Below are 122,873 nucleotides of genomic sequence, written 5' to 3'. Positions count from 1 at the left end.
GGCAAATGTGTCCATTTGTAGCATGTGACTGACGTTCAAGGAAAGAATCCGGTTCATGAAGCTGGGTTCCATCTTTTTTTCCACATTTTCTTGTTTCTCTGCGACCTGCAGTACGACTACAGGAGTTGGTGTTTCACAATGATCACTCATTAATCACCCACTGTCTAAAATACATTTCAAACCACTGATAGCTGCATCTTGCACTTTCTTCTATAGCTTGGTAGCTTGTACAAAAATCACAAGCTTTAATTTTGTTTATTACAAAGAAAAGCTGTTAAATGCTCATCTTTCTGTCTGGGCAACAGGAAGTTGCTCAGTGTGTTAACATAGTTGGTTTTTCTCTAAAAAGCCACAGAAGGTATTTTCTGATTATGTAAGGATCCTATTCCGGCATTAGCTGCACACATGGGGTGGCACATAGAGAGGAAGGTCTTAAGGGAGTTTTTCTGTCTTGGTTTCCATAAAACAGTCAACAGAGAGACTGTGGAGGACTGTGGTTCACTGAGCCTGGGGGAAAAAAGCCCCTATTGATGGTGGGATTTCACAGGGAGAGCTGTGTGCTTTTGGTCACTCACCCAGTGGGTTTTACCCTGAATTCTGATGGACCCACGGTGACCTGACGCCACAGCAGACAGGTGTTTTGGAAGAAACCAGTTACGCACCAATGTATAAGGGATTCACTAGATTTCCAACACTTATTCTTCACTTTGTCTCTTGCTTTTTTTCCTGTTCAAAACTGCCATGCTCGTCGGATTGTTTGGCAGTCATCACGAAACCACAGCAATGTCAGCGTTCGCTATTTAGAAGAATAAAGTACATCCCTTTACATTTTTGGCAACATTGAATTAAGCTGTTTTCTGTGTCTGTTCTGAAAATTGTTAAACAGTTCATTTAAACAAAGAAATAGGTACTATCCTCTCCCATCCCCCAACAAACCCCTAAACAGTTCCCTTGAAATGTGGAAATTCCCAACCCACATGCTCCAATTCCCTCTTTTGTGGCTTCCAGTCTCACTGACCAGTAGTTTACCATTCAAACGGGGGTAGCCAGTAGTTATATAACATTATGTCATGGGGTTCTGTAACTGTAATCTCTGGGAAACGCACACCAACTGAGGTTAAGTCTCATTAGCCGTTAAGGCTCTGAGTCTCAGACCACCCTTATCGTCATGGGGTTTTCAGAAGCGTTTCAGAAGTAGAAATAAAAACATGTTTTGTTTCTTTGTCTCTGTGTACCTGGCCCAAAGAGAAACAGTAATTACACATCAGCCTTGGATTTCAACAGCACGTTTAGATATCTGACATGAAAGTTTGCATGTTTCATGTCAAATTGGGTGGTGTAAAGGTAAAGCTAAGACATTGGTGCTACAGATTTGAATTTCTACATGCTGAAAACTTCCATGGTGTGAAGATGACATGTGAAGACAACGAATGCCACCGCCCTCAACTGCTAGAAATGTAACTTAATTTCATTGTACGCTATGCAGATGCTCTGTCTGCACCAATGAAGAGTTACTCCGCTCCGATTGCTGAATGTTTGAAACGGCTAGAAGTCTGACCAGATTTCTGATTTGACTAATGGGGGAATTCACAGATATTTGGAGAGCATTGAACTTTCACTGACAGATGGTTGGTTAGTCAAGTGATGACATAAAATATGGATGGAAGGATGAAAACTGCAACTTTTGAAGTTGTCATGAAAATGGGAATAAGTTGTCTTGGTTTTAGATATCACCATTGTTTAGGATTTCCAAAAAACTCCAGTATCTGAAATATGTGATTTGGTTATATTTCTTTTGTAAGGAGGTCTTTCCCATCTTCTCCTATGAAGCCATTTTGGAGTTAACCCATTAGGAAGCAGGTTATATGAAGACCCCGGTATTTGTTAGCATATTGACATAGCACTGAACATTAGATATAGTGAATAGAAAGAAATAGAACTAAAACATATGTTTTGTTGATTTAAGTCACTAAAAGACAATTTCTGACTGAAATTGACTCGAAACAATTTTGAAACCATAGATATCTTTTATTAGCTTCTCTAGTGGCCACACAATTTAGTTGTATCATTTAGCTAATCAATTTAGCAATATGAATTAGCTACACAACTTAGCTACACAATTTAGCTACATCATTTAGCTACACAGTTTAGCTATATGAATATAACTGAATTATATTCAGTTATATATAACCCTACACAACAGCTACACAGTTGTGTAGGGTTAGGGTAAGCCTACACAGTTTAGCTACATCATTTAGCTACACAATTTAGCTATATGAATTATTTACATAATTTACCTATATGAATTAGCTACATAATTTAGTAAGAGTTTAAACTGGAACAGAAATTTATCAAAAGGCTTTTAGCCATTGTTCATCTCCTAACAAATAACATTAAACTGCTTTGCTTAAAGACATATTGAACATCTCTGGCTGCTGTGCTGGTTGCTGGGCTCTGCTCCTCACATGTTGGGTTTACAATGGAAATTTCTGTGTCATGCTGCTGAAAGCAGTTTGTTTAGAGAGGTTGTAAAACCCGTTGTAGTTCCCACTACTGTTTAAATGCTGGGGTGAAAACAGAACCGTTTAAACTTCATTCAGACCCTGAGCTTATATATTTTTTTACCAGAGCCGGCGGTGGAAACACCACAAGCTGAAATTCCCAGCTCCAATTTCTGCTGATTTTCCTACGTCGTTGATGTCTTGCGCTATCAAAAGACTCCGGTGCTTTCCAGTTTTTATTTTAAGGAAAACTTTTCCATTCGCATTGTAATATTTTACTCGACATCAGCATCACGTGTGCGTTCCCCCTCCCCACCATCACTCTCGCTTTGAGTACCTCGACACTGGCAGGGGAAAGGGGGACATTGAGCGCTCATGGCTGCGTTTGGTGGAATTTTAGATTGAGTTTCTCGGCAACAGTTTAACAGACGAAAACTTTGCATTTTCACAGTACATTATGGTTTTGACTTCACTCGGAACATATTTGCCTCCCTATTAATTCTCTCCAGTTGCAGTTTTGGGGTCGGTTTGCATGGAGACTCGCTTCTTTAGAAAGTGATTTCGAAACACTAATCTTATTTCTGTCAGGATGACACAGTTGACAGTTTTTCGGGGATTTCTTCATTTGTTGTACCTGGAAGTCGTCCATCGGGTTGAAAAACGGCCGTTTCTTATGCAATACACACTCTGATCCGGCATAGTGGAGGACTTTAAACGGGAACGGATGAAGAAAGAAAATCCCACGCATGTGTTGGTGTGTGCATAAGTGTTCTGATTATGCTGGACAATCCCTGCATTCCTGCTCGCAATGGACGTTCATCCACTTACCCAACACTCACCTGGCTTGCACCTAAAGCCTTCCCTAATGCTGCAGCCTGTGTGTGACTCACCTAATTCTTCCAGGCATAAAGCAGCAGTTTGAACCTACTCACTCGGTGGCCTGATGGGCCACGTCACAGGCGAGTCTGCAGGAGAGTTTCAAAGCCACGGCATCGGCTTAGGGCTTAGCTTGGTGGTGGGAAACATGGAGGGGTTACTGAATGGGGGTCTACCTGGCTGGGGGTTAAGTGGTTCTGTTCAGGTTTTTTCTTTAAAGGGACGGTATCACATAAAATCAACCTTTTTGAGCTTTACATCATGTTACAATGTTATTCCCTCATCATAAACGTACCTGGAGTGTTGCCTTGATTCTTTTGTAGATTTTTTTGAAAAATCCTTAAATCTCCATGGCAACCATTCAGCTGTGTAAAACACCTGGATGGACCTAGTGCAGCCATCGAAGCGAAGCGGTTTCCAAGCTTCCACCTCACAGAGCAGCTCTTCCCCACTCAGCTCCTTCAGACTAGCCAGCAGCAATTAGTAAACACCTGGTGGAACTGCTCATCTGCTGAGCTCATTGTAGGAGATACTTCTCAGTGCAACGCTGGTAAAAATGTTGTTAAAGGGTCAATAGAGGAGCCATGTTGGGATGACTTCCTGAAGGCAGAGTTTCACAAAGAGCGGGAGTTTTTAAAGAGACAGTCATATTTGCTATATACAGCATTTTTATAAAAACTGAAGTTAACATAGTTGCCTGATTGTGCAATGATATGACACTGTGTGGCTAGAAAACACATCACACCCTTGAAATGTTCTTTAACAAGACCCAAACTGATCACAACAAGATCAGATGAATGACATAACCCTCAAACTAAATAAATGTCATAAATACAAGGAGACATACAAGAAGTCAAAATGACAATGAAGATTTTAGATTTTAAGACAATATCTTAGAGACAGAAAAAAAAATCTGATTTCCTCTTAAAGGTAATAGCTACACTGATGAGGTGCTCAGGAACCCCAGGCTGCTTTAATAGTCCAGCGTAACTGTTAAATGTTCCTCAGACTCGACTTAAGAGCAAAGGAGATTGGGCTTTCTCTGTCGTTTCTCCAATTCTTCGGAATAAGTTACCATTCCAGATTAGATCTGCCCACAGTCTGGGTTTCTTAAAAACGTATTTGCATTCGTTGGCATTCAGTTGAGGTCTGACGCTGTAACGTTTCTGTTGTAATGTTTTAGTTTTACTCTCTTTCAGTTCTTTCGTTCTGGGTTTTTTCTTCCCCATACGTCCTTGTTCAACCTGTTCTCCCTCCAACCAAATACGTGACAAATACATCTCCGTTCCTGCCCCCCCAACTGCAACAGCTGTTTCACTGAGCCAACTAAAACAACACAGAAACACTCTGTCCTCCACCTTCAAGACCAACAGATTCATTCATTAACCTGTTGCCAAAGTAACCAGTTCCTCATGTTCCCTGCATGCGTCTGCAGAACTCCTTTTTCTGTAGTTTTCCCGGTCAGCAGTCTGTCTCAGAGCTGTGGTACGGCTCAGGGATTCTCCCAGACGCAGACAGGATATGAGTCACTGATATGAACGCTATCGAAGCCAGTTGATCCCAGACTAAAGGAAGCAGGTGAGACGGAGGTCACCTGGAGGTCAGACACACAGGCGTGTGAACTAGGCTGATTCTGGAGCAGCTGCCTTAGCTGTAGTTAGACTGTTTATAGATGTGGATGTATTGATGTCGCAAGCCCCTTTTTTTCCACTGTTGAGAAAAGAATTGTAGACACTAAAAGTTTATATAATCTATGTTACGGATGGGCTGTCAGTCAGACCCAATCTAAACTTTGCACCAGAGATAGTTATTGCAGGAATAGTGCCCAGGGTGAACCTTCTTCTGGCCCACCAAAATAAATGCAAATCTTTTAAAAAGAAATAAACATCCAGTGAAAATTGGTAGCCTTTTCATTTTTTCAGAATCATTAAGAACTGAACAAAGATTTGTGTATTTGTTGTCTGGATGTTTGGTTTATGAAAACCGTTTTTAGCGGAGTAAGTGCTTTTAAATATTTTTTTAAAACTTGAGTTTTTAGTCGTTTGTTTTTTTTAGTTTCCATTAAGCAAATGTATTTTTGTAATTCCAATTTGCGCAATCCTATTACCAATGAAAATGTCGCTACTGAAAACCAAAATGTAACTCCCAATAAGAAATGTCAACAGAGATAGCACCCTCCACACGTGTAGTTAGCTGTGGGACAGATATATTACCCGGTACATCCAGTCATTTATTACCTATCCCCTCTTGTTCTTGCAGGTTCACCAGTGCCTTGTTTCCACTCAGCGGTGGAAACGTCACAGGTCGATGGAACCTTTTTATGGTTGTGTAGATTCAGGAAATTGCTTCCACCACCAGCTGGAATCTCACTTGGCTAAACCCAAACACCCAACATTGTGTCGTACTAGCACAACGACAAACGTGACACACTAGTATGTCCCGGGTTTGTCGCGGGCGGTGACCGTGTTGTGAGACGCCAATAGCTTCACCGTCTTAAAGACCTGCAACTGAAGGAGGGTTCTCTTTAGAGCAAAAAGTGTGTGGTTGTGTGTGTGTTTTTTTTTTGGGAGGAACCAGTTGTGTTGATTTGTTTCTCTCACTTCACAGTCAGAGGGCTGAACAGCTGTCAGAGCTAAAAGTTACAATGGGGTTTACTGGAGACTGTCTGAGCTAAACTAGACTTATCTAGTAAAACTTCAGCATCTATTCACAACTCTTGTCCCGCCTGCACATTTCAAATGCCGACAACAAAGGGGAGAAATTGGTCAAATTTAACAGAATGTTTAGGGCTAGCAAAAAAAAACAAACAAATGAGCAATAGCCAACATGGAAGAAGACTGACGGACCCCAAGAGAGACGAGGAAGTGGAAGCAGAGATGGGGAGGGGAGTCTGTGCCACACAAGTTGCCCCGGAGGCCTGAGTGGTCACACTGGTTTGGCAGAAAGGAGGAGGAAGAGTGTGGAAGAGGAGGAGGGGTTGGTGAGTGGGAAGGGGGATTGTATGGGGGGGCGGGGGGAACTGAGGGCAGTTCTTGGTGCCACGTTTGCATCAGGGAACTGTAATTCCTTTCACCCTAGACTGGAAAAGAACTGGCGTGGCAGCTGCAGCACGAAATGTGAACAAAGGAAGACCTGAAAAGATCAGGTTGATGTAGAACGGTAAAAGTCAAAAATTCTTGAATTTTTCTGACAACACGGCTTGAGTAAATGTGCCGTGTCTTCATGGTCATGTCCAGCGGTGACCCTTGTGCCAGTAGTCATGATGTATTGAAATTCTCAAAAAAAAAAAAAGAAAATTGACAGGAAAACACAACGCTTCTATGGCTTTCTTTGAAAAAAAAAAAAAAAGACGTATTTGCTTTAAACTTTTATCTGTGAATGACTAAGTGATAGATTCGAGAAAAAAAATGGTACGGAATCTCAAAATATTATGCGAAAGTAGAAAATTATTTATGTTTTTATGTAAATCTTTTATAAAACATTGCATATCAGAAATTATTGAAACCTTTTGCTGTAATTAACGAATTACATGCACTACTAGTACAAAGGTTGTGCAACTTCTGGCAGTGATTGGATCATAAGTCTTTTTGAAATAAGAAAAATATTGTTGCAGGTTTGTATTACTTAGTGTGCTCACTTAAAACAACATTTAATTCGAACATCCCATTTGCTTTTTTTAATCTTGCATCTGGAACACGGTAAAGTAAAATCTAAATCTGACCTCACTCTAACATGTTTGAGGAAATTCTCCGCTCTTACTGAATTTCCAGTCACCTAGTGGAAATCGGCGTTTTTAACACGTTGCATTTGTTCATGAACAATTCACGTGTAGGATGTGAAAAAATGTTTTCCTGATTTTGTATGTAGCATTAAAAAAAAAAAAGGTTAGTAAATTGACATGTGAACCCAGGACTGAAATTGATGAGGAAATGTTCTCGGTAGCGATGGTGGATCTAAATCTCGGCGTCAGCATTTCAAACTAAACCAGAAACTAATTTCTGTTTCTATTTGCTGAAACGTCACAGAGAACAGCTAGCTAGCATTCTGATAGGTCCTAACAGCTGAAGATAATCACCTAGCCTAAACATGTTAGTGTGTTAAAAGACAGATAGTAAGAGAGTGTGATGTGACTTGCTAGCTTTTCTTGTTTTGCCTTGCAGCCTATGGTAGCTTAAAGTTGTAGCTAACCAAATTGAGCTAACCTGAATGAGATATTTGTGAGTGTTGGGGACTGCGAATAGCTAAAATCTGTGTGTGCTTTTGAGAGCCCCTCTAAAAATGCTTACAGCTGCTTCTTTTTGTAGCTTTAACTCCAAATGTACCTAAATATGCACGAATACACAGAGTGGTAACAGTTATAGTACCACCACAGAAGCTCACATGCTAAAATGAACAAGCCTGAACTTGCATAGCAACTCCAAACGTGCTTCAAATTACATTCAGGCCTTGTACACACGTAGCCAGGTCTTTATAAAATGTTAAATTTCTGCCACATCGCTTAAAGAAATAATATTGTACACACTTGATCGGTTTCTGAAAAGTTTTCATCCACATAAACCCACACTTATCTGCCACTCACCGTTGTTTTAAACGTGTTATACATATAGGGGGCAGTGTCGTGCAAAGCTAAAACCTATGTGAGCCAATCAGATTGCTTCAAAGCAACCATCTGATAGGAGTTAAACATGGCACCATGTCAGTAAAACTTCTTTAAATTGCATGTTAGAATATAAAGTTAATAAAACACTACATAGTGTCAATTGGGAATGATGTCAAAGCAAAAATATAAACGCAACACTTTTGGTTTTACTACCATTGTTTTAAGAGCTGAATTGAAATCAAAACGTGTCAAATCTTACAATGAAACTCAATACCAGTGGGAGCTGTAAAGCGCTCTGAGCTTACGGTAACACCAGCGCGGTGCTTTTCCACGGAAGATCTGACCCATCCAATTGGAGGTTTTCCAAAACTCCGCTGTCGCTGTTGAGCAGCTGCTAGGGAGCAGTGAGTAAGTGTGGTCAGGGGTGACAGCCAGGTGAAAGATTTCTGTTGAATCTGCGCCATGTTTATTTCACCAGATATTTACGAACCACACTCCCATTTTCACTCCCTCAGTCCAAAGATACCAACGTTTTATGACTGATGATGTACAGATGATAAAGGCATACTGGGAGATTAATGTGATTGTGTATTTCGCTTCGTCGCCTCTGGCAGAAATACATTTCTGATCCAACTCTAAATGGCAGCAAATCACGCAAGACACATTCTCTAACCAACTTATCACACCGTCGAATTCCTGATTGAAGTCAGCTTTGGGACTGAGCAGTGCCCTGCAACATACTGTATGTGCCGTTTTAAATCTTTCACATTTTCTCACGTTACAACAACAAATTGTATTGGCATTTATTCTGTAGCACAAAGTGGTGCTTAACTGTGAAGGGAAAGGAAAAGGGCAAAAATATCAATATCAAGGTCAAAGAGACGTGGAGCTACAGATCTAAAGGTGTTTTCTCAAAGTATTGATTCAGACTAATTCAGTATCTCACACACACACATAATATCCAATGATAAAAAATATCACAATATACACTGCTCAAAAAAATAAAGGGAACACTCAAATAACACATCCTAGACCTGAATGAAAGAAATATTCTCATTGAATACTTTGTTCTGTACAAAGTTGAATGTGCTGACAACAAAATCACACAAAAATCATCAATGGAAATCAAATTTATTAACCAATGGAGGCCTGGATTTGGAGCCACACACAAAATTAAAGTGAAATAACACTACACGCTGATCCAACTTTAATGTAATGTCCTTAAAACAAGTCAAAATGAGGCTCAGTATTGTGTGTGGCCTCCACGTGCCTGTATGACCTCCCTACAATGCCTGGGCATGCTCCTGATGAGGTGGCGGATGGTCTCCTGAGGGATCTCCTCCCAGACCTGGACTAAAGCATCCGCCAACTCCTGGACAGTCTGTGGTGCAACGTGACGTTGGTGGATGGAGCAAGACATGATGTCCCAGATGTGCTCAATCGGATTCAGGTCTGGGGAACGGGCTTTAAAATTAACATCCATATTCCCTGCTTCTTGCTCAGCCCAGTAACTATGGCAACCAGTGCCAGTTTAAAAGCCCACTGAGGCTTTCTGCAGTCCACCTTCTGAATATGAAATGAAACTGTGACATCACAATGTGACATGACAATAAAACTCCAAAAGCAGAATTCTGACATCACCAGCGATTACATAAGTTCCTCACATCGATCTACTTTCATCACAACCTTTTAGCAGCCGTTGTTGATACGTTCCTCTTGAGAGTTTATTGAGCAGTTCACAGTAAGATCTTCAACTTTGTTTGGTGAACATTTCTTTTGGAGATCGACATCAAACTTAACTTGAAATCTTTACTGAGTTTCTAGAAAAGTGATTTATCCTAGAACCTGAAACAAGCAAAGGTTACAATGCAGTCCAACCAGCCTAGAGTTGAAGAGGTTGAATTCGACAACATTGTCGAAAGCGAATTTCAGCCACCCAAGCCACCCAAGCACAAGAAGAAGAAGGTGTCATTTGCAGTCTGGTGGGAGCTGCACGCAGCTGAGGAGCTAAAGATGTCTGCTGAAAATATCCAACAGCAGGACCCTTCACTGGTGGTTGAAAATGGATCGATTGCCAAAGCAAAGGAGACAGTGGATCACAAAGGGGACAGACCGACACCTGAGAGTGAGACCAATGAGAAGAACCAGGTACCATTTAAAACCTGGTCGGAGGAACACGTCCCCATTGACCAAGAGATTTCTGCAGGAAATATTGAAAAGCAGAACGATTCACTGGTCAGTGAAGAAGAGTCCATCACTAGAGTGCAGGAGACAATCGATATAGCAGAGAAGGAACAGCCCTCTAAGTCTGAGGAACAGCCACCAACCACCAGGCGTAACAAGAAGAAAAAGATACCGTTTCAAATCTGGCTGGAGAAACATGCCCCTGCTGATCTAAAGATTTCATCTGAAAGTGCTGGAACGGAAGATGTTTCACCAGTTACCGAAAAAGCATCGATCTCCGTACTGCAGGAGACAATCGATCTAGCAGAGAAGGAACAATCCTTTAAGTCTTGCCCAGAAAATGTTAATAAGCAGGACACTTCTCTGCCTGAAGAGGAAAGTGATCAGGCTGTTTCCTTAAAAATGATTTGCGCCGAGGAAACACCACTGGTCACTGAACAAGATTTCATCTCCAAAACACAGGAGACACTGGATCAGCAAGAGGAGGAACAGCCACCAACCACCAGGCGCCACAAGAAGAAAAAGATACCGTTTCAAATCTGGCTGGAGAAACATGCCCCTGCTGATCTAAAGACTTCATCTGAAGGTGCTGGAACGGAAGATGTTTCACCAGTTACTGAAAAAGCATCGATCTCCGTACTGCAGGAGACAATCAATGTAGCAGAGAAGGAAGAGTCCTTTAAGTCTTGCTCTGAAAATGTTGATAAGCAAGACACTTCTCTGACTGAAGACAAAGGTGATCAAGAAGATTCCTTGAAAAAGGAGATATGTGCCGAGGAAACACCACTGGTCACTGAACAGGGTTTAATCTCCAAAACACAGGAGACACTGGATCAGCAAGAGGAGGAACAGCCACCAACCACCAGGCGCCACAAGAAGAAAAAGATACCGTTTCATATCTGGCTGGAGAAACAGGCCCCTGCTGATCTAAGGATTTCATCTGAAAGTACTGGAACGGAAGATGTTTCACCAGTTACTGAAAAAGCATCGATCTCTGTACTGCAGGAGACAATCAATGTAGCAGAGAAGGAAGAGTCCTTTAAGTCTTGCCCAGAAAATGTTAATAAGCAGGACACTTCTCTGCCTGAAGAGGAAAGTGATCAGGCTGTTTCCTTAAAAATGATTTGCGCCGAGGAAACACCACTGGTCACTGAACAAGATTTCATCTCCAAAACACAGGAGACACTGGATCAGCAAGAGGAGGAACAGCCACCAACCACCAGGCGCCACAAGAAGAAAAAGATACCGTTTCAAATCTGGCTGGAGAAACATGCCCCTGCTGATCTAAAGACTTCATCTGAAGGTGCTGGAACGGAAGATGTTTCACCAGTTACTGAAAAAGCATCGATCTCCGTACTGCAGGAGACAATCAATGTAGCAGAGAAGGAAGAGTCCTTTAAGTCTTGCTCTGAAAATGTTGATAAGCAAGACACTTCTCTGACTGAAGAAGGTGATCAGGCTGTTTCCTTAAAAAAGGAGATATGCGCCAAGGAAACACCACTGGTCACTGAACAAGATTTCATCTCCAAAACACAGGAGACACTGGATCAGCAAGAGGAGGAACAGCCACCAAAGACCGGGCGCCACAAGAAGAAAAAGATACCGTTTCATATCTGGTTGGAGAAACATGCCCCCACTGATCTAAGGATTTCATCTGAAAGTACTGGAACGGAAGATGTTTCACCAGTTACTGAAAAAGCATCGATCTCCGTACTGCAGGAGACAATCGATCTAGCAGAGAAGGAAGAGTCCTTTAAGTCTTGCACTGAAAATGTTAATAAGCAAGACACTTCTCTGTCTGAAGAAGGTGATCAGGAAGATTCCTTGAAAAAGGAGATTTGTACAGAAGAACCTGTGATTTTTACAACACAGCTGGTCACCAAAAAGAAATCCATCCTGAAATCACAGAAGAAAGTGGATCAAAAAGGGGAGAAACAGACATCAAAGACAAAGCGCATCAAGAAGACGCCATTATTATGGAAATCTTTCCCCGAGTCAGACGCTTGTGTAGATCTAACATTTTTGACACAAAATAGTGACGTCAATAACGGTCCTCTGCCAGAAAAACCAAGTTATCAGTCAGCTTTGCCCAGCAGAGGAAAGAAAACATTTTGGAAAGTGTTCCCTGAATCAGAACCTCGCATTGACCTAAATTTCTTTGCTGAACATATCGAAGGGCAAGATGTTTCAGTTCCGGCAAAACATGGTGAACAGGTAGCTTCCTTGGAAAATCAGTGTTATTCCAAGGACACTGTGATTTCCACAACAAGTCAAGCAAAGTGTTTGTGTCAGGCCAAATCGAAGGAACCTGAATTGGGAAGTATCGAACTACAGAAATACTTAATGAGACAGCTTGATGAAATGTTCGACATAAATCGTAAACTAAGTGCTAAACTCAAATACCAGAACGATCTGTTGAAGAAAGTATTCTCAGAGCAAAGACAAAACAGGAAGTCAACAGGGTGGGGCCACGTGTGGGTTGAGTGATTGGTGGGAATTTAAAAAGAGCTACTGATTCTGTTAATTGGACATTTTAGATAATATTAAAAAGCAAAGACATCAGTACTCATGTTCATCCATTGTAAGATTTTTATTTCTAATTCTAAACAGAAAATAAGACAACCACATTTATTAATTAAAGGGAGATTTAGAAAAAGAAAATGTAAACAACATGGAACAAAAAGAGACTTTTAGAAGTTTAAACCTATACAAATTGGGGAAAATTTGGAAAACTATTTATCTTTCTGGGAAAGATATATCTATATCTAACTATATCTATCTATCTAGAATCTAGATAGATAGATAAATTTAGATCTATCTATCTATCTATCATCTATCTATCTATCTATCTATCTATCTATCTATCTATCTATCTATCTATCTATCTATCTATCTATCTATCTATCGAAATATATATATATATTTCTATATAAATCAGAAATATAGATTTAGATATCCATCTATCTCTCTATATATATATATATCTACATATATATAGATCTATGTCTATATACCTATGTATATATAATCTACACATCTATATCTGTAGCTCTATCTGTAATCCATAAATCTATAGATCTATATATCCATAAACCTATATATATATTTCTGATTTATAAATAAATCAGAAATATAAATTTAGATATCTATCTATATATCTAAAGATATATATATATATATATATATATATATATATATATATATATATAGAGAGAGAGAGAGAGAGAAAGATCTAGATATATAGATATATCTATCTACATAGATCCATCTACCTAGATAAAGAAATATATATCTATATAGATATACATATCTATGTATATATATATATATATATATATATATATATATATATATATATATATATATATATATATATATACATACAGATATATCTATATGTGTATATAGATCTATCTGTTTATATATCTATGTATATATAATCTACACATCTATATCTATAGATATCTCTCTCTCTCTCTCTCTATATATATATATATATATATATATATATTTATATATATATATAATCTACACATCTATATCCATAAATATATACACAGTATATGTATATATATATATTTACAGTATATTTATATATATAAATAATAACCTATTGGTATTTTTATCATTGGATGATGTGTGTTTCTCTGTCCGGCTTATTAAACAAACGGCCAGGCAGAGATTATAAGAGGAGCTGCAAAAGTAAATGAGGTGGATTAGCAGCGCTTGCTAATTTCTGATGGGCTCATCCAGGACATGCTACATGGAATATTGACTCTGCTGCGCTGATATTGAGCTGTTGGCATATCATGACAGTCATGAGTTAAGACAGTAAGTCTTAAGTCAGAGGCCTGTTCAGATTCATTGTGAGACTGTCTGCTATTGCACATCCTCCCTGCCCACAGCATCACCGTCCACTTTTAGTTGGGTGAGCTACCACAATGCTTAATTTACATTTAGAATAAAAGATACATTTGTGGATTGAATTGAATTAAATTCAGAGCCGATATGTTTTTTTTGTGTTTTTTTTTTTTTTTTACATATTTGTCAAAACTCTCACTGTGTTGTGACAGTAAAATATGACACTGATAATCTGTGAAAAGATCGATCTCCTCCGTGAGCTACTATTGCCATCTGGAGGAATGCACCAAAAACAACCAATTAGAGCCAGGAGGAGGGGCTTAGCGGTGTCAATCAAGCTAATGTACTTGCTGCTCAACGTGCTAATGGCGGAGAAACAACTTAACGTTACAGAAAAACCGTTTAACTGCCCTCATTGATAGCGCTAACCCCGGCTTCCTAGTGCTGATTGTTTTCTTTAATTAAAACTGTGAGAAGGCAGAGGAACCCCCAGATTATCTGCCTGATACCATACGCACAGTTTCAACAAATATTTCAAAAATACGAATTTTTTAAGTCACAAGCTTTAAATCAAAACGTCGTTGTTGTTTTGTTTTGTTTTTTTATTTGGATCTGATTTAACCCCAAACCCTCCCAACAAACCCCCTGCGGCTTTGTGTCCAAGATTAGAACCAAGCGAATGTGGTGACAGAAAAACCGCCGCCGTGCTCACAGGACAGCTGTTTCCAGCCCGCTGTTTTCCCCACACGGTCACCAAGGATACTGGAAGCATCAAAATACAGCCACAAAGACAAATACCAACATCTGTGTGTGTGTGTGTGTGTGTGTGCGTGTGTGTGTGTGTGTGCGTGTGTGTGTGTGTGTGTGTGTGTGTGTGTGTGCGTGTGTGTGTGTGTGTGTGTGTGTGTCTGCTTGAGATGGGTCAGTTAGGTTCAGTCTGGGCAGTAATGTGAGACCAAGATGAAACACTCAGACATCAGCACATTCTTCTGGGCCTCGGTTTTCTTCTGGCAGCAGGAAAGAAAAAAAAAACTGGAGGAGAGAGGAAGGTTAAAGTGAAGGAGATTTGCCGTAAACATGTCAGCCGGTGGACGACACGGCCGTCTCCCGGGATGTTTGGTCGACACCTCCGTCAGCTCTCATCAGAACTATACATTCATTTCAGCAGCTGTAGATTTCTATAATGGTATATTTTTGAGGCGGTTTTGCATGAATGTGCCCTCAGCCTGGTCAGCCTCATGACGGCGGTTGATGGGAGGAGCTAACTTCCCACAAATATCGTCTGAAGATCTGCAAATCAGACCAGAAACGAAGCTATAGCATAGAAATGATTGTTGTGGTGCGACTGTAGGAGCATTAACAGGCCATTTCTTATCCCAGCCAGCAAGGCTTTTGTTTGGAGATTAGGGTGTATAAAAAAAAAAATAATAAAAGCAACCCAACAAAAATTTTAGGTTGGCTGTCAGGGCGGAAAAAAAACAACAAACAAAACTCAGATTCTTCCATCTGAACCGCAGAGTTTAACAAGTTCATTTCTTCAAACTTGACACAGATGCTCAAGATTACAGCGATCATGAAAATGCACATCACCCTTCCATCCGCCAATTTAAGGCTCCGTATGCTTTCATAAATCTGCCAGTCTGAACCCCTGATGGCCGCTGTCGCACAATCATGCTAAAGACTTCCAGCTGACAAAATGCATGTTTTATATTTCTGAACTTATCCACTTTCAGTCGCCTTACGGCCCCAAATCTCAACATACTTTACTGGGATTTATGAAAGACTAACTCAAATAATATGAAATTAGCAATGGGAGGGAAATAAATACATGGTTGTGAAACCTTTTTAAACGGCTATCGTGACTCGATATTTTGTAATATTCACTGCGGTTACAACTGCAGGTCTTTTACAGAACATTTTCATCCAGAGCCCGTTCCAACCTTCCAGACTGGATCAATGTTTAAGTATCGCTACAGACTCCTAGATACTGTAGATTTGGGTGCTTTGGACTAGATGAAGTCTTTAAGCTGCATGTTTAAAGATGTTGTAGCTGAAGTCATCAGAGAGGAACTGGACAGAGATTGAACTTTAGGCAAATGCTTTCAAACACTTCTGCAAATCTACTAATAGAACAGGTTTGGTGTAGCACTTAAGCCAACACTTAGCACACCTAGCTTCCCCAAAATAAATTTTTCCGGCTGAGTTCTCGAGCCGCTAACTTACTTAGCGATTCTGTAACATTCAACGTTATGTTGAAGTTTTTGTTATTGGCTGTTAAGAATTCTTCATGTAGTTGGACGTTTATATTTATGCACTTATTTTGAAGCGGCAACTATAAAACTGGAAAACTGACTCAAGCGTGTGTCCCAAACAATCACTTCTTCAAGCACAACCATAAGGGAAGGTGCGCAGTAACAAATTTGACTATGTTGAGGGAGATATATTATGTTGACATAAAGTCATTGATTGAATTTAGCTTCTGCTAAATGCCTTGTTGGTATAGTGTTACTATAGACAATGGAGGGATGGTGAACTCAATGGGACAGAGAGAGAGAGAGAGAGAGAGAGGGTTCAAGCTGTTGTTGTTTCCACTTTTTATTCTTTATTCTTTATTTTGCAAGCTCACTCCCTCCTGTCTGCTTCAAGGACTGACTGCCTCATTTTCTCCATTCTTTTCTTCATTTTTTCTGATTCAGCCAGCCCCTTTTAACATCCCACATCCTCCGACCCTCTGCGTGCAGAGGGGAAAAAATGTAGACTCCACACTAATTATGTAGCTGGAAGCGCTCATGGTCGCTCTTCTGCCTGTATCAAATTCAAAGTTTGGAAACCCTTCCACAGCAGAGAATGTGTTTTCACATAGCACAACAGCTAGCTAGATCGCGTGGAGGACGGTAACTATTTGCTACACTTCGGCTTAGGTTTAACATGTTAATAACTGGCTGCTACTTCTGGCTAAAAGAGTCAACCTTTTTTAAAAATACTGGAATTTTAATAATTCCCATTTAAAACCCTTCTACAATATGGGAATTTTGCATTAGTTAAAAAAAAGTCTGCAGTGAATCATGCTGCTTTCTGTCTAGCCATGAATGCTGCTGGCATGGTGAAAAACAAATGTGAGGAAATGAAGGACATTTTTTATGACGCAAAGTTGTGCCACTTTGTGTAACACTTGATGCCCTCCTGTTCTGAATGGTGTGTGTATGCTGAGCTCAAAGTGGTACAATTCACAGTGTTCTGCTAAATCATGATCAGGGGTATGCTACTTTCCATAGGTTGTTTTTTTAAATTTATGTTAAAGGATAAACTAACCACCTGGGAAAAACTGTCAGTGCCTTCACTGTTCCCAAATTTCACCATTAACTACTTTTTCACTTTCAAACATCTAGCATTCCGATGTGAGTGAAGCAGCTGCATAGTGTGGTTGATTCTGTGGTACAGATGCTTGTCATTGGGGCTTAAAGGTTACAATTATTGTGACATCCATGATCTAAGTAAATACCAATTGCAAATGTAACCCACATAAAGTGGGTATGCCACTTTAAGAGAAGAGGTTAAGGAAGCTGGGTGGTCTGCCTGGCCAATGAGAAGTTTGGTTTCCAGAGCGTCTGGACCAATCAGGGTGCAGGCTGCCGTTGTGGATCCCGCCCTTCTCCCCCGGGTCTGCAGTACCGTTGGTTTTGCTCTAGAGATCCGACGCGGTGAGACTGCTGAGCGGGGCAGCGCCAGAGTATGTATCCCGACAGTTAAAAGTATTTTTTACGTGCTGTATTAACTGTATTGTGGATAAACTCTTTTGTAAATAGATTTTATGTTGATTGTCCAGCTTTTGTGCTGGAAATTATTTATTAAATGAATACAAACTGAACTTCAGTTTTTTACCGTTAGAGCCGTTAGGAATCGTTGGCTCTTTCTGGCAGTTATTTCAGCTTGTTCTTCGTAGATAAAAGGTAAAATTTAGGCTTTAACATAATTTTATTTTATTAAGTTTATATTATTTAGATCAAATATGCCTTGTTACATCGTTTAGTGCCCCACGCATCCGGATTGAGACCCACTATACGGTTGTCTGAAGTGTGTCGCACTGAGATCGGTGAGCATATTCGGAGCCTTTTATTTGTGTTTTTGTCGTTTGTTACATTGTTGTTAAAAAAATATCCGTTGTTTTAGTAACTAGGTAATGTTTTGTTACTGTGTTGGAAAGAAGGATTAAAGCTAGAACGGCTTGGTAAAGTCCTGTATTTCTGCTGGTCCTGTCTGTTGACAGGTCAGGTTTTTTTTTATACTGGATCATTCCTGAAGTGGATCCCTCCTTTGATATTGATGGCGAGCCTTCCCACCTGGACCTAAAGAGAGAACCAGATTTCGTCTACCCCATTTGGAGTCATGCTGCACCCTGCGGTGTGGTAGGAGAGCAACATACATCTTCACACACGGTTATGTGTGAAACCTACAACTGACATTCTCCATTATTATTGTTTTTTTTATTTATTGATTTTTGGACAATACTGTTTGGATTGTTTTATTTCGGACATTGTGCCGCACAGCTGTGGTGGAAATTCTCCTGTGAATGAAGTTGAATCAAACCAAATTGGGATTAATTTGATTAATCTGCTGACTAATACAATTTGGAGTGCAGATTACCAGGGTGCACCCGAATTATTTGAAATTAAGAATTAGCACTTGGCCAAGTATTATTGTTATTTCTTTTTTTTTTTCATTTTATTGTGTGTAATTTTATTTTCATAATTGTGTGTTTTGTGCAACTGTTAATTGTGTGTTTTCTGTCACTAAAACCAGTTCTTTAAATACACCCAACTGCCCTTGTGTGTCATTTAAACACTCCACTGTGCTCCGATAGCCGAACCTATTGGCCCATTTATCCAAAATATATGTAATACCCTTCTCTACTGTGTTACAGAGGAAGCTATGGCGAGCCAGCCAGGAGCATGAGTGTGTGTGTTTAAGTGTCAGACATCTTACACATATTGTTAGAACGTGCCAAGTACTTCTCCTTAAAAACAAAAAAAAAATAAAAAACCAAATATGGATGTGGTACTCCGGGAGTCCATCCAAATTCCCCATTCTGTGGTTGTTAGTGGTTTAACAGGGTCAGAGACAGATGAGGAAGTGTCAACCTTTCTCCAGAAGTATGGTTCCATTAACCGTTACATTTGCTTAGATGATCCTAAGTCAGATTACCATAAAAACATGATCGTTGAGTTTGCACATGAAACTGCCATGCAGACATTGGAACCATTGTTGCCTCTTCAGTTTCCAAGCATGACTCAAGCAGGCATTGTGTATGAGTTAAAGGCTTTAGGAAGTGTCTACACCATAGATGCCAGAAGCAAAGCTACTAAGATGTACATGGAACAGCTCTCTGAAATTGCCAGGCTGAGTGGAAATTCATTAGGAGAAATGTTGAAAGAAGAACTTAAAAATCTGGTTTCATCTGCAGAATGTGCCTTTTCCCAATCACTTCAGACTGATCCAGAATCCTCAGCTCCGCAGAGTCCGACCCCACAAAAAGATTCAACCATCAAAAGAAATGTCCCATCTTCTGAAACCCCTCAGTCAGTGATGCCTACAGATCCCATGACTTTGACATCAGCAAATGATCCAAGTAAGCCTCTCATCCCTTCCATTTTCAGAAAAAACCTGATTGATCTCAATCCCTCGCAGACTTTCTCTGTCTCATCTGAATCCACTGCTACGCCCCTAATCGATGTCAATCCACCTGCAGTTCAGCGAGTGGTGGTTGAGCATGTGGTGCGCAGTAATGATAACTCACCCCAGTTTGCTTCACCCAGTAGACTTAGAGCTTTTTCAGGCAAGAGTCCACGACCAAGCCATGAAGCAGATTATGATACATGGCGTGCAAGTGTCGAAATTCTTATCAGAGATCCATCTGTGTCAGACTTGCATTGCACACATCGTGTATTGGACAGTCTTCTTCCTCCTGCTTCTGAAATGATCAAACATTTGAGCCCACAGTCTAGTCCCTCAACTTATCTCCAGTTGCTTGACTCTGCCTACGGGACAGTTGAAGATGGTGACGAGCTTTATGCTAGGTTCATGAGCACGTTCCAGAATGATGGAGAATTACCTTCTGTTTTCCTGCAGAGATTGCACACTGCTTTAAGCAAAACAATGAGACGTGGTGGTGTGTCCGCTCCAGAGTTTGACCAACAGCTTTTAAAGCAGTTCTGTAGAGGCTGTTGGGAGAACACTTTAATAGTCGATCTTCAGTTAGAACAAAAGAAAGAAAAACCTCCTACCTTTGCAGAATTGTTGCTCCTTCTTAGGACAGAAGAAGATAAACAGGCTGCAAAAATGACTCGCATGCGACAGCATTTCAGCCATACTAAGTCTGGTGCTTGCAAGCAGCGTGCCATGTCACAAGTGCATCTTGCACATGACACAAATGATTTGATAAATAAGACTGATTTTGAGATGCTCAAGCAACAAATTGCTGACCTCAGCATTCAGGTGAAGAGCATTGTGTCAGGGAGTCAAAAGCCAAAACAACCTAAGCAACAAAAAGCAAAGTCTGTTCCTCTAAGTGTCACACATGAAGCCCATGTGGTGAAACCAAAAACAAGCTATCCTTCCACATTTAAAGCAAATGGCAGACCACGTCCCTGGTACTGTTTCCAGTGTGGAGAGGATGGCCATGTTGTTTCAGTCTGTGATAAAGCACCAAATCCTTCCCTTGTAGCAGCTAAGAAAAAACAGCTGAGAGAAAAGCAGGCTGCTTGGGAAGCCTCCAATGCTTCTCAAAGTGAGACACATTTAAACTAGTGTCTGCTCTCATAGAGGGACATATGGGAGCGAAGTTACAAAACTCCAGTCCCGAAACCATAAAATCTGTTGTCAAGAGTGTTGAGGTAGAAGGGTCAAAATTGCCACATGGCCTTGTGGGAACTAAAACCACAGCTCAAGTATACATTGTAGGGAAAGAAACAAACTGTCTTCTGGACACAGGTTCGCAAGTCACAACTGTGCCCCAGTCCTTTTATGAAGAACACCTTTCTGATCTGACCATTCATTCTTTAAATGATTTGCTTGAAGTGGAGAGTGCTAATGGCCAGTTTGTTCCCTATTTAGGATATGTCGAGCTTACCATCACCTTTCCAAAAGAGTTTGTCGGTTCTGATATTGAAATTAACACTTTGGCCTTGGTTATTCCTCACCTCCGCTCTGCAGCCCATGAACAAGTGCTTATAGGCACAAACACACTAGACGTTCTTTATGCTGATTACCGGAAACGTTCATCTTTTCAGCCTTTGATGAATGGATATCAGGCTGTTCTCAAAATACTTGAGATACGACAAAGGGAGCTTAACTACAGCAGTCTTGGTTGTGCAGAACTAACGGGCAAGTTGCCTAGAGTTGTTCCTGCAAGACAGACCACTGTTGTTGAAGCTTCTGTTCATGTTGATCAATTGAACATTCAGAGAGATGTCATTCTTGAGCAACCATCAGCTTCTTCTCTACCGAATGGCTTACTCGTTTCAGCGATTGCAGTAACTCTACCAAGCAAACGCTCATGTCATATTCCTGTCGTACTAAGAAATGACACCAATCATGATATAGTCATTCCTCCCAAAACCATTGTGGCAGATGTTAATGCTATAGTACAGGTGTTACACAAAGAACACACTGTCAATGAACCAGATGGTTCTCAATTTCAAGCAAAGTCTTCCCCAGAACTGAGCTTTGATTTTGGAGATTCACCTTTATCCACTGAATGGAAAAGGCGAATAACAAAAATGTTAAACACCATGCCAAACGTTTTCTCTCAGAATGACCTAGATTTTGGCCATACTGATAAGGTGAAACACAGAATCAAGCTCAGCGATGAGACGCCTTTTAAGCAAAGAGCACGTCCGATACACCCCAACGATGTGGATGCTGTGAGACAACATCTACAGGAACTCCTTGAATCTGGAGTCATACGGGAATCTGAATCCCCATTTGCTTCCCCAATCGTTGTGGTTCGCAAAAAGAATGGTTCTGTTCGTCTGTGTGTGGATTACAGAAAGCTGAATATGCAGACCATTAAAGACGCCTACGCTCTTCCAAAACTGGAAGATGCTTTCACTGCACTTGCTGGTTCTAAGTGGTTCTCTGTTTTAGACCTCAAGTCAGGCTACTATCAGGTCGAAATGGAAGAAGCAGACAAGCATAAGACTGCATTTGTGTGTCCAGTTGGATTCTGGGAATTTAACAGGATGCCCCAAGGAATAACGAATGCACCTTCAACTTTCCAAAGACTGATGGAAAAGTGTGTTGGTGATATGAACCTAAAAGAAGTTTTAGTGTTCATTGACGACCTGATTATTTTCTCATCGTCCCTGGAAGAACATGAACAGCGCTTGCAGCGTGTTCTTGGACGATTGATGACATATGGTTTGAAACTGGCACCAGAGAAGTGCAAGTTCTTTCAAACATCAGTGAAATACCTTGGTCACATTGTTTCTGAGAGAGGAGTTGAAACTGATCCTGAAAAAGTTGCGGCCTTAAGTACCTGGCCAATCCCCGCAAATCTTAAAGAACTTCAATCCTTTTTAGGATTTGCTGGATACTACCGACGGTTCATTCAAGGGTACTCTACTATTGTAAAACCACTTAATGAACTAACGTCTGGTTATCCACCACTCAGAAAGCTGAACAAGAAGCAGAAGATAAATCCAAGTCCAGAGTATCGCAACCCAAAGGAATCCTTTGGTGAGCGGTGGACATCCCAATGTCAGAAAGCCTTTGATGACATAATAGGAAAGCTAACATCAGCTCCAGTCTTAGGATTTGCAGACCCCCAACTTCCGTATGTCCTACATACAGATGCCAGCACTGTTGGCCTTGGGGCTGCATTATATCAGGTTCAAGATGGTCAATCTCGAGTCATAGCTTTTGCGAGTCGAGGACTTTCAAAGAGCGAGAGGAAGTACCCGGCTCATAAGCTCGAATTCTTGGCCCTTAAGTGGGCAGTCACAGAAAAATTTTCTGATTACCTATATGGTACAGACTTCACAGTAGTGACTGACAGCAACCCACTGACATATATTTTAACATCCGCAAAGCTTGATGCGACAGGGTACAGGTGGTTGTCCAGTCTTTCTACTTACTCATTCAATCTTCAGTACAGAGCCGGAAAGCAAAATCTAGATGCTGACGCACTCTCTCGCCGACCTCACGATCCACCAAAGGATGATTATGCATCCAAGAAGGAGAGTGAGAGAATCCGGCAGTTCACACTGTACCATCTGAGCAATCCTGACAATCCAGAAACTGTTCCCAAGGAAGTGATAAAGGCAATTTGTGAACGTCATATGGTTACTTCATCTGTAGCTGGTGTTCAAGCCACCGCTCCTGGGTTGACATTAGTTGAATCCCTCACTCACCAGTCCACAGCCATTCCCGACTGCTTCCAGCAGGAACAAGTGGATGGGTCCCCTCTGGTCCATTCATTTTCAGAAGAAGAGTTGAGGCAAAAACAAACATTAGATCCTGCTATCAATGCAGTCATTGTACTCTTGGAGACTGGTGAAACTCCATGTCCCAGCCTTAGGTTGGAACTCCCAGAACTACCTTTGTTACTCAGAGAGTTGTCGCGGTTAGAGATCCAGAATGGAATTCTCTATCGTAAGCGAAAAGACGGTCCAAATGTCTCATATCAGCTTGTGCTTCCTGAGGCGCTAAGAGCTACAGCACTTAGGAGTCTTCATCATGATATGGGCCACCTTGGAGTCGAACGAACAGTAGATTTGGCAAGAACCAGATTTTACTGGCCGAAAATGTACATGACCATAGATAAAATGGTTAAAGCCTGTGAGAGATGTGTTCGTCGAAAAACACATCCAGAAAAAGCTGCTCCACTTATGAACATTAAAACCTACCGACCTCTCGAACTGGTGTGCATTGATTTTTTATCAATAGAGCCAGATCGCTCAAACACTAAAGACATTCTAGTAATTACTGATCATTTTACAAAATATGCAGTGGCTATACCAACTCCAAACCAGCGAGCACAGACCATAGCAAAGTGCCTCTGGGAAAACTTCATTGTTCATTATGGTTTTCCTGAAAAGCTCCTTAGTGATCAGGGTGCTGATTTCGAATCAAAAACCATAAAAGAACTCTGTGAACTCATTGGCATGAGGAAAGTGCGCACAACCCCTTACCATCCTAGGGGAAATCCGGTTGAAAGATTCAACCGCACTCTTCTTCAAATGCTCGGAACACTTGATAAGTCAGATAAACTCCGCTGGAAAGATTTTGTCAAACCTCTGGTACATGCTTATAATTGTACAAAGAGTGATGTGACTGGATTCTCCCCGTACGAATTAATGTTCGGGAGACAGCCCAGATTACCCATTGATTTGATTTTCAGATTGCCCACCAATGCTGCTAAGCAGACTCATTCTCAGTATGTTGGCAATTTAAAATCTCGGTTGGAAGAAAGTTACCGTATTGCTACTAGCAAGGCAGGAAAGAACGCAAGTCGCAATAAAGCCAGATTTGACCGGCGAGTGATTGAATCAACCTTGCAGACAGGAGACCGAGTTCTCATACGAAATGTGAAGCTGCGTGGAAAACATAAATTGGCAGACAAGTGGGAGGAGGATGTTTATATTGTCCTCAAGCGAGCTGGAGAAATGCCAGTTTACACAGTTAAACCAGAAAGTAAAGATGGACCAGTGCGAACTCTGCACAGAGACTTGCTTCTGCCATGTGGATTCCTGTCAGTAGCTGCAGAAACTGAAACAGTCAAGCCTTGTCGAAACAGGAGGCCCAGAACAAGACAACGTCCAGTCGTCGAGAGTGAAGAGGAGATTATCTCAGATTTGGATGATGTACCTGATTGGACATTCTTCCCTCATGTTATGTCAAAACCTGATGCACATGTCGTGGTGCCTGAAACTCACAAGTTGAGTGAGCCTCCTTGTGCAGTCCGACACTCAGTAGAAACAGAGGAGTCTGAAAATTCCCTCTCACCTGATGCTCCAACAACTCAATCCCTTGTAAGAGATGGAAGTACTGGAGATATTCAGGGTGCATCAAGTGTCAACTCACCTGAAAATGTCAACTCACCTGAAAGTGTCAACTCACCTGAACAAGACAGATTATCCGAAGCAAACGTTTCACCTGAACTGAACTCAGTAAACAGATCCCCTCAGTGTTTCGATTTGCAGCAATCTGAAGAAACTCCTCCAGATAATGAGATGAGCTCAGATGCAGCATGCAATGATGGGTTTTGTGAAGTAAATGAACCTGTCACTGCCCAGCCTGAACCTTTAAAGTTTCTGACTGATGGACTTCAAGATGCTGAAACATCTCTCCGTCGATCTCAAAGAGTGCACACAAAGCCTAACAGATTAGATTATGTAACACTAGGAAATCCTCTGATGATGGTGGTGAATTCTCTGTTCCAGGGTCTAAGTGATGCATTGACTAGCTCCTTGAATGGTTTTGAGAATGTATCCCATAATTCCGTCAGGCATCCTTAAGCTGTGTGACTCCATGTCACATTGCAGATGCCCAGGGACGGGCATACCCTTCAGAGGGGAGGGTGTAACCCACATAAAGTGGGTATGCCACTTTAAGAGAAGAGGTTAAGGAAGCTGGGTGGTCTGCCTGGCCAATGAGAAGTTTGGTTTCCAGAGCGTCTGGACCAATCAGGGTGCAGGCTGCCGTTGTGGATCCCGCCCTTCTCCCCCGGGTCTGCAGTACCGTTGGTTTTGCTCTAGAGATCCGACGCGGTGAGACTGCTGAGCGGGGCAGCGCCAGAGTATGTATCCCGACAGTTAAAAGTATTTTTTACGTGCTGTATTAACTGTATTGTGGATAAACTCTTTTGTAAATAGATTTTATGTTGATTGTCCAGCTTTTGTGCTGGAAATTATTTATTAAATGAATACAAACTGAACTTCAGTTTTTTACCGTTAGAGCCGTTAGGAATCGTTGGCTCTTTCTGGCAGTTATTTCAGCTTGTTCTTCGTAGATAAAAGGTAAAATTTAGGCTTTAACATAATTTTATTTTATTAAGTTTATATTATTTAGATCAAATATGCCTTGTTACATCGTTTAGTGCCCCACGCATCCGGATTGAGACCCACTATACGGTTGTCTGAAGTGTGTCGCACTGAGATCGGTGAGCATATTCGGAGCCTTTTATTTGTGTTTTTGTCGTTTGTTACATTGTTGTTAAAAAAATATCCGTTGTTTTAGTAACTAGGTAATGTTTTGTTACTGTGTTGGAAAGAAGGATTAAAGCTAGAACGGCTTGGTAAAGTCCTGTATTTCTGCTGGTCCTGTCTGTTGACAGGTCAGGTTTTTTTTTATACTGGATCATTCCTGAAGTGGATCCCTCCTTTGATATTGATGGCGAGCCTTCCCACCTGGACCTAAAGAGAGAACCAGATTTCGTCTACCCCATTTGGAGTCATGCTGCACCCTGCGGTGTGGTAGGAGAGCAACATACATCTTCACACACGGTTATGTGTGAAACCTACAACTGACATTCTCCATTATTATTGTTTTTTTTATTTATTGATTTTTGGACAATACTGTTTGGATTGTTTTATTTCGGACATTGTGCCGCACAGCTGTGGTGGAAATTCTCCTGTGAATGAAGTTGAATCAAACCAAATTGGGATTAATTTGATTAATCTGCTGACTAATACAATTTGGAGTGCAGATTACCAGGGTGCACCCGAATTATTTGAAATTAAGAATTAGCACTTGGCCAAGTATTATTGTTATTTCTTTTTTTTTTTCATTTTATTGTGTGTAATTTTATTTTCATAATTGTGTGTTTTGTGCAACTGTTAATTGTGTGTTTTCTGTCACTAAAACCAGTTCTTTAAATACACCCAACTGCCCTTGTGTGTCATTTAAACACTCCACTGTGCTCCGATAGCCGAACCTATTGGCCCATTTATCCAAAATATATGTAATACCCTTCTCTACTGTGTTACACAAACATGCAGATATTGACATGGAAAATGTACAAAAATGATTTTTTTCCCAGGAGAAGGTTAAGAGCAAAACTTTATTGGTACTGTAAAAAAAAGTAATCAGCTAACAATAGCAAATCAACCATCTTTTACATTGTTTTTGATACTACTGGTTATACTGCTCATGTAAAAAGCTGTGAAAAGTTTCCTTCAAAGAGTAACAACATTTTTTTTAATTAATCAATTAGTTTGTCATAAAAAAACCCCAAAAGAACTAATGTAACCGTGTTTTGGGAAGCCTTAATGCTAATTCCAGCTCCTGAAGAACAACGATGTAAAATGCAACAGGTTTTTACACTTACATGTAATGTGACGTTTAGTCATTAAAGCATGCTAAAGACAATGATAATGATACAACTCAAAACAGGAGGAATGTGTAAATAACGACAAGGACATGAAGCTAAGTGTCTCGTCTGTGTCGTTCTGTTCAAGGCGATTACAACATAACATCGTAACTAATTCAACTGAAGCACAGGAACGTTTGAGTACAGTGAGTGAGTTGGCATGTTACAAAAATCGCTGAAACGCCCATGTTTCAAAATAATACAAATCATAACTGACATACGCAAAATGAAACAAAAATCCCAGAAGGCTTTGTAAAACTGGATTACAAGTGTGGCAAACGTCTTCTCTAGAGCCTTTGACAGGTCAGCGGGAAGAACTGGTGAAGTTTTTAATAGAAGAATATTCAATTTAGATATAATCAACCAGATGATTAGACCTTATGTCATGGTTGTTATTAATTTCCTATGAGTAAACAGAAATACCCCCGCCCCCCAAAAAAAGCCTTAAATTTTGTTGCAATTACCTACAGGCGATCTAAATAACCATTTTTCTGAATTCCTGTAGAGCTGAGCTGTACTGCGCTACTACTGCTAACTTTATAACACTGTCCACAATAACACAAATATTTTGCAAACATGTTTCTTCTTTGCTTGCACCTCCAATCCATGTACAAATAATTTTTTGGATTTAAAACAGAAAACATTTTTAAAAGCAGAGGGTTTTTTTTAATGCGGTGTGTGGCATATCTGTACAGACTGGATATCTGAAAAATACGTAATATAATGACACATAGACTCACTGTCACCTTCAATATCAGCTTCACCCAGCTGAGTGGATTCGAAGGAATTTTCCACAACTTTTTTTTTCTTTTTCTTCATTCCGACTCTCTTAATATTAAACCTCTACTGTAAACTAAAGAAACTCTTGCGGGGGAAATACCACGTAATACTGTGTTAGCCAAAATCAAGATTTTGAGGTTGTGAATATTAACTTTGTGGCCCCATACTGTGGTGGCATGGGTATGACAACATCAGCCATGCTTTTTAAAAAAAAAAATAGAATAAAAAAAAAAAAAATCAATCTAGCCAGGGCCTAATTTTACTCTTTTTTTTGTCAGTGCTAAAATCAACTGTTTTAAGTAATTAAAAAAACTAAATAATATTTAAAAAAACCTGATTCATTTTGCTGCCACCGAGAATATGTACTGATAAACAGTAATGTTTCTGTTAAGTTGCTATATCCCTTGATTAAGACAAGGTGGCGCTGCAGCCCACTTTTTGTGCTAATGCCCTAAAGATAATATCGTTTTATTTAATTATTCGTTTTTTGTCATTTTTAACTTTCTCAGATGTAAATTACATTAAATTGTACTCAACCTGTTAGTTTAAGCAACCTGTCTTACAGTGTAACTAAAGTGCCATGCAACGCTGACACGCCTAATATGATTTCCTTAACAGATAACTAATGTAGTTTTTAAATTCGCACAGTGTCAATGTCAGTGATTAGACACCTTGTCAATTGTTTCGATACTCTCCAGCATTTCTGTCGGGGAGTAAAATAAATTAGATGCTCTTTGAACTGCCCTGCAGTTGCAATGTGACCGGTGGTGAATGACAAAACTGAAAACGTAAAATACACAGAACGTCATTAAAATACAGTATCAAAAATGTTTTACAAAAAAAGGAAAAAAAAGAAGCAAAAAACCAAAAAAAGAGAGACCTGATTCTGATTTCTGGATGCTTGATTGCATTAGTTTCAGTGTCCAGATGCTAACAAAACAAACACATACTCTAGTTGCTCAACAGATGATGCGCTCGGATATCAAAACAAAATAAAACAAAAAATAAAAAAAGGGAACAAACATGCAAAACGATATATTCCCTCTCACCTTACTACAAAATTCAAACCTAAAACATGTCAATCAACATAACATTTAAAACACACCTGAAATACATAACAAAAAACACATATCCTCCCATTAGCTAAAACTGGGCCACAAATCTTAACCACACACTGTAATATTTATGCCATTAAATTGCTGGTATTTGCTGCTTTAAGGTGTCTCTGAGTGACATTTAACGCGGAAAAGTGCCACACCAAAACCTTCCGTTTGCCAATCCACGTCTCATTTTACATCTCATTTAAAACGTAACGTCTTGCCTTTACATCATCAGCCTAACTGGTTCTGGGTCAGCTCGCTCCTTTCACTAATTCGTACCGCTATGTTGAACCTACTGGATTCCATTTTTTTGTCTGTTCTTGTTTCTATTTGGCACTTATCATCAACAACCTTTTTCATACTGATATATTTAAGCCGTAGCGTATTTGACCCTTTGCACGTGACGTGATGCTCTTCAGAAACCGACCCACTCCACCATGACGGACGTCAACACAACCTATGCATGATTTAACTACCTGTGATTGGCAGCCTAATATCGCGTTTATTTAGTTGACTTCATAGGATGCTGCACAGACAAGGACGCAAAACAGACTTGTCATTTTATCGTAAACCTTTTGTTGAGGAAAGAAGGTAAGGCACAAAAATAGACAATAATATACTTGATAAGTATGATTAGTAAGATGCAATCAAATATTGCACTATGGAGATGCTATGCGTCTAATCATTAGTAACTATGGAGAAAATACCCCACCATCATGTAGCCTCCATGTACAAAAAAAACCCTAATAAGCTTATAGACTTTTGTACGTTTTTTTAGTCTGTGTCGGTGGAAGGGAAACAACGTTTATGATGTAGTGATACAAATCATTCAGGCAAATTTATCGTAAACCTTTTTACGATAAAAAAAAAAAAATCGGTGAAGTGTTTGTTGAATTGTTTGATCAACTCAACAAACACTTCAAGGGGACGAAGTGTTTGCGGGTCGCTTTCTAAGCTAGCTAGGAAGGATGGAGTCAAGACCGGTTCTTCCGAGATCAAAACCAAGGCTGAAGTCGAATGTTTGACTTCAACAAATATTTCAGGACATTGCTTTTTGTACACCAAAAATGCAAAAATTAATGGGGGAAAAAAAGTTATTTACTCAACAAAAACTACTTCTTGGTTTGAAATTAATACTGGTCATAATAAACTATTTAAGTTACTAAATGCAGCCACACATTAATACACATTCCCTAAACTGAATTAATCAGATTACATTGCACAATAGTTGTATGTTAAATGAAAAAAATTGAGAGATTAGTTTAATAAAAATGTGTCATTAAAAAAAAAGTCATAAATAATTAGATGTTAAAAAGCTCACTGTTCCTAAAACATATCCTGGACATATTAATAAATTATGAGGCATGTTAAAATGTCTAATAATTTGTGTGCCTAGTACATACAGGAACACAAATTGCCTCACAGGGGGAATTCCCAAAACGATCAGAGCCAATAGAACCAGTGGGATTTCCGAAAATCACCAACAGGGATGACACAAGGACAACAGAGTGCAGGAAGTGGAAATATTTTCGCTAACACGGATTATGGCCATAAAACATCGAAGGTTAAGACTGAATTTATGTTTTTGGCATGACGAAATAAGCCTTGTTTTTCCTCTTCATTGGCTGCTAGTTCTGTGAGTTTTGCTCGTAGTTCGACGATTCTCAGATCATTGGAAAGAGCAAAGTTTGTGTCTTAATTGAAAGCTGGTGTGGCTAAGACAATGTTTTAGCGCTGCTGCGTGTTTCTATGGTTATGCAAGTTTCACATTTACGTCTTATTATTAACCGAGGCCAACACCGGGGGAAAAAACCTCAAGACCGGTCTCGAGCCCTCCATTCCTGCTAACTAGTTCCAACTTTTGCCAATACCAATATCTATGAACCCCAACTAGGTAAGCTACATACACAGACAAATTAGCTTGAATTAAACGAGTGCAAGCTGTAGCTCTACTGGCAAAAGCAACGGCAGTCTTCTCTGGAGAATACTCCCATCAGTCACTTACTACGTCCAATATGGCGCCTCAACTGATCAATGACGTAGTTGCAAAGGGTCTATGCAATAATTCTATTTTAAAAATACTTAAAAAATACATTTTGGCTTAGTAAATTATGAATTATATATCGTGCAAAACTTATTGCGACAGACCCAACAAGTCGGGCACTAGATCATCAAAACTGCAAAGATACGAAATGGAGAAGGTGGCAAAAATAACTCAAAACTCAGTAGTTGATGAAGACAGACGATTTTGAAATATCTTTCAATACACATCGATAGACATCCCTTTCTTCTTTGCTTTGCTGTCCAGCAACAATCCTTTCAAGATCTCAGAAATGGCATTACGTGGTCTGTGTGAGACAGAATGTCAAGTTAAACCACAGTTCAAAGAAATGTTTTTGCCCATCGATTTATGCAGCATTTGCTTTGGCATTAGTTACAGAAAGCATTCAACTCAAGCACATTCTTAATCCGTAGTTAACCATGTAAAGGCACAAGAGCATGTCACACGACTATAATTGTGAGCTTGCAGCTTAGCTTGAGACTCTATTCCAGACGACAGAAGGAAGACACATGTCTCAGCATGCAGCTGGTCTTTGCTATAAGGCAGGAGGATACTTGGCAGCAGGACCACCTCCTTTAAGATTAAACACATGCTCAGACGGGTAGTAATATCAATGTGATATCAAAGTGTATAGGGCTGGGAGGGCAGAGGAGGTTTGTCTGTATGATTTAGGGTTGAAGGGAGGGTGGAGGACGGGCTGGTGGAGGACAAGGCGGCCCTGGAGGCGTGCGGGACGGCGGGGGCCCCGGAGGCACCTGGCCTGACTGTGGTGATCTGGTGGGTGGGCTGGAAGAGGTAGGAGATGAGGAGGTGGAGCGGGTAATGGGACGGTAGTCTGGCGGAGGCGGCGATGGTGCATGAATTGGAGTACGGGGTGGGGCCTTGGTTGCTGCTGAATCGTCTTTTACTCTTGTAAAGTTGATGCATCGACCCTGCACAGAAAGAAGTAAATATGAATGTTTAGGCAAACCAAATGGTAAGCGCAGAACACTTGGGTTGCACTCACACCAGTTCTGTTTAGTCCGCTTTAATCGAACTCTACTTAGGTTGCCTAGAAAGACCGGTTCGTTTGGGGAGGTGTGAATGTGCAATCGAACTCTGATGGAGATCAGAAAAGTAAACTCTGGTCCACCTAAAAACCTAGGTCTCGGTTTCATTAAATTGAACTCTGGTGTGGTTATAATGCACAGTGGATGCAAGCAGACCGGAGACGGCTCCAAAAATAGGAAGTGGACTATAGCGCAGGGCATTGTGGGTAGCCAAAACAAATTTGAGAGGCTAGAACCTGTTTTTATTGCATTGTGAAAATGAAGTAATGCAGACCCACTGCTACTTGTGGGGACTGAAGGCTGGTCCTCATGAGGAGAAGTACTCTAGGGTTGGGGTTTAGGTTCAGGACTAAGGTTAGGCTTAGTCCTGACCCACAGTCCTGAGGTTCTAGCATTGATAGGCTGACAACCAAGCCTAACCTCAGTCCTGAACCTTAGTCCTGAGTTAGGCTTAGGTTTAGGCATGCATTGGTATTGGTTGTGTTTTGGGTTAGGGAAAAGGCCATAAGCAATAGAAATAAATGAAAATGAATTGAGATTAAAGTCCTTGTGTTAACTCTTGAGATTTTTTTTTCCTGTCTTGGCAGAGGTAACAACAGATGCTGTACTTATCTGGACTGAAATACCTTGATAACATAAACTGTTTTGCGAAAATATTCCAATTTCCTAAACATTTCTTTGTTTGTTCTCTAAAGCTGTGCAGGACATCCATCCAACAGTCATAAAGTTTTCTGGCAATAAATTTACGTCCGTGTTTGTGAGGCATGGTCAGTCGGTTTGTGGAGACAGGCCTGGGTGTCTTCTGTTTTTGACATTAGCTTTTACCCTGTAACCAGCAAACTGCTGGTCCAGAAAGGGGATATAATACCAGCTCAGTATTATTCTGTCCCTCTGATGTAAGTGTCCTGTATGTGGTTTGGTGACACACACACACGCACACACACATGCCTACAATGACTGACTTTGTTCTCATATTTAGACTGGATGATCCTCAACATTCATGAGCACAAAGATTTAGCTAGCTTTCATCACATTTAATGCAAGATCTTTTCTCTGTCAGTACATCAGGGTGGCTTGGGATATACGGACACTTCTGCTCATTGTTAGCTCCTAGAGAAGAGAAATGGGATTTTGTTTTAGCATGAAACAATGTGACAGTTCGATGAGCTCAGCAATTTCCCCCTGGCAGTTTCAGACAGCAGACTGAACGCAACAGAACTGCATCCTGGATCACATTGAGCTGTTTATTGGCAATCGACAAACGAAAGAAAAACTAAGCGTTGAAACTGAACTGACATTTTTCTTCGTGTTATGACTCAGTAAGTCTGGTGGAAAAAAAAAAACACAATAAAGCTAACCCCGATGAATGTAGCATTCAAACGGCGCCTCAATTCAGAACGAGCCACAGTAGGTCATCATTGTGCAAGAATAGATTATTGTCAAAAAGTTTAGCAAGTAACAAAACCAACTCTGGATTTTAGCTAGCAAAGTTACGCCAGCTTCACAAAAGCATAGCAAACTCCATGTCCAGGACTTATCCAACGCTTCTGATATTGTTCCCTTTCTGCACATGGTAATGCTAACTTGAATAAAAGAACAATATGTGATATTAGGGCGAAGGTGAAGACTATTGAGCACCCAGCTAGATACATCCTTGTTACTGGAGGCTATAGCCATTCCAAAGCTAGCTACTGATCTGATTAGCTGGAACTGGCCACCACTGGCAAATGAGAGAGAGGCTACTGACTAGCATATGGTGACACAATGGTTTGCCTACTTCCTCTACAGTTGGCTAGCATTAATAGGCTGACAACAAACATACCTACGCTGGTCATCTATGCTAGTAGACATATATATATTTTAAAGAACATTTAATCACATATATGACATATTATCTATATTATGACATATAATATCTGTAGGTGACATACATTTGACTGCATCAGTGTGTTATTTTGTTAGAATTGACTTTAATCCAGCTCAACATCAGTTATTGTTAATCTAAGCTAGCTTTGGAATATGTAGCCTCCTGGAACAAAGACATAGCCAACACTAGGTGTGTAACATTCTGCATTTTGACCCTAGTACCACACCATAGAAACATGGGTGTACAAATAAGATGTTTTTTTAAATTGAAAAATTAAAAAAGGGGCTATTGTTCGTTCTCCTTAGCAATTGACTACCAGAACATTAAAAACTGAAGTATGTACTCACTGAGCCATAATTTTCACTCTAATTATTCCATACAGATTGTGACTTCAAAATAATGTACCCACCTTACAAGCTGCTGAAAATTATGAAGGATTATTTGAATAAAGAGAACAACAGTATACTGGATGTTTGTGAAGTATTTCTAAGCTCCCCCCAGGGGGAGCTTTGTTCTGACCGTAAAGCCTTTTCTTTCTCCACATTCATCGCTAGCTATTATGTGGCGCAATTTGATAGATGCTCTGGACATTAAAACAGAACCACGTGGTTCATCTGGTAAAGAGCTGAGCAAAAACAAACAAAAAAAAAATGCAGAAGACGCCTGTCCAACTACAAGGATATGAGCTGTGGTTCTGCTTTTCATCTAATTTATAGCGTCTAATGCAAAGCAGGTGTGAGAGAGGAATTGGTTCAACCGCATGCGCCGAGCCAGCTGAGGTGTTAGCTAGCTCAGAGACACCGGGGGTTTGAGGGAACAATGACTAGTCATTTCATACGACTGAAACGTTTTTTTTAAGCACTGGTTACCTCAGGGGGACTGTTTATGCTCTTGCTGTTTCACTCTAAAGAGGGTAATTGGATGGCTTAGAGACTCCAGTATAAATTTCCACGAATCCATATGCACACTGGGTCCAACGTTTGCAAGAAAGCGTTTGCTAATCCTTTCGGCTTGTATTTCTACAGGGGCGAGGGAAACGGTTCTAAAGCTTGTAGAGAGTAAAAACGTTTGATCAAATGAAGTCGTCTACTATAACTAGCTGCCTACAGAAATAATGATCTTGTTTGTGTTTCCAAAGGTTACAGATGCTAAATAAGTAGCATGTAAAATACCAGCCCTTCACATGGTCTCAGAACCAGTGTTTCTCTCCGTGTTCTACCACCAGAATGTCTCCAACAATCTGGCTAGCCCCAACCCTATACATCTCAAGTAAGGTTGTTATTATTAATGAAAATAAACTTTATTTAGATCGGGACAGCTCAATCATAAATGTCAACATTTGATGTGCTGTACCAGATCAACACCATAAGCTTATTCGTATCCAGTCCCTTGACAAGTCTAATCACAAACACAAACACACATGCAGGCAAACATTGACATAGTTAATGTTTACATATCTGAGCGGTTTTCAACCATTTTTTCCCCCCCAAGTTAGATTTCAAGTTACATGAAAAGATTTTGTTTACATATCTCTAATAATGAATCGAATCCCATCAGTCCTAAAATATGATACTGCAACATATTGTAGTAAAAGCAGATTTTGTTATATTTTAAGTAAAAAGAAAAGCTATTTTACACTCATTTCCATCATGAATTATTCCCTGTAAATTGTACACAATTCCCCCCCCCCCAAGATTCATATTTAGAAAGCATTGAATAGTGAAATAAATTAAGAATCTGTTTTACATTAGCTTTGGAAAACAATAATTTTACATAACCTTCCATCTAAGCCCACCAGTTTTACGTGGACTTAAAAGAAAGAGGCTGACATCTTTTAATTGTGAGTAACTTACATGATCACCAGGCTGGGGTCTCATCAGGGAGACCTGGTCATAACCGCGACGAAACAGAGCCCAGATGGCGTCCAGTTTACCCTGAGTAGCAGAGAATGGAGGGTTTCATGGTTACGTCATTGGAGTTATTTCTGACTTTATGTGGAGAGTTTATCACTTAATTTGTTTTAAGGCAAACTAACAAACTAAGAAATCATCCATGAGTCACTGAAGTGACTCTGTTTTGTGTTCTCCTGTGCAGGAATGTGTTTTGTAACCAAACCAACAACCAAAAATTGCTGTAAATAATATTATTTATGCACAAATGCAACATTTTGAGGAAGGTCATCAAAGTTGCGTAGTCTGCAGACTGGGATCGTTCAAATTCATATGGATCCAACCAGTTTAAAAGACTAATTTTACCAACACCAAGTGTTTGGTGAGTGTAAAAAAGAAAAAAAATTATTTCTGACAGAACGGTAGATCACGTTTTTTTTTCTTTTAAGCTGTTGAAGAGGAATATTTTTCATCCATACTCTACATGGCATTTCTAAATTTTAAGAATAATCTGCCTTTCTAGGTGGTGTCCTTACAGTACATACACTGTAATCAGCATGTGTGGAGAAGGGGGAGTGTGTATTTTTGTGTGTCCTTATATGAAAAAGGTACAGTGCTGCTACTGTCTGAAAGGCTTCATTCATAAAGTCAGCAGACAAGACACTCCTGGTATTTTTTACGTTTGCTTCCACTAATGTGAAATTTTCAAGATTCAGTGATTAAGAACTGAATAAACAAAAAGTGGTTTTAGCTAGATTCCAACGTGGTTTTGGCTTTCCAAAAAAGAGTCAAGGTGCTAAGGTGGAAATGGAAACACATTTAACCAAACAAGTTCTGACGAAACAAATGTTTACCTCACATGACCGATCAGCTGTTTATTTCTTGATCTTTCTCTACTTCTTTGTACAGCTTGTATCATAGCTAATGCTGGTTGACATGACAGAAAAAATACAACTTGTCTGATAGCAACACATTCTTGAAAACCTCTCTCCATTTTTCTGTAGTCCATGCTAGTTAGCAACCTCTCCTTTCTGTTACAGCGTCAGTGGCTGACGAAATTACAGTTTACATAGCCTGCTTAATTTGCGGCAAATCAAATCACTTTTTTTTTTCTTGTAGCATTTTGGAAGTTTGCTGAAAATGTGCGTGGCAATTGGACTGAATCACAGCTAGCGTGTTCTCAGTGGTCCTGTGGGAGTCTGCGGCAGTGTGTACCTGGATGGGTGTGTACCACTTGCGGTTTTGAGGCGGCTTCTTGTTGTGAGCTTTCTTGGGTTTGGGCTCGTAAGGTTCGTACTCCTGCTCCGGCATCTTCACCACTGCGTTCTTCGGCTTCTCCAGCTTAGCCCCTTCCTCGGTGGATCCTTTACCGCCCCATCGTACCTGCAGGCAGTGGGCGACGCAGGAACGGTTAGTGACCTGTTTTTGGTTTTTATCAGAGTCGTCTGGTTGAACTGCATCAATGTGATTTAATCACCTCCATCCTCTTGATTCCTCCGATTCCCCTTCCTCCATAATATGAGGCGTCCACAGTGGGCCACTTCTTCTTTGGCAGGCCATCGTCGTCATCTGATTCCTGAAAACACAGAAATGAGACTTCTTTCATTTTGCAACATTCCTAGTTAAATTTCTGATTGCCTTGGTGTGTGTGTAGCTGTTTGGACTCACAGGCTCAGGAGGCGGAGGAGGTGGAGGCTCCTTGATCACCTGTGGACAAGAAAGGATCTTCACAACAACGTACATCATTTCTGCTTCTATCTGACTAACTGAAGAATGAAACGTTTATGAAAAAAATGTTTGTTTTTATTTTACATATTTTCTGAAACTGTCACTATGTATGGTAGGAGACAGATAATCTGAGAAAAAAAAAATCAAGCTCCTCTGCCTTTTCCCAATGCTTATTAGAAACAACCAATCAGAGCCAGGAGGCGGGTCTTACCGTTGTCAATCACCCTCATGTCCTCTGTCACGCATTTTTGATAGCATAGTCTGTCATGAATGCTAAGCTAGTTATGTGATGATAAACAGTTTTCCTGTAATGTTACGTTTTTTTTCTGCCATTAGCATATTTAGCCAAGAGTTCACCAGATTGATTAACAGCACCGAGCCCCTCCTCCTGGCTGTGATTGGTTGTTTTTGGTCGGGAGCTGTGCATTTCTTCAGACGGCATTAGCAGGTGGAGCTGGATCTTTTCACAGATTATCTGCCTCATAAATACTGTCACGACATGGTGACAGTTAACAAATATGCAGCTTTAAGGCTTCATCATATCCAGTGAACTTGTGGTTGAAGAGCGCATCAGTCCTGGTCTTAACAATAGAAAGATATTAGAGTTTCTTACCACGGTGCAGCACAGAGGCCAGAACCACCACATGAAGAGGAGGGCCAGCAGGAGGAACAACACCAGCAGCGTTATCAGCAGGATGGTGCCATCAAACTGGACAACGCACACACAAAGCAGGAGCAGATTTACTACCGGTGAACAGCTTCAGGAGAAATTTGTTAGCAGCAAATGAAAGAAGGAAGACTGGAAGGAAGGATGAAATTCAAGAGGGATAGAAGGACGGGAACACAAAAGGAAAGTGTTAAACACCTCCAAGGAGAGCGTGCAGTCTTGGACATTTTCAACCTACCAAACAATAAAGTTCAGGAAAAAGACAGCAGCGGCGTGGGAAGAGCAGGGCAACAGGATATGAATTTAAATCCACACACAGAGGATTATTAGTTAATCTTTAATTATCTCTCCTTCAGCGATTCCTCGCCATGGCCTTGTTGAATTTTCAGTGACCCCAACATATTAATCAAGTGTTTGCATAAAGTCTGTTTCAGCTATTTTTAATCAGTAGATTTCTGACCTTAGTTATCTGCGATGTACATTTTAATATAAATGGATTATAATCTAATCATTCTAACTATGAGGATACTTTATTCTATGTATGTACAGTACTGTAAAAAAACATTTACTTACTTATCGATTTAAAAAGGATCAGTACAGTTGGACAAACGTAGGAAGGAATAAAATAAGGAAGGAACAAACTAAAGAAGGGCGGAATAACCAAATAAGTTGGTAAATTAGTGAATAAAGATGAAAGGATGGCAAGAAGGAAGAACATTTTACAAAAGGAAAGATGGAAGTAAGGACAAAAACACTAACAAGAAATGAAGGAGTACTACAGAAAAAATGAAGTTATAAAGGGAAGCAAATTAGGAAAGATGGAAACAAAGACAGAAATTTCAGCAGAAAGGTAGATAATTTGAGAAAGAAAGATAGCAATGAATGAATTGAAAGTATGAAGGTAATTAAAACAAAGTCAATGGAGAGATAAAGGAAGTGATTGAAAAGGTAAATTAGTGAATATATAAGTTAAAAGGAAGCCCGTAGGTTAGTAAACAGGTTAGGAAGCAATTAAAAAACTAAGTACAAATTGAATTAAATAGGTCAAGGAAGGCCAAGGGAATCAGACTGATTTGACTGTAACCTTGGTTGAGAGATAGAAAACAAGCTGGCCAATGAAGACCAGAACGTAGTTCACTTCCAAAAGAACTAACAACGATGCTACCAAGATCAGCAACAGTGGATTTAAAGTCCCAAAGCTCTGACATGAGGAGGAACAGAGGAGAGCACTTTCAGCCTCGTCACCGTAGCGATTGTGTTCTTTGTCTTGCTATCTGCGGTCGATCTAAATCATTTAAGTCTCCTAATATATCCATCTGTTAACATTTCTCTCTTTTTCTCTCGAGCCGGGCCTCCGCCAGCCAAACATGGTTTTCATTACAGACCGCAGATGAGGATCACATGTGGTTAGACTTTCCCCTATCTATCATACGAGGGGGGGAATGTTGAGGATTTATCTGAACTCAGCAGTGGGGCTGACTGTAGACAGCTCATCACAGGAACCAAATAAATATTTCTCAGAACCTAATCCCCTCCCCTCTGTCAACAAGCAGAGAGACCCTTAGAATGACTAAATTGTCTGATTAGAAAACTTGATAGTGTAATTTATTAGGTGACAGTAAATGGGACCATATCTGGATGTGTGCACATTTTTGTCATGGAGTATGGTATTACACATATGGGGCTGGTTGCAAAAAAATGAAACGATGAAATTTCAGTGGATCCCCATCTATTCGCGGTTCAGTAATCACGGATGTCTTCATAACTCCCAATTATTCATGTGAAATTTGCCTGTTTGCACATTTTTTCATAGAGCATTTTGTCACCTTTTTCAAATAATGGCCTATGTCATTTTTTCCAAAAAGTGATTCAGACAAAAAAAAAAAAAAACTCTTTGGAAAAATGACCTAGGCTATTATTTTAGTAAGGTGACAATATATAAAATATCTGAAAGAAAATGCAGCTTGGGAAGCTTACATACCTAGTTGCAATGTTAGTTGACATGCTACTGGCTGGCATTTTCAAAAGCAACCAATCCAGGAATGCCATTTATTTTTCTTGCCAATGATTGGCTGAAACCCCAAGAGCAGAGATGCTGTAGATATTAGCTTTTGTGGTACTGCCAAAACGTTTCTATGGCCTAGGCATGCTAGTTGTTAGCCTATCCAATGCTAACACCAATCTATCAGTGCTAACACCATCCTATCAACGCTAACGCCACTCTATTGATGCTAATACCAAGCTATCCAGTGCTAATGGACAGTAGAGGAAGCATAGGCAATCCAGTGGGTTTCCAGCCTAGACATGCTAGTCATGAACTTTTCCAAAGCTAACACAGCCTGTCATTAATCAGATCAGTAGCTAGCTTTGGAATACTTATAGCCTCCTGCGACAAGGAAGTAGCCACCATTGGGTGTGCTATAGTTTTAATTTTGGCGCTAATACAACACTATGTGTGGACTAATACATTTTAAGGTACAGTATATTTGGTGTGCGACTGTTTATAGTAGACAGTTATAAGTGTTTTTAGAGGGGGTGTGAAGAAATCACGGATTTTAGCTATCCGCTGGACATTTTTATTTGATTTCTTATGGGTCTTAAGCATATTTTAACTTTCCCCTACTGTCTAATTGTAATAGCATGCTAAGTTGGGGTGTATACATCATAAGCCACATAGTTTGCTCTCATGGTTTCTTGTCCCAGCTTTATGGATTGGGGCAGGAGGCCTTTAAAGGGGAATATTTCTTGTTGGTTAGATGGAATTTTCTGTTTCCATATGTCCCACCATATGTTTTTGTTTAGGTAAATTTGCTTTAAATTACTTTAAATGGAATGTCAACCCTTTTTCCCACTAACTGAGTAACAAACATTTGAACAGAAGTAAAGGATTCATCAGTCAGTGCCGTTATGGGACGTTTCCCTTTTACTCTTCAAAGAAAACGCATATTGTGGTATTGAACTTGCTTCTCTAAGTTTTTTTCTTTCCTTTGCTGGGGAGTCCAGTGGGTCTTTTTGAATGCATCATTGCTAGTAACAACACTTAAAAGGGAGGATGGAGAAGACAAATGGGTCATCCCTCAGACCAAAACACCAGACTTCTACGAAAGGAAGGGAGGGGAAAACATCATGTCCTGCCTCGCAAAAGAATCCATACTGAACATTTTTACACATCACAACCACAAGCTGCCATGTAGTTTATTATAACTTTATGTAGCATGAGATACACTGTTTTTTGAAATCTTTCTAGAAACACTGAAGCCCCTAAATAGAATCCAGTCAGTAAATATGGCCCAGTTGTGTCTGTGAATAAATATAGCTGTTCTTTGAAGGCTTCAGATGTTTGTTGGAGAATATTTAAGAAAGAGATGCAAGAAGAGGCCATAAAAACTCCAGTTTGGTAGACAGTAAACAAGTGGAAGACGATGTTCTAGTCAGAGGACAGTGAACGTTTTGGTCTACATGTACAAAAGCCTGAAATCTATCACTGGAGACTTGAGACAGGGGTAAACGTTCCCCTTCCAGCTGGACAATTGTTGTTAGGACCATGTTGGTACCAGTTCTGATTGGACCTGGGCTGTTTAAGTGGTACTCTGCAGAAAAGTCGCCATTATTTACAAGTTAAGTCTAAATAAATTAACCTTAATGTAGAAATAAATTTGGTGGATGCATAAACGGAGGAACTCCAAGCTCCTCAGCTTCTTCCAGTTCCAAGTTTGACTTCCGGAGGATTTATGAACTCATCCGCCCAGTGACAAGGTTAACTATTCTTAGAGGTGCATTCTCCTAACAATATTATAGGTATAACAAGTGAAAGATTTATTAAAGTACAAGCAGTCAGAGTGAAATCTGACTGCTTTTTTTTACTAAAATTTGTTTGATTCTAGTAAATGGTCAATCTGACTAGGCCATTGAAATTAGTCTGGTCAGAATGCCAGTCCCGTTTGTGTTTTTCACACTTCGAAAATTGAACAGATTGCTCACTTTAGTAAATGAATTTGACCTTCTCAGTGAGTTACAAAGGATGAGATGGTTTTTTTGTGCTTCATGACATAACAAACTGAAGAACTCTGAACCTTGAACTATTTTACTATGTATGTCAAGAGTCTGGCACGTGAAAAACAAGGTATTCATTGAAGTTGTACTTGTAAATGTTAGAGACTCACTGCTTTATGCTATGGCATATTCATCAAAAAGATGCAGCCCAAGGCCAAACTTCAGTCCAAACAAGAATGTACAGCAAGATTTTTCACTGATTTCTCAAAAGCGTTGTTTACAGAAACCTCCGTGTTCAGTCTGACTGAACCTTGAGGCATTTCGCATTAAAGAATATGCTGAATTTAAGCATGTAGAGATGTACTCTTCCATGTACTCCATCAAAAAAGGTGGTTAAAAAAGTACTGACTCAAGAGGGCAAAATATTAATGCCTCACACATTTTTCAGATTTTCTTTCAACTTCAAAAGTATTACTTTGTCTTGGTCTATCACAAAAAGCCCCAATAAACACAAATTTTGTGGTTGTAAAGCGGCAAAAAGTAAAAATAAAAAGCCCACACGTGTCCGGAAGACATGCTAAAAAAAACGTTCCCGTAAATTTCTGATTGAATTAAAAAAAAAAAGTTAAATAATTACTTACACACTCTGTGGTGGTGATGTGGACGTTGCTGCCGATGAAGGACAGACCGTCATTCATGCTCACTTGGAGATAAATCACCCTGAAACAGGACAACAAAAACACGCACCGAAATGAGCAAAGGCATCGATAATGTGTGAATATCACAATGTCGTCCACAGAAAGCGTAACTCAATCAGTTTCTTTCGCCAGAATGATGTCATTCAAAGTTGGCTTCACAGCAGAATCACGTCACCAAACACTTTGCTAGCTATGAGGGGAGATTGTAACTGTAACCAAAAGGTTCCAACCACAAGACTCAAGGGATAAGGAGCTGGAGGAGACAGACGTTTAACCCAACAGTAAATTACAATGACTAATCCTGCTCACTCCAGAATTTTCTTTTCAGTTTCCAGAATGTGTTGCTTTTGTCTGACTGTAGCTGCTGAAATCTCTAATCTCCCTTGAGGTCATATTGTTAGAAATTGTCCAACAAACGAGCAGCTTGACTTGTACTTACAGGCTCCATTTCACTCGTAATTGAGCTGGCTTTACCCAAACGAACCAGATACAGAAGTTTTCCACTTTGTTTAAGCAAGAAAGGAGAAAAAACCCCATCGAGGTGGTTGTAACTGGGTGAGCCAGCACAGTAAACACAAAGACATAGTAGTTTTAATAAACTGCAGTGGAAAGACCCGCCAGTGGAGGTTGCTTTTTGTTTCTCAGGGAATTACATCATCCAAACTCAACTTTCAATTATCCTTCAGTTTTTTCCCCCCAACAGACTCCCTTATCAAAACAAGCTTCTGTCTGCGCCCCACTTCTAACCTCATCTGTGTATCCAACATATCTCCCTGGATCATCCCACCCTCCGCCTCTAACATTGGAGAACAATTCGCAGAACTGCCCCATCTCTGGGGCTTTTTGTGGTTTCATTCCTGAAAATGGGGACGAACGGGGGTCAGGCGAACAGAAAGAAGCAAAACCTTCAATCTGTCTCGCATATTTGTCTGAGTCCATAAAGACAAGATGCCAGATGATCATTCAATAAAAAATAAAAAAAATCCAAAATTGTTCAAATGAAAAAATTCCAAGAGATGATAGAGCAGCCAGAGAAACCTTGAAGTCAGAATTAAAGGATGTGGAGGGGAAAAAACAACAACAACGTGGTGGGGAGGAAACGTAGAGTATGGTCACAGACAGCTGTTTCACAAGGAAGTGAAGCAGACAGCTGTCCGAACAGCAGCTGATGCAGCACTGCTGTTTCATTTACCTCTAATTATTGTGGCCAACTAAACCCAGAACCTTAACCCCAACCCCAACCTCACACATAAATCCCCTCCCAATTCCCACCCAACCAAGGCCTGTCAGTTCATAGCAGGTGTGAAAAACCTTGTAATGACTTCATCTTTTGTTCCTGCAGCACAGTGTCACACTGGAAATTTTATTTTAGTACATTTATTTAGTGTGGGACAAAAAAAATAAATCATATTAAGAAACAGCAGTTGTTAACTATATCACTGGGGCATAACCACTTTTTTCCCAACTGTAAAGCATACAGGGCCCGTATCACCAATACTGATACCGATACTTCTTATTTACGTTTGATATGTCATCAAACTTCTGATCTTTATGTGTTTTTGTAGTTTTACTTAGAATTGATTTTTTTTTGTTAAAACCTAAGACAGAATTTGGACAAAATTTATGTGTCTACAAAATACTTTAACACCATATTAATTTTTCTGCCCATTGTTTCTAAATAAACTAAGAGGAGAAAAATGGTCGTCTGAGAGCAAATCAAAACAAATCTTTTTTGAGATAGAGTTGACAAACTGCAAAACAAAAATAAAACATTTGATGAGGAAATCTTGCTAGCATCGATCCGATACTGATATTGACTAGGTATCGATATTATTGATATTTGTGGATTGATCTGCCAGCCTCCCATATTTTCATTCTTTGATGCGTTTGTTCCAGAAAAACTCTGCTGGTCCGTATGCTGATTTTTAAAAATTTTTTTATGGTTGTTATTCAAACTTAAATGCCACTTCTATTGGATGTAACGATGAAGAGGCCCTGAAATGACCCAGATACGCAGAACAACATGCGACATCACATGCAGCAGTAAACACGGATGCTACAAATGTCAGTGTGTGAACATCAGTTACGGAGTTGTCGTGCAGTTGGATTCTTTCTCATCTGCTTTTAACTTCCGATCTCGCCAGTCTGTCACACTTTATTACATGGAAGTCGGAAAAAATGCAACACGGCTGTTCAGAATGCGGTTGCTTTGAAAAACATTAGATATGTATTCAATTTAGGACCAAAGGTCTGGATATGATTAAAACAAAATCTGATTTGTGCTGTTCAAACGGTCATAAATAATTGGACGATATGGACAAAAACAAAGTAACCTTTCTTTGCAATGTGAAATTAAGAGTTTGGCATCACTCCCATGGAATTGGTTAGCTTGTAGAGCACATCTAATGGTTGCTATGGAAACGTGTTTACTCCCAAGATTTTGACTTTTATTTATTTTTTTCTAACATGAAGCCTAGGCGCAAATTCAAACTGGAAGACTCTTTTATCCCCACCGGGACCCGTTAATTGAAGCGACCTGCCCACAATCGTCGACCTATCAACGCCGGACCAAGCCACGTCACGTCCAATCACCGACCAAGTCCCAGCTGATAAGGACCTTCATTCATGGTGTCCTTCGCTCTCCAGCCGAGCTCAACCCACCACCACCCCTTCTCCTCCATTCGCCCGGTCCTGAGGCCCGCACCCTTCTTCAACCTCCACCACCAGTGCCGGGCCCCGGGGGATGACATTCCTAACAGCCTCAGGATGCTCATCTGAAGCCTATCGCTAACGCTGCGATAACCGTTATCCCCAGCCAGGGCCCGAGCGCCAAAGACTTTAAATTCTGTTTGTCAATAAACTCTTCTAATTGTCTTCTCATCTCCGTCTGAGTCTCTCCAGATTGAATTTCCTTTCCATCCTCACTGTGTGCTGGTGACCTGTGGCTAAAGAAAATAAAACTCTATATCCTCTAATATTTCTACCACAGGGAAACAGAAAGTCAAGGATTATTTATTAAATTCTAAATAATCTAAACAAATAAGGATTCTTTATTTATTTGGAAGAGTTTTTAAATTTTTTTTTTTAGGAAAATCCAATTTTATTGACCTTCAGCATTTAATGAATTTAACTTTTTAAGTGAAATTGTTTCTCTCTGAATAGCAGCATTCAAATGAAAAATTACATTTTCAAAATTTCTCAATGCGAGTTACTTTACTACTACTACTTCATATTTTACCTTCTGCCAATAAGTGCAGAAGGTAAAATATGAATAAGCTGTAATTTTGCGACAATTATCCGTGCACTTAATCATCAACATGTCCTTCCGTGATACAAAGTTTTTATGACATTAATTGGTTGGTGAGTCATACATTTTTAAAATTATTAAGCATTTATATAGATAAACACGTTAGACATTAAGTGAAACAATTTCCTAATTCTGGCTTAGGGTGACCTCTAGGTTTGGCTTCTATAAATGTAAAGAACCAATCCTGAGTTTTTCCCCCCAGCTCTCCTGCCGAGAGCCTTGCATGCTACCAACATGTGGTCCCACACATGAAAGACCTGGCTAGCTGCTGCATGGCTTTGATCAGGCAAACCCAGACAAAGAGACAGCTGAATGAGAATAAAAAGCCTTTTGGAGGGCGGGGGGATTTAAAAAAAAAAAAGGTTCATCTGTAGCTGAGACCATAAAAGGAGACAGTCAAAAAGAAAAAGGACAGACGGGCAGAAAGATGAGAGAATCCTCCACACAGGTAGTGAAACAGCGGATTAGCTCAGAATCGTCAAACCCTTCGCTGTCTGATTTCCGAATGCTAGCCCGAAGATCGTTTGTTTTACCCCGACTGCTGCAGGAGAATAAACGTGCGGAATTTGTAGCAAAAAGGAATGATTTAAGTTTAAAGTATGTGGAGGGAGAGAAACTGGCCATCTCTCCTCCCCCCTGGTTTCCCTCTGTGTTTATAAAATCTTTAACACCGTCCACTCAGCCTCGTATTCTGTGGACCTGAGCTCTTTTCTTCCCATAAAGACTTGGGTCAGAGAGGTTTGCGGATAGTTGATGTTGGAACACGGTTGGGGTCTAAATGAGAGCACAGAAATGTGATGTAGGAGCAAATCTGGTCGCTGCGTAGTTTGCACTGTGCAAACAAATTCCTTCCTGTTGAACGTTTTCGTTAAAACCCAAAAAGTTCAGCGTGTTTTATTACGATTTTATGTGATGGAGGAACAAAAAGAAGCGGAAGGAAAATGATCCAATTGCCAGTGAGTTAGGCTTCCTTCGGCTTTGGTCACTTCTATGAACAGCAGTGTTCAAGTCTTGCCACAGATTCTTGATTGGATTCAGGTCTGGTCTTTGATTAGGCCACTGAAAAACATGACTATGCTTTGATCAAAACCATTTACTGTGTGTCTTAGTTCACAGTCCAATAAAAGGCAAACCTACTCCTTGTTCTTTTTCAGCTTTGGGTTTTCTTCCAGGGTTATGGTGCAGTTTCAGTGCCAAAATTAAGACTATAGTGCACCCAGCAGGGACTGCTTCCTTGTCGAAGGAGGTTATATCCATTCAAAGCTGACTACTGACCTGATTAATGATAAGGCCGACAACGGTAACTGAGCAGCTGGTGCTGTCAAATGAGAAGGAGACTACTTACTTACATTAGCTTTGAAGCTTTGACTAACATGCCGAGGCTGGTCACCTTCTAGATTGCCTTGTTCCTCTGCCGGTCATTAGCATGGATAGACTAGCATTAGCATAGGAGTTGCTGGGGTTAACCTTTGTAAGGCTGGTAACTAGCATGCCTGGTCACCCAGGACTAGTATTTTCTTCCTTAATAGAAACTTTACCAAGAAAAATGGTCGGCACACAACATCTGTAAGCGTCATAAAATAGATTTATTTTTGATTTTATTTCGACTGACTTCTGCCCAAAAGAACTGGCGAGAAGTCAGTCGAGACATTTCGTGTTTTTTTTCGTTTGTCAGAGTTTACGGTAATCCAATGTGGCACCAAGCATAAACATGCCGTATAATATGGAGATGAAGTTGGCTTCTGATTTGGCAGATGGCTACAGGACGGTTCCTCCTTTCTTTTTATTATTTTTATGAATCTAAACATGGTACAATCACAACAGAATATGTTCAACAACAAAATAACTGTTCAAATGTAACATGTATAAAAGAATAAATTAATCTAATCTAAAAATTTGCAGGGCATATTGCACGCAACATAATATTCAGAGAACAATAAACAATGTCTTTAGATGCTATTTGTCCACTGGTATTCTTTAACAAGCAGCTGGAGTCATACTGAGTGTAATCACACACAGTTGGACTCAGCTGGCAGGTAGTTGAACGGGATTTTATTCTTTTGAAAACAAATGCATGCCACACTTTCAGTGGGTTTCACAGAAGTACTCAATAAAATACTCTGAAGTTGTGATTGCAGTTTGGTATCAGATCCAACATGATTTTTTTTAAAGAGTCCTAATGTAATATTCTCAAGCAACAGACGTGTTCAAGGAGTTATAGCTGGTTGGTCGCTCTTGGAGCGCCAAAAGCTCTTGGAAAAAAACACCCCCCGGTTTAAATATGGCGCCTCCCTTTCACTTTCTAGTTCCTTGAGGAAATGATTTGCTCTTTAGCTGGCAAATGGCCTCACAGACTTGGCTCTTTACAAATACCACGCTGAGTGTTTAAGAGTTCTTTTCTTGGCTGGAAAAGTCAGCGACTGCCGCGACTTTTTCTGCCCAAAAGAACTGGCGAGAAGTCAGTCGAGACATTTCGTGAGATTTGCAAGTTCTGTCGTCCAGATCAACTGGTTCCTGTCGGTGCCACACAAAGAGGAATCTGCTCTCGTTTTTTTACTGATCAGGACAAACGCACGAAGGCTTCGCCCCCGGCGTGAGCTGGTACAGCTGCACCGCCTTTTATATTTTCCTAGAACTATTCTAGGAACTAGAGAATAGGAGTATGACTTCAGATAGGGATCATAAAAACAGCTAATGTATGGCAGATTTCTGATGCATGTGAACACTTCCACATGTTCCCCTGGCTTTATATAAGGAGTGCAGTCTGCATAAAGCAATCTGTCTAAGAAATGCAAGCTGTAAGAGTTCATGAAGCTATAAAAAGAGAAAGAGACACCTACTTTCCAACCTCATCGATGACAGGAGCTGGACATAGTAAGATTGTGTTTTCTACACCAGCAGGCTTTTCATCTGAAGGGCAGAAACACAAAAAGAAATTAGTCTCCTGCAAAGGTATTCACACGCATTGAACGTATTCACATTACAACCACAAATGGGTCGTAAAGGAGCATGAAGCTGCCACCACCATGTTTTACAGTAGGAGTTATTAGGTGTTGAAGGTGATGTGCAGTGTGCCTCTGCAGCTCCTCCTGAGTTACTGGTCACAGCTGTTGCTATGTCTTGATAGGTTTTCTCTTGCAGTATACTCTGTTTACTAAGTAGGTGACTTCTGAAGGCAACTGCTCGCACTTTATTTAGGGCTATGAGAGTAAAAGGGGCTGAATACAAATACATGTCGGTCTAACACATAAAATCCACTCAATTCTGTGGTTATAATGTAACCAAAAGTTAAATATCTCCATCGCCGTGCCTTACGTTTTTGAAAGACGAGAATGTTGTCTTGTAAATGTAGATCAATGTAACCGTTTTATTTTCAGTACTGTCCCTTTTGCTACTCAGTGATATAGAAATTGACGGATATATTGTAGAAAACCAGCTGAACTTTGTTACTGACAGTTCTGTTTATTAAAAATACCCAAAAAAAACAACAAGCCCAGTCTACTCACTGACTGTGATGGTATCGTTGATTTTGAAGCTGCAGAGCACCTGGTCGATGTTTCTTGCGTGGAGGAATCCGTTTCCTCTCACCACGACTTGAAATGTCTCTGGTTGCACAAACAACACGTTTGTCATTTTTATATATGAAAGATTTCACAAAATATGGCTCACTAAGGTAGACACAAATAAACAACCAGCAACCAGTAACACGGCAAGCATTATTCAAGGAGAGCCCTTGTGATCCTCTATGGTCAAAAAGGCAAAAGCAAACGCGTTGCTGACAACCAGGACAGGACGACGGGTACTGATGAGCTCTGATCGTGGCTGAAATCCTGAGCTACGAAGCCCAATTTACCACCCTGATGAACTCGTCTTGAAGACCAAAGCTTTAATGTTTGAGAGGAGTTTAAAAAGGCGAGTAAAACTCCTGTATCTACAACCTTAAGGGCGTTAAAACCCCCCATTATTTACTTAAACAGTAGCTTATGGATGGCTAAGTATGGATAGAAAATAGCAAAGAATCTTAATGAACCACACACACGCTTTTTATCCAGTAGTAAAGGAGCTAGAGGCTAATGTGGCTGATAGTAAAACGACTAAACGTTAACAAACGGTGTACCCAGCCAATTGTAGCAGCTAATCTGAACCATCTGCAGCCTTCCCTGCTGTCAGTAGTAGACCACCAGAATGATGCAACGTTACCCTGAACAGGGCTGCTGTGGAACACATTAGCATGGAATAAATCCTTGTTTTGGGCTGTAAAAAGCATTGTTTACATTTTAAGAACAGCATTTTCTGAAGTGGACTGCTGTTTGCATTGTAAGAACTGCTGTAGTAAAAAAAACAAACCCTGATAAAGGGCCGATTGCCTGAGAATCCATGATGCCAAAACCAGAGTGCTAATCCAAAATTAGTTGCCGTTTAGTTCTTGACTGTTTGCTAAAATATCTCTGCAGAGGGAGAAATCATACACCGGAGAACATGCAAAGTGCAAAATTAGTGGCACAACCATTTGTCCTCCCCTTTCCCAAATGGAGAATCGGTTTACAATCTAGTGGCAAATGACAAACTGTTGAATGTTTCTATAGAAAGTCACATCATATTGACTTTCTATCATCAGAGAGGATGGGCTGAAAATCTGTTGACTGGAAGACCGTGGCCGTCTGCAACGCAATTTGACTGGGGATGAGCTGTGTGAATACAACAAAACAACATTCCTCAAAACCACTTTAGCGTTTCCAGATAACAGTACTGAAAATATCGTCATACTTTTACTGGTTGTATTTCTTTCGTCTTTGTCAGAGAAAACCCTTCGTACAAAGATGCGATATAACAAGCTGCACCGAGTGTCATGTTGGAAATTTTACTATCGTGACTACCCTATTATGTAGACATACTCAGGGTTTCCCCTGGTGTATTATAAGCCTGGCGGGCCTCCAGGCTTTACTCTTGCCCCCACCAGGCTAAGCATTGCTTGTTTATTTAAGTCTGTTTAAAATTTTTGCATTTTTAAAGATTTTATAGTTGGTGTTAAGGTATTAATCTTTCAATAACACATAATTATCAAGTGATATTTTCAAACTTCCTGTCAACTTTAAACATTTTTCAACTCAAAAACCCGACGGGCTGCTGGATGAATAACTGTTCAGCACCCAACCTCCGGGCGTAGCAAGTTTTCTGGGGAAATTTTGCATATTATATTTTTATGACCATATTGGAGGAGGAATGACAAAAATAGTAACAGAATGAATGAAGCAAGGAAAATAGGCATGTTTTCTTAGAGAAGAAGGGCAAATCACACGTCATCCAGTATTACAATGTCAAAGGAAGCTACCATTATGGGACGGGAATGGAAATAAATACCCCTTGGCTAATTATTAAATGGTTTGGTGATTCCCTGTTTCATGGAATACAAAATGGAAGCAAATCCAAAAAACAGACAGCTCCTCTGCTTTTACCCTTACACATATCATTAACCCCGGTTTTCAGCTGTTCATTCAAGCTATTTATTATCCGACTTATTTTTCAATAATGGTTATACGCTCTCTCCATTGGTATTACGCTAAAGGATGTCTACTGTACATTTCATCTCCAGTTAATCTCCTGTAACTACAGCGCTGTTCTCACGGTCATTTCATTTAATGTGACCCAGTGATGTTACTCCCGCTGCAGTGGCCCATCACAGCAGATTTCCGGTAAGTGACCCATCAGGCTGCATGTGGTCATTTTTCAGTCTGGGATAGTCATAAAAGAAGGAAGCCAAACCAAAATGCTTCCTATTGAAATGAACGTAGTTCATGGGTGAATTCAATGATGGCATTTGTCTCAAAGACTCAAGAGAGACCCATTTATTGTGTGTATGCCTTTCTGAGAGTGTGTTTTTCCAATTACCCACCTCCTGCGCACACACTCGACGGTTCTGCTGCCAATATTTCAATACAGGATTTCTTGATAATCTGAAAAAGTAAAGGCAGCAGTGATTTAGGAACACACAAAATAATTGCAACGTGCTCGCAAAATTTAATGGCTTTTATAGAGTTCTTGAAAATTGCTTTGGCACTACAGTAAAATTTGTCATGTCTCGAGTCTCCAAAGCCCTGGGTGGGGGGTGGCGGTCAAAGCCAAATCACCTCCTTAAGATGTTGCCAACCTACATCAGGCTCCAGTGTTTCCTGAGGGAGCCCAAAAGATTCACCACCCCCAGAAACTGTTCCTCTGCTCCTTAGGGTGACCCAGACGGCATCTCCTCCACTAGTGAGTGTTCTTGTATGTCTATAGGGGCACCAGGAGGGTTTGCCTTCATCTTTGACTGTTCTTGTACCCCTAGAGGGTTTGCCACCACCAGAGACTGTTCCTCTGTTCCTTAGGGTGACCAAGGAGGTTTCAACTTCTCCACTGACTGTTTTTTTTTACCCCCACCCCCTAACTGTCTGAATTCTCAGTTTCACAGTTGGACGTACAGTAGACTTTTACAGTGGAAAGGAGTCAAGTTACCGAGTCGATGACCCCCCGAAGGGCAAGGAACCCTCCTAGCACAGGAAACACATGCTCTATGGTGTCCGCAATGGTGGCCAGCTAGAGTTGGTGAGAGAGAGAAAGACAAAAAAAGAGCATGCAAAGAGGAAAGCATGAACAAATTAAGAAAATTACGTTTTAAGAAAAAAAAAGTTTCAAAAATAGACACTCACTCAGAAAATCAATATTTATAACAAACCTACACTGAACATCGATGCAGTATGTACAGATCTCACTGATTTACTACTGTTTATCATTACAAGGAGCTACTGTATAGCAACAATTGTACCTATATCTTCAAAACCATAAATTACTGTATCAAAACTGAATTTATGGTCTTAAGTCCATCACTGTCTGGATCTCTTTCAACTATTGAAATAAATTTGCGCCTATTGTTGGAACTTGTGCTTTTATTTGCAAACAATACTGTATTATGTAATAATGGTTGGCGGTTATGAATTCTTTTCTTATTTAGAGGCACAAAAAAAAATCTAACTTGTACTAAACTTAGAACATCTGAGAAGATTTGGGAAATTTTCCCTTTCTTTTCATTTTTATTTAAGCAACTGCTGCAAATCTAGGGTCAATAAATCATCGTAGCTACCGTTCTCAGTGGAAAGTCGTATTAGTTGAAACTACTTCTTAGCGCAGTGCTGGCTGAGAAGTAGGAGGCAATAAAAGCACCCCACGTGCCATAAAAGACTTTTTCAAGCATCGAAAGACATCGTTAAGAAAAACTCAGGAAAACAGACAACTTTCAAGCCCAAAAACACATTTCTCAAGTAATTTATTTTAATCTACCTTCATCTGTATTGAACTTTTTTTTTTTCCAACTTATGAAGTGCTGAGTCTATAGAGCTGATTGTACAGTTCCTACCACTTCAGTGGCTGGTATGGGTTCGTTTTGGCCAATGATGCATTAAGTCCACCTGGTTGAGACCATGCTTGTGGGAAATGTGCCTGGGTTTGGACTGCTAAGGGAGGCTTGGACCCCTTCACAACTGCTTGCTATTCTAATTTTCTTTTTATGTTAGAGTCACTTTATTGGAGGGCCTTGTCTTACAACTTCCTTACCTGTGTTTCATTAAAGTCTTTGACACCAACACAGTACACGATCGCTCCCAGACGTCTGGCTTCCTCTGCCTATCGGTAGAGTACAGATAAAAAGTCATGTGAGGACAGAACTCCTGAGCTCTTGATTGAAGATAGCTGGATATTAGATGGAGTACGGATGTCTAACCTGCTGTTGTGCATCGAAGAGCTGCTGCTCTTGCAGGTCACCATCTGTCAGAGCGATGATCACACTGGCTGTCCCTGAAAGATACATAAGCAAAAAGCCATAACTTTAAGATTCAAAGTAAACTGCAGAAATGTATGATGACACTGAAGACGTCAGCTACTCACCAAAGTTTTCCTTGCGTATCTGGTCGTTTGCCTTTAAGCAGACAGACATGTTCTTTGTTAGAGGAGAATTTAGCAGGCAGTCCTAAAAAGCTTTTAATTTGTCCTGAATTAATTATTGTGTGTTTTAATGTGTGTGTTACAATGCCTGCGTACCCTCTGCAGCCCCAGGTCCATCAGAGTATCCCCACCAGGTTTCTCTTTCTTCAGAGCATTCAGGCCCTTTTGGATATTTACTCTGTAGAGCAGAAAAACAGCTGGGGTCAAATAGTGAAGATTATAATATACTTTTTCTGTGAAATAGTTAAATATTCTCCTTTTTTTTGCCTGCAATTTCTTGCTTTAGCATCTAGGCATCATTTAAATTTCATTTTGGAAATGATGATGAAATGAGGTTTTTAGTCTAGATTTAAAGGAAGTCAGTGTTTCAGCTGTTTTACACTTTTCTGGAAATTTGTTCCAAATTTGTGGTGCATAGATGCTGAAATCTGTTTCTCGTCGTTTGGTTCTGGTTCTGGGGATGCAGAGCAGAACCAGAACCGGAAGACCTGAGAGGTCTGGAAGGTTGATCCAAAAACAGCAGATCTTTAATGTATTGTGGTGCGAAGCCGTTCAGTGGTTTATAAACTAACAACAGTATTTTAAAGTCTAGTCTTTGAGCTACAGGGAGCCAGTGGAGGGACTTTAAGTACAGTAACGAAGTACTTGTACTTCGTTACTTCCCACCACTGCTAGCAAGATAGACAAAAATAAATCCATTTAAATTTCGAGTGTGGCACACATGTGGCACATGTTAAAGCATGTAACAGCTTTAGTGCTTTAAGCTTCACTAGCAGCAAACTTTGTAGAAAAATATGTTTTCCCAAAAAAAAAATCAAATAGACCTTTAAAGGCTCACATAAAAACGGACCAGATGTGATTTTGGAGCTGATGGTGGAGTTTTACCGTAGAGGAAATACAGCATGATTTTTGACTGGCAAGTTTAACCACTGGCTTGCTGTAATATTACTTCAGCCTCTTTGTGCATTTCGATGTTTTAACAGCCTGGACGAGTTCACCGCAAACACTGCACGGGTCGAGGGATAGGCACAGACTGTCCACACAAACTGGGGACAATGAAGGAACTTGGGAGTGAAATCTGTCATCAATCTGTCATCTGCTTTCGGTGACCTACAGCTTTAAGGAGGGGATTTTCTGATGAGTTCGAGTTGTAGAGCTGATCTTCAAAATAGAGGAAGTAGAAGGGGAAAAATAAGAACAGTGTAGAAAATATAAATGACCCAGTTCATCCATCTGAGGGAGGGGGTAAATTCATGTTTTCTTTTAAAAAAGGGGGGTATTTCTGCTCCTCCTCTAGTATTTTGACATCTCAGAGATCTTTAATTAAAACCTCACATTGTGCCAGCGTGCGAGAAAGGAAACAATGTCCTCAGTGATGGACACGAATAAGAACACAATCAGTTACAGTTAATCCCATTAAATACATTTCTATTAAAACATTACCAGTGAAGTTAGAGCCAAGTGAAAGCACCTGTTTTCTGTTAGCTTCATGATGGTGGACGCTCTGGAGCTGAATGTTATGAAGGACATCCTCAGCATGGGACTGGAACAGGGAAGGGAAGAGGAAAAAAAACGTTGAAATATATAAACACACAGCGCATTTAGCTGTGGAACAAACTGTGCCAACAATCTGAGTATGATGTCACCGACAGAAAGATTCATGTGTTTTCTTGCTGCTTTCCTCAAACAGTCCTGTTTTTGCAGAACCTTCTGCATTTATACTGAAATTAAAAGCTCTCTTTACAAATTAGGTGTGGTCTGACATTTGCGGTCGGAATGGGACAAAACATGAAAAATTTTAAGGAGCACAATTGTGGAAGTGACTATGAATATACAGGAATACAATGATAACATAGACAGAGTTGTACCAGAGGGCAGGAACCAAACCCACAGTGACAGGCAGTGACCTAGTTTTGATTTGAAAACTGTCACAGAATCTTAACATGTGAATTTGTGTTTATTTGTAGGTGAAGTCTGTTTGGGGAAAGTTTTGCAGATAGGCTCCAAGGTGGAGGCGGTATTGTTTATGATGGACAGCACGCTAAAGGATAGTTGCTGTTTGTGCTTCTCCGTCGTGTTTATTTAAAGATGAAAACTTTAAGGGAAGAACAGATCTCTGCTCTAAACGGATCCTTCAGCTGAGGAGAAACGAGGAGGTAGTATTTGGCCAAAACAAAGCAATAAAAAAGAAGAAAGACTGTACGGCTCGTTTTTAATGTGTGAATTTAAATCTATTAAATGATTTATTCAACACAAACAAGTTGAATTCGTTGAACATAATCTTTAGACAAAAGTTAGGATATAAACAAAATACTGCTTATTGTATTTAAGGCCCAAAAGCCTTCCGTGTCTGAATGCAACCAAACCAACAATAGGCCTGTATTGATTTTTTTTTTAATTGCTCTGTATTTATTTGCTGGTGTGGGAGGTATAAAGTTTTGTTTACCAAGTTAGTAAGGCGTGTTTTCCTGTAACAATAGATTCTTTAACCAGGAAGTCAGAAGCTGTCAGGATACCAACAGTGAAGTTTTACCACTTATTAAACCCTGTTTAGTGCTTCTCTGCCGGCGTACTTTAACAGGACTTTACGATCGCGGACATGCTTGTGAAGAATCTCTTACCTTTTAAACTTCTCTGCCAAGTTCTTCACAAATTCAAAGATTTCATTCCAGTGGCCAATCACACTGCCAGACCTGTAGAACGGGAGAGCACAAATGAATGTGAGAAACATCATAAAGTTTATTCTGTATCTCTACGTAGGCGACAACTTCCATATACTCCACAACGACCTCATACTATTGTAAGATGTGTGTTACCAAAGCAGCACTGGGAACCACAAAAATAGTTCACTTTAAGCTATTGAACAGACATACTGAGCTCCATATGGCGAAGCGCTTAAACAGGAAAATTACAGCGTGGCTGACCAAGAGCAACTGAGGCTCAAAACATCCGCAGTGTAAAGAACAAGCTGGAAATATGCAAGGTGAAACACAATGGTCAAATATTTTACTTTAAGTCAAACTATTATGGCTTCCTTTACTTTGTACAAGTTGTTGACGATTCCATGTCGGAAAGTTGGAGGTCACAGAGCGACCCTGATGTCAAATCCAATATGGTCGCCGTGCTTGTAAAACGTAGCAAAGGTTGCAGAAATATTTGATTGTATCTTGGTAATTCGTTGCCACACATAGTTCAAGACAACCTGTTTGTGAAAATGTACTTTTAGTCTTTGAATGCTGAAAAATGCAAAAAAACAAAAAAACGGAACGACCTTTGACATCGACTTATCGCTACAACTAGTTTGCCTCGTCACTTAGCACAACAACTAGCGAAGTTGCTTGTTTTCCGACTTGCGGTTGTTGATGAGAGAGTAGTTCCAGTACAGGAGTAAAGTTCCAACTTGCATTAATACAGCTAACAACAACAAATTAATTTGACTTAGTCATTACATGTTATCAAACATTTAGCAGCTATGACTAACGAAACATAACGCTAACAGCTACAAAAATAAGCTAGCTGTTACTAGACTTTAAAAGAAACAGTATCGACTGTGAATTTTAGCTGATTAAGCACACAAGCAAGTCTTGTGTAGCATCATGATTAGCGTGAACCACGTTAGCTGCCAGCTAAACATGGAGAAAAGAGGCAAGTGGTTAAATCTAGGGTCTAATTTAATGGCTCCCTTTATCACCAAAAAGGCGCCTGAAGGCTGAGTAAATAGGAGTTAGTCTCCCCAGGAAAGCTTCTATAAAACCGGACTGTTACGAAACGTCTCCCTGTGAGGCGGCCGACATTTCCTCTGTCCAGACTAGCTCTGTGAGTTTGCAGCAGTTTTATTAGCTGAGAGCCTTAGAGGAAGGGGCTTCAGCCGTGCTAGCAAACGGACCACCTGTTAGCCAACTAACGAGGCAGAGAGATTAAGAGTTGTGAAACAAACAAAGAGACCAAATTCGAAGAGTGAAACAAAAGAAGGCGTTAGGCTGTGTAGAGAGTAGCTTGTGTAACCACATTAAGCAAAGCTTAGCTAAGCAGAACTGCTTTGTTAGAAAGTAAAACTGTTCACACACTTTCAGACGACATGCCATAGTGTGTACTTTTGTCTTGTGAAAGAACACGTGTGAAAAAGAACTATGTTAGTCACGTCAACCTCATTTTGCCTTGTTTTACACCAATAATTTAAAAAATCTGAATGTTTCAGACTAAACGAGGACCATGCTAGGTTGTTTTAGTCATTGAACCTCTTGTAATATCCCTCCAAAGATGTGAGCACATTCAGGTCATTCATATTTGCTTCACATTTGGTTTCTCTTTACGCAGATGACTTGTTACTTTTTATTTCAAATTCCCTTATGGTTTTTTTTAAACTGCCTCTGCTTTCATTACTTAACTACTTTGCTTCCTTTTCAAGTTAAACATTAAGTCTGCACAAAAGTGAACAAAAAAGTTCTTAAACTGGCGCTTTGGGACTTCACCTTTGAAAACAGTCACATATGAGTTTACCTTCCCAAGATTCACAGTAGCAAATACGACAAACATTTTCTTAAAATCGATTTTACCTCTTAAATAAACTCAAATTGAGGCTGTGGCAATGGACAACTTTGACGAACTGCATTAAGTCTTGCTAAGAAAGTTCTACAGAAGTTTTTTTCAGGAGCAGCGTTTGTGTCTGTAGGGCTTGGATTGCTGTGTAATGAAGTCACAACCATAAAACCTTAAGTTAACCAGAATGTTCACCTTTACAGACGAAAATAAGGAGATAAGAGTTTGAAGCCAGAAGCAGCAAGCTGGACACCAGGCTGGAATTAAGCATCGTAAATAGAAGATTTCCTGCAAAAACATGTACTCCTTATGTAAGGTTCAGTTTAATCACTCATCAGATGGTTAGAAAGGCTATTCAGCACAAAAGAAAAATCTCATGTTTTCTTTCCTGATTGCATGAGCTGCTCACCCACATCAAGGCCTTACGTTCCAATCTGGCTGACTGAGCAAAAACTTTACAAGCTTTGCAAAATTCCTCCCAAAATAATGATAAAACCCCCCCCAAAAAACAAAGAAAACATGGGGGTAAAAGAGCGGGTTTAGTTCAGCGAAATGTGCAGCGTAAACAGAATCATTCACAAAAGGACTGCAGACGCAGACACAAGGAAGCTGAAGTATAACAGCAGGCGCAAACATCTTGTGCCGTTTGTTCCATCATAGCAACAGAGGAGAGCGGAAAGACAAAAAGGGGAACAAATCAGCTGTGGACAACATCTGACAGAGGAGTTAGGGATCAGCTCTGAGTATTAATGAAACACGAGGCGAAGCCGAAGACTCGCTCTTTTGGTTTTCTTCTGCTTATCTTTTAACTCGGCGCCGCTGTTTGCGTTGGAGCGGCCTGGCTGTCTGAGGTGGAGACCGAGGCTTAGCTTGCAGTTTCGCTCACCTGTCCAAACAACGTCGGAAGGAAGTGGCTCGTTGCGATTTGCGAGTCTTGATAAAAACCCATTAGGTTCCCGCTAAGATCCCCTGATCTAATTTTAATGATCCCAGCTGAGCCCTGGCGTTGTGCGGTTTTGAAGGTTTGTGGGCCCAAAGTATTAAAAGAAAAAACAAAAAACAAACAAAAAAAAACGGCTTAAAGAATCAGCAGTAGCGCAATTTGCCAACAAAATAACTCAAGCTGAGACGACGTGAGGTTATGCAGGGGCACGTCACTGAAGACGGGGCGACAGAGTGTGTTTGATTGGAGCAGAATGAAAAACACGTATCTGCTTAAGAAATACTTTGGCTGAACAAAAAGAAATAAAAACGGAAGGGAAGATCAACGGAGAGATGAGGAGTCTGATAGTTGGTACGCCAAAAATATGTTAGCTTTAAATCAGCTGGCTTATCGAGATTCCTCACTGCCAAGACGGACTTCCTAGTGATTCATTCAACTTCTCTGATAAGGTTAAAGCTGCAGTGTGTAACTTTTATTAAAAATATATGTTTTTCACATATTTGTTAAAATGTTGTGGCAATGTAATGTGAGACAGATAGTCTGTGAAAAGAATCCACCTCCTCCACCTCCTCCCTGTGCCATGACTTGCCGTCTGAAGAAATGCTACGCTCCTGGTCAAAAACAACCAGTCAAAGCCAGGAGGAGGGGCTTAGCGCTGTCAATCAATCTCAAGTATGCTGCTGTTCAGAGAAACAACTTACATTTACAACAGAGCCATTTGTCCACCATTGTCGGTGGCTATGCTAGCTAGCCTTAGCATTCACAACAAGCTCTGCTATCAGGAAGGAAAGGGGAAGGCAGCGATAAGACCCGCCTCCGGGCTCTGATTGGTTCTTTCTAGTTAGAACCGGGAAAAGGCAGAGGACTTAGATTTATTTTTTTCATATCTGCCTTTTAACAGACTGTCACGACACAGTGAGTGTTTCAACAAAAACGTAAAAAAGAAAAGAAAAACTTAAATATTAAAACCGCTTCAACAGGTTGTTTTACTAACAGAAATAGAAAATGTACCGGCATCATCATTCACATTTAACCTTTTTTTTTTTTTGTTTTTTGTTTTTTACATTTTGTCATGTTACAACAAACATTTTGGATCCACTCCTTTCAGACAGTAAGCCCTAAAGAACTTCATGAAGAGTTAGTGTTGAACTGTTTAACTTTTGTGATTTTATGGATTTACTTGTGCTTATATTTGTGTAGAATGTTGTATATTATTGCTGTTTGCCACTGATTGTGCTTGTTTCTCAGATGTCTCCTCCTTAGACCCTGCTTGCCTCTGATAGGCTGAAAACCCTTTAATCTCTATACAGACAGATTGTAACAAGCTGAGGAGCGGCGCGTTTTTGTCCTTATTTAATCTTCAGAATATTTTGGAGTGCTGATTATCCTTGTTGTTTTTGGGTCGGGGGGGTTTTTGGAGTTTTTTACTCTGCCATTTTGTTGTTTTTTTTTACTCTGAAGTTGTGCAAACTAACTTTCTCCTCGTGTCTCATAAACTTAAAATTAAATAGACAGGAGTTAGTTTTCACAACTTGACACCATGTTGTAAAAACAACACACTTTCAGAGTTTGTTTTTGCAGGGCAAATGACTAAAATATTCCTTAGCACTTTGCCACTTAACACACACGGAAATGAGGGAGGCCGTAAATGTTAGCTTCTGTTTGTAAAACCCAGGATTAAGTCATTCTTCTAACAGCTGAAAGACAAAAAATCTCACCCAGTATTTTTTTTGTCTAGTTTCTAGAGCAAATATCTCAGTCCAGTTGAAATAAGACGAAGCGGAACTTGTTTTAAGTCAACAATTCTTCAATATTGATAAAAGGTGTTAAGTCCTTTGACAGATTTAGTTGCTATAATGTAGAAAAATGTCTTCTATATTTTTTTTAACTTGTTTTGAGAAGGGTATTTCTTTTGCAGTGCTTGTCATTTTTTCCCCACTGAATGGGAATTATTATCTTAGTAATAATTCGGTTATTACTAGACGGTTTAAAAGGAGAATATGATCACATTATAAGGTGTTACGAAGAGATTAAGAGAAAGTTGTAAAAATGAATTTCATTCGCTTTAGGGATACTTTGTAGGAATCTGGCGGCATTTTGGTTAGGACTTTTCTTGTTTTCAACAGTCAGTCTAGAGCATATCAATCATCAAATATTGCCTAAGCTCAACTTAACAGATAAAACCCATATCCTTTAGCATCTATTGAGATTCCTCTGGTGCGGCATAATGTATATGTGCGATTCAAGTCGCCGTGGCATCAAAAGAGAAGCGGTCAGTGATGCTGAACAGACCGACTCCAGGACAGGGACGGATTATCCACGCGTCTCCTTTTCTGTCTACAAAGACTCAGTGAAAAAAAAACACTTCCAATCATCTCAAATGCATCTTTTCTTTTTTTTTTTCCAGCTGATTGAGTGAGATTGGAATCGCTGAACCGGCAGAAAATGATTCAGACAATGTGTGTTTTAGAGAGGGGACACATGTTGATCCAGTGGAATGATTGGGAGCACGAGATAGCAACGGGAGCTATAACAGGAAAACTAAAGCATGTGCTCTACTGTCTGTTTAGATTATTTTGCTAAAACAGTTTTTTACTTGGCAACGTACAACGACAGGATATGAGGCAAAACACAACATTCTTGGCTAATTTTCTCATGAAAGCTTTCCCCATCTGGTCTGTCAGTTTAAATGGGACGCCATGTGTTGGTCGATTGGTCATATTTTCATTTTTTACATGAGAGTCTAGTGCCAAATGCCATCATCAGCATCATCAAACAAACACGCATCAGTCATGTTGATCAATGTTCCACTTGCTACTAATCAAAAGCAGATCCAAACAGGTGAATATTGATTTGTAAGGAACTCAGTCTTTCAGCTGCTTTGCAGTTTTCTGTGAGTTTGTTCCAGATTTGTGGTGCATAGAAGCTGAACGCTGCTCCTCCATGTTTGGCTCTGGGGATGCAGAGCAGAACCAGAACCAGAACTAGACCCAGAGGTCTGGACATGTTGAAACTTATGGTAAATGGACTGAACTTATATAGCGCTTTTCCAATCATTTTGACGACTTAAAGCGCTTTATGCAAGGGGCACATTCACCCATTTGCACTCACACTTATACACCGATACGCAGATCTGTAGATAACTTGTTTTTTTTGTTTTGTTTTTTTAAGGCGGCTAAAGATCAATGCGGCTAAACATAAACGCATGGAAGAATTTCTCCAGATCTTGCTGCGACATTAGTCCTTTTAGTCCTGTAATCCTGGAAATGTTCTTCAGGTCATAGCAGGCAGACTTTGTAACTATCTTTACGTAGTCAGAGTCCATCACCACACCCATATTTCAGTCCTGATTGCTAGTCCCTGACCGTAATTGTTCGACTCTCAAAAAGACGTCTCATTTTCCCTGAAGCTCAGAGATATGGAAACTACTTTAACTACCTCATTAAGGGCAACTGGTGGTTGGAAAGAAATTGTCCAACACTTAGTTAGTTTCTACCAACTGGAGCAGACTCTTCCCTCCCAGACTGCATGTGAGAAAATTCTCCCCATGCTATGAAATCTCAGCCCCCGGTACCATTCTCACGGGTAAAGGCGTCAAAAAGAAAACACACCCCACCTCCACCGAGAAGGCAGTCTGCCACGGTAGCTGGGCTTCTTACCCACACCACCCCAGGCTGCAGCCAATGGGCAAATGGATTCATTTCAGAACCACTAACCGACGTTCACAGCAGTTGCACAAATCAAAGTGTTTAGGACATGATTGCTAAGCTAATACCGGGCATCCCTCCCGAAACCAAGAAAAACTGCCGGGTGAAAACCGCTGAATGCAAGTTGTTAGAGGCTTTGCAGTCGGGGTTCAATGGCTCTTTATTGGGCCAGGCTTTCCCAGGCCTGAATGTGTGCTCTGTGATGCTCTGTGATGCTCTGTGATGCTCTGTGATGCTCTGTGATGCTCTGTGATGCTCTGCATGCGTAAGGGGAGCAGACATTTTGCATTAAATACAAGACTTTTTTAAAAAAATAAAAAAATTCTTGTTTCTCAAAGCCTTTAAAATACCGAAACATGATATGTGACCAGCGGTGACTTCCGGCAGTAAACACAACACCAGCTTTCTGGAAGAGGCCCATCAGCAGAGCTGTTGTTCTTGAGCGTTTTCAGACATGTCCCAAGTATTTACAGGCTGCAGCTGCACTCTAGGTTTTCCGCTGACTCGGCTGGATTCAGGCAGCATGACTCAAAGTCACATCAGTGAGTTAGCTTGTGGCTGCACTGAGGAAAGTCTATACTTAGAATGTGAATGCCTCAGTAAAACTAGTCGAGACAAAGGAAATAGGAGTGTATGAGAAGTTTATAAAAGACTCAAATTGATGAAAACGGTTCTTTTCTTCTTTTTTTTTTTTTAACATGAAGCGTTTTCTGAGATGCGCTTATTCAGCAGCACCAAATCAGCCTGAGGTTAGCTTTAGGTGAGCGTAGGTGGATGTTAGTATTTTCCAGGAACAGACCCAAAACCGCTGTTCCGGACATCTGGGCTTTACAAAACAGCAAACTCTGACCCAGTCATACTGAATCAGTTACATCATAATGTCCATATGCAGATGTATTATTATGGTTTACAGTTTCTCCCATTAAAACAGCAAACTGTTGTTTTTTTACTGGGACTTTGGACCAGCAAAAAGTTGTCCATAGTGTGAAGTGGAATTAAAGATTCTGTAAGGTCAACATTTTTTAGCTTTACGTCATGCTATGACGTGATTCCCCCATCAAAACATACCGGGAGTGTTGCTTTGATTCCTTCATGCATGTTTGAGACATCCTTTAATCTCCATGGCAACCATTCAGTAGTGCAAAACACCTGGGTGGACCTAGCCCCGCCTTTAAGATAAAGCTTCTGAGCTTCCACCTCACAGAGCAGCTCTCCACTGCGACTCCCCCACTCAGCTCCTTCAGACTAGCCAGCAGGAATTGGCAAACACCTGAAGGAACTGAGCATCTGCTGAGCTCAATGTACGAGCTACTTCTCAGAGCAATGCTGGTAAAAAACATAATTAAAGGGTTAATAGAGGAGCCATGTTGTGATGACTTCCTGAAGGCGGAGTTTCAGAAAGAGCAGGAGCTTCTTAAAGAGACAGAGGCCCAATATTAAGGAGTAAAATTACAAAGTAAAGCATCTTTTCAGCCATATTTGAAATATACAACATTTTATAACAACTGAAGGAAACATAGTTACTTGATTATGCTGAATATGCCTGGAAAACGCACAATACTGACCCTTTAAAATGATAAATGCTTCTCAAAATTACCTGAAATATGGGACAGTCATTTGTACTTTATATTGATACCCCAAAATAAAATCCAGGGCCACCAATGGCTTTCAGAAATATGTAATAGGATTGTTAGCTCCAGACAGAATCCAGATCTTAGCCAAATCCATTCGCGAGTCACCAGGTCCACATAACAGTCAGAGGAGGCTCATGAGCCCACCTGACACGTGCAAGAATCATTTAGACTCTGATCCGGTCCAGTCTGGGCCAAATCAGCCTAAAAAATGAAATATGAATTGCATGTCTGTGCCACATCTGGGCCAAAGCAGTATTTCTGTAACACCTGTTCCAGATCAGTAATCCAGATTCCCATTGGTTACTGGCCGTTGGAAAATAAGACCCCAGCCCTGGTCAGTTTACAAGTGCGGGCCAAATGCTCACCTTTATTCTGCCCAGAGCTGGAGTAGATAACTTTTACTGTCAGTGAATAATTCCAAGTTCTCTAGCATTTTACAGAGTACCGCTTAATCCAACAGAATGACACGACTGCAAGCCAAACAAGACATGGCCGTCCACCTAGCCTGACTGTCTCATAGTGCACATTGATTAGCATTTCTCTAAATGTGCCAGAATGAGCCAAAAGGCTATTTTTCATCTGTTGATGCGAGACAATGAGTAATTGTCTTGCTAAAAAGCAAAGGTTGTACAACACAAGGTTAAAATGACTTAACTACACAAATTTCATCAATAAATACAATCAGCACCAACAGTAAGTACAAAACAAAAGAAACTACTGTGACACAATCATGTCAGTGAACGGTTGAGTCTTCATAGATGCACAAAGCAATTTCCTGCATGTATTGTGATAAATTCCTTCATTTCCCACAATCTGAATGAATACTAGCAGGTTTGGTGCCATGACAGCCACCACACACCACTCTGTGTGCCACACAAAGAGTGGGAGTGTGGATGCTACTTGTCCTTGCAACTGTTTGAGCCGACTCACTCTTATCAGCTCGTAGTCACAGTCTACAACACCGTGTATGTGGTAGGAAAAATGTACCTCTGCGTGGACATTTCACTCCATGTCTTCCATGGAGTGAAATATGAAGTATGTGGGGGCCTTAATGCTGGACAACACCCTGAACATACCTGCCCCGTGGTGAAACATGGGGGCGGCAGCATCAAGGTTTGGGAATGCAGTCCCAGCCAAGCGTCATGTGGTATATTCCTCAAACAAACTCTGAGCTTTCTGTTAATTGCCTAAAGACAAATCTTCGACATGTTTCCTACCATTGACCACAGTCAGAAACCTAAAGCTAAAGATCTCATATTTCTGCACGAAATAATGACCTAATGCCTCACTAATAATGGCACTTTCCAAACCTACTCCCCAATGACTCAGTTCCACCCAGTCAGCCGTACGGCCATTGGCCACCACTGTGCCCTTCTCACGCCAGCCAGCCAGCCAGCCAGCCAGCCAGCCAGCCAGCCAGCCAGCCAGCCAGCCAGCCAGCCAGCCAGCCAGCCGTGCATCTGAACAAGCCCAGCCCCGAATGCCAGAGCCATGACATGACTTCATCATCCCAAGTCTGCAGTAAATACATCTGGAGAACTCTTTCTGGGTCACAGCATCAATACCTTCCCTCAACACGATCCCCTGATCCTTTTCTTCTCTTTCGACGGCCGCTCCTTTTTGCAAAAATCCACCTTTTCCGCAACACCGCCCACACCCTCAGTGGCATGTTTTTCTTAGTCTTGGCGCTAATTAGGAATAACCATGTTAACGAGCGCAGCTATGAGGGTAAAACTGCAAATGAGCTTAAAGACCAACAGGTTAAAGAGTCATGAAAAACAGATGTTGGGATGTAAAAGCGTTTTAAGAGACCCCCCCCTACTCCGCCATATATGCAAAGTGTTCATTCCCTCGTTGAGCATTTCCACATTTTGACACGACACAAGAACAGTCTTCAATGGGATTTGTTGACGTTTTATTTGATAGACAAACAGAAAGCAACACATGTCTGTCTGTGTCCTATAAACTGACTCAGATTTGTGTTGTGAAGAAGGTCATCTCCACCAGAAGACAGAGGCATGTTTCCAATGAGCTTCCCACCTTTGAAGTCCACAAGTGATGTCTGTTTAGTCATCGTCCCCATCAGAGTGGCCACCAAAACACATGACTCCTAATTATAGCGTCTCACAATGTGGGGGGGAGGGGTTCTGTTTTCTTATTTGCTGCATATGTCAGCGTTTACCTCACAGACACACACCGAACGCAGTCCTGTGGAGCACATCTGTGGAGCTGTTCTATTTTTTAGTTTTTATTTTGTTTCTGCAGGTCCACTGGGGCACTAGGACCGATTATAAGGATTAAACGGTTTTGAAAATGTGCTTTACACAAAGCTGGCGGGTTGAGCGGCTGTAAATATCCCCGGCATGCAAAGCTGTGTGAAGCTTATTGTTTTCCATTTTACAACGGGGAACCAAAATCGGGGCCTTAGGAGGCGCTGCGTGCAACATGTTGCTCTCCAAATGAAGACCAGATTTTCCATAAACATTGTTGCTTCCTGTGCGCTCTTGTTTGTCTCCTCCCATCTGGCTTTGCTCCAGTATTGTAAGTTAGAAGAAAAAAAAAAAGAAGGGCCAACATAGGAATATGATTTAAATAATCTGGTGGTTAAAAACCGATTGCTGCAGTGGAGTCCACGGTGACCTAAATGTTCAAAGTAATAACAAAAAGATTAAACAGGATAAGCCTTAAAACATAAATAAGTTCTCCAAGTCGCAATTTGAAAAATGTGGCATGTTTTCATATTTGACCCTCTCCCCTCCCTTACTGGAGTTACAGCTGCAAGTCTTTTGGCTAAATCTTTACCAGCTTTGCCCCGACTGCAGGCATTTATACCTACAGTACTTTGCTTATGCAAAATCACTGCCTCTGACTGAATGGAGGGCTCCAGTGAACAGAGGGCTCCTTGAGACCTGTGCATAAATTTTCAAGTCTTGCCACAAATTGTCAATAGTTTTTTCTTCTTTTTTTTTGGCAGATGGACATGCATGAAGCTAAACCATCCTACTGTAGGTCTGGTCGAACGTTTCGGGTAGCTGTTGCGTCGGAAGGAGGATCTCCACCTAAGTGTAAAGCAGTGGTCTCATACTCCAGTCCTAAGGGTCGCTGTTCTTTTAGATGTGTCTCTCTCTGCTTCAGCACACCTAGCTCCAATATTAGCTCATTGACAGAGCTCTGTAGAGCTAGACTGCATGCTAGTGTAACAGTTTTGTCATTTAATTCAAGCATGTAGGACAGGGGACACATCTAAAAGTTGCAGGACTCTGGCCCTCAGGGACTGCAGTTTGAGTCTACTGGTTTAAAGTCTTCTGTAGTTTTCCATGTAGTACTGGCGTACTGTGCATATTCTGCGAGCCGCATGGACTCAGTGCACACTGTCCCGTGTACGGCTAAGATTTCACAAACTGCATGCATTTCTCAGGATAAATTCCTTCATTTCTCACAAGCCGAATGGATACTACCAAGTTTGACAAGCTAGTTGGGTCTCTAGCCTTGTTTCTTCTCCACCAGGGCCACCTGTCAGTGCAGCACAGAGTCTAACTGCTGTGTGTCATCGTAACTTTTTGTGCTGCTCCTGAGTGCCCTGTGAAGCACCAAGGATGTGGCAGTAGTTTCCTGCTGTCCTGGCAGGATCATCTTTGGACATAGCTGCATCCTGATGTAGTTTGAAGGAGATGTTGTTCCACAACACCCAATGTGTGGTGTAATTGTGGGTGTAGAAAATTGGATATGTCATGGGAAAGTCCTGGTTAATACACGGGATAAAGCAGTGGTTCTCCACTGGTTCCCAACATTACCGCTGGTTGACAAGCTACAATCAGGTCAACGACATTTTTCAGTGTTTGTCTTTTTTTGTTTTTTTTTACATTCGGTCTCTTATTAAATCACTGCCTCCTGTTTTCATGCTAAATATAGCATGTATAAATGTTAAATTCTGGAGATAATCTGAGAACTGAGCATGTTTTGCTCCTCTTGAGACCTTCGTACGGTAGTGTGGAGTTGCAGTAGAAAAAGCAGCTCTGATGTCAGACTCAGTGTTCAGTCCATTTCTGTCTTTCATCTTCAGCTGAACCAGAGCAGAGAAGCCACGCTCGCAGAGACAGCTAGCTCTGAAAGCAACAAGGAGTTTAGAACGGCAGGATACCCGTTCATCGCAGAGCAGCGGCAAATTTTAGCGTGCAGTCACATGACGACCCCAGCAGCTCAACGTTGCCCAGCAATGTGAACATTTCCAGTTCATCCTGTCATCATCCTTTGGTTTCTCAGGAGAATAGTAGCTAATATTCTATGTCGTGCCAAAGTTTCACCATACTCAGTGAGCATGTGCAAACAAGCTTCGCAAGTCTCCTTTGGTTAGAAGCGATTGGCATCAACACTAACACATGGCTTTATTGTCACTTACAGCAAGAAGTGTGAATAGAGGAAATGCAATAGATTATTTTTCTTGACATTTTTTTTGACCAATCAAAGGCCCACTAGTTGAGAAAGGCTGGTGTGCAGAGGCAGAGAAAACCCCGTTTATATAAACTAAAACTTTTACACTTTCATTATGATGTTTTGAAGCAAGGCAGAAAATCCTTCTGCAGTTGTCAGGTGTAATGTGGAGGCTACCAGACTGTTAATATGGCTGGAAAACAGCCATATGAACTGTTAGCTAGCTTGTTAGATAACGTAGCTGTGTTAGCTAACAGAGCTAATAAATCCCCACCAACTTTGAGTCATTGGTATGGCAGCGTGTCAGGTAAGACAAAAAGAAGCAGCGACACGATGTGTAAACGTTACGACAATACTGCGACTGGCCTTCTTATTTTTTCATGACACCAAAGTTGGAATCTGCTTTGGAGCGTCCTATTAGCGCTAAGCTAAGTAGTTATTTTACCACTTTTAAGGTATCTAGTTGAACATCTAAAATACTGAGTGGTCAAACCTGGACTGGATTGATCTACACAAAACAGTTTCTATAAAATATAGTTTGTAACCTGTGAAACCTTTGCTAGATTTGTAAAAACAAACAGAATAATTCAGTTCAGGTTTAATCAGTCTAAGTACTACAGATGATCAATTGGATTGTGTGCATTGAAATCACATTCTTTGCCTGAATGCTGACAGGAGGCAATATGTAACATTGTTAATTGAAAAATGATGCCTTTCTTTTTAGGCCGAGTACAGAAAATACTGCCAAATAGACTATTTAAATGTAATTTCATTTCTTATGTGACCGTGTGTTGTCAACTCGACAATCTGTCTCCAGAGTCACCTGTCAAATACAAAACTGAAAAGAGAAAACTAGTTCAAACTAAATATTAACTCCCTTCTGATTGAAAGAAAAGTCTCTAAGAGAGGTTTATGGAAAATGTCCCCCTTCAAATCAGAGGATCATTACAATAAGTTAAATTTAATTCTTCAGAAAAGGTACCGTGATGAGCAACTAGATAACAACTTGCAAGCCTTAACTTTAAGAAACGTTGTGGAGTCTAAATATCACAAGATCTCATGGCATGAACTTTCATTAGACCCCTATTTTTTCACTTTTCACTTCTTCCAATCACATTATAGTCCAATAATCCAAGTCAAGCTCATTAATAGCCTTGGTAAGCTATTACACTGAACAATGTGGGTCAAAAGTTATTACTTTGGTACGGCCTTTAGAGTATATTTTAGGTGTATAGTGGATGTGGTTCATCTGAATTGTTCTTTATTTCAGTCACTAATCTGGATGGAAAAGAGGTTGTGAGGTTGGTGTAAAATGACCGAAACCAGACACATGGAAAACAGTGAGCACTCCAGAAGTGTCTCTTCTCTCTCTCTCTCCAGCTGCGGAAGTCCAGTGCTGAGATGTCACCCAGCAACAACATTTTTCCTATGTGGGCGTACAGCACGGAAAAGAAAAGAGTGGTCAGTGACGGGGTCACCGAGGTAAAAAGAATCGCTACCTTTAGGGGGAAAAAAAAAACCCTGACATATTTGAGGTTTTGCTTTTTCTTTGGGAACGATGTGGCCTGGTAGTTTATGACAGTGGAGTTGAAGAGGTGGACTATAGAAGGCCAAAAGTGCCACAATTCAGTAGACATATTTGTGTTTGCATTATTATTTAGACATCTGACAAAAGTTTTTTCAAATAAATAGATATTATACTACTTATTAAATGAATGAATCAAACAAGAACTTAAATTAAAATGTATTATTATCACTGTGACTTATCAATTTGTCTTCAACATGTGATTGGTCAGCCTGCCTAGCAGCTCAACTTCGGACCAATCATGTTGACCAGAGCTGTGTTAGCCCAACTGACTGACAGAACTAAATATGTCATGTGCAGCAGCACGTCTCTGAAATAAAAAATTAAATGGCAAAACAATTGTAAGTGGTTTTTGGAAATAAAACATATATTTCTTATATTATGTAATTGATCACATATTTAGTGTTTTATTTTATTTAATGGCGAATTACATAATGTTTCAGACTGTTAGAACTGACTAAAAACCACATTGCACATTTAACTGATTGTCAACATTCTTACATCAGTGGAAAGAGTCCTCATCACTTTTAAATACTTTTTTCAACTCAGTTTGAAGCATTGTTGGTAAAAAGAAGTGCTTTGCAAGCAATTAGCAAATAGCTAATAATGCAAATATTTCAGTTCAGTCGTTTTTGTGACTGTCACCTACAGTTGAGGAATCAAAACTGAAAATGCCTACATGCTCGGGCTACTACCAACCACCGAAGAAGAAATGTCAGATTGTGAAGTGAAATAACAGCGCGGCTATTTAGAGAAAACAAGTGAGGTGTGTCCTTTTATGATTGGTAATATTTCATCAACCTTAAGCAGAAAAATTACCTCTTAAAAGTAGTTCCATGTACAACTAATAAGGCCTGAATTATTTCAACACATAGAAAACACCAAATCTGTACTGAGTGAGATCTAGGAATGGGTTTAATTGACAATAAACATTCAACACTGGACAGAGATTCCTAAAAACACATTTTGAGATTTATAAAACTAAACAAAGAGACAAAAAAGAAGAAAAACCGATAAACTAGAAAACTACTAGAACAACTAATAAAATGCATTTTTTTGGTGTCTACATTTCTTTGCAGAATTCTACAAAGAAATGTAGATTTCTTTGTAGACAAAAAAGCCTTTTTATTTTTATAACAAAATATAAAAATTGTGTGTGCACCACCAAATATTATACATTATTTTATACCCTTTAAGCAGTAAAGACTTAATGTTTCATTAATATTTTAAATTTCAGCACGTTTGGCCCTCCATACAGACTGATTTTGTGCCTCTCACGTCATCGCTGCTGCATTTCGCTTCGTCAGCAAAACTCCATTCAGTTCACCAGCGTCGTTGCTTGAGGCTGCAGATGCTCACCAACCAACACAAATGGCCGATGAGCTTTAAACATGGCTTCAAGCGTAACTTTCTAACAGTCACCAGTGTTATTTTATGTTTGGATGTAAGATGAAAGCTTTCCATGTTCTGAAATGAACCTTTTTTTTTTTTTGGTAAACTTGTGCTGCTTTGTTGCTGACGTCCTCAAGAATTTTGCCCTAGTTTTCTCCTCATGCTTACATTTGTCACTTTATTTTCCCCCAAATGAAGGCATAAAAATCCAAACCAAAGAGGGAAAAACTCACTGTGGCTGTGAGCGTTTGGCGGTTTTGCAACAACATTCTGCTTTTCTCTTAGTTTTAGTGCCTTTCGAATGACCAGCCGAATCGGTTCCACTTACTTATCGAGCACAAAGTACAGGTCAAAGGCGCCGTGACAGGAGCTCTCCTCCTCCTCCTCCTCTTCCTCCTCCAGCAGCTCCGGCTCCGCTCTTGCTGATGGAGAAGAGAGCAGAAATAATCCGAGCAGAACCAGAACCGGACGCATGTTCAGCACAGTTCTCCAAACTTTTACTCCTTAGTCTTTTGCAGGAACACAAAAAAGTAACGGTTTTTTCTCTCCGCAAGGGTTCTTACGGAAGGTTCAAGCTAGTGGAAAAGAAGAGTCTTTCAGCTTAACGCTCAGTGCATAACCATGACCCGTCCAGTGACAGTCTCAGATGGAGAGATGCTTTTTCTCAGATGCAGGAGAATTGCATTTCTTCTGCATCTCCCCCCGCACCGCCGAGAAAAACATCCGACGTCAGCTGAAGAAACGATTTGCTTTTAAAAAGCAGTTTTCTGTTGGAAAAAGTCTCAGGTTGGAGGTGAAAAATGCCGAACGGGATCTGGGCTCTGCAGAGCACTGGTGTTTGGCGCTGGAAGAAGTGGGAGCCCATGGGACAGACTCCACTGAAGTGGCCCAGGTTTCATGTTTCATCCTGAGGAGGAGAGACAGACGGAGGAAAAAATGGGTTAAGATCCGATTTTGCACCTCCCTCATGGCTGACAGGAGACTTTTACCAGGGAATGGGATGGGTCGAACCAAACAATGCTCCTGAGTGATTATTACAATCCTTTATCAGCACAGCACCTTCATCGACACCTTTCTTTACACTAATTTAAGCTTAGCTGTTTATGTAGCCACTGATTTTCTTACTACACTGTGAAAACACAAAAACCTAGAAAGTGATTTTAGACTAGTTTTTGGTGCAAATACCTTAGCACACCTGAAATAAGACAACAAGGTAACTTTTACGCAAGATATAGGAGCTTGTTGTTGGCTAAAAGAATTTTAAGGCAATCAGAAAATTAATGCATGTACATAAATAAATGTTTAATTTTGTCTTGGTAGAAAGTGAAGCTTTGTCCCATTGGTGGGCACCGCCGCTAAATAAAAAGTTAGTTCTTCCAACCCCAAAGCACTTGGACTATTGTACTACACCAACACTGTGTTTAGAGGAAACTAATGTTAAAGTGCTAAAGAGCTAACGTCAATTAAAATGGTCTTTTCCCTGGTCTTGAAAGACAACAAGCATCAATGTAATTTTGGAATTGCAACTGACATATAATGCACTGAGATTTTGTGTTTATATTCTGCTTTCTACTTTCCATGTTTTATTTTGTTCCTGTAGGTTTCTTGTTTTGAAATTCAGTTAGTGCAAAAAATAAAAATAATAATAATAAGTGAGGAAAAACATGAGAAGAAGAAACGAAACTTGAATAGAGCACGAATATAAATGTCTAAGTACTTAACAGTCAATAACCAAACCCTCAACACAGACGTCGAACTTTATTCAGTTAAATGTTTACAAAACAGCCACGTAAATTAGAATTCATCTGGAAAAAATGCATTCAGTGGAAGCTAAGCGCGCTAAATGGTTTCAAAGTTAGCATAATGCTAAGGAAGCTAAGAATGCTAAGTACACTAAATATTTTCAAAGTTAGCAAAGCGCTGAAATGCTGAATAAAAAATTGGTTCAACTATTAGCAGGTTAGCTTAAGTGCGCCCAGAACGGCTCTGTTCCAATCTGCAGCTAACAGTATTTTTTTTTTTAGGATTTCCTTCTGTTAACCTCTAACCATCTTCAAGCTTTCTTGACCCTGTTATAAAAAGCATCACCATAGCCTGATCCTGCCTCTGCCGTGTTTCATGCCTCGGACAGTGTGTTCAGACTGATGTCTAAAACCAGTTTTCTTCCACAGTTTATGTTTAGCATGTAGATCAGATCAGAACGCTGAGCTTTGGTTCCATCTGATCAGAGCTCCTTTTACATGCGTCCTTGTGGCTTTTCATCTGGCGACTCTTCAATACCAGGCAAATGTGTGAAAGAGGCTAAACATTAAGCATTGGCTGTCTCAAATCTTTTCTCCACTTAAATAAAAACAAGACTGAATGGATTTTGTTTGACTCTTCAAGTATTTCATATAGTATTTCTCAATGTTTAGGTCTTTTGTACCTGCTCTCCAACCAGGTGGTAAAAATAATCTAAGACTCAACCTTGACTGTAGCTTCGAACTCCATTAACAGTTTGATTCTGTTGCTAAAACAAGCTACTTTCAGCTCTCCCTGCTTTCTAAAGTCCTGGTAGTGATCTGGAGAAGGCCTGAAATGCCTTGTTAGTTCTTGGCTTGGTTACTGTAATGTTTTATAAGTCACCATCAATCAGTCTGTCATTTTTTATCTATATTTTTTTCAATTTTTTCTACCTTCTCTTATCATGGTTTTATTTCTAACTAGCGCTCATTCCGTTTTATTGCACCCTGCAATTATTTATTTTGTAAAACGCTTTGCTCAACGTAAGACACTTGTAGAAGGTGATGCATAAATAAAGTTTATTATTTTTAATTAACATCTCCAATAAACCTGGCATGCATGTTTTGGACTGTAGCTGGGAACTGGTGTATTGGAAGAAATGAAATTTTGTTATTGCCTGATTTATTTTCTGTCCACAGTTAATTTTTTTTTCTTTTTCTTCTGAGAAATATTTGCTTGTAATGGACCTTTAATCTGCTCCTGTTTAAGTCTTCACACGGACAATCTCATGAAGTCGACTTCATATCCAACATCATCGCCACCACAGTCATCAACTCTTTGTCCCTTATTTTACTAATTTATTGTTTACTCTTGAACCCAAGCTTAACATTGCTTAAACCTATATAACTTTAATTTTAAGACAAATGTAACATTTTTACTGTAAAGCACCTCCAATTCCTTTTGTGCATTAGTGGTAATGTACAAATGAATTTTTGTGTTTAGTGCCAAGGGGTGCAAGAGTCTAGGAAATGTTTTGGACTCAATTAACTCCAAGCTGCATTTCGAACACGTTTTCTGAAAGGAACCTTTTGTTTCCTCTTCACATTAAATTAAAATGAGGCGCACACTTATGAACCATTTTTATTGGGTCTCACCCCTGGAATTGATACAACCCAAGTAGGTCCACATGACGTGAAATTTAGGACAAACATCATTCTACAGCCACAGTTACGACTTCACATGTGGAGACATTGGATATTTAAAGTGATTATTTTTCAAACCTGGCATACCAAGCGCACAGCATAGCAAAGGAAAAGCCAATGTTGAAGGCATATTACATCCACTTACTCAGTCACACATGCAGTAAGACTCACGTTTACACAAGAATTACAATTGTTTTTCCACTTCCATTCATTTTGTGGAAGTAGCCGTCATTACCCTACGTACAACCGAACCTCTGCATTGCAAAAAACAACAAGGTTTAAGAGTTTTGAGAATTAGGAACAGCATACTCTGACCTACATTGTTCTCACAAACAAGCCCAGAATTCATTGCCAAGGCGAAACAGAGATCTCAACAGCACGGTGTTTACTGCTGGCCTCCAGTGTGCTTGTTGAAGATGCCCTTGGCCACCTCAAGGGCAGCGTCAGCCGCGGCGGGGATGTGGGGTGTGACACCCACTCCCTCCCAGGCTGGCCCGGCTGAAGTCTCGGAGTGGACCGTGGGGATGCTGAGGAAGATGTTGCTCTCACCAACAGGAAAGACCTTTGGTGGGTGGGAACCCCCGGCAGTGGTCTCGCCAATAACCATGGCGCGGCCTAGCTTTTTCATGATGTAAACAAACTCCTCCGCGGCACCCGCCGTAGCCTTGCTGGTCAAGATGATGAGGCTTTTCTTGGAGCCATACCTTACACCTGAAAGAGAGGTTGAAATCTCTCTTAGTCGACTTCCTTCACTGTAGCAAAGGTCTTTCTTACAATAATTCTGATTGTCTTTTTATTACCACTAAGTTCGTCCAGAGTTCGCAGCTCAGTTGTGGTTCCAGATGGTCTGTCGTAGAGTTTGTCCAGAAGAATCTCCTTGTCCCCATCGAAGAAGTAAGAGCAGAAACCCGCTATGGCTGTTGTCGATCCACCAAGGTTGTTCCTGCAAATCAAAGAATAAAACAAAAAAGAAAATTTTTGTTTCCAAACCTTTACATTTTTACACCTTCGAGAAAGGCAGGGTCCCACAGAAACTCAGAGAATAAGCTAAGTTCAATTGTCTTTGTTGAGATGCCAAGGATTTATAAGCAAAGATAGCAGTATGCATCATTAGCTACAATTTACACATGAGCTAAAAGAAAGGCAGAAAAGAAAACCCACCTGAGGTCAATGATCATAGCTTTTGTGTTCACAACTTTGTTCCAGATGTGCTCCACAATAATCTGGGCAATCGGCTTGACTTCTTCAAAGTCTCCAAACATGTCAAATCGGAGATATCCGATGTTGTTTTCGAACACATCAGTGTGGAAGGAGATTTTGATCAGCTCAATGTACATCTCTGGAGAATATTCCTGCAAAACGACCACAGACAGAATTTGCAACACAAAATACATCTCACATTGAAATTTTTTTGAACTTACTTCGTGATGCTTCCAGATTGAAGCATCTGAAAACATTTGTACAACTTAATGTACTCCATATTTAAAGAAAGTTCTCTTTCAGCCATCTTAAGTTGGAGATTACCCAAATGTTTTTAAACTTATGCTGTCTACCTTAAAAGAAACTTTGACAACATATCAATCAAACAATGAAAGAAAAAATCTATTTACCAATGGTGGTAGGGCTGGGGTGTTGGTGGTGGTTTTCAGACTCTTGTCGCCGGAAAGGCTCTTGAGGTCAGCTGACAGCTTTGTCTCCAGACATTGTTTACAAACAACTCTACTGAATTCTCCATTTGCCAGAAGCTCTCTCAGCTTCTCTGCAACATCTGCTCCAACACTCTCAAAGGCGTAATTGTTGGCAATCAAGCTGGCTGATTCCTCAATGATGCCTGGAACTTGAGCTTGGAGGTTGATAATCCTGATTGCAGTAGCAAGGGCATCTTCTGCACTGACTTCCACATCTGGGGTCACACCTGTCAGCTCCCAGGTTGAGCCTGTAATGGGGTTGATGGACTTTGCGGTAGGCAGCTTAACGTAGAAGTCGGTGTCGCCCACTTTTAATTTATCGACTTTCACTGAGCCCCCAGCGGTCTTCTCACCGACAATGGTGGCTCTCTTCAGGCTCTGGAGGCAATAGGCAACATCTTCAGAGATGCCCTTTGTGTTTTTGCTAGTGAGTACAATCAGAGGCTTGGTCACACTGTATCTCTCTCCCAACAGTGTGGACATAGACATCAGCTTAGTGGTGGTGTTCGAGGGTCGGTCATATATGCTGTCAATGTGAATCACAGGCTCGGCTTCGGTAAGGTAAGAGACTATGTAAGGGATGCCAGAGATGTCCCCGCTACCAGTGTAGCGTAGGTCAAAGATCAGAGCTGAGGTGGGCAAGATTTTATTCCAGACAAGGTCTACAAGCAAAGGACCAACCTTCTCAGCAACCTCCTCCCCAAGGATGTGATCAATTCTCAGGTAGCCAATGTTACCTTCCAGGATGTCTAGCTTGATGGATGTCTGGAGAATAGTAACAAGTTGCTCAGGGGGCAACGGAGGCATCTCCTGGTGAACCGCAGGAATATAGTTTGGCTCATAGGAGACCGTCAGCCGTGGATCGCTCAGTGTGGTTTGGACTCCATTGCTTAGGACGTCGGCCAGTAATTCGCCGTCTGAGATGTCGAGTACTTCAGTGTTGCTTGTGGCTGCTGCAATGTCCTCCTTCATCCCCACCAGCTTCTCTGGTGAGCAGTAGTTGTTCATGACGATTTTTGCCAAGTCTTCAATAAGGCTGGGTGGAAATGAGGCATGCAGAAAAGAAACATTCCCCAAAAGCAGCAAAGATGCCACCAGAAAAAGAGTCTTTGCCATTTTTTTTTGTCTGAGAAAGAGTGAGGGTATAGGAAGTGGAAGTTTGAAACTGAACCTCCGTCTCAAGTTTGGTCCTTTGACAAGTGGCACCGGTTTGGCTGTAAGGTTTCTGATAACACCTTTATAAGAGGATTTACTCCGCAATAAACTTCTAATCGCATTATCCTGAGTGTTTGCGGAAGAGAATAACAAACAAGCTATGTATGTGTAGTAACAAGGTGTTGGCAGGGATCTTGGACTTTGCACAATGTAGTCTGGACAGTTATTTAAAGCTGTCTGTGCCAGGTAATCATCGTTTTATAACAGAAACATCTAGAAGGGTTCTAAGCGTGCCATAAACATTCATTGTTCCTTGGTAAGTCGTTTGAGTGCCAAAATGCAATTTGAAATCAGCTGTAATTTTCACCTATTAATGCGGTGAATGAGTTTTATTGCATGTTTAATTTGAAAGCAAAGGAAGAAAAAAACAAAACAACTAAACTTCAGGTATTGCAAAAACAATACCTGTAAGAAACAGGTAGCTAATCTGTGCCGTACTTCTAAATAACTGAAACAATTATTTCAGAAACATAACAATTACTGTTTGATTCATTTTACACATTTATTTGCAGTAAAGTAGTTGAGTTGAGGTGAACAGGAACCACAGGTTTGCTTGGTAAGAGCTCCCTCTTCTGGGCATTAGAGTGCAAAAGAACTCTCCCTGAACAGAAGTAAAAGCATTAACTTAACCAAGTTAACTCAGGAAATTACATTTAGCCAGTGAAGCACTGGAGGCCCAACCACAGGCACTAAGAACTAGAGTAATTCACATAACAAAAAGTAAATGAGCAAAAGTAAAAGGGAAAGCCTCCGAAAAACCAGATTAAAATGTCACTCTAACTAAATTATCACTAATATTAATTAGTGAAAAATCTGTCATTAGTAGTTTTACATGTCAAATAAAATCAAACTAATTCATTTATATGTATATATATAATACATGATATTTCCCTTTGTGAACCAATGCTTTTTTCTGTAACTGATGATGAAACCACTTTTCTTTTATTCATTTACTTTGGAATAATGTGGAACATTTCAATTTGGCCAAAAGTTGACACAAAGTGATGATTGCCACTGAAAATATAATAAGCATATATGAACTGAAAAACAAACCAATAACTCACATAACCAGACTCCTTAATGTGGATGGGCAAATTTCACATACGAAGATGAAAATTCTAGTTTAACCACAATCTCAATCCTAAAAAAATCTTTTCAGGAGGACTCAAAACACAGATGCCATAAACCTCACGATAAGTACCAACATTATTATTTTCCTGTGGTTTTAAGCCAAATACCTCTTCTTATGTGCTTTATATTGCTGGAATTTATGCTCTTCTTTTCTTTTTGTGTTCATTTATTTCACATACAAGTCTTCAAGTATGTAATGTCATCTGATAGGACATAATTGTCAATTTACAGTGCTATTGGTCTGTGTTACTTATGCTTTATAACTGAATATTACAATAAAGTTATATAAACAATAGACTCACAAAGTCTATTGTTTATAGACTATTGATCTGATCTGGTCTCAACATGACCAGATCAGATCAAAGAACAATCAGTTTCCAATATTTGACATTTATGATGCTGCCATAAACAAATGCTTTGAAAACATTATCTGATGATTCACAATAATTCTTGAGATGAGGACATAGCAATACAGTAGTATTGTTAAGCATCATCCTTTGTCGATTATTTTAGCAATAATCTACAGGAAATGCTTTCAAAATTAAAACTTCTGTCTATGTGTAATAAACGTCTTCTAAAAGTGGATACCTTTTTCATTACTCTTGCTCTTTCTTCTTGAGCCTTGCTGCTATAATTGTCTGTGCTACTGAAAGAGCTTTAGTAACCTGAGTGGAAACATGTGGCTCCACTCCCAAAAAGCTCCACACTTTCCCAGTTGTAGGACTTAAAATAATCTGGTTGGGAATGGAGGCGTACAGTATACTGTCCCTAATCTGATAGGTCCCACTGGACAAAGACCCGCCGGTTGTCGGCTCTCCAATAACCGTAGCTCGATTAAGGTCACTCATGGTGCGAGCAAATAATTCAGCTGGTGAGCCCGTCATATGACTTATCAGGATGAAAAGGTCCTTTGAGGATCCATATCTTTGACCCCTAATGTGAGAAAATGTCATGACTTTAGTGAAGGTGTTGGTTGCACGGTCATAAATGGTGTAGAGATGTTGTGGTGGTTCAGCATCAAAGAAATACGTGCAGAAGAGGGGAACCGCTGTGGAGTACCCACCGGTGTTGTACCTCATATCAATTATGAGAGCTTCGGTGTTCACTATCTTCTTCCACACTGAATGTAGGAGCTGTGGTCCAACTCCTTTTACCACTTCTATGTCCAGCATCATGTCAAAGCGCAGATAGCCAATGTTACCTGGCAACACCTCAGTTTTAAACAAAGATTCAGCTATGTATCCAAACTCTTCTGGTGAGGGCATCTTCGGGATGTCATGAGGTGACTCAGGTTCAACATCGCAGTGGAAGACATGAATGCGGTGATCGCCTGAGGTTTCCTGGAGATCCATTGTCAGTTGCGACGCCAAAGATTCAAAGTCAACCACTGGTCGATACAGCCCCTCCCTCCATTTAGTTAACAGCACCTGGCTTACGTTTATTGCTACTTCTTCAATTGCATAGTGTTGCTCCAACAGTTCCCCAACTCCTTCAAGAAGGGTCCTGAGTCCCTTGTGAAACTCCATAACTTCATAAACACGGTCCAAAGCTTCCTCTGCCAGTACAATGGCATCAGGGACAACACCACCTCCCAGCCAGTATTCCCCATTGTTGTCTATAAAGTTTATAAAAGGGACAGTTATGGCAATGTCTGTCCCTTCTATCTCAAATGTCTTTGAGTGCATGAGGTTGCCAGACGTAATTTCCCCAACGACTGTGCCACAGCTTAAGGACTGTATCAGGTAAGCAAGCTCTTCCGCAGTGCCTGCAGTGTGGTAACTTGTTAGCACATAAACTCCATGTTTGGAGTTGTAAACTGGCCCTGTAGTTTTTGAAAGAGATTTGTGTTCTGTTGTTGTGTTCTTAATTCGGTCATTTATTGTGAAGAAGTTCTGTTTCTGGGAGCAGTCACACAGGTAAGACAGTATAAGTGTCAAAGAATTAGAGGATCCACGTGTGTTATATCGTAGATCAATGATCAAGTTATCAGTGTCCTTGAGGGGTTCCCATATCTTTTGAGCCATGAGCTTTTCCAGTTCAGGTACAGCAGAAGTCTCTGCTAACTCATCAAAACGAAGATGCCCAGTATTACCCGGAAGAACTTCCACTTTAAACACTCTGTTAACGTATCCCTCTAATAATTCCGTATTATCTGGTATTGTATAAAGCTCATGGTCCTGTTCTATACCAGCATCATCATCTTGCATGTATCTGATAATTAATCGAGGATCTTCAGACACAGTCTGAAGGTTCTGGTTGAGTCTAACAGCTAAGTCCTTCTCTGATCCAACAGATAATAAGTCTGTTGACTGCAAATGTTGCAGAAGTGTTGAAACTCTGTCACTGAAAGCATATGTATCTCTCATTATGTCCGAGATCATTTGCACAACCTTTGGAATGGCATACCTCAGAGTCAGAAGGGATTTGGCCTTTGAGACAGCTTCCTTTGCCATTACATTGATTGTTGGCGAAACGCCACTCACTTCCCAGCTCTGGCCTGTGATTGGATTAATGGATCTTGCCACTGGAACTGTTATGTAGAAGTCTGACTGAGCAATTCTGATCTTTTGGACTTTTACTGACCCACCAGCTGATCGTTCTCCCACTATAATGGCTCGCTTAAGTTTCTTTAGCGTGTATGCCACAGCCTCAGCAGCCCCCATTGTGTGCCTGCTTGTCAAAATGATTATGTCCTTCTTCTTACCATATCGTTTCCCTGGTATTGATGACATGGTCCACAACTCTTTGGTTGTATTTGAAGGCCTGTCATATATTGTGTCAATATGAATGGGAGGCTCTGGATCTGAAAAATATGAGATTATCACCGGAACCCCAGAAAGTTCTCCACCTGTGTTGTACCTCAGATCAAAGATTAGCGAGGATGTCTGAGCCACCTTGTTCCAGACGTTGTCCCACAGTTGAGAGCCAGCCTTTGCTACTGTCTCTTGATCAATGATCTGATCTATGCGTAAATAGCCAGTGTTGTTTTCCAAAATATCCACCTTAAAAGAGTTTCTCACCAGCCGCCTCAGTTGATCTTTAGAGAGCGACTGCAGTACTGGCGGCACAACAGGAACAGGATTAGCCTCATATGACACCGTCAGTCGTGGATCACTCAGGGCTCCTTGAACTCCAGCTGTGAGCAAACTTGCGAGGGTCTTCTTGTCTGAAATCTGCAGGATTTCTCCACTGGTGATAACTTGTTGGATGGCTTCCTGCATCCCAAAAAGCTTCTCTGGAAGACAGTAGTTCTCCATAAGAATCTTGGCAATCTCTAATACGAGAGCTGGCTGGAACGATGAGGTAGCAGGTAGAGCTGATAGAAGCAGTATCCACAACAGGGGTGATGTCCGTTGGTTTGTCATGACTGAAGTCTCACGAGGATAAAAGATCTCAACCGTCCTGTCAAGTGAGCTCTGTTAGTCTGTGTCCAGAGATAAAGTATTTTTTTGTGTGTTTTTTTTTCCACAAAAACATACAGCATAAGAGGCTTTAGTCTCAAATAAACCCTTGATCGCATTATCTTTTCTGATTCAGTCAGCACGCAAGAGCTGGCAGAAGGGAAATTTTGTCTGGGTCATTCTATGGCTGACATAATTACACGATCTCTAAAACAACGCCACAAAATTTGATTTGGATGGGGGTAAAAAACACCAGCCAACCTGGCATGGCAGCTGATAATAGCACAAGACCTTGATCATGCAACATTTTCAGCTTAGAGAAAATGCATCTATGTGGATCTTGTTTTCCAACACCACATGGTGCTCAGTTATTTTAATCGTCTTAACTTTGAAATGCCCTTTACATAATACAAGCCTGTTTGTGCCAACACCTTGGATGCTAATCATGACTCTAAATTTTGTCAGATATTCTTTTGTGTGGACTTGGATTTGGGCTCATCATCTGAACAAGTAAGAGGGCATACTGTATACGTTATCAGACTCAAGGGGCTTAACAATAGAGATAAAGCAAGAAGTCCTACATCAAGAAATCAGTGTTCAAGAATAAAAACAAAAAAGGGATGTTCCAATCTGGACGCCACATTTATTTTTTTGCCTTTAAAGCAGTTTTAATCTATGCATGGATTATCTAAAGAGGTCACTGCAGCTCAGAGATATTTTTTTGGCTCTTCTGTCTTGAATCGTTTGTCTGAGATTAGAATTATTTAAGTAGACTTGCATGACCTAAAACAGTTGTCTGCCTCTTTATTTTCATAAAAGAGACTAGAAAATTAGCAAAGTGGTGAACCCCAAAACATATTTAACTGCTCTGGTCACTTCATAAGATCCATGAAGGACATTTAAATCTAACCAAAAATAACTTCCTTACTAATTCATGAGATTTCTTGGAGCCATGTGTGTGAGTTTTTTGTTTTTTTTACATTGATCTTGAGATGCTAAGAGTCTGATCTGAATTTCTTGTCAATATTCTTCAATTATACATAACTATTTTTTTGTGCAAATTCTGATATTCAAACAAATTTGAAATGATCCATGTTTGATCAATAATTTTTCATTTCTTTAAAATCAGATTTGTTTACACCATAACTGTGGACATGTATTCTTATAGAATATCAATAGGATGCTTAAAACCTTCAGTATGAGAACAGCTTAACAAAGACAGACGGTAGATGTGTTTCCATTACCAATGTGTGCTAAACTTTGTCAATATTCTTCTACCGTCAAAAAAACACAATTTTGCAAATGTGGTGTGTCCGTTAGATAACAAATGCAAATAAAATCACACTTGAATAAGTTAGTTCACACATTAACTCATTAAAAAACATGTCACGACATCATCGTCCAACTACTTCCTGGTGTCTTCTTCTGGCAACATCCATTTATGTGCTGCGAAAAAAAAAGTGTTTGTGTAGCAAATTTGCAGAATAAACCAATTTTGATACTGCTCAAAAAACCACCTCAGCGCCAAAACGTTTTATTGAAAAAGAAGAGTTTTTTTTTTAATTGCCATGTTTCCATTATGCAAATGTATATTTTAAATGGTAATCATATGGACAAGGGAAACGCAACTATTGTCATTTTGGGGGTTTTCTCTGGCGCTAAGAATGAGGTAGGAATAAAATGTTGCCTGGACTCCATGCCTCCTTGTATGGGGAGTGTGACTTGAACCACATATTTCGTGAAGCCTGCTTCTGATTGGCCAGGTTGCACCTGGTGATGATTCTTTCCCTCAAAGCTTCTGATTCAGAACTTCGACTGATGCCCTGTTTCGACGAGTAAAATGGCTTGGTTTGCATCTTACACCCAGTATGAAAATCACATTTCTGTGTGGAGGGCCTCCATGACTTTTAATTTTGATTTCATGGAACGTGTTCTTGGTCTTGGTGCTTTGCAGACATTTAAATGGCGTTGGCCTGGGTTCTGATGCTATTCATAGACTAGATTAATTATGGGACACAAATACAGGATGTCCAAGTGTTTGCACAATCATGTCCCCCTTTCCACTTCTGATAAGCCGGTGTCACTGACTTCAAATGTTTACAAATCTAACAGTATGTGCAATAAAAACTGAAACAGAAACATTGGTGAAGGGCCACCCTTTGGAAATGACTCCAAGAAAACAGTGGGAAATCCTACAGGAGGTCATAGAACAGGCATGTCCAAAGTCCGGCCCGGGGGCCAATCACGGCCCGCGGTCAGATTTCATACGGCCCGCAGCTTCGGTCTTATAATGTATTATTTATGGCCCGCCTGCACCGTGAAACAGAATCAATAAATCATAAAACTTGAAACTGTAATTCCTCCTTTCACCAAATGGTGGCAGCACCACTTTAATACTATCAGTCTCTGCCTCCGTGCAGCGAACCGCTCTCCACTCATTTCTGCCATGGCCACTGCAAAGAAAACAAGTTTACAGTGAGGGCCGCCGCTTTCAAGAGAGATGGGAATTATAATACTTCTTCACTGAAAATCAAGGCAATTGTGCTTATCTAATTTGTAATGAGACGGTTGCCTTGTTTAAGGATTTCAACGTAAAGAGACACTACCAGACTAAACATGCTAACACATACAACAAGCTAACAGGAAGTGACCGTGCTGAAAAACTGAAGCAGCTCCAAGCTGGACTGGCATCACAACAGCGATTTCTTTGGGCCTGAGTCAAAAGAAAATACCACCAAAGCTACGAAGTTAATGTTAATAGCTAAACATGGCAAACCTTCTACTGAAGGTACATTTATCAAAACTGTGTTATGAAAATGGTGGAGAACATTTTGCCCTGAGAAGAAGCAAGAATTTGAGAAAAATGTTTGCCTGGCAGTAACAGTGTGGCACTGAGAGTTGAGGACATGAAACTGAGTGTTTTGAACGGCAACGTCTGTCACTATCAGCAGTGAAAAGCCAAAAGAACATTTATGCACCTGGATTTATGGCACTTATTTTTATTAAACTCTTGAGTAAGATTTGGTTATGAACCTGTAGATATAGTAAATGACGAGCAAAATTCACTTGTTTTAAGATTTAATAATAACAGACAACTTTGCATTACTTATAACTCCTGTTTAAAATGTTCTTGAGGCAAAGATATTTTTAAACTCATGTAAATTTAAGGTATTTCATACAGTTTGTTCAATGTTATCTGACTCTCCAGATATGAATGAAAGGCAGAATTTGGGTTTTTAGAGTTGTTCTCATTTGCCTGAGTGGCTTATATTTGGTTATTTTGTCATTTGAAAAATAAAAATAATTGTGACAATGAAAATTGTTTTATAACAGAGTGTATTTGCATGAAACTTTTGTAGTTAAAAAATGTCCGAACAAACTATTGGCCCCCAGGCATCTTGACTTTATCAAATCTGGCCCTCTTTGCAAAAAGTTTGGACACCCCTGTCATAGAAGAACATCCAAAGTACCTCCAGGAAACGAATCATAGTCAAACACAGGGTGGTGTAATTTTTTTAATGTTATTTACATTACCTTTTTTTTTTTTTTGTAAAAATCATGACATGTGAAGCAGAAAATGAGGTTGAAGACTCAATACAAATTTAGGGGAATTTTGCAGCAAAACTGTATAATTTTATTGATATAATCGATTAGAGACAAGCATCCATCGTCCATGTATAGCAGTGGTCCCCAAACTACGGCCCGCGGGCCAGATGCGGCCCGCCTCCACATTTGGTCCGGCCCCCTGAACAATACCAGAGTATTTTCATATATGTGCATTTTTATTTGATAAGTTGGACTTTTGCAATAAAATAAATGTTCCTTAGTAATGAACTTTATTTATTATTAACTACTAGTTAGTAACTATTTTATACATGCATATAATTGACCCTAACCCTTTTTTTTATGTGGAGAACCCAGTGTTATTTGGTTATTATTTATTTCATAAATAGTGTTATTTCCTGACTTTTGTTCTCTGAAGAATCCAGAAAAGGTTATTTGATTGTGCTTTCTGAAAAACAATACATTTTTATGTTTAGCACTCTTACAATCGTCACATTTTTTCTGCTACAAACTGACCCCGGCCCCCCATCAGAGAAGGGACAAGTTATGTGGCCCTCACAGGAGAAAGTTTGGGGACCCCTGATGTATAGCATAACTTATTCAAATACGTGGAAGCAGTTATTTACAGGCCATTGATAAAGTACATATTACTATTAAACACGTTTTTATTTACCAGTTAATGTACAAATTGAGCCGTTATGATGCCTAAAAATCAGTTATTCAGTATTTATCCTTTCACTTTATTATTGCTACTATAAGCTTTTACTAGAAGCTGGTATAAAAAAAAAAAAGATTCTTGTCCGATTTTAACTACAACCTCAGATTAAACCCTACAAATGAGAACATATTCATACCTCTGGAAACTTTTCACATTTTGACACATCAAAGCCACAAACTTTAATGTATTTTGAGATTTTTATGCTGTGGACCACCATAAACTACCTGTTTAGTAAATGGAGTCCACTGTGTGTGATTAAATCCATTTCTGTTTCTGGCCTCAGTGGTTTGTTAGAGAACAAACGGCATCAAGGACAGGGAGGAAGCTCAGGTTCAAAACTTAAGGGTTAGGTTCCAGATTAAAGTCCTGAACTGTGAACATTGTGACCACTGTTCAATGTAGATATACAATGTTCTACCTAAATCTATGGTCCATGTGTGGGGTAAAAACTTTACACAGAATCCTGGAAAAACATCACCTGCTCAGTGAAACATGGTACTGGCATAATCATCCTCTGGGGATTTTTTTTGTCAACAGGCATGAGGACAATATTGTACACAATTGACAAGTCTGAGGTACTTCATGCAAAAAGTGTCTGTATTTTGGTTTCCTGCAAGTTGGAGTCATTTCAAATGCTAGAAAAATAATTACTTACCAACAATAATTCTTTATTTGAATTTAACAATAAGGTAATGGCGACGCTGAAAGTGCAATCCCTTAATTAAAGGAGTGTTGAAGACATTACAGTGGAAACCCATCTGTTTGTGGGTCAGTATTTGTGGATATTTTTGTAGAGAAAATCAAAAATATTCAAAAGAAAATGCAGCTTGAGAGGCTGAAAAAGCCACATGTCTACTATTTCAGTGCTACTTTACATGTTATTGTGTTGATAGAGAATACTTTAACATGCCTCTTAGGGTAAGCACAAGTCAACAGCTGCTTAACCTTTAACCTTTCTGGCATAAACTGTGTTTAAAACACAAAAGCAATTCACCTCTTCCACCTGCTTTACCCCGACTCTTTTCCGACTACCTGCAACCGCACTCCGCCACCTTCATTTCCTCATAAAGGTATCTGATAGTGATGCGCCCGTTCTCCTTGTACATGACCGTTATGGGGTCCAGTTTTATGGGCACGCAGCAGGCCATGTTGGCCTTCTTGGGGTCCCTGAGGTTCAGCAGCGTCTGGATGATGGCGTGCCTCGACGGGGTGGACTCGTCCGTCAGCGGGTAGGAACACATCCCACGGCACTCGAAGGCGTCGTACTCCGGGGGCGCCACGATCCAGCTGTTCCAGCCGATGTCTTTGAAGCTGACCCTGAGCGAGGTTCTGCGGCAGTACTCCCCGTCCGCCTTGCGTTTTGTTCGCCGCGGGCGCCGAGCGCGGGGGGTCTCGCGCGGCGCCCGACGGCCTCTGTCCCAGTCGGCCCCCGTGTGAAGGAAAGGGTCTTCCTCGCGGAGGGCCATCTCTCTGAGCTCTCTCTTTCTCTCCGTCCTCCTGCTGTTAAAGTCGTCCGAGAAGATTATTAAAGCGGCTGCGGAATCGTCGCCGACAGACGCGCTCATGTTCAGACAGCCCGCTCCCTCCTCTGCTCCGTCGCAGTCCTCCCTGTCCACCGCCACGTCGAGCGCTGTGGCGCCCCGGCCCGACCCAATCCCGCTCCGAATGGCTGCCGTCACATCGAACGTGGCCCATGTGCTCTGCGAGGCCGACACGCCCGCGCTGTCCAGCGGGCGCGAAGGCGAGGTGGAGTTGTCGCCGTTCGCTTCGTAGACTTTGACTGCGGTTTTGAAGCTCTGCGACGTGACATTTGACCCGGTATGTGGGAAGAAGAAGAGCTGCAGCTCAGCGGTGATGATCTGCTCGTGGTTCGGGATGCTGACGTTGAACTGCAGCCGGAACCTTGACTTTGGGCCGATTATCATGACATCTATTAAAGATAACAAGAAAAAAAAGGATCAGTTAGTTTATTTATTTAGCCTGTAGAAAACATACTAAATCACATTGTGCATTTATTTTATTTACCAAACACATTTATTTACGTATTTAGATTTTTTTTTAATAAAGAAACGCATATAATAAAATGAACAAATTAATCTCTTTTTAAATAGATAAAAATAGTAATAAGCAAGACCCTCTGAAAATATTTATACATTTATAGGTTGAGCATGATAATAAACTAAGTCAACAAATATGTCAATTTTTATGTGGAATGGTTTTTTTTCTTCAATAATTTTATGTCAAATTTTGTTGTTGTTGCGTGTTTACAGAATTCCAAACACAAACATACACGTATTTAATTTTTTCTAAATAACCCGTCTTCAGAAATCCAGAAATACTTAATTATTTGTATTAGAAACAAGTAAATAAATAAATATTCATTCAATTTGTATTTATTTTGTGCTCTTTGTATCTTTACCATCTTAAATTTGTTTTAGGCAAGGCTTCTGACTTTTTTCTTTTTTTTTTTTTTAGCAAAGTTTATATCTATTGAGATTTGGTTCTAAAACATTTCTTGAATGAAAAACATAAATAAAACACTCCCAGCTCAATCCCGCTCTCCAGTATAACAGCTTGTCAGTTTGCAGCTTCGGTTGCCCCTTCACCTTTCACCCCAACTTATCCTTTTTTAACACTTACTTCTCAATTTACTTTCATTAATTTAACAAACCCCTTCCATGACAGTGTTTTCTCAGAGCAAATAATATTCTCCTAACTGTGTCAAGCAACAAAAACAACAACAATGGTGACAATTAACCATATCTCCATTTCTATAAACTTGTTTGCATCAGAGACGCAGAAGGCGTCATCACTGTCGGTACCTTGGACGGCGAAGCTTCGTATGACATCAAACTGAGGGACCGCCGACCGGTTTGAGGAGTACTTGTTGTACAGCTCCACCATGAACTGAGAGGGCGAGATCTTTCGATCCTCCTGTGGAACGTCTGAAAGGTTGAGTTGCCTCAGGAAACCTTCCTTCATGCTTTCCAAAAAGTCCATTTGTGACTCCTTGTCTTCTTTCTCCAACACGTCCTCCGACAGCTCCAAGTAGAGCCTCTCCAGATCTTCGCTTTGGGAGTTGTTACTGAGAGGCTTGCAGGTGCAGGAGGCGATGGAGACCACCAGAGTCGCGCACGTCTGGAGCAGGAAGGTCCCGGATATCTTCATTTTGATAAAAGAGTCTTAGCGGGCGACGACTTTAGCCTCTGAAATGAGAGTTTGCGGTTGGAAAGGTTGAAAACGGCGTTCCCCGGCGCAAGAATGACGGTCTTGTTATCCGCTCCCATGCTCCAAGAGTAAACAGAGGGACTGGCGTCAACCGAAAAACGAAAAAAAAAAGTAGCTTGGCCTGCTTATCACCATCATTGATGCCCTTCTAAAGCTCCGTTATCATCTGGAGGCTGTCGGCTAATGAAGACACTGTAAACACTTCACAGCGATAATGAGGGAAGCGCTGGAAAATGTGAGGTTTTTGACAAGCGGACATTTCCACAAAGTGCCTTTTTCCCAGCTACATATTCACATCAACCAGAGAGGAACAGCTGGAGAAACATGGCACCTCGTAGCAAGTTCCAACTTCTTCTTCTTCTGAAAAGTGTGTTGAAACACAGCAGAGAGATCAGGGATTAAGTTGATGAGAAGATTAAAACAGTTCAGGTTATAAACCGGCACCTTGAGCCTCACAGACCAGAGTCTAAAAATGAAAAGAGTTTGAAAGACCAACTAACCAACACACGGCTTTCCAGCTAGACTGACAGACTGACGGTGAATAAATTAAGGGAAACACACCAATTTTGCTTTTTAATAAAATGTTCTGGTGCTCACACTACGATGAGGTGTTTGGTTTTGTTGGGGGGCCAAATCGTAATTGGTGAATTTAGCAAAACTGCTATGGAAACACTTTCCCCCACGTCACACGGGACACATGATTAACAACCAGACGACAGGAAGTAATTGGAGGATCAAGTTTCTTTAATGACTTATTGCGTGAACGAACTTAATTACATTTCTTATTTACACGCCGCAACTGCAAAATGTTTTGTTTTGTTTTACGTTAGCGTCACATTGACCAAGTTTTTGCGCACGTATTTAATGAAAACGCTGCTGTAGAACACGTTCGTTTTAACATCTGATAATAGGAGGAATGTACGCTGCGGCTAAAAACCTCATAAAACATGGGCACCCAGAGAAACTGAGAGCTCATTTCAGAGAAGAAACCGAAAGGCTCAATTATAATTCATCAGAGCAGAAACATGGGAAAATGGGCAAAACTTTACGGCGCAGGAGCCATGCAAACACTGTTGATCCCAATACACATGTATGGTTCAGATTGAATTATTGAAATGATTTATTCATTCTGATCAGATGAGGCTATGACAAAACTGTTTGGCCTACATTTGTTTGACAGGCAAAACTAACTGCACCTCGCTTTGAAGACAACCTCAGTGTATCAGCAGGTATGGACTGTTGCACTGTCCGCACATAGGATGGGTTTGTCAATAGATGGAGGTTTTTGTGAAGGACGCCCTCCCCTCTGAGAGTTAAAGTCTTTTACTCTCGTTGTCACTTAGTACTTGGTTCACGCTGAGCTTTTTAAAAAATGCTCTCAATGGGGCCTTTTCAAGATTTTTGTAAGTTCCCCTCTATGGAGTTATTCATTCGTGAAAGGAGACAACGAAATGCATGGGCACAAGTACAGCAATCGCTGCAGGCATGGAGGGAAATTCAAGTGAAAAGAAAAACCATGAGAAATGTGGGTATAGTGTCATAAGTCAACACCTCGGTGAAGTCGGCCCCCCTACCTTCTTCAAATCCGACATTATTGGTGTCAGTCAACTCGACTACATTTGTGCAGCAAACATTTTTGTTTGTGCTGCTTTGGCTTTGAAGATGGAAGTTTAAAGGTCAACTAGCCTCCCCCCCCCCCCCCACACACACACACTTTCACTAAATCAAAATTACTTTTAATCTTTCATCAATATCTTCAAAGCCAAAGCAGCACAAATAAAACTTTTTGCTGCACAAACGTAGTTGAGTTGATTGACACCAATTTTGTCTGATTTGACGAAGGTAGTGGGGGGTAGGGGGGCTGGTTGACCTTTCATGACCTCTGGGAACATCTCTTAATATCTTTGAAATGATAGCGGCACAAACGAAAATTTTTGCTGCACAAACCAGCACAACCGTTTGACACCAATTTTGTCTGATTTGAAGAAGGTGGGGGACCAACTTCACTGAGGCTTCACTGTAGCAAGATTTGATTTTGTCTCCAATAATTGTTGTGTATTAGGAGATTTTTTATTGCAGTGAATATGTTTAAATAAACGAACCTACAAACATTCAGATTTTTTTCAATTTTAAAACAGACCCTTGTTTTATGTTTTTAATCTACAATGATTTACAGATTATTTCCATTTATAATTGAGGCTGCTACACTTCATTAAAAATATTTTGCATTTCTTGTTTTTGCATTTATAGGCAAACGAACCACAAAAGACTAAATTTTGAACACCCCTGGAGTAATTATTGTGATTATTTATTCCTACACTATGCTGTGCTGTCTCTGTACTAATAAAGATTCACTCAACTCAGCATGCAGGGTGCTTAAAGCTAAACCTGAGTTTGACTTAGTTTTGATTTCTTAGTTAATAATTACCTGACCAACTCGAGTGTTCATAGACAATTCAGTTTAATTCTGGGATGCTAGAGAAGATCCTCAAATATACTAAATAATGACAATAATGGTAAAGGAAGACAGTTATGTATTGGGAAAAGAAGTGATACAGCAAAACACTGAATTTCACACCCTTGATTCCAAAACTAATGAACTATTCAGAGTGGAAGCACATCAAAATCAATATGCAGATTGAAAAAAAATGCAGGAATTGATGCTCCACAAAACCCAATTAATTTTCCACCTGTAGACTCACATAGCACAAGCTGTTTTATTTATTTTTATTTTGTTCCGTCTATTATATAAAAAGCAAAAGTGTGACCGGAGCTTCATGCTTTCTTTCATTGAATGGGTTTCAAGTTGTGTAATTTGGGTTTATGATTTTTTTTAAAATATAGTTTTAACAGATCTAAATTAACAAAAATATTTATATTTTCAAAAATCCCTAAAAGATATAGATAGGGATAAACTGCACATGCTTTGTTTCCAGATTCACACTGTAGTTTCATACAGATTTGTTCAAATGAAAAACACAATCCTCACTTAATTCATAATACTGTATTTAAAAAAAAAAGATATTAGAATTATTAGCTTTATAGTTATCAATTTTATATAAAGTCAACAGTTACCATTGACTGTATATACAAGTCAACTTTTTCTTCCATAAACTTACCATATAATCTGTTCAAGTATACACACTACTGTAATACAATTTAATTACACTTTATAGTCACATACTTGTGAATACATAAATTGGACATTTTAGTTATTGTTTAAAATCCATTATTATTTTACACATCAGTACCTGTACAAGTTTGTTTATGGCCTACATTTGTAAGGAAATCCAGAACAGCTGCACCAAGTTTTTCATTCCTCAGTTCATCAGCTTGCACAGCAGAGGGCAGCATCACACCGTTTTTCACTCTAGGACTCAGAAGATGCAACCACACAAACATTAACATGCCATGCTTGAACAGTCAATGGAAGACCAATAAAACCTTTAAATGAAAAACACAGAAGCAATGCTATTGGAGCTGGTTTTAAGGAGATTATGATGCATTATTCATGATAAAACGTCACCACACCACAGAAATGACAACAGATGGTTAAACGTGACACAAGTTGAACATTCTGCAGTTTCGGTTTCTGATGCTCTCCGCAAGGTTGCAGCCTGTCAGCTTGACTAAAAGTTGAGTTTTTAAAATGAAAGATGAAAGCCAAGAGAGGAAAGCTGCTGAAACCCAGCTCGTCTTTAACTGCACACAAATGGCTAACAGCGGAGTTTCCTGCACAGGGTCGTTCCTAAAGGGTCTGAGGTGACCCTACAAAAACCAGGTCCGCTTGAGTTAAGGCCTAAAGTTTGAGCTAAGACAAAATCATTTTGGATATTTTGTCCAAAAAAAAGAATCCTCATCAACATCCAGGAAGCCAACAAAAAAGATTTTAACATGTTTTCTTAAGGGAACCGCCACAGCCTTTCTTTAAGGAATGTATAGAAATAAGTGAAAACAGAATACGTGATAAACATTAGCTTTAAAAACTGTTAATAGAGCAGCATGCTTTACGGCAACGTTCAGTCAGGTCAGAAAACAAACAAGAACAAGTATGATTTAAAAAAAGGCCATTTCTCAGTTCTTCCCTCTGACGTGGTTTCCTGCACATTCGGCGTCAACAGTACAGTCTTTTTCTCTGTTTTTCAATCATCACACTTCTTGGAGGATTGGGTGGTCCTATCGACAGCCGCACGTATCCACGGACATTCCTGGGTAGACCTTCAGAACCATGTTTCTATCCGGGTCCAGGAAGAGGACACTGAGGGAATTCATCTTGTCTGGAACGCAACATGGTTCCGGGATCCCTGGGACGATTCCGACAGCTCGGACGATACTCTGGATGGTGGCATGATTAGAGGGATGTGCCAACTAAAGAAATCAAGTGTAGAAAAAAAAGCAACCATTAGCACTGAGGACTAACTGAACAACACAGAATTCCCAAAATAAGCATCTAAAATACTTTATCACAGCCAGGGGCAAATCAAGGATCTATCTTCTTCCTCAGTTCAAAAACAGGTCAACTCTTAGACTCAACTGGCCTTACAAGAAGTTCTTAAGCCTTAAATGCTTCCTGTTGATATAATCATTGCCACCCTGCCACCCAACAGATAATTGCTAAAATAATAAACCTCTAGAGAGACTTTATCTTAAAGTTCCCATGACTTACTTTAGGTATAGGGAATCCACATGTCCCGGCACAGTAGTAGGCATCAAAAGACTTTGGTGCCAACACCCATTCACTCCAGCCAATGTCAGCGAAGTCCACTCTGAGGTAGCGTCTGGAGCAAACCCTGGGCTCGCTCCACTGTCTCCTTCTCGCCTTTTTCATTGTCCGTTCATCAAAATTTAAAACCTGGGGCTTTCTCATGGTCTCACTGCTCACCTGCCCGTGCTTTCTCCCATTTGTGACTTCAGCTTTTACTTTAGCTGGGAAGTACGTGTTTTGCCAGAGTTCATGGTTTTTCAAGGTGCTGAAATGAACCTCTGGGATGTCATTGGTTTCAATCTGGAGATGTAGCTCTCTCCGGATCCTTGAAGCTGAAGTGGAGGCGGCTGCGTCATCCCCGACAGGAAAAGGCCCGTACCTCTGAAGTGACAAGGCGACACTGTTAGGCTCGTCTATAGCTTGATCGTCAGCATACACCAGAATGTACGGCTGGTTGGCCGGAGACAGATGCTCATGGCTGAGTGGGCCTCTCTGTTGAATCCTTGCTGCCTGAAACCCCACATCAACCTCCACAGTGATCACAAGCTCATTGACATCCCTAGCCTGTCTCACCACTGTGGTCACATCTCTGGTTTGCCAAGAGCCTTTCTTTAGCGACATGAGACTAATGTTTCCAAGAGGTATTGCAAAACCCGAATTTGAGGAAGATCCATAGAAGAGGAGCTGCGAGGAGGGCAAATGCCGGACTCCAATGGCTAGGTGGCGAGGCTTTCTCAAATGCCATGGCCTCTGATAGTGACGGGGCCGCTTGTTAAGGAAGTGAAAAGAGGCCGAAAGGATGATCTCTGAGTTTTGAATTGAAGACAGATTGAACTGGAGCAACTCTTTGCCGTGCAAAACTCCTGAAAGACATGAAAAAGCAAATCAGCAGGGTGGAAAGAAAATTCTCATCAACTTGAAAATCGCATGTGACAGCTAGTGTTGGATTGATAACTGGTGTCAAAGTATAAAAGGTAATGCTTTCAAAATTACTACATTTTTCTGTAGTACCATTCATATGGTTTAAATACTTCTTAACGACCTGCCAGAAAAAGTCCCAGACTGACAGCTGTAGTGAGTTAGAGTAAGTGCAAGGGATTGACTCACAAAGCGCTGCTATTCTCCCACCTGTTACTTAGCACTGCCACCCAGCTAGCTAAAAAGACTAATCGACTTTTCCCTTATTTCCAGAAAGAGATATTTGGCACTCTGGCGAAATTCCACCCCCCAAAAAAAGAGTCACGGTGCATAAAATAAAGGAGCATCCTCCATCCCTCTGAAATCAAGACTAAGAACTCACGTGTTTAGCTGCTTTTCAAGCATAATAAATAGAACATTGACCAACATATTTCCTGTGTGCTGATGATTTTAACAATGGCACTCGACAAGATTCAGTGTCTGTTAATGATATTCACAATTGTTGGATGTATTGTGTGTTTATGATGTTTTTATGTTTTTGTGATGTAAAGCACTTTGAACTGCCGTGTTGCTGAAATGTGCTGTACAAATAAACTTGATTGAGTGACGCAGGTTACATTTTATTATTTAAGCAGCAGCAGGAATAATTGTTACTGTTTAAAAATCTAATAAATATATATATTTTTTGGTTTTTACGTTATTGCTGTAATTGTAATAGCTGTATTTTTTACTTAAAGCTTATCATACGGTGAGAATCTAATACGGACCCATAGCTCACGACAGCAGATGCTGCTCTTTCTTAGCTGATTTTTCATTTGAGACAAAGAAACACAATCAAAAATCTCATTTCACCTCAAACGGATATGCTCTTAAACAGATGCGAAACCTAAAACAAGCGCTTCCTGGAACCTGTTATCTGTTTTATCTCGTCCTTTGTCATCTCTTCTGACAGGTTTGAGGTAAATGAGAACCAGTAACCAGAGAAAAAACCCCACTCACCACAACATGTTTCTCAACACATCTGAGCGGAGCGGCATGGAAAATATTAAGCGCGGCACGGTTAAGTGCTTGCCTTATGCATGACCAAAAACCTCATCCCTGATAGCTATACTCTTGAAGTTCAGCCTCGTCTCCCGCACTTCCACCACAGTCTGAAAGACAAACATTGGACCAGTCCAGTAGGTCTCTCGCAGGCATATGGAAGTGCTTATTGAAGAAAAAGTTACTCCCGAGGCTTTACTCTTTTTTTTTTTTTTTTTTTTTTTGGTGTGCAGCCGGTGTCTGGCTGTGATAATAGGCGCTTGTCTAACACCTCGACTGCTACATCTACTGAGGAGGCAACAGCATTTGACTCTTTAAGTCACTCTGTTCAGTAAATCATAACGCAGTCGGAGCACTGAGGTGCAGACATGTAGCCCGAAGGGAGGCTGGCTACTGCTGCGAGATGGACGGTACATCGACACTCGGTTGTTCACGGCCATAAAATACAACAACAAAAAATTAAAAAACACAACTAACCTTTCCACAAAGCATTTTTGATTGAACCTTTAATGTCTAACTTGACCCTTTAGGTTGATACTTTTATCCTTTAAAAGTGACTGAAATGTGTGATGACAATGTAAAACATGCTTAACGCACCTTTTAATTTAAAAACTAGAGCCCCTTAATTCTCCATCTATGCTATTAAAAGCATAGTTATGAATAGATGCTTGAAAATATATATTTCACTTATTTCTGGAATCTTTTTAGTGTGTATATAAATGATTTGCAGCTATTTTTTTCCTGGGTGTGATGAATGGTCAGATTCAAAAGACTTTTGTCATTAAACTTCAATCCGTGTACTTTGATGAAATCTTATACCACAAACACAAAGTAGTGCACAAATTGTGAAGTGGAAGGAAAACAGTGCTTGGTTTTAAAACAGCTTTTACAAATAAAAAACTGGAAAGTGTGAATTTTTATTATTTCCCCCCATAAACCAACACTTTCTGGCACTTTGAGATGACACGTGTTGTGAATTGGTGCCGCATGAACTAAACTAAATTGGTGCAAATACAGCTGCCAGTCATTTAGGACTACGCCTTTACCTGCTCTGCACATCAGGAGACTGAAACTAAGTCAGATTGAAAAACAAGTATCCGTAAGCAGCAATTTTAACATTTTGCCACAGATTCTTACTAGGATGTAAATCTAGATTTTGACTAGGCCATTGCAACACATACTCTTGGGCTAAACCACTTCGCTGTTGTATGTTTAGGGTCACAGCCCTGTTGAAAGGCGAACCTCCGCCCCAGTTTCAAGTGTTTTGAAGAATCCACAATATTTTCATGCATTCAGCTCTATCCAACGTCCCCGCAGCGAGCTGCCACAGGTGATGTCAGGTCAGGATTTACATGTAGGCCAAAACTATCAAACTTTCTGTGTGGGATTATTGATGGAACTTGACTTAATGTCGTGTTTTGATTGTTGATTCTATGTTGCATTGTGTTTCTGTGTTTTAATATGATGTAAAACACTTTGAAATTTCTTGCTGCTGAAATGTGCTATACAAATAAAATTTGATTGCAGAGATCTGGACAACTACTACTGGCGCTCTAAGCAAACCTGGTCTTTATAGAATCAATCAGTTCCTCTAAAATTACCATATGCATCTAGTCTGCTTTTATTTAATTATTTTTGATTGATGCCTGGTCTGTCAGTCAGTTCAATGCTAATTGTGCTATTTTCCATTTTTCAGATAATAAATTGAAAGTAGTTAGTTTGCACTACCTGCCACTTTTGCCTGTTTTCCCTGTCTAAATATTTTTTTAAATGCATTTTTAGTTACCAAGACTTCGTAATCCATCGTAGCCATTGTTGTTTCTGTTGTTTTGTTTCTTTATTCTTGATATTGAACATGTTTTCCAGATCCGCTGTTATATTTGTTGAAAATGGTCTCGAAATGACAATATTAAAAGTTTCTCGCAATAATTTCTGGGACAGTTTATCGCCCAGTAAAATGTGTTCTTGCAGCAGGCCTGTCTGTGAAATGTTCAAAGCTTGGGATATTATTTGCATTAATCTGCTTTACATTTCTCCCTGGTGTGTCTGCCTTGTTTGGTCTTCATGATGCTGGTTTTGCTCTAACGCGGTTTCTACAGCCATCACAGAGCCAATGGATGGATGAATAACACACACACTGACTCTATTTACTAATTCATTGGCTTCTGGAAGCAGTTTGCTACATTCAATTTAGGAGCATCAGAATAAAGAAGGTTGGCAACTAATGTACACCAGATTTTTATTAGTAAATAAAATGTGAACAATCATTTTCCTATTCATAATAGCGTGTTGTGTCATTTTTGTGTTGTTTCTATCACTTAAAACCTCGTAAAATACGTTAGTTTGCGTCTGTAAGGTGAGACAGGTTGAAAGGGAGTGAATACTTGAGGAAGGCTCTGTAAACATTACATATTGACATCTTAGTGCTTTGAAGACACAAATGTTGTCTCACAAAATCCAATTAATCCAATTCACAAAATGAACAGAGATAGGCTGGACCGACAGAAATGAATGCGCGGATCAGCGACTCACTCGGGACAGCTTTGAAGCTCCTCACGGTGTTTCCCGCCGCGTGGCTCCGCGGCTCCTCGCTGTACCTCTCGTGCAGCTTGAACATGTTGACGGAGACAGCGTCCCGGCTCGCGCTCTCCTGAGCAGAGACGCGCTCATCCACCTCCGGCCGCGCGCGGGCAACTTGACGCGCGAGGTGAGCCCCGCCGGGCGCGAGGATCACCAACAAACTCCAGATGTGAAAAAGCCAAGTCGCCATAAGTGACAATCTGAGGGATGAATGCAGTTGAAGTAAGGAGAGCGAAGCACGGAAGCCGCGTGTTTTCAGCCAGACGTCCAGCCGGTTTTACAGATAATAAAGCCCTCCGCGGCTGTCTCTGCTGTGGGAGGAGAGCCTGCCTGCCCCGGAACCGGCCGGGCCCGGCCCAGGCGCGTGCATGAAGCGATGCTGCTGGATGACAGGCGGTGACGTCTCCTGAGCGCACAACCAACAAGAACCGGGCACCCCATCAGGTAAACTAATGCAAAGTTTAGAGCTCCCAGTGGGCTCCTGTCATTAGCTGCTTTTCATTAACCATAGCAATGCGCAAATTGAAATAACGAAAATTATTTAGCTTAATGGAAACACGTCAATTTTGATAAACCCCACTCTTTTCCGATAGAGTGAAGGTGGTTTGTCCACCACATTGAAAGAAATGTACTTAGCAAAACAGCAACGGAAACACTTTTTCCCCCGTCACGTGATCTACAACCAGACGTTACTACCGGCGAAAACAACAAAGAAGATGAGTGCCAGCTAGCCGCGGCAGATTTCTGAGTATAATTTATGTAACATTTACATAAATTGCCATGATTTTTTCACACTGCATGAACGGGCTTATTTACGTGTAACTCCAGTTTCAGTTCTTATTTAATGGAAGAACCGCAACTGCCAAATTGTGTTTTTTTTTTTTACATTAGCAGAATAGCGACAAAACAATTTGCGCACACTTGTCATGGTAACACAGCTATTGACCACTTTGGTTGGACATAATTATTGTCCATCTTCACTTAATATTCATTGCTATTTGACTTTTATTTTTGAAATGTGACACAACATTGAGGAAAGTGTTAGCCTGATAAAACCTTGTGCTATTTGCTTTGTACTAAAGGTCTGGACTCATGGCTATTGAGAAACGATCACTTACACAGTAACAGGTTTGCTGCTGCTGCATCATTTAATTCCATTACCAAATCTTAATATATAAAAGTATTACAGGTTACATATTCATGAAAGCCAAATAGTTTTCATAGCTTTAAAGGGAAACTTTTCTCTACTGTGACTGAAGTCTCTTACTGGTAAACTGAGATGAATTTGACTTTTTTTTTCTGCTTAAAAGAGAGAGCAAACAAGCCAAAACTAACTGGAGAAACGTCTCTGTCCTGTCAGTTTCCACACAGATATTTTACACTACATCAATTTTAATTTTTCCTAAAAGTTTACAACTGGGTATTGGATTTCATCACGACAACATTGACTCCATGTAATTTTACACTTTCCGCTTAGCTAGCCGCAGTTTATGTAACTTCTAAGAGTTGTAAAAATATGAGATCTTTGCATGTAGTTTCATTGCTGGTTCCAGACTTCAGAATCAGTCCAGTTTATGAGCAAAACTTCAGCTGGAGGAGAAAAGACGATGGACGCAACCTGGAAACGTGTTCTTAGCTTACAGTGGGTCAGATCAATATGATTTTTTTCTGAGTAGAAAACCAACAACAGGTTTGGACAAAACTTGTTCAGGTATTATTTAGACTTACCTTATATACATTTCTCATTCTAGTAGCTGGATTCTTTTTTTTTACAATAAGACATTACACTGCTCTCATTCAAAACTCTGCCCTCTACCTGAAAATTAGGTTGTTTCTCAAAGAATATCTCTGCATTCTCACAAAACTGTTTCTGCTGTGATGTTTTCTGACAAATAGTCCTCCATTGTTTCTAAACCGTCCTTCTCGCATGGATTTAGCTTCCTGAAACTATTGGTGTAAATGTTTTGAGTGCACTTTTTCGGTGGGGGGAGAGGGGGGGAAATATACCTTTTACTTTTTAAGTTGATGGAGGGACTTTTGATTTGTAAACTTATCAGTTTTTGTGGCAATCTAGAGCGTAAATGTGGGAAGACACAACAACTAATATGACCTGAGGGTTTCAAAATGGCACAGCCATTAACCAAATGTCTCTATGGGAAAGGTAAGAGAATATTCTGATCGAGAAAAGACGTGAACTAGCATGCTAGCGCGGACATGGCAGCAAGAAAATAGCCTTGTCCTTAAGCGGTTCAAAATAACTGGAACTGACAAATATTAAAATCCAACTTTATCTCGCCAACTCATGAAGCTCTAACCAGAAAACTGCAGCAAATGTTTTTCATGTGAGCTCATGCTACTGTAAATTAAAAAAAGAGGAATTTATTTAAAGCTTTTACACATCGTTACTGTGCATATTAATAAATTTCAAAGATGCTGTGTTAAGACATTGTTAGCCTTTTTTTTTTTTAAATTTTGCAGCAGAAAAGCAACAGGTCGACTTGCGGTTTCTGATGCAGCACAACGGTTTCCCTGTGACAGACGCGGCAGCATGTTACTGCCACCGCAGGTCGGACGGCCATTAAAATACCTCCTACTGCTCCAGAGGGGGGATCACAAGGCGCTCTTTGACACCACTGTGTCCCACATCAGAGATAAAGGACTGAGCTGAGACCGAGGTCCCCCCCCCCCCGACCACTATTTGGTGAAAAGAACGACTTGTCATGCCGTTTCAGCAAAAAGAGCGCGATAGCATCGGTCTCCTCCCAAGGAGTAATCAGAAGCTGTTATCACTCAGCGTCTAATTGATTTTAATGGGACAGGAAAAACAAATGTTGTTCTTATGAGTTTCCTTTTGATGCCTGTTTCCCCCTCACCCTCTTTGTGGTCTACAAGAAAATTGACGAGGAGTCAGGGAGGCTTTGTTGTGCCAAAAATAACTATCAATCAGGGGTTGTTTTTTTTCTTTTCTTGCGTAGCAGAAAACAACAAAAGGCATTAATCATTAGATCAACCACTTTAAACACAAACCAAAGTCCTGTGGTCATGTGAGCAAAGAGTCCTTCCTGCTGGAAGCTAATCTGACAGTAGGGCGAGGCTGGATTACCAATCAGCCCCCCAGGATTTGGCGCTTTGAACATCGCTTGATGTTATTAAGGTGCCGAGAAACGTCTGACAGAGGAGATCAACGAAGATGAATGCAGGGGGGACAAAGTGCAGAGCTCTGATATCGGAGAGCGTGCTTCACATCCAGTCTGTGGTTTTCTCTAATCACGTCCCGATCTTAACTCTTAACCTGGCAGCTTTCCTGGAGCTAAACAAGCCCAAAAGGACAAAAACGTCTCAGTCCACCTCTGGTAGAAGAAGTCAGATCTCACACGGAACACGTCGTGTTCCTGTTTTGCAGCGTAAACCACTTCAACAAATCCATGAACACAACTACAAATGTAAAAACACAGCAACATATTCAAAAACACGATACTCAATTACAAATTAGAGGGGCTGTACTATGTGTTTCCAGCCACACATGATCATTTTATAGCAAAATCAAGTAACTATGTCATCTTAATTTGTTAACAAAAATTGCTGTATTTCAAATATGTCTTAAAAGAAATTTGAACTTGTAATTTAACACCTTGAAATTGGGCCTCTGTCTCTTTAAAAACTCCTACTTTTTCTGAAGCTCCTCCTTCAGGAAGTCATCACAACATGGCTCCTCTGTTTACCCTGCACTTCACTGAGAAGTAGCTCCTATAATGAACTTAGTTGATGTGTAGTTCCACCAGATGTTTGCTAATTGCTTCTGGCTAGTCTGCAGGAGTAAAGTGGGGGATTAATGGGGCAATGCTGCTCTGTGAGGCGGAAGTTTGGAAACAGTTCTGAGGAGGAGCTTTATCTCACTGGCGGAGCTATGTCCGTCCAATCGTTTTGCACAGCTGAACAGTTGCTCAATAAAATATATTACTGTCACTTTAAGAAAACACAACATTAACAAAAAAGAAGACGTAGGTCCCAGTGGGAAATGTGAGACATCACTGATTGGATGACATCGTTTTTCACTTTAGAACCGGAAATCATTCTGGCATTCACACTCTCATTGTTTAGACAGGCGAGAAGACAGTCACTGTTCTACATGTTGCCCAAAGTGTGAAAAAGAACAAACCTGAATTTCTTAGAGTTTCCCAACTCAGAAATATTCCTTCACAGCGGTAGCTACGTTCCCATCACCGCTAACATTCATATTTTCAACAAACGCGCTAAAGCCAGAATAATTTCTGGCTCTAAGGCCAAAAGTGGTATCATCCAATCAGTGAAGTCTTAGGTTTCCCACTGAGACATACCACTTCTGTCTTGTTAGTGTCGTTTTGTATTCTTAATTTGCAATTGTGCTTTGTAGTAATTTGTTGACGTGGTTTGAACTTCAGGGAAACCAAACTATCTAGATTTGTTGCAGAAGCTCTTTTTTTTTTTGGTAAAATTTGTTGTTAATGTTCAGCATTAACGGCAGCTAAAAGGAACCGGACTCTGTGTCAGCTGTCACTGAGCTGGCGGCGCTTCACTGTGGTGATCAGCCACCACATCAGGGGTAATTTAACCCCTCTGGAGTATTTGTGAGACCGTCCCTACTCTACCCCTCCCTGTACGCCACCAAACGCTGTCAGACCCCTCCAGGTTTCGCCTGGCGTAGTAGCTGAAGTAAACGACAGCTATTTAGAAAGCATTTAAAAGGCATTTAGATGGACGTGGCTGATCATTTCTAGGATTGAAGATTGTTACATCCAGTGAGCATAAATTCGAAATGACCATAAAGCCGCCTCATTACCGGGAATTTGCTTCCAGAGATCAGAAGACCGTGTCCGGACTGTCTGTCCCACACCTCGTCTCTTCAGCTCATTTATCCGTGCGTTATTATCAAATGCCTGCAGAACCGCGGCTCCATAGTGATGCTGTTTATTTTTTACTTTTATACGCAGACGTATTTTACGAATCAGCAATGTTGCTGCAGGACATGCTAGTGTTTTTTAAACAAAATTATTAAGAAAGACGTGTATAAAGTGCAAGCATTTTCATATCTCTGATTGGATTTTATGATAAACCAACACAAAGCTGTACCTGGTTATAAAGTGGAAGGAAAGTTATGCATGGTCTTCCTTTCTTTTTTTGTTTGTTTTTAAAGAAATATATAAAAATTGTGACTTGCACGTCATTCCACTGTCGTTACTGAACTACTCCGGGTTGTTTTAATCAATTCTCTGATTTTTATTTTTTATTTATCAAAACTGTTTTGTAGAACAAATAAAGCAGATCCCCCTGCATTAATCTAGTATGTCGGAAGTTATAGAGTGTGTTACTTTTTGACCTGCAGTCGTCTTCCAAACGGAATTTTGCTTAATAAATTAAGCATAATTTTAGTTTTCTAATCTCTGAAACAATCACAGTAACTGGTTTTTATTGATCGCCCGCTGACAAAGAAAGAAAGCATCAGACTGATAATTATGCTTCTGTCCTCAGTAACACATAAACACTAATTTATCATTTTACACTTGGATGACATCATCGATGAGTCACCTCTCTGCTGCAGGGAGAAATTAAAATGTAGCTCCCCAAAACTGTTCTCATTCATAGAATATTTGCCCGAGGTCTTCGTGGGGACATGGGGAGCAGGAGAGAAGAGCCGACCGTGTTTTTTTTGGCATCAGACCCCATCTTTCACCCCCTTGCCCCCAACCCCACACCCCTGTTTTCCCTCTTTTGACTTGTTTTCATACTTCTGGCTTCAGCTGAATGACCATTCATGCTCACTGATGCTGGATGTGGATGTGTGCATTCGAGTGTGCGACTGCCTCAGGCTTCTTCTCATTCTCTTTTGCCAAGGTCTCGCTTTCTCTCTCACACACGCATGCACACACACACACAAACACGCACTCTCAAGCAAATACAATATGGACTTTCTCGATTTTGGATGGTATGCCTGTGCCACTTTAGCTTAAAATGGCACATTCCATGTTTTCCAGCAACATGGTATCATTTCATAGCACAATCAATGGACCATTTTATAAAAATGCTATATGTATCAAACATGATTTAAAAACAATTTGACTTCATAATTTAACACCTAAAAATTGGGCCTCTGTCTCTTTAAGAAACTCCTGCTTTTTTAAAACTCCGCCTTCAGGAAGTCATCACAACAAGGCTTCTCTATTAAACCCTTTAACAAAGTTTTTTTTTCCCAGAGTTTCACTGAGAAGTAGCAGATGTGCAGTTCCACCAGGTGTTTGCTAATTGATACTGGCTAGTTTGAAGGAGCTGAGTGGGAGACTGGCAGGGGAGAGGCTCTGTGAGCTTGGAAACTGCACCCTTCCTCTGCCACTCTTCCACTCAGCTCCTTCAGACTAGCCAGCAGCAATTAGCAAACACCTGGTGAATCAGAAGAGCTCATTATAGGAGCTGCTTCTCGGAACAACGCCAGTAAGAATGTTGTGAAAGGGTTAATAGAGGAGCCATGTTGTGAAGAGCAGGACTTTCTCAAAGAGACATACGCTCAATTTCAAAGTTGTAAAATTACCAAGTCATATTTCATATATGCAGCATTTTTATAGCCACTGAAGGTAACATAGCTACTTAATTGTGCTATAAAATGATACTTTGTGGCTGGAAATACATAATACTGTCCCTTTAGTCACAACTAGCTGATGGAGAAGTCCTCAATTAAAGCATATTTCTCTGAATGCCCTCACAGGTTCTTCGACGCATGGTTGATTTCTTTTTTTCCCCACATCTTGGTGGCACACTACAGCATTACCCTCTGCCAAAGAAGTGTCAGAGCCACACATGACAACCTGCTCATTAATCATCCAACTGCAGACAACGAGGCCAATGACTAACCCACCGCAACGAGTTGTTCTCCGCTATGCGTTTGGCCGCTCTCTTGAGATCCAACTGGCATGTGTGGAGCAGAAAACCGCAAGATCCCCAGCAGAACCACACGCAGCACCCCTCCCAGTACAACCCATGTGGCCGACAGCAGACAGGACCAGCAATCAGCATGATGGATTTTAGTTGTGACGCGCCCTTCCTCAAGCGAGCCAATTAGGGAAACACTTTTGTAGAGTTGAGTTTCCATTCTCTGACAAAGTGAAGTTCTTGTAGAGTCTGACGCCGTATGACACTGAGGCCGCTGTTGTTCACCTAAACCAAGGAGATGACCGTAAGGTGTATGTATCAGGGATAAACAGGTGCAAAAAAGGAACTTACAACAGGAATCTGGAGAGTATCGGTCTCACTACGATTATGACTCAAGTCTTTTCAGTGGGGCACAAACCTTAGAGTCACTGTATACTTATTGTCAGGCTGAAAAGCTGTCTGAATGTCTCCCACGTCAACAAAGTTTATTAGTAAATGATGTTCAGGAAAGAGTATAAAATCATGTGTGAGGTACTATGCATGCTAACATGTGAAGGGAACGTAGAAGCATTAGTTTCCCTAACACACAAACGTGTTTCTGGACTCTGGAACAAGTCAAAAAAGAACAAACGAGATCCAAACTGGAGATGATTATGTGAAGTTCAAGAGCATCGGTCCATCAGCTTTTTGTACTTACAAGCTCCCACATTGCTGCAGTCACATTCTCTGAACAGGTACAGCAAATGTTGATGTTTCAGAAGAAATGTATACACTTTTGTTGGGCTGGACTTTGTATTGTAAAGAAAAGCTCCCTTTTAACGTAGAAAGACCCCCGTGTTGTTTATTTCTGTGATGGGTTTGGGAAAAGGGAGCGCTGCCTTCGATCCGCCATACATCACTTCAAGTACCAACCTACAGGAAGAGGCCATTTTCCCATCAGCTGTCTGTCAGGGAGCCCATTACTTTCCACATTAATGGACCAAACGGACTGACGTCTGGCAGCAGCCCCTCCTCCCCCTCTTTACTTTATTAATCTTTCTTTGTAAGCTTTTTTTTTTCTTCTTCCCCCCTCTCGCTCTCGTCTTTCGGCGTTTTCGCTCGGTTGTCCGTGAGCCGCTTGTCATGTCACAGCGATGCACTCTGGACCCCGCTGGGGTCGCCTGCAGTGTGATTTAGCCTCCGGTTGCTTTTCGTGCAGAGTGATACTCGGTATGTCAGCGCCTCTGTCAGTTGCGCGGGAGTGGGACACAGTGAGTTATGCAGGGAAGCTCGGAACTTTTTATTCTCTTTTCATGCGAGAGAAAGGAATTAAGTCGGCGCATTACTGACTGCGGTTTTTCTGGCCAGGCACGATGTTGTCTTTGGCCGCCGCACTTAAAGTCTGTTGAAACAGGCCCTTTTTCTCATGCCTATAAATGGACTTCTTTCATAAATCCATGAGGGGATGCTTGCTCTTTTGAAAGGGGTTTAGGAGGATCCTTCACCCTACACAGTCACAGATTTGTGGTCCGCGTTCACACACTCCATCATGTTAGCGCTAATACGTTATGGCGAGCTCACTGCGTATGAATTGTCATGGTCTTTAAGAAAATGACCTGGCAAACAACTGGAGTGACGATGAAAGGGGTTAGTGAATTGTTTCCTGTTTCTGAAATCAGAAGAAAGGCGGCAGCAGGCGCCCAGAGGAGAGATACGAAGGAATTATGGAGACTAGAGGAGTGATGGAAGGAGACACAAGGCAATGCTATCTGTCATAGCAGAGAAAGCATGCTATGTCTGCAATACCAGTCACAGATAAATGGAGTGAATTCCCTTTCTTGTTTCTGTGTCGGCGTTAACAGTTCTACTGTGACAAAGTGTTTGCCCCATTCCTGATTTTCTTTTTTTTTTTTTGGTGCATGTTTGTCACATTATTTCTGTACATCAAACCGACATGAATATTAGTCAAGCATAACACAAGCAAAAAATATCGTTTTTAAATGAGGGTGTTTATTATTAAGAAAGAGACAAAGTCGAAACCTACATGACCCTGTGCGAGAAAGAAATGTGCCAGTGGCAACATTCAGTTGTTGATCATGTGACTTGTGTGATGCAAATAAACTGTTTCCATTGCAGTTTAACGACATAAACCAATTTTGATACAAACCCCACCTCACCTTGTGCCAAAACCTTTTATTAAAAAACAAGTCTCATTTTCATAATTGACATTTCCATCAAGCAAATTTGTTTTTGAAATGTCAAATTGTGATAAAATTGTCAAATTGCCCATCGACCATCCATGGTCAATGGATGTTGCCAGTGACGTAAACCAAGATGACGACAGGAAGTAGTAGTAGGATGATTTTATGGAAACACCGCAATTGCAAACTTTTGTTTTTTATTTTTCACGTCAGCTGAAAATCGACAAAGTTTTGATCACATTTTTAATGGAGACTAAACGTTAGAAAGTCTTTTTTCCTCCGACGTTGATTCTAATGAACTCATAGCTTTGCTTCTGACCGAATGTTAAGGGAAACAGAATGAAAACACACACACACACATAGCCCTGTCACTGAGCCAGCTCTGACTCCAGTTAAGCCAATTTCTGCTTCCAAACTCAATTGTTTCCGTAATCACAATCTTCCACCGCACGCTTTTGCTACACTCTCTATCGGGTTGCCGTTCGCGGCCACTTGACCCGGTCCTGAACCTGCTGACTTCCTCTCCTCTAAATGCAGTGTGACTGGATTCCAAAAACCTGAGTGCTGTGTTTATCAAACCCCCGGTGAACTCCACATCTGTCTGTTTTCTCTCCCTCGACCTCCACTTTAATTGTCTCTCCCGTTTCCTCTCGCTCCGTCTGTTTGTCTGTGTGTCAGGTGTGTTTAAGTAGAAGGTTAGTCGGTTACTTTCTGTCAAGAGCTTCTAATTATGACATAAAAAAGTAAAAGATATTTGGGTTGTTATGCCATTTCATGATAATAAGCATACATCATGACACTGGCTGTGAGTTAAAAAATAAAAAACAATTTAGTAGGGCTGCAATAAGGGCTTATAATATAAAAATGCCATCATATTTCACGTCAATAAGAAGTCTGTCTCCTCAAAGTGTCATTAGCACTGAACTGGGCACTCCTTACAAAAAGGAGGCATTGACAGACTATCAGAATACAAATGATTTGCAAAAGCAGTGCAGTGAATGGTTAACCGTTAGCATTGTTAACGTTAGGATCTACTTTGGAGTTTCCTTATACTGTTAAATTAAGGATGAATTTTAAGTTTATTCTAAAATATTGCAAATACGTTTTTTTCTTGTGAGTTTTCCATGATGTTTTTTCTTGTAAGCTGAATTTATCAGAATGTCCTCGAGCTTTAATTTTCAAGCGTATTCCTCACACCATGATATTTAGTTGACTGACTTCACAAAAATACATTTTAGACCTTTAGAAAAAATGTAACATATTTTTGGAGAAACAACACAATATCCATAGTACAAAGAGCAAACTCACCTATCAAAATAATGAATATTGGTATGGTTGAAAATTAATTCCAATTGATCTTAAACAGTCCATCCATGCTGGAAAACCCTCCAGTGAGGCAAAATTTGAATATTCTGCAGAATCAAAATATGTTCAAATTAGCATTAAAAAAATTCACCTCACATTACGACGAGCAGTAGATGGCATGTAGAGAGGCACTCTGGGTTTTGGGGGGCAACAACTTTTCCCTCAGTAGATGAAATCCTACGAACTTTGCATTTTGTATTATAGATATTATGGCTAAAGGACACTAGTGGGGAAAACCCGAGGACTGAGGCAAAACCCTTCACCAGATTTTCAAAAACCCAACATCAGAGTGAGCAGGTCAGTAGCCGCATTTCCATCGACAATACAATTGCACAATTTGACATTTCAGAAATAAATTTGCTTAATGGAAACACAGCAATTTCGAAAAAACTCATTTTTGCCGCCAGGATGAAGTTGTTTTTTTGGCCGTACCAAAATTGGTTTGCAATGGAGACACTTTTTCTCACATCACACGGGTCACATGGTCAACAGCTGGATGTTGCCATCACAAAGAGGAAGAAGACAGGAAGTAGTTAGAGCAGCGGTTCCTAACCTTTTTTGAGGTACCGAACCCACCAGTTTCATATGCGCATTCACTGAACCCTTCTTTAGTGATAAATAATATATGATATTTTTTTTTTCCAAAATCAAGACATAGGTATATGTTTTTTTACTGGTGCACAAAATGAGCTGTGCATGAACATCACCTTACTCAAAGAACAAAACCAACACAGTGCATGAACTCACAACAAACTACGGTATTACTTTATTCTGGCCCCCAAAAATATACTTTTTTTACTATTTTACTAATTAAAAATAAATTTGGATATTTTGTTTTGAAGAATTGAACTTTTTTTAATAACTTATTTTTTTTAAATTTTCAATTTAATTTGTTTTTTGTTGTTTTGAATCCACAAAATACTTTTTTACTTTTCCCCAGCTCCATGCAGCTTCAAGAAGTGTTCCTTTAGTTTTGCCAGTGCGAGACTGGAGTTGCTCAACTTGGCATTGCGTATCATGCAGATGGGACGCTGACTCCCATCCCGTTCCGTGATAGACGTGAATCCATGTTGTACATATTCGTCCGACCACTTTCTTTTTTTTGCTCGACCTGTTTAGTATGGATTAAAATATTAAGAAAGAAACCACACAATGTACAACCACCACAGCCGTTGAATACTGACTAAATTCCCCGCACCACTGATTGGCCAAGCAATGTAACATGATCCTCTGAAGCAAGTGATGGCCAGCGGGGCATGTCATCACGACTTTACACAAGTGTGTATTTACCTCTGTGGTAGCTGCTCCGCCGACCCCCTGAGACCGACTCATTGAACCCCTAGGGTTCGATAGAACCCAGGTTAAGAACCAGTGAGTTAGAGGATGATGGGATAGCATGTTCTTTGATGACTTAATCACGTGAACCAACGTATTCACGTGTGATTTTAACAGCGTTTCTTATTTAATGGAAACGCTGCAAGTGCGACACTTTTTTCCCCCAACATTTGCAGAATATCAACACAATTTTGCACACATTTGTAATGGTGCAAAAATGTGTAAAGCTTCTGCATGGTGGATTGTGAAGAGTAATGGAACAGGTAAGAGGACTGATTGGGATTTGCCAACAAGATTGATTTCAGAAATGGGTGCCAGTTCAAAAAAAAAAAAAAAAAGAATCTGGTTAATGAGTTTTAATGAAGGAGAAGAAAATTCTAGTAGAGAAAGAAAAGGCAATCCAGAATCAGTGGAGGGGAAACAGGAGGGGGAGGCAGAGAAGAAGACAGATGCAGGCAAAGACAGAAAACGACAGACGTCCTGCTCTACCTCAGCTCGTCAGCGAGGGGTTCATGAGTGATAGCAGCCAAAGGCAAAGGATCGGCTCATTGCTGCTACTGCTGCCCGCCCCTCTGCTTTATTTAACCATCAAGTTTTTTTGCATGGAAAAATAACAAGGCACACAGCCAACCAGCGCAACAGCCGAAAGAAAAGCAAGAAAGGAAAAGAAAATCCGAGCTTTGTCAGACAAAAGGCTTCTGTTGTTTCTAAATCAATGTTAATTTTTAAGTTGGCGGACCCCTGCCTCGAGGAAGGTTGTGGTGAAGAAACGTAAATGAGTCAGGCAATTTCTTCTTCTTTTTTTTTTAACAATCCCCATCTGAGGTCTGAGGTTGTTTTTTATGCAGACCTTGTGGTAAAGTTTTGGATTTCACCTCAACCCTTAAGCTCCCCTCCAAATAATAAGGACTTTTGGGCCCATGGGAAATGAGCATAGTGATAGCAATGAATCAGAGCGCAAACCTCAACCAGGGACTTAACCCTTTTTCAGTCCCCTTTGTCCTGCATTTGTCCCCTTGTTAATTGGCTTCGCTGCGCCGTAAAAAGTGACGAGACCAGTGAATCTCACAAGTGCAATTGTTGAGTAAAAGGCAGGATTTGTTCAGTGACAGAACATTAAACCTAATGGCTCCCTGTGGCTTTCACAGCAGCAAGAATAACAGAAGATTGGGTTGAAGAAGACACGAGTAATGAAAGTAAATTATGAAATGTAAAGCATACTGTGTATATAAAGTATGCCTTACATACATGCGGCTTTGTATTTTTTTTTCATGTTAATATTTCATGTCATCAGAACTTCCACCTAAACAGTTGGAGGGATTTGAACATCTCCTGTGATCCTAGGGAGGATGTTTTTCTGAGTTTTGTCTCCCGATGGGGTTCTTAAGGGCCAGTTAGTCTTATGGAACAAGTCAGATTAAAGATAAATCACAAAACTTGATGAAGGATGACCATAGCGAAGTACATACCTTTTCCAGACCAGGGCATTCTCCTGGAGCCAGGCTTGGGAGTGAAATTAGCCAGAAAGCACCTGGTGGTGGAGCTAGGGGCCAGGTAACAGGAATCCAAACCCACAACCCAACCTTGTCCACCGAGTGGAACCACTACCTGCAGGAAGGAACACTGATATTGACCACCTTTGCTCTGAAACATCACATTTCAAGCCAAGGCCATTTCAAATTGTGGCTTGAAACTGCAAGAGGAAAGGTTCCAGAAGGAGATGAGAAAACCAAAAGAAATGCATGATATAGAGATACTGAAGGATCACTGGAGGGCAAAACCCAATGACTGAGGCATAACCCTTCATCGGATCTTCAAAAACCCAACACCAGAGAGAGCCTGTCAGTAGCTGCATTTCCGTAGGCAGTATAATGCAAATAAATTTGCTTACTGGAAACAAGTCAATTTTGAACAAAATCTAGTTTTTGATGAAAACTTTGGGCGATAAGAATGATGTGTTTTTTCCCCCATCATATCAAAATTTGTTTATTTTGCAAAACTTACAATAGAAACACTTTTTTTTCACATCACACGAGTCACGTGATCAACAACCGGATGTTACCACTGGCACAAACCATGAAGAAAACAACAGGGAGGAGGAAAATGTTTTTTAAGGACTAATTGCCTGAACAAAGTTAATCACGTGTGATTTTAATTGCTTTTCTTAGTCAATAGAAACACCACAATTGTGAAATTGTGTTTTTTTTTTTTTACATTAGCAGAATATTGACAAAGTTTTGTTCACATTTGTAATGGATTCTGTGTTTGAAAATGAGGGGACTAAAGTTCACCCACCTCTGAAGGAAACTGATATAGGTCAAGTTAAGTCATGACCAAAGGACAAGAACTTGATTGGTGGGTTGTGAACGACCAATGTGGCCATTAATACGGGTTTGACTGTCATCTAAAAGGTCTTAAATACCTTCTAACGTGACGTATGAATACTCTATCAAAGACAGAAACCACAGGAGCACCACAGGGGACTGTACTCTCACCATTCATTTTCACTCTGTACACTTCAGACTTCAGACTTCCAGCACAAGTTTGACTCCTGTCATCTATGGAAATACTCAGATGACTGCAGTTCCCAGGGGTAACATTGATCCTCTTCACAGAAAACCAGAGTGTCTTCAGTCTTCTTCAAAATTGCTATAACACTAATGGTAACAGGAGGTCTTTCCTGCCTACATCCATCACCATCTACCATACCCCTTTAATTAAATGAGTAACAACAGCATTTAATTTCCCTTTGGGATCAGTGAAATATTTTTTAACTGAATTTGTGTGAATATTCTATCAAAGACCGAAACCAGCAACAACTGATGGTGTTTTGGCTTCCTGATGTTCTGTCCCATTTCTGGGGGGAACATTTGACCTCCTTCCTCACATGACTTGAAAAGAATGCCGACCCTCAAAGTCTTGGGTTCGGGGAAACAGGTTTCAGGCTGAGCGATGACAGGTAGAATGGATTCAAGCTCATCTTGTTGTTTTCTGTTGACAGGCCGCTCTCATATCACTGCCAGCATGAATAAATCCTTTGCAGCTTGCACGTAGTCATGCCGTTAAATTCTGTGAAAAAGGAAAAGAATGTATGAAAGATAAACAGATACTGTGCTGTGAACAAGCATTTGCCCTCTTGCCGATTGGTTTTTATGTTTTTGTCAAGTGTTTAAAAAATCTAAGATGAAACTGTCAGGTAGTGGGATTTGGATTTAAAAGACCCACCCACCTGTTCTCCGCTCAGACAGTGTTGCTTTCGTGTCATGAGCTCCGATGATCTGTGATCGTCAGCCTTACTTCACCTTGGGCACAAAGAGTTCCGTCTCCCATTTCTCTCTGCCATCACGCTTATATCCCAGGTCTATTTGTAACACTGATTCCTTTACAAGAAAGAAGCCATAAAAAGAGCTACAGCACTGCAAGTGACATGTGCATCAGTTAAGGACAGTGTTGATGTTCCAAGAACAAGAAAGACCAGAACAATCATCTTGATGATCCCTGAGACATTAGGGAAAATATTCTGTGTATCTTTGGGGGAAAATGTGACCTTTTTGTGAGATATATGTCTCGTAACATCTGATTTAAAGCTAGGAAAATATACTGAGTTAAGCATGGGAGTGGTTTAACTCAGTATAAGCCACTATACTGTCTTATACCGAGTAAAGCAACAATGACTCTTGTCTGTAGGTCACTGTTATGACCTAGTGACCAAAAAGGTCGTAACAGAAGAAATCTGTCTAGAGGCAAATACTTTTTCGCAACACATCAGTCAGAGCAAATGTTTCTGCCAACAAAGGAAACAGATACAACTCTGTACAATGTTTCCATCCACAGAGATCCAGGAAGAGAGGGATAAAAGAGAGCTTCAAAGATATAGACGGCAAATATTAAAACTACGTTCTTCTCAACAACGACCAGCTGAAAACACTTTTCCGAATATTCTCTCAGCTGCAAAGTTGAACGATTCCATCCGTTGCGGACATTGAAAACCAATGTTTCAGAAAAACCGGGAGACTTCGCTGCTTTGCGTTCGTCTTGCTCGGACTGAGCCCATTAGAGAAGCAACCGAGTTGGATGGTCAGAGTCCATCCAGATCAGAAACAGGTGGAGAGCTCTCTCTCTGTTTTATAGCTTCTGGACATTGAGATAAATCCGACTTTAACTGTGAATGACAAAGACAGAGCACTGACTTCATGCGCCTGCGCTAAGCGGCCGGTAGTTTCATGTGCGAGTCATCGATCTCCACCTACAGAGCCAGTGCGTACATGAAAGCCAGGTCTGGACTTGATGGGAGGTGGGGGGAAGTTGAGCGCGAGGCAGCCAATTTGTCATCATTTGGGTGACAACTTGTGTGACTGACACGCTGCCTCAATGACCTCTCTGTGTGCTTTGAACCGATAACCAAACTGGATGTGTGTAACTGCATGCGAGAAGAGGGAGGGAAGGAAGGTGGGGGGTTTGAGAAAAATGACAACCAGGAGGGAACAGGAGACATTAAAGAGAAAAGCAGAGGGGTCCGGGTTCAGTTATACCGTCTCTAGCTTTTCCAGATCTCCACGTCATGAATTCTTCTCAGGACTTCGATATTTCGAAGGATCCGGGTTGATTGCCATGTCACAGACTCACTTTAACGGTTGCGGTTACTTTTGACGGATAAAGATAGAAAAGTGAGATAATTTTGAGTTCAAAAACCAGATTTAGTCTGCGTCCTTCAGCCGAACAATGTTTCAGTACCTTTCCAGAGTTGTCAGGCCTTAATCTCTGGAGGCTGAACAACTTGATTGATTAATTCCGGGATATATCAGATCTGGAAGCAGCCCTGTGGCTGTTTGACCCAACCTGAAATAATAGTAACTTTGTTAAGAAGGCAGAACGTTTTCAATTATGCTTAAGTAACGTACTGCCAAGGCCAAAAAACTAAAAAATCTTTTATTTGCTGTTATTTAAAACACAGTTTAGAGTTTAAAGTGTGTTTGCGTGGAGTGCATTGTGAATTGTAATAAATGACTGTGCCTTGATTTAAACCTTTCCACTGTAGCTTTGGCTGTATGTTTAAATATTACATCTGAAACATTTTCAAAACAACAGAAGTCAACCTGGAGCAGATTTATGGCTGTTAAAATAAATGTTCAATGATTAAGAGATACAGTAACTGTTAATGAATACCCAAAAACTAACAGATTATTATTAACTGTTCTCTGTCAATAGCTAACTTCTCATCAGAGCGAACAGAAGTCACATGCAGAGTCCCTCAAGGTTCAATCCTGGGTCCCCTTCTATTATTTCACATATATACATATACATGCACCATTCAGCTTCTCTGCACCACAAATCTGAAATAAACTCCCAGAAAACTGCAAAACAGCCAAAACATTGAGTTCCTTTAAATCTAGACTAAAACCCTCCACATGTTAAGAGTCGCTTTTAATCTCTAAACATGGAGATTAGAGATTAAATCTCTATGTTTATTAATTAAGTGGAATATATTTATTATGCTCCACTTAATTAATAAGTGGAACAACGATCAATTCTAGACTTCAACCCAAAAGTTTATAATAATGATACTTGAAGGTTTCATGATGATGATGAAGACGATTTTGATTATGTCATTTGAGAAAATGCAATGTTTTAAAATTTTATGTTTTTACTCTTTTGCTGTTTTATGTTCTCAACATAATTTATTGTGTTACGCTTTTATCGTGTAATTCACTTCGAACTGCCTCGCTGTTAATATGTGCTATAGAAATAAACCCGACTTAACTGACCCTCAACGTCCTGAAACGTGACTTGGACTTGTAAGGATGACTTGTGAACTTCTCTGAGATCCAAACACATCCTTCACATTTCTGTTGCAGCACAATCCTTTTCATAGAATGAAAATATGTGACATTTTAGTTCATGTAACTGAGTCGGATGTTACACGAATGTGTACTTGGAGACAAATTACACAGTCGTAAAATGTTCAAACCTTTTTCCATCGGAAATCTGAAGGAGTTTGAACTCGGTGTTACAGAATATCTCGGATAAAAGTGACACCTGGTGCAGCTGGCAGGTGAACCAAGTGGTAGGAAAGAACCGCAGCTTGTGTGATGGCAGAAGCAAAATCTCAAGAACTGTGTTAAACATTTTCTCCTTCAGTCTTTGACAGCTTTATTCTAGAAAAAGTACTGTCATCAAAGTGCTTAATCACTCGGATGTGTTTGATACTCATGTACATCTATTTTCAACAAATTCAGGACATGGTACGGAAACGATTAGCTGACATAACAAGACATGTAATGCAGGGATCCTTCTGGAAAAGACTCTGACAATTCTTTGTATATGAAGACGATTGCAGTTAATAATTTAGTTTAAGGAACTTCAGTCCAGCTTCTTTGAGTTTGTAACACCGTGTTATTGGTTTCTGATTTCAGGTCTTGTCTACAGCTATTTCTTTTACTGCCAGCGATTAAATAAACCGAGTACTGAGGCCCCGCGATTTTACTCGCGTTGTAATATTTCTGCACCATCAGCAGAAATATCAGAAGAAAATAAAACCTACTGCTCGTGTTGCTGAGAAAAACATTTGCGGTGGATGGAGAAAACAAATCTGATCTTGATTATGAGCCATAACGAGTTCTGTGGGTTCTTTTTATTATTATTATTATTATTATTTTACAAGCAATTGGTAGCTGCCTGGGGAGCCAGCCAGGTACACAGGGAGGCAGGGAGGCACGCATTGTGAAGACTGAAAAATTCCATGTCCGGGAATGGTTTTTGGCTTAAAGCATGGAATGGAAGATTAGCCCCCCAGAGAGACGGCTTAAAAAAATCCAACCTCTCTTATGGGGTTGGCTTTAGAACCACTGCTGAGGCAAACAAGATGTAAGAAAAAAAAGCTTCTTTCTTTGGAGTTCAAACTGTTTGTTCCCCCCCTGTAGATGAATAAATAGAGACAAAATGTAAACAAGAACCATGACGGTGGCTGCGCTTCTCTTGACTTTAGATAGCTTCACAGGTTGCTGGATGTTGCTTCAGATCAAGGAGAAGAAGAAGAAACCTGGTGGCAAAGGTCACGTTTGGATTTGTTGTGTTTGTGACCACAGCAAGATGCACTTTTTCAGACTTCTGTTGAAATGCCTGTTTTGTTAATTCACATTTTTGTCACTTTGTAATTGCAAACTTCGATATATTTTACGTGTTGGGTCAGCAGAAAGCAGATTATTATTGAAAAGTGGAATGTAAATTATATAGTATTTTTTTACAAATTAAAAAAAAAAATCAATATTAAAAGTCTGGTGAGCAATTGTACTCAGAAGTATCAAAGGAGTATGAAGAGAGCAGGGAGGAAACTGGTTCAAGTGGAAAAGTAGAGATGAGTGGACTGGCGTTGGGGAAAAACCAAGCCAGTGCAAGAGAAAGGAGAAAGCAGATTCTAGTGAAGGGAGAACAGAAGGTGAGGAAGAGAATAAAAGAGAAGCTATCCCAAATATTGTGATATGGTTTGAAGGTGAGAAACTAATTCCCTTGAAACTTACAGAAATCATATGTGTTAGTAAGGGTTATGTTAGAGTTCTTAGAGATGGAAATTTGCTGATTTGGTGCAGTAGTGATGAACAGATTGCAAAAGCAACTAATTTGATCATGTAAAGGTGAGTAAAGTTGCAAAGGTAGGAGACAGGTCTGGCCTCCAGGCAGGATTGGAGATGAAGGAGCTTCTTTTGAACTTACAGGTATGAGATAAAACAGTCCAAAGTGCTAAAAAATTGATTATTATATAAAAGGACTCTGAATCTGTGTTGATTGAGTCTGCAAGCAAGAAGATCCCTGAAGAGTTGTTTTTAGATTATTTATATAAGTTCAGTATAAGGGAATACATACCAAAAACCATGAGATGTTGCAGGTGTCAGAAATGAGGATGTTTAGCAAAAGATTGAAAAGAGATAAAGAAGTGCGCAAGGTGTGTTGGTGATCCTGAGTATGGTGTGGACAGGAAGTACAGCCACAGTGTTGTAACTGTGGAGGAAATCACAGTGTGGCCTATTGGGGATGTGACGTTATCAAAAGAGAGACTGTTGTGCAGCAGACAAACATTAAGAAGAAATTTTCTTATGCTGCGACTTAGGAAATTAGAGAAACAGGAACGAAACGAAAAGAGCATGCTGCAGTCATTAATGCCACTTCTAATGTTACATCCAAAACCAAGAGGATACAAATAAATTAGGCAGAAGTACAATATCTTTATATTTTAGGACTTAAATGGGAAGAAATAAGAGATATTCTTAACGTGAAGGCAAAGCAGGAACCATGCATTGAGAGATAGTACGTTTTTCTTCTCCGTCATGTAGTCCACATGACGGACAACATTACAACCAGTTGGTGGCGGTAATGCTCATATGCTTGTTAGCCAAACGCTAACAAAACAGAAGAAGAGGAAGTAAAAACTAGTTGCTATGGCGCCGGTTACCACTCGTTACGGCCTTGAAGTGTAACGCCGTCTGGCTCCCGCTGCGTGGCCGCACTCGCTGGTGGTGTCACAGGAACATTTACGAGGCTTTCTGTCTGCAGCCCGGCAGAGTGGAGCCACCGAGCCGCCCAACCTCCTCCAGGTGACGTTTCAACACAAAGTTAAAAGTCTAATTGAGTTCGCAGTGAAGGAAATGTCTGCAGAAGGTGACGGACTTGTCGCTGTTTAATTTATCCATTAATCGCTTGGCGACAATGACTCAGTCAAGCCTGATTTGAGAGAGCGTTAGCATATTTTCCTTGTTAGCTTTGCTAACAACAAACACGAGAGCAGTTTGAATAGATTAAATATGAAAAATGTTAATTGTTTGCAGTTTGAGGGGTTGGCATTGCAAAGACGTCATTAGATTGAAAATAACATTAAAACAACAAAGCTTGTGTATGAAAAAGAGGCATCACTCTGATGTAAACGGTGCACTTTTGGTTAAAACATGTTCAGGGAAGTTACTCGCTGTGGGTAGAGTAGCTAGAAGTTTAGAGTAGCAATACTTAATGAAATTACTGAAGTAAAAGTAAAAAAATTACGGTGCAGTAAAACTTCTTAATTTTTTTTTTAACGTTACTCAAAGCTAGCTTTTTTCAAAAAGGAAATCACCGCTCCTCGAGTCTTTTCCGTTTTAACAGTAATTGCACCAATTTTGAAATATCAAAGACATTTTTAACCAGCATATGAATATTATTTGCAAAGAATTATGTATAATTACAGCAAATCGGTGGGCTGGTGAAACATATCCCGCTCAAAGTTGACAGCAGAGAGATGGTAGTTTGTTCAGCATCCTGTAAACATCGCGGGGCAGCTATTAACACCGCACATGAACAATACAATTCTGAGGCAGGAAACGCAGAAAAGTGCCTTTCTACATATTTTCCTGAGGTCCCATGCTGAACAGAGGTTCTTTGTGAGCAGACAGAAACATTCTCCCTCTGTGATCACAGCAGGATGCAAGCTTCATACAACACAAACACACGCACACGCACACACACACACACACACACACACACACACACACACACACACACACACGCACACACACACACACAGCAGCTCTGCAAACCTATAGAGTAGCATTATGGTAGTTCCCCCTCCTATGTATGTATTATAGGGATGAAGGAGGAGGAGGGCGGTGGAAGACCAAATTCCAATACAAACTTAATGCGGGATGTCTTACACACAGTACTATGACAGATGCCAGGAGCGCTGGGAGAGGGGAATGTGACGGTGTGTGTGTGTGTGTGTCATCGTTCTGTGTGGTGAGCAAAACACCACAGGAGGATTTGAACAAAAACACTTAGCTAATCTCCTCCACTCATGATTTTCCCAAGACTTAAAAAGTCATATTTCGACACACAGTGGACGCAACATACATTTTTCGGATTTGTTCAACATACTGTATGTACAACATAATGCCTTATTTACTTTTCTACGTTTTTTTTTAACCATTGTCTACACAGAAAAAAAAGCAGCCATTGTGCTCTGTTTTTGACCATTGCTCCCATGGAAACGACATGTGGACTTTATCTAACAAACATTTTGTAAAGTACATTTTTCGTGAGCCTGCATGCGCTCTGAGATTTTTGGATTGATGTCGAGTTCTAAATTGCACATTTCCCCTTGTATTCTGCTGTGTGTTGAGCATGCACAAAAACATCATGAGAGACATTTAAAAAAAAAAAAAAATTCCAAGTCTGACTGACAAGATCCAGACTTTCTCCCTATTTTGCTTCTAAAGTGTGCTGTAAAAAACAAAATTAGTTGCTATCACCAACTGAGTGCAATGTTCACAGCTCATTTCTTCCAAATGCCAATCAAGTCTCCAGTAGGGCTGGGCGAATTGGCTTCAAAATAAACTCTCAGATGTTTTCATACGTGATTTTAATCCATTTTATTTCTTGCTCTTTTTTTTTTTTTCTAAAAGAGAAATTACAAATGACAGAAAATATTTTCAAAAATGTCGGCTTTATCATCCCTTCTGGAAGTTGCAACAGGGCTATGCTTTTTTTGTGAGCTATCTTACGAGAATATAATCATAATATTAGCAGAATAAAGATGCATTTTTACCAGAATCACGTATTAAAATTTATGAGAAAAAAAAATTTTTAATGAGAAAAAAGCTTCTCCAGTTTTTTGATTTATTAAAGAGCGTCAACTACAGCTGGGCATTTATTGTATTATCATTTATCGCATAAGAATTTAGATTTATCTTTGTCATGATTGCTTTCAGTTTTTGCTGGTAAATCTAT

The 122,873-nt window shown here is 40.3% G+C and overlaps 4 protein-coding genes across 4 annotated transcripts; all 4 read right to left on the bottom strand.

The window, feature by feature from the left end:
* Positions 1-27,060: 27,060 nt before the first annotated feature.
* On the bottom strand, positions 27,061-73,634 carry LOC102224771 (anthrax toxin receptor 1-like). Its single transcript, XM_014472756.2, has 18 exons — positions 73,062-73,634; positions 57,124-57,195; positions 55,974-56,045; positions 54,599-54,680; positions 54,446-54,476; positions 54,282-54,355; positions 54,116-54,184; positions 53,021-53,101; positions 52,422-52,482; positions 50,035-50,133; positions 49,369-49,438; positions 43,165-43,243; positions 38,477-38,572; positions 37,804-37,842; positions 37,613-37,711; positions 37,351-37,518; positions 36,100-36,180; positions 27,061-32,262 (listed from the first exon to the last, which is right to left on the bottom strand). The coding sequence occupies exons 1-18, from the start codon at positions 73,205-73,207 to the stop codon at positions 31,999-32,001; spliced, it is 1,683 nt and encodes a 560-aa protein (XP_014328242.2). The 5' UTR covers positions 73,208-73,634; the 3' UTR covers positions 27,061-31,998.
* A 2,444-nt stretch (positions 73,635-76,078) lies between these two features.
* rbp3 (retinol binding protein 3) lies at positions 76,079-79,259 on the bottom strand. The gene is made up of 4 exons (XM_005809669.2): positions 77,769-79,259; positions 77,320-77,510; positions 76,959-77,101; positions 76,079-76,869 (listed from the first exon to the last, which is right to left on the bottom strand). Exons 1-4 carry the CDS (start codon positions 78,960-78,962, stop codon positions 76,544-76,546), a joined length of 1,854 nt encoding a protein of 617 aa, XP_005809726.1. The 5' UTR covers positions 78,963-79,259; the 3' UTR covers positions 76,079-76,543.
* Positions 79,260-87,671: 8,412 nt separating this feature from the next.
* On the bottom strand, positions 87,672-91,851 carry LOC102224264 (growth/differentiation factor 2). Its single transcript, XM_005809678.2, has 2 exons — positions 90,698-91,851; positions 87,672-89,805 (listed from the first exon to the last, which is right to left on the bottom strand). Exons 1-2 carry the CDS (start codon positions 91,041-91,043, stop codon positions 88,904-88,906), a joined length of 1,248 nt encoding a protein of 415 aa, XP_005809735.1. The 5' UTR covers positions 91,044-91,851; the 3' UTR covers positions 87,672-88,903.
* A 1,769-nt stretch (positions 91,852-93,620) lies between these two features.
* Positions 93,621-100,678, bottom strand: gdf10 (growth differentiation factor 10). Its single transcript, XM_005809668.3, has 3 exons — positions 100,300-100,678; positions 95,770-96,671; positions 93,621-95,471 (listed from the first exon to the last, which is right to left on the bottom strand). The coding sequence occupies exons 1-3, from the start codon at positions 100,535-100,537 to the stop codon at positions 95,280-95,282; spliced, it is 1,332 nt and encodes a 443-aa protein (XP_005809725.2). The 5' UTR covers positions 100,538-100,678; the 3' UTR covers positions 93,621-95,279.
* Positions 100,679-122,873: the final 22,195 nt, after the last annotated feature.

Source organism: Xiphophorus maculatus, chromosome 10 (assembly GCF_002775205.1).
Source record: "Xiphophorus maculatus strain JP 163 A chromosome 10, X_maculatus-5.0-male, whole genome shotgun sequence".
NCBI lineage: Eukaryota > Metazoa > Chordata > Actinopteri > Cyprinodontiformes > Poeciliidae > Xiphophorus > Xiphophorus maculatus.
The sequence above is the reverse complement of the archived record's forward strand: the minus strand, read 5'-3'. Positions and strand labels throughout refer to the sequence as shown.

What these genes read in the sequence shown, in the direction of transcription:
- rbp3 (XM_005809669.2), bottom strand. Translation starts at nt 78,962, where the DNA reads ATGGCAAAGACTCTTTTTCTGGTGGCATCTTTGCTGCTTTTGGGGAAT. An exon ending in CCCCAGCCCTACCACCATTG is followed by an intron (nt 77,511 to 77,768) that starts GTAAATAGATTT and finishes GTCGTTTTGCAG; the next exon opens with GAATATTCTCCAGAGATGTA. An exon ending in AACTCTGGACGAACTTAGTG is followed by an intron (nt 76,870 to 76,958) that starts GTAATAAAAAGA and finishes CCTCTCTTTCAG; the next exon opens with GTGTAAGGTATGGCTCCAAG.
- LOC102224771 (XM_014472756.2), bottom strand. Translation starts at nt 73,207, where the DNA reads ATGCGTCCGGTTCTGGTTCTGCTCGGATTATTTCTGCTCTCTTCTCCA. An exon ending in CTCCTCCGCCTCCTGAGCCT is followed by an intron (nt 37,712 to 37,803) that starts GTGAGTCCAAAC and finishes CTGTGTTTTCAG; the next exon opens with GAATCAGATGACGACGATGG. An exon ending in GACCCCAGCCTGGTGATCAT is followed by an intron (nt 32,263 to 36,099) that starts GTAAGTTACTCA and finishes CTTTCTGTGCAG; the next exon opens with GGTCGATGCATCAACTTTAC.
- LOC102224264 (XM_005809678.2), bottom strand. Translation starts at nt 91,043, where the DNA reads ATGAAGATATCCGGGACCTTCCTGCTCCAGACGTGCGCGACTCTGGTG. An exon ending in ACGAAGCTTCGCCGTCCAAG is followed by an intron (nt 89,806 to 90,697) that starts GTACCGACAGTG and finishes TATCTTTAATAG; the next exon opens with ATGTCATGATAATCGGCCCA.
- gdf10 (XM_005809668.3), bottom strand. Translation starts at nt 100,537, where the DNA reads ATGGCGACTTGGCTTTTTCACATCTGGAGTTTGTTGGTGATCCTCGCG. An exon ending in GAGCTTCAAAGCTGTCCCGA is followed by an intron (nt 96,672 to 100,299) that starts GTGAGTCGCTGA and finishes CATGTCTTTCAG; the next exon opens with GAGTTTTGCACGGCAAAGAG. An exon ending in GTGGATTCCCTATACCTAAA is followed by an intron (nt 95,472 to 95,769) that starts GTAAGTCATGGG and finishes TGATTTCTTTAG; the next exon opens with TTGGCACATCCCTCTAATCA.